Source organism: Lithobates pipiens, unplaced genomic scaffold, assembly GCF_037356315.1.
Source record: "Lithobates pipiens isolate NorthernLeopardFrog02 unplaced genomic scaffold, aLitPip1_a1.2 Scaffold_19, whole genome shotgun sequence".
NCBI classification, from domain to species: domain Eukaryota; kingdom Metazoa; phylum Chordata; class Amphibia; order Anura; family Ranidae; genus Lithobates; species Lithobates pipiens.
The window spans coordinates 114,803,337-114,947,515 of record NW_027507764.1 but is presented as its reverse complement, the minus strand read 5'-3'; positions in this window follow the sequence as shown (position 1 = coordinate 114,947,515).

Genomic DNA, 144,179 nt, shown 5'->3' with positions numbered 1-144,179 from the left:
TGTATCTATCTTTTAGTTTTAAGGAGGAGAATGTAGATCTGAAATATTGGAAAATTATATCTTAGAGATGATGGTGGGAATGACCTTTGAAAAGAGCGTTGAAACAGAAAATTATAATTGCAACCAGGTACACCTTCTGTAGGCCAGCGGGGTCTCCCAGAAATTGCATCTATTGTACATGAACCCCTAAATAAACATTACAGCTGAACTCTAAGATCCTTCCAATTTAAATTTTTAGAAACTTTAACTCATATTAATATGCATGGCAGGAGGTGATGAGTACAGGGAAAGGGAAAGGGCAGGAATAAGGGCAATATATATAATTTGTGCGGTGGAAAATATTAGTAAATGTGTGATCATTTAAGAAAAGTGAACACACTATTGTGAGAAGGAAAGGTAGATAAAGCATATTATAGGGTGGAGAGTGTAGGATTTAGTCTCGGGAAGAAGGAGCTGGGTGTGGAAATACAGGTTCACGTACGTCTGTCTGGAGTGGAGTACTGTTTGTAGATACTTTCTCATTTCTGCCTTAGGTAAACTACCATTCCACTTATGTAGAAACGATCACTTTGGTAGTAGTTATTTTGTGGAGTGCATTTCCCCAAAGGGATGCTCCTAATTTATAGGAATATTGAGTAGGGAATCATGTATTCAATTAATAACTGATGAGAGGCACATGGATGAAAGAGGAAACTTTCACACCCAAACAAACCACAGTTATAAAGGTAACTTCAGCTCTCTCATCAGAAAAAACAATGGGATGGTAAATCGATCTTAATAATATTGACAAAAGAATAACAGGTGCAATGTAGGTCAAAAGCAAAAAGCCTCACACAGCAGGGAAAAGGTTAAAAGCAATAGACATGTGCTCTTTCTTCTCATTCGTTTTTTTTTTTGTTTGTTTTTTCATTTTAGGGTCATTCGTTACAATCTAAATTCGTAAATTCATAAATGTAAAAATGAATACGTTTATAAATTCCTAAATTCAAAAATTCATAATTTTTTAAATTCGAAAATCCGGAAATGCAAAAATTCGGAAATTCAAAAATTCAGAAATTCCAAAATAAGAAATACATTTCAAAAATCCAAAAAGGACGAAAATCTGAAAATTCTAAATAATAACTAACTGACTAATAATATCTAACTATTAAACTATACGTATTGGATTTTTCTTTCACATTTGGCTGTTAGTCAATGTAACAAATATGAATTTATCCGGTTACAAATTATCCAAAATAACAAATGCTGCATCTAAACACATGGATGGAATTAATTAATAATAACAATAATAATAAAACGTTTTATTATTATCATTGTTATTTATTATTATTTATTTGTTACATTCCATTCATTTAGATACGCATTTTGTTCTTTTGGATAATTTGTAACTTTGGATAAATTCATATTCGTTATGTTCTCTAACAGCCAGATTTGAAAGGAAATTCCAATTCCAAATATTCATTTAATAGTTAGTAATAGTTAAGTTATTATTAGGTAATTATTATTTCAGATTTTCAAATTTTAGGGTTTTTGAATTTTCAGATTTTTTTGTTCCTATTTTCAGATTTTCCTTTCTTTTGAATTTTGGTTCTTATTTTCTGATTTTCGAATTTTCAAATTTCTGAAATTTCAGATTTTCGAATATTCTAATTTTTGAATTTACTTTTTTTCAACTATTCAATTTTACGGATATTCGAAAAATTTGTTTAATGGGTTTTGGTTAATTTGGGTATTTCAGAGTTAACAAATTATTAAAAACTTGTTAAAAAATGAATTTGGAACAAAACTAATTGCACGTGTCTAAAAAAACAATGTGAAGGAAAATGGTAGAGAAGGTGAAAAGATTAATGTATGATCTTCCTGACATGTTAAATTCCTATTTCATTTATGTAGAAATTACCACCAGTAGTGTAGCACCCCCTGTGTCTACTGAAGGCATGGAGGGACCTCCAGGGGTAGGAAACGAGCCAGCATTTACCCCAGGGCTGAGTACATAGCTATAATAGGGAGTTTGGAACAGAAATTGTGCTTCAGTCCCTTTTGATAATTTCAAAGCTTTAATGCAGAGCTTGAAAAGGGGTAATAGGAGAGAGGATTAGGGGTTTCAGATACCAACTGCAGACCACTTACTCCTTGGATCCAGGAAAAAGTACAGCTTAACAGTACCAGAACCTTTTAGCCGACCCGACGATATTGCCAACACGTTTTCAGATGTAGAACAAGATTCAGCTTTTAAGCCGACCCAGCAACAATATAAGCACATTTTGGATGTAAGTGCATCCTTCAAATGAGTCACCAGGCCCTCCTGAGAGACCAGCCTTCGTCCAGGCTCTCTCCAGCAAGGGTCCTTCCTTGGATCTTCTCAACTTGGCTTGGTTTCTTCCACACCAGGCAAGACACCCTAAGGACTACCTCAGGAATAGTAGGACCCAGGCAGCATTCTGGGCCTACTTGCAGAGTTCACTGCAGCAGCATGCCCCCAAGCCAGGAGGGCCTGAGGTAAAAAAAAGTGAACACATTGCTCATTCCAAATAAATATCCTTTCCCAGAATGCACAGTGGCTAAGAACCTCCTACTGGGCTGGCTGGAAGAAGAAGAATAATCCATAGCTCAGCATAGTTGTACTTTTCATACTGGCCTGTGGTACCAGTGACACCTACTGGTGACATTGAGAAATGCACAGCCTAATTGAGATTAGGGAAAGACCAGATAAACAGGGGAAGCCCCCCCCCCCCGCCAGAACACTCAGGTCAGTGCTCTCAGCCATTGGCGACGTCAGTAAGTCACTCGTGGTCCTCCCACTGGTTTTGTTAGCCTACACTCTGGCAGTTGGTTGGTGCATATGCGGCCAAGCCCTGCCTTCCAACTTTGTGTAGAAGGAGGGGCAAGACAGTTAGGGCGTAAGGTAGGGCGGAAGCCACCTTGGTACATTTCCTTATAAACCAGAAGTTGACTGAACCAAGCCTCGTTTTCAAAAAACATAGGAATATTATATTATTTCCGGATTTCGTTTTCACATTTTTATCCAATCCTATTTAGAGGTGAAAGAGAGGCCTGGTTTGAGTACAGCCAGACCTCTCTTCCACAATCCAACATATTGTAGTTTCCCTCTGATGGGCCAACTAGAACAAGAGCGTTTTTATACGCCTGATGGTGATTGGCTGAGTTCCTAATAGGACATTTTAACAGTTTTTCGCTGGCTTTTTGCCAATTTTTTGCGTTTTTTTTCAAGTGTGGCGTGGTCTCCTAATCTCCATGATAGGCTGGGAGATATTTTAGGTTCTCTTTGGGGTTCAGTTTCATGAATACTGATTCGTTCCTCACTGATGTGGGTTGACTTCGCCATAACATGTGAGTGATTTGTCCTATCAGCTTAAACATTATTATTGATTGTATAACCCAATTTGCTATTGGTCTATATTTTATGTATTAGTCTATTTATTTGTGTGCAATACAGGGGAACAGTTAGATGCCCCTGTTGAAGTCCTATGGGACGAAACGCGTAGGGCATGGTATGTTCCCTTTATTGCTTTCTTTTATGTGATCACGCTTTTATTTTAAAGGAACGAAAAATTATACATTTTTTTATCCTGTACTTGCTGATTTTTATGCCAATAAACAGCCATCTTGTTATTTTTCATCTACACTATGGGAAGCTGTTTTTCTTTTTTGTCCCTCATGTCACCTTCCACATGAGTTTGGCTTTGCCGATTATTTTGGCTTGTGGTTGGAATTGAATTTCTTCTGTCTATCCCACTGAAACGTTGGAGACGTTGGAACCCTGTGGAGGATATAGAAGATCTTTCCTCTGATCGGAAGACCCACAGTAATCCTAATGGCTGCTGGACCCGTGTGGCTCTGTCTATTTCTTGATGCCCATATGACCTCATGGTTTCGGTAAGAGTACCCATCCTGTTTCTTTGTGCTTAGAATTCACTGCTTTTGAGACATCCTCAAGATCACTTTGCTGTCTTCATGTCGTGTAAAACACTATATTTCATGTCCGGAGTGGACTTTAATGACTTGTTTATATTTTATTTTTCATTTTTGGATTTTATTTTATTTTTTTCACATACTTATCACGTATGTTTATTACACTTTTATAGCGCTACATTTATTGTGTATTTCTTTTAATGAATTTGGTTATGTTCGTATGTAGCTGCTGTTTTGCACATTTTGATTAGCGCAATATCTTCCAATTTCGTTTTACTATACAAAGGGCCGAATGTTGTCCGGTTTTTATTGGACCAGCCGATGTCCCCCGGCATTTGGTCCATGTGTTCTATGCTTAGAAGCCACATTGTGCATTAGTTACATTACACTACAAGCCAAGGGAAGCAAGGAGAATTTATAGCGATATTGGGTATGGGAGCAATTATTCAATTAAGAACAGATGAGAGACACATGGATGAAAGAGGAAACTTTCACACCCAGGCAAACAACAGTCATATAAAAAAACATCAGCTCTCTGATCAGACAAAACAATGGGATGGTAAACATATCTCAATAATTTAGACAAAAGAAAAACAGGTGTAGGTTAAAAGCAATATACTATAACACAAGTGTAGCACTAACCCCCGAAGGAGCTGCTGGTTATTTTTGGGCTTACAATTACCTTCCGCTTCTTCTTGTTGCACGTCTAGGGGATGTTCCGTGGTAGGTGACCTCAGTAACTTGAGACTGACAATAGATCCAGTTGAATGGATTTTATTTGCAACCATTGAACAGTCTTTTAACTTGGGATCAGAGGATGGGAAAGGAAAGTTCATGTACTCTCTATGTCAAAGTCAAAAACGTTAAAGAACTTGCTTACTTTGACTGCATCCAGAGAATAGCCATTCGCAGCTGGATGAACACTCAGGTTGGACAGTCCCTCTCTCACAAGGCCTAGCAGCCAACAAGGTGCTTACTCAGGAACAAAGTCTTTATCACCGATGTTGTTGCAGAACACGTAGGGAAACTAAGCTGTAGAACACTTGTAGGATACCTGGATCTTTCAACCAGCTTGGCGATATCCACAAGATTGGATTCTCTCGGTTACTTCCAGGCTTTTGTTAAGAAAACCAAACTCACACGTGGTAATCTTCTAAAGAGTCCTCCCCTGGAATGCTTGAAGTATACTGGGCCTCTCCCGAACCGGAGACGACACCCAACCACCTCAGAATACTCCTTTAGTTTCCCTGCCTTGGGCTAGCCAACCCAGAGGCATTAAAGTCGGGTGGATCCGCACCCCAGGCCATAGCCTTCCTGGGGGCTGGTCAGGAGGACTAGGACCAAGTACTCAACACCTCATACTGGACCGGAACCCCGAACCACATGACGTCCATGTCTTAAATACCCAGAGGGCACAGCGAGAGGGCCACTCCCACTGACCTGACTCCAAGAGAGCCCACCACTACACAAGTAATAGCAGGATTTCAATTTAAGCCAGACACAACAGGGTAATGGTTAAAATGATTAAAAGCAATGTGAAGTTGAGAAGATTAATGTATAATCTTCCTGGCATGTTAAATTCCCATTACATTTATGTAGAAATTATCAGACCGCCATGCTTCTGGAAGTGTTGATCATAGTCTCTGCCTCCCCAAGTTCATATTGGTCCATCATTATGATGAGCACTCTTATGCCATGTACACACAACCGGACTTTCGGGCAGACTAGGAGTTCCATCAGACTTTCCGAATGAACAGACTTGGCCACACACGAACGGATTAAGTCCATTCAAAAGTCTGATAGTTTTGAACGTGATGACGTAAGACGGAACTAAAAAAGGAAGTTCAATAGCCAGTAGTCAATAGCTTCCCTTGTGTCGTATTTGGTCCATCGGTTTTCCCGATAGGGATTCAGTCCGTCGGACAGATTTGAAATATGTTCTATTTCTAGGTCCGTCTGATTATTTTAATGAAAAACAATAGGATTAGCCCACACACGATCGGATTGTCTGACGGACTGATTCCGTTGGACCTAGTCTGCGGGAAAGTCCGGTCGTGTGTACGCAGCATTACTGGCCAAACACAATCAGCTACTGACAAGACATGTGCTTGCCACCACATTGAAAAAAATAATAACGGTCCAGTTCACTTCTAGCCTAATCACATTGTTGTCAATTAAGCCCTGATCAAGGGTGTTCTCTTGGACACCCAAAAAGTGGTGGCTACTTTTTGAATTGCCCAACTGCCCCCCCCCCACAACTTTGAAATAAAGTTGGATCTGGACCTCTTAGCCGTGGTGTAGAGCTCCAATTTTTTGGTTTGTCACATTACACTACAAGCCATGGAGACTGTACAAATCTTTTTGAGTGTAGAAGCTGCCTGTCTGGGAACCAAATTATTTACATCCACATTAGTACCTTAAGATAGTAAAACCAATGATATAACCTTTTGGATCCAGTGCTATTTTTCCACTTTCCTCAACCATACACAGGTGGGGCTGTCATTCAATACTCTCAGAAAGTGTTGAGCTTGGCAGACAGAAGCCAGGGTTTGCAGCAGAAAAACAAAAGGTACATGGACTCTGTGCTTTAAGCCTGCATTGCAGCACTGGTTCCTGTTCATTAACTCTGAGGTGCCGTATGGCATACTTTAATCAAACATAACACTGTACGTAATTTGTAAAAACTGTTATTTTTCTTCTTGTGTATGAATATCATAGGCAGACATAAAAGGGGTGTTCTGGCTGCGATTTGTTTTGTTTTTTTAAAGTCAGCAGCTACAAACACTGTAGCTGCTGACTTTTAATAAAGACTGTCAGCTGTCGGCACCACTATCTTAACAAAGGGAAGCAGGCACATGTCCCAGAAGGCATCAGGCTGCTCGCCGAAGTGGAGGAAGTGCCGCGGAATCGGCCGATTAGGAAGACTGCCTAGCAACAGGGGTTTCTGGTAAGTTAAAAAAAAAATTCAATTTTTTTAAGAATGTTAATGCTATTTTTTTTTTTTTTAGGGTGGCCCTCCGCTTTAAGGATAACTCTGTGACAAGGAAACTGCCTGTCCTTGCCTGCAATTTTTCATTTTATCTCTACTTGTGTTATGTACATGACACGATTCAGTCAATATTTACTGCAGATGTTTGCTAAAATTTGAAAAATGGCCACACAAAAAAGGTTCAAAATTATACTTTTACAATGTGCACCCTCATCCCAGTAGTGTAGAACTGAATGTTTGAGACCTCTGGTCTCCGGACAGAGGTGTCAGGAGAGTGTGAGCTAGGGGACTATTGCAGTGCATATAAGTTAAATAATACATCACATGAAGAAAAAACTGGTTTTGCATAAAAAAAGGTAATACAGTTTATTTGAATAAAAACCATTACAGAATCCAACATATCCAGAATTCATGGAGCAGGTGAGGTATTTCAACTAGTTTCACTTTTCAGCTTCTTCAGGAACTACCTACATCTAAAAATGCATAAATTATTCAGAAATCTATAAGGAATATCTACAGTAAGTGATGAAAAATCACAGTTTAAATGAATATTAGGGAGACAATTTATTCACTTGTCACTTACCTCCATCACCACTTCTGACCACTATTGGTCATACATACCTGGATCACCGGATTAGACCCTTTATCACCTGAGTTGCCCCTCTTCCTCCTTTTAGCTCTTATTCCTTTCTTTTTACGTTATCTAAATGAACACTAATACTTTTATACAGATATTGGTTGGCATTCGGGCTTTATATCCCTCCCAGTCGCCGGAGGACACTTCCCCCTACATGGTTCTGGCCTATCCTGGGGCAGGGTTGTTGAGGTAAGAGTCTGTTCTTTATCATGTAAATTGTCACCCTAATATTCATTTAAACTGTTTGTGATTTTTCATCACTTTCTGTAGATATTCTTTATAGATTTATGAATAATTGAAGCATTTTTAGATGTAGGTAGTTCCCGAAGAAGCTGAAAAGCGAAACTAGTCGAAATACCTCACCTGCTCCACGAATTCTGGATATGTTGGATTCTGTAATTTTTATTCAAATAAACTTTATTACATTTTTTTATGCAAAACCTGTTTTTTCTGTGATGTATTATTTAACTTATATGCACTGCAATAGTCCCCTAGCTAACACTCTCCTGACACCTCTGTTCGGAGACCAGAGATCTCAAACATTCAGTTCTACAGATGTTTGCTGTTATTAAAATGATCTATGACAGAACATTCTGTAATGTCTTGTATTCTAGAGGGTATTGATATAGAATAAACTGTCAAGTGAATTCCAAGCTATCTGTGACAGTAGACATTCACTAACACAAAGGAGCTGGAGCTGCAGGATCACATGACCAGAGAGAAGCAAATTAATAGGTAAGTACACAAATCGTTTTTATACAAGTTAGGCAGGATAGGTAGGAGGAGAGGGAGGGGACATTTTTAACAAAAGTGAGACCAAGGCTTTTTTTCCAGTTTAAGTTCTAAAAAAGGGAACAGGTTTATCTATGTATTATCTAAATACTTTATACATAAAATATGATATTTCTGTAGGATTAGCGTATTTGTGGTATCACTCACCATAGATATTATAAGCAAGGGATTGGCAGTGTGTGTATAAACACCTGGTACATCTGATGCAATGAAGACAACCAAAAAAGGAGAACCTTGTGTTCAAAGCACGGTAATACCCCTCCGGATTTTATAGACAGACCAGGTAATATAGTAGAAAAAATACATTTTATTATAATAAACATGGATAAGCAGAGAGGTAAAAATTACATATTACATATAAAATGTGTAAATAGCAAATGACAGTACACTCAAAGTTAAATTGGTATGAGGCTCAGCTACCCTGTAGACATGTTGGGCTAGCAAGAACACATACTGCAAATGACGCCTAACATGTTTCAGACCTTGTTGTCCTTTTTTAGAGGCTTATGTAATTTTTTGAGAGTCATGAGTATTCTATAATATAAGTATAATAATACAGTAGTAAAATAATGAACTATTATATTAATTTGTCAGTAATGGTTAAACAAGAAAAGTAATCAAAAAGAATATGCATATCTAAACATGATTGAGGAAAAATGACAGCAAAAGAGACTATACTTACAAGGATTAGCGAATCACTGATAAATCCAACCAGGGAGCCATAGGCTGTATTCCCATAGAATGAGCGCAAAACCGTGGTTAGCCATGGATGGTAACCGGGTAGGGGGGGGCCATGCACAGAGGGGCAGGAGAGCGAAAAAGAGGCACCTGTCTCAACTACAAGGACCCTAGGCACATGGAGTCAAGCTCCTGCCAAAATTCTGACCAGCAAAGGATAGAGTCTGGATGGGTACTGCAGTAGAGTGCTGTATATGTTTTTCTGTATATGTAAAAGAGAAAAGAGAGTATAAGGGGAAAAGCATGCATAGTTTATTGCAGGGATGCAAAATAGTAAGTGTATAAACGAGGTATAAGTTATTATCGAAATGTTGCACCCCAGCATAAAAATACTTAATAGGGTGAAAAAAAATAAGTCTAAATTTGAAAAAGTAAAAACTATTTTTGCTGATCATATACCTCTGCCCTTTGTCCTGTAATATCTGATCCCGCCACTGCCATGGCATCACTGTGGATGTCTGGGGTGCGAGCTAATATACCCCTGGTAAAGCTGACTGAAATCAATTGCACTCTGTGCAATTGGAATCAGCTGGTGGTCAGTGTGACAGATCGTGTCACATCCCTCGTCACTACGCCACCGATGTGCGTCTAGCCTACCGGTCTGTGCTTCACAGTGAAGCACAAACAGGAAGGAACCTGTCATGCCTTCCTGTTTGCGCTTCACTGTAAAGGGCAGACCGGGGGGCTACATGCACGTCGGTGGCACGGTGACGCATCACTTGACTCCTCCCCTCAGGGTGGGCTTGCGCCGTGCGTTTTTGCACTGAGGGACCTTGTGACAGATCAAGGTTGCAATTGGTCGAGTGCCGCGATCTGTCACGCTGGCCATCTGCTGATTCCAATTACACAGAGTGCAATTGATTTCAGTCAGCTTTACCAGGGGTATATTAGCCCGCACCCCAGACATCCACAATGATGCCGTGGTGGTGGCGGGATCAGACATTACAGGACAAAGGTCAGACGTATGTGATCAGCAAACATTTGTTTTTACTTTTTAAAATTTATGCCACGTACACGCGATCGGATTTTCTGACAACAAATGGTCGATGGGAGCTTCCAACCGTGTGTAGGCTCCATCAGAAATTTTTTGTCGGAATTTCCGACAACAAAAATTTGAGAGCTGGTTTTCAAGTTTTCCGACAACAAAATGCGTTGGAAATTCCGAGCATGTGTAGGCAATTCTGATGCACCAAATTCCATGCATGTTTGGTGTTGCTGTCCCTTGTTACTTTGACTTTGTATTTTTGAAATGTACCTGCCTACTCACAAACAAACTGTCCTTTTTGAAGTAATACACATAGGCAAGTATTTGTGAAAAAAATAGTCATTTATTGTAGGTCATAACAAAATAAAGAGGAAGGCAATGCTGGATAAACTGGTGAAGTTGGTGAAGCCTTTGTACCCCAGTACACACATCAACTATTTTACAGGCAAAATTGAGGAGTCCGTATAATAGTGAGCGCAAGCCGGTCCAGGACTCCGAGAGATCAGGAACAGCAGCAGATGACATATATGTCCCCAGGCTGTGGTCTTACAACAGCTTGTGTCTTTTGCCAGACCAGACTGAACCCAGGCCATCACACTCTTTTCTTCCTTACACACTTCATTCCAGGCTGTGGCTCTGGTGTTAGTGTTGTGGTAGGAGGTGGAGGAGGAGGATGATGGTCGAACTCACAAACATGGCTTTTGCTTGTGAGTTCGCCCCTCAACCTCTTATTTAGGGCTTGTAAGATCACTTCCTCACAGAAGAGGCATTGGCCTTCCTCCATTTCCTGCATTTTGCAGGCATAGTCCTCTTGAAGATTGGGGGGGTTCTGAGGGCCACAGTAGCCTGCCGAATTAACCCAAGTGCCGACTCCTCTACTTCCTCTCCTTCCTGGGCCTTTTTTTTAAGGCGGATGGGAGTGACCTGGGATTTGGTCAGGCTACTGGGCCCAGCTACCTCCTGGCTGCCACTTTCCCCCGCCACCTCCTGGCTTCCACTTACCCCCCGCTACCTCCTGGCTGCCACTTTCCGCAGCCCCCTCCTGGCTGAGGCTTCCCTGTGTATGAAAAAAGGGACATTGTTTTAGTTTTTTGTTCATCAATCACACACAATTTTCAGCTCATGACTGTTGCAAATTGAATGTTAATACACGTATAAGACTATCATTCTGACCCCAGCATTTTTTATTCTTGTCCCAGTCATTTTTATCCACTACTGTCTATTGATATGTAAAACACTTTGTTAAATTCGAAATTAGTGATCAATAACATCTAGTTAACATCATTAATTTTTGGACAAGAAATATGTTGAACAATGCTATACCTGACTCAAGCTGGGCTCCTCCACATCTTCCTGGGTGGAAGGTCCAGGTTGGACGTTGGAAGCCTCCACTGAGGTGGAAGGAAGCATTGAAGGAAGAGTGGAGAGTGATGGCCTGATTTCACTCTGGTCTTATAGAAAACGCAGTCTGTCACAGTACCACATCATGGGGACATAAATGTCATCTGCTGCGACCTTCTTGCGCTCCCTAATATAAGTGCTCCTCATGCCACTAATTTTGGCCTTCAGAGGGGGGTGGCTGCCATAGTTATTTGCGGCTTCACAAATTACAGCACTTGATCCAGCGCTGGCTTTCTCTTTCTTTTATTGTTATAAAAGGTGTGTTTTACCTGCCTGTATTTATCAATGAATAGGGGGATAAAGTCATGATCGTCGAAGTGATCCATTTTATCTGCAAGACACAACACAAGACAAACCCTAATGTCAGGCTAAGCTCTACTAATCTTGTCCCAATATAGGCCTCAATCTATAAACAGTATAGGCCACTGATGCATCAAGTTAAAATTTAACCTTCGTTAGAACAATCGGCGCTTCCGCTATTTCTTCCTCCGCTCACAGATCGTACATATGACGCACACGTTTTCCGCTTTATATACACTGTGCATACATTAAACTCTGCCCTCCCCTGACCTTCTTTCTAGTATATTCCCCACCCCTTCTCATTTGGCGCAGTGGGAGTGCACATGGCAGAGAATGACGAAAGCCCGGAGGAAATTAAAGGCCTCTAATATGTCCTTTGTAGAGATGGTGGACATCTTGAAGAGGGCCGACTATGATGGGAAGCATGGACCGTACACAAGCCCAAATGTGAGAAAGGCCAAGATCATGACTAAAGTTGTAAAAAGTCTGCAGAAGAATTTTGGGGTACGGCGGTCCAAGGATCAACTGAGGAAACGATGGTCAGACCTCAAATTGAGGGAACAGGATCAATACAGAAGAATCAAGAGAGTTCTGCAAAAAAATAAGTAGTTGTCGTGTGTTCCTATTATTATTATGTTCATTCTACTCCATGTGCTTTTCTTTACTATTGTACATTTTAAAATGGAAACTTTCTGGTTCGTGGGCACATTAATCGTTCGTAGAAAACATTGTTCGTTCGCCCACTAAATACAAATTTTTTTGCAGATGCAGGTTAACTACATTTGGTCATGCCTATTTGTATTAAAAGAAGTTTTGTACATTGTTGTCTAGATTGTTTTGTAACTAAAATGAACTGCCAACTTGATTCAGTGTAAGGAGAGGACACTCAGGGGCTGTTTACACATGTGAACGCAGGGGCACTAGTGTGGGACACAACAACAAACTTTTTAGGGTGTCCAACATAGGTGCTCCAGTGGATACTAGGAGTCTCTACATGCGTGATAGTTTACCAAAAAAAGTAATTATTCCAGCTTTAAGAAAGTGAAAAAATAATGTCTTCAGCTTGGAACTCTAACAAAACATACAATTGTATGACACTTCCAAGTAATGTTTCATATTCCTAATTCTGTCCTCAAATATCTCTGTGCTAAGAAGAGACTCAAAAACATCATTGATGTTTTAGGCAGAATTTAAAACACTTTAAAATTATTCAAATATGTTTATATTTTTCTAACGTTTTAAAAAAATATTGAAAGCCAAATTTTGAAGATGCACACAGTGTGTCAACATGTGCTATCTGCCATCACGGGATATTAATGTATGCATTTTGTGGATGCAAACCCCTCCTCAAAAATAAAGTAGCTGAGAGGAAGGGGTTGCACCCCGAAACACCATTGATCCCCCATGATGGGCGCTAACACATGTTGACATTGGGCAAGGGATCAGGGGGATAATTTACATTTTGAGTTCCAATTTGTGTTCAAAATTGGCATTCACCGGGGTGACATCACCCCATCTGATGAAGGCAATATCAACACAGTTTGGACATACTAATGTCTGATATTGCCTTCAATTTTTCAAAGTTGAACTTTGTAAGTTCTTGGGTTGTGTATGTTTTATTGTTTTCAACATGCCTGTTTACCCCAAAAAGGATATTTCTACTGTCAAAAAAAATGTATTCAGAAATATGTTGGTTTGTTCAAAAACCCTTTTCTAACACACATGTGAATGTGCACAGAGTAAAAAGTTTTCTACTCAACAATGTGTGGCTTCTTATTTCAATGCTCAATAGCAGTTTTTTAAAGTAAATTGGTGTTTACATTGAGAATGGGGGTTATTTACTAAAGGCAAATCCACTTTGCACTTAAAGTGCACTTTCAGTGCAGTTTCAGTGCAGTTTCAAGTGCACTTGTAGTGCAAAGTGGATTTTACTTTAGTAAATAACACCCACAGTGTTTTATAATTTGCCCCAATCAGGCCATTTTCATCACTCCAAAACTGAAAATGATGAATATTTTTATCAGTAATAGGGATGGCCGAACGGTTCGCCCGGCGGTCGTTTCGCGGCAAATTTTGGCTGTTCGCCGTCTGCCCGATCGGCGGACTATTGCCGCCGTTCGCCCGGCGGACTTCCGTGTTTACTGTGTAAAAGAACTTTGACCTATGATGACACATCCATCATGGGGTACAGGACAGCCAATTGAGACATTACAGCACATGGACACTTGGACATTCCCCCTAACTTATCAAAAGACGCGATCCGGCGGCCATTTTACATTCTTTCTTCTGTCACTATAGGGAGAGGTTGCTGTGTGGAGCAGGGAGAGACTTCAGTGACCCAAATCGCTATCTATTAGGTCCACAAAAGTTCTTTTAAGGACTGGCATCATGGTATAGGTGTTAGGTGTAGTTCAGGATATAGGTTTGAGGCACTGCTATTCAAGTCATTGCTGCAGCAGCCTGAGTGCCTTTTGTCAGTGCAGAGAAAGGGACAGGACGCTGTGTGCTGCAGGGACAGTCAGTTTGATCATTAGCTGTTACTATTAGGTCCACAAAAGTGCTATTCAAGTTATTGTTCCAGCAGCCTCTGTTTTGTCAGTTTAAATAGGGACAGGCAGGAAGCTGTGTGTGAGGCAGTGAGGGACAGTCAGTTTAATCAGTAGCTGTTACTATTAGGTCTACAAAGGTTCTTTTCAGGACTGGTATGGTAATAGGCTTGTACACGTATAATATTCTTTCTTCCAAATATAGAAAGAATATTATACTTGACTGCTGCCCTACTGCTGCAGTAGTCCTTTATCAGTATAGGGACTGAGTTACAGTCTGCTAATCATTCACAACCTACTTGTTCCACAAAGGTCCTTATAAGGACTGGTAAGGTCTAGGGTACTACAGTACATAGGGTTGAGTGAGGTACAGTCTGCTATTCCTTAAGGACTGGTATAGGTCCACAATACATAGGGTTGAGGTGCACTACTGCTGACTGCTGCCCTACTGCTGCAGTAGTCCTTTATCAGTATAGGGACTGAGGTACAGTCTGCTAATCATTCACAACCTACTTGTTCCACAAAAGTCCTTATAAGGACTGGTAAGGTATAGGGTACTACAGTACATAGGGTTGAGTGAGGTACAGTCTGCTATTCCTTAAGGACTGGTATAGGTCCACAATACATAGGGTTGAGGTGCACTACTGCTGACTGCTGCCCTACTGCTGCAGTAGTCCTTTATCAGTATAGGGACTGAGGTTCAGTCTGCTAATCATTCACAACCTACTTGTTCCACAAAAGTCCTTATAAGGACTGGTAAGGTCTAGGGTACTGCAGTACATAGGGTTGAGTGAGATACAGTCTGCTATTCCTTAAGGACTGGTATAGGTCCACAATACATAGGGTTGAGGTGCACTACTGCTGACTGCTGCCCTACTGCTGCAGTAGTCCTTTATCAGTATAGGGACTGAGGTACAGTTTGCTAATCATTCACAACCTACTTGTTCCACAAAGGTCCTTATAAGGACTGGTAAGGTATAGGGTACTACAGTACATAGGGTTGAGTGAGGTACAGTCTGCTATTCCTTAAGGACTGGTATAGGTCCACAATACATAGGGTTGAGGTGCACTACTGCTGACTGCTGCCCTACTGCTGCAGTAGTCCTTTATCAGTATAGGGACTGAGGTACAGTCTGCTAATCATTCACAACCTACTTGTTCCACAAAAGTCCTTATAAGGACTGGTAAGGTATAGAGTACTACAGTACATAGGGATGAGTGAGGTACAGTCTGCTATTCCTTAAGGACTGGTATAGGTCCACAATACATAGGGTTGAGGTGCACTACTGCTGACTGCTGCCCTACTGCTGCAGTAGTCATTTATCAGTATAGGGACTGAGGTACAGTCTGCTAATCATTCACAACCTACTTGTTCCACAAAGGTCCTTATAAGGACTGGTAAGGTATAGGGTACTACAGTACATAGGGTTGAGTGAGGTACAGTCTGCTATTCCTTAAGGACTGGTATAGGTCCACAATACATAGGGTTGAGGTGCACTACTGCTGCCCTACTGCTGCAGTAGTCCTTTATTAGTATAGGGACTGAGGTACAGTCTGCTAATCATTCACAACCTACTTGTTCCACAAAAGTCCTTATAAGGACTGGTAAGGTATAGGGTACTACAGTACATAGGGTTGAGTGAGGTACAGTCTGCTATTCCTTAAGGACTGGTATAGGTCCACAATACATAGGGTTGAGGTGCACTACTGCTGACTGCTGCCCTACTGCTGCAGTAGTCCTTTATCAGTATAAGGACTGTGGTACAGTCTGCTAATCATTCACAACCTACTTGTTCCACAAAGGTCCTTATAAGGACTGGTAAGGTATAGGGTACTACAGTACATAGGGTTGAGTGAGGTACAGTCTGCTATTCCTTAAGGACTGGTATAGGTCCACAATATATAGGGTTGAGGTGCACTACTGCTGACTGCTGCCCTACTGCTGCAGTGGTCCTTTATCAGTATAGGGACTGAGAGTTTTGTCACAGGGTCATTTAAAAAATGACAGGAAGAGGAAGAGGCAGGCCCTTCCGCAGGGGTGGTAGGGGTAGGGCAGGAGCAACAGGCTTGAGCCAAAGTGGGAAGTTGCAGAAGGTGCGTTCAATTACTTTAAAGGACGCACCAGACTTGGTTGAGTGGCTCACTCAGCCTTACTCTTCTGCACCCTCTTCTTCACTCTCTGCTATGTGCACCCCCAAAGACACTACCACCAACAACACCACCACCACCACCACATACTTTTCGCTTGAGTCACAGGAATTATTTTCCAATCCATATCAAGACATTTCTGATGCGCAGCCACTCTTGGTATTGGATCAGGAAGAAGAGGTAGCAACAACCGTCACTCAGCAGTCTAACGACAGTACCCAGATCAGCCCAAGGAAGAGGTTGGTCCCCGGTGTTGCTGCCTACTCCGAGATCTCTACTTATAGCGGTGGGGAAGGTGACGTTGATGATGACGTGTCTAGTGATGTCACGTGAGTGCCCACAAGAGAGGAAGAGGAGGGGAGTTCAGAGGGAGATATGGACCAGCAGATAGGGAGGAGAAGCAGGAATAACTTACATTGCACAGGAGGGACAAAGCAGACTGCAAATGTATCAGGAGCGAGCCATCGACCATGTACGGTCACATCTAGCGCTCCCAGGACACCGGCACATGGCTCCGCAGTGTGGGCTTTTTTTAACGTGTCCGCTGCTGACAATAGCGTTGCCATCTGCAATCTTTGCAGTCAATGCATTAGTCGTGGTAAGCCCAACACTCACCTAGGGACGACCGCCTTAAGAAGGCACATGAGCAGCCATCACCGAGCCGAGTGGGAGCAACGGAACACACAAAGCCACACTGCAGGCTCTCACCGTCCAGCCTCGTCTTCTACTTCTCCTTCTCTTCTCTCCTCACAATTGTCCTCCACTCCACCTTCCATCACGCCAAGCTCACGTTTTTCTGCAAAAAGGCAGGCTTCCGTGGGCCTAATGTTCGAGCGTAAAAAAATGATGACGCCGGATAACCCTCTTGCCCAACGGTTGACGCTGGTTTGTCAGAACTGATAGCCCGCCAACTACTGCCATATAAACTGGTGGACTCGGAGGCCTTTCGAAAATTTGTGGCTATTGGAACACCACAATGGAAGGTCCCAGGAAGGAAGTATTTCTCAGAGAAGGGCATCCCAGAGCTATATGGCCATGTTGAGCGGCAAGTGAATGTATCTCTGGCACACAGTGTCAGTGCCAAGATACATCTGACCACAGACACGTGGTCTAGCAAACACGGGCAGGGAAGGTATATCACTTTTACTGCCCACTGGGTGAACCTTCTGAAGGCCGTCAAGCATGTAACCCGTGGCACCCGTGTAGATTTGGTTTTACCGCCACGGATTGCATGCAGGCCTGGCTCTTCTTCTCCTCCTCCTCCTACTCCATCCTCCTCCCTCTCCTCCTCGGCTGACTCCTCCTTTTCCGCTGCTAGCGTCTCTTCCGCTGTGCCGCCCAAGCTCCCCAGAACCTATTCGACATGCCAGGTGAGACGTTGCCATGCCGTGCTGCGTCTGTTGTGCCTGGAAGCCAAGAGCCACACTGGCCCGGCACTCCTTTCAGCTTTGCGTTCACAGGCAGATCAGTGGCTAACACTGCTCAATTTGACAGTTGGTAAAGTGGTGTGTGACAATGTGCCAATCTGCTTAGCGCATTGAAACAGGGCAAAATCACGCACGTGCTATGCATGGCAGACATCTTAAACTTGGTTGTGCAGCGATTCGTTGTCAAATACCCTGGGGTCCAGGACATCTTGCTGCAGGCAAGGAAAATCTCGGCCCATTTCAGAAGATCTTACACGGCCATGGCTCGCCTTGCTGACATTCAGCGGCGACACAATCTGCCGGTCAGACATCTTATTGGCTATTGCCGGACGCGATGGAACTCAACCTTCTATATGCTTGATAGGCTGCTCCAGCAGAAACGTGCAGTTAACGTCTACCTGTATGAACTCTGCGGCAGAACAGGTTCTGTGGAGCTGGTTTTTTTTTCACCGCGCCAGTGGCTGCTCATGCGCGACGCATGCAGACTTCTGTGGCCATTTGAGGAGATCACCAAACTGGTCAGTCGCAGCCATGGCGCCATCAGTGACATGGTACCTTATGCCTTCTTTATGGAGCATGCATTGCGTCGTGTCATTGATCAAGCTGTGGAGGAGCAGGAGCGGGAAGTTGAGGAAGTCACAATGCTGGATGAATTCCCGGGGGGGCTACTCTATCTGAGACAAGTGAACAACAGGAGTCTGAAGAGGAGTCAGAGGAGGATGGTGCCGGGGCGGATGAGGAGGAGCAAGAAGAGCATGCTTTAAACCTTTCTGGGATCCCTGTTGTTGTGCGTGGATGGGGAGAGGAGAATGAAGAGGACGACATTATCCTGGATGATGAGCAGGAGCGAGGCCACCACACCGCTTCCAGTTTAGTGCAAATGGGGGCCTTCATGCTCCAGTGTTTTAATAGGGACCCCCGTATAAAAAGCATAAGGGTCAAGGACCAGTACTGGGTGGCAACGTACTTAGACCTCCGGTACAAACACAAAATGGCGGAAATGTTACCGCCGTCACAGAGGGCTGTCAGAATGGAGCACTTCCAGGCCTTGCCTCGAGAAATGCTGCATTCTGCTTTTGCGTGCGCTGGCAGAGGAGCAATTCCCACTCCCAGAGAAGGAGTTGCGGGTACCAATCCAACAGCGCCTGCAAGAAGAGGCTGGTTTGAAGATGTGTTGGTGACTTCGGATATGAGGTCATTCTTTCAGCCGACCCATCGACAGGTGTCATCCGGATCCAGCATCAGGGAATGCCTAGACCCTCAGGTGTCCGACTACATCGGGTTAACGGCCGATGTGCACGCTCTGAGGAGTGATGAACCCCTGGACTACTGGGTGGGCAGGCTTGACCTCTGGCCAGAGCTTGCCCAATTTGCAATTGAACTGTTGGCTTTCCCCTCGTCCAGTGTCCTGTCCGAAAGGACGTTCAGCGCAGCAGGGGGGATCGTGACCGATAAGCGTACTCGCCTAGCTCACGACAGTGTTAACTACCTCACATTTCTAAAAATGAATGAGGCATGGATCTCGGAGAAATTCAACACATGTGACCAGTAGACCATGTATATGTCTATAAACAATTTTTTAAATCGAGCACACAGACCTTCTTTCTTCATTTGGCTCACTTCCTTGTCCAAAAAAAGCACACCGTACTATATGCTCATACCCTCCTGTTTGAAGAGGTTGAGCGGTGTCATATTTCTACTGGGGCTGCTTATTATGAGGGGCTCCCACCTTCCATGTGCTGTGCTGACTACCTCCTGGGGCTGTACCTCTGTTGTGCATATTATGAGGGGCTCCCACCATCCCTGTGCTATGCTCATTATGAGGGGCTCCCACCATCCCTGTGCTGTGCTGACTTCCTCCTGGGGCTGCTTATTATGAGGGGCTCCCACCATCCCTGTGCTATGCTGACATCCTCCTGGGCTGCTTATTATGAGGGGCTCCCACCATCCCTGTGCTGTGCTGACTTCCTCCTGGGGCTGTACCTCTGCTGTGCATATTATGAGGGGCTCCCACCATCCCTGTGCTATGCTCATTATGAGGGGCTCCCACCATCCCTATGCTGTGCTGACTTCCTCCTGGGGCTGTACCTCTGCTGTGCATATTATGAGGGGCTCCCACCATCCCTGTGCTATGCTCATTATGAGGGGCTCCCACCATCCCTGTGCTGTGCTGACTTCCTCCTGGGGCTGCTTATTATGAGGGGCTTCCACCATCCCTGTGCTATGCTGACATCCTCCTGGGGCTGCTTATTATGAGGGGCTCCTACCATCCCTGTGCTGTGCTGACTTCCTCCTGGGGCTGTACTTCTGCTGTGCATATTATGAGGGGCTCCCACCATCCCTGTGCTATGCTCATTATGAGGGGCTCCCACCATCCCTGTGCTATGCTGACTTCCTCCTGGGGCTGCTTACAGTGCAGGTGTCAGTGCTGTATATCACGGTGCTGGTGTCAGTGCTGTATATCACGGTGCTGGTGTGAGTGCTTTATGTCACGCTGCTGATGTCAGTGCTCTCTATCACGGTGCTGCTGTCAGTGCTGTATATCACGGTGCTGGTGTTAGTGCTTTATGTCACGCTGCTTATGTCAGTGCTCTCTATCACGGTGCTGTTGTCAGATCACTCTATCACGGTGCAGGTGTCATTGCTGTATGTCACGCTGCTGATGTCAGTACTCTCTATCACGGTGCTGCTGTCAGTGCTGTATATCATGGTGCTGGTGTTAGTGCTTTATGTCACGCTGCTTATGTCAGTGCTCTCTATCACGGTGCTGGTGTCAGATCACTCTATCACGGTGCAGGTGCCATTGCTGTATGTCACGCTGCTGATGTCAGTGCTCTCTATCACAGTGCTGCTGTCAGTGCTGTATATCACGGTGCTGGTGTTAGTGCTTTATGTCACACTGCTTATGTCAGTGCTCTCTATCACGGTGCTGGTGTCAGATCCCTCTATCACGGTGCAGGTGTCATTGCTGTATGTCACGCTGCTGATGTCAGTGCTCTCTATCACGGTGCTGGTGTCAGATGACTCTATCACGGTGCAGGTGTCAGGTGTCATTGCTGTATGTCACGCTGCTGGTGATCATCTCCTGCACCATCTTCTTTGCCTACCTTGACCTTCCCTCTCCTCCATTGCCTTCATGCGCTCCACAGTCCTGAATGGTCACAACAATTTCACATATAAAAAAAGAATGCTTGTAGTTGTCGATCCCAGATTCACCTCATACATGTGTTATGTCATTGGCCATGTGGTGGGACTATGTTTGCACAGCTAGTAATTATTTTGTGGCTGCAAATTTGACCTGTAGGTTTGCAAAGTTTGCCTCCCATTGAAGTCAATGGGGCCCGCCGCGAACATTACGGTTCGCAAACTATCGGCCGTGTTCGCGGTCCGCGTTCGCGAAACGTCCCGTTGGAAGTTCGTCCATCACTAATCAGTAATGCATTACATACATTAACAACAAAAACAAGGTGTGTGTGTAGCATACCCACAACATAATAGTTAGCTGAAGAAGAGATTGTCACCTCATGTATCAAATAAATTACATTTGCAATATTGAAGAAACTGTCAAAAAAGGAGAACCTAGGAGACAGCTAAAAAAACACAAGCAGTAAATCAAAGGAAATATTATTTCAGTTTAAAATAAAAATGTATTTTCAAAATGTTTCTTAAACATTTTCTGGCATACCAATGCCCCCCTACCCGCAAAGTACTCCATATATTTTAGACGGACCTCATATATTTTAAATACGCACTGTCCAAATTGAAGCACATTTTTACATTCTGCAATTACCTATCAAGATAATAGGAGAACAAAACTTTAAACAGTAGCATTTGAAAGCATTCAGGCAGGCCTTTTCTTTACATGCTTTGGTGAATTCATCCATATATATGAACACAAAAGAGGTGGGTATAGTGTGTATGGGTTTGGCAAAGTCAGCAGATAGAGTATTAGTAGTAGTATTAGACTTATCAGTTGGGGGAGGGAGGGTTCCAAATGATTTTGCACTACATTTGTACACATTTTAGGTTTTATTTAGGTTAAAGCACTACAATGGGGCTGACAAAATACATTGTTAAGTGACTAGGCTAGGTGTGTATGGGCCCAGGATAGCATGCTGGGGAGCTTAGTGAAGGCAAATATGCATGAAGGACAAAAAAGGAACTTTAAAAATGTCCAGCATGCATGAGGACAAAGAGAACATTCACAGCATATTACAATCATGGCAATTAGGGAATGATGAAATAAATACAATACATTAGAAAACATTAAATACATATAATGTGATGTTAAAGGAGAAAACTTACCCTAATATAATCCTTCTGCAGGACCTGTATGATGGCAGAACAGGTCTCTGGAATAATGATTCCCAGAACCTGAGGGGAGATGCCTGTCGAGAACTTGATGTCCTGCAGACTTCTTCCCATCGCCAAGTACTGTAAGTTGGCGACAAGCCTCTGCTCGGTAGTGATGGCTTACCACATGCAGGTGTCCTGCTTCGTAATATAAGGGGACAGCAAAGCCAACAGATGGTGAAATATGGGATCCGTCACACGGAGATAATTCCTGAAATCATCAGGATTATTCTCCTGGATCTCCATTAACAAAGGCATGTGCGAGAATTGGTCACGCTAGAGCAACCAATTCTTCGCCCATGAATTTCTTCTCGCTCTGTTCATGGACCGGGCTTGGGTCAAGAACCCCAACACCAAGCCCTTGCACAGCACAAACTCTACGATGAGTATGGTCGGCTGGTCAGGACAAACTAACAGAACGCACTGAAATTCAGAATGGCCTGAGAAGAGCGAGCTGAAAATCAGAAACGAGCAGACAAGAATGCACTGAAAATCAAATATGTACTATAAAAATACGAAGTGAAAACCAGATGCCAACTGACTACACGCACTGAAAAACAGATACGAACCCACAAGCACAAACAGAAAACTATGAGGCTGCAAAGCGCGTATCGTCTCTCACCCAACTTCTACTAACAAGAGTTTAAACACAAGATTAGCAGAAGGAGCCCAAAGGCTGGTTCACTGTCTACTGAGCTTCCTCTTTCTAGTCCTGTTGTACGTGTTGTACACCAGTGCGTTCTTGGCAATCTGAATTTCCGACAACATTTGTGCGATCGTGTTTATGTAAGACAAGTTTGAGCCAACATCCGACGGAAATAAATCCAAGATTTTGTTGTCAGAATGTCCGAACATATGTACGCGCCATTAGACTTATTTTTTTCATCTGTTTCACCCTATTCAGTATATTTATGCTGGGGGTGCAACATTTTGATAATAACTTATACCTCGTTTAGACACTTACTATTTTGCCTCTCTGCAATAAACTATGCGTGCCCCTTATATTCTCTCCCTCCTTTTTCTCTTGTACATATACAGAAAAACATATACAACACTCTACTGCAGTACCCATCCAGACTCTATCAGAATTTTGTCAGGAGCTTGACTGCATGTGCTTAGGGTCCTTGTAGTTGGGACAGGTGCTGCCTTTTTTGCTCTCCCGTCTCTCTGTGCACACCCCCCCCACCCGGTTGCCATCTGGGGCCAACCACGGTTTTGCGCTCAATCTATGAGAATACAGCCTTTGGCTCCCTGGTTAGTTTTATCAGTGATTCGCTCATTCTTGTAAGTATAGTCTTTTTTGCTGTCGTTTTTCATCAAACGTATTTAGATATGCATATTTGTTTTGATTATTTTTCTTGTTTAACCATTACTGACAAATTGATATACTAGTTCATTATTTTACTAATGTATTATTATACTTATATTATAGAATACTCTCAAAAAATTACATAAGCCTCCCAGGAAGGACTACAATGTCTGAAACATTAGGCGTCATTTGCGGTATGCGTTCTTGCTAGCCCAACATTGTCTAGGGGGCAGCTGAGCTTCATACCAATGTAACTTTGAGTATACTGTTATTTGCTATATAAACATTTTATATGTAATATGTAATTTCTACCCCTTTGCTTATGCTTTTTTATTGTATGTTTATTATTATAACTTTTTTTTTTTTACTATATTACCTGGTCTGGCTATAAAATCTGGAGGGGCATTACCGCACTTTAAGCACTGGGTACTCCTTTTTTAGTTGTCTTCATTGGATCAGATGGACCAGGTGTTTATACACACACACTGCCAATCCCTTCCTTATAAAATCTATGGTGAGTGATACCATAAATACCCTAATCCTACAGAAACTTTATATTTTACCTATCAAGTATTTAAAAGGATGACTGAGCATAACACCATCTTAAATCTTGCAGAAAAGAGCCCATTGCATTTTAACTTTTGAGAAGTCCATTGGCTATTTAGATACAGTACTGTGAAAACGTTTTAGGCAGGTGTGAAGAAATGCTGTAAAGTAAGAATGCTTTCAAAAATATGCATTTTAATAATTTATTTTAATCAATTTACAAAATGCAAAGTGAGGGAACAGAAGAAAATCTAAATTAAATGAATATTTGCTCTCAACGCGGTCACAGGATCCAGCTGAGCAGAGATCAGGATACAGGTGCTGTAATTGGCCCTCCCGATCACCTGGCAACTGTGTCCAATCACAGCCATCAGGTGTCCCCACCGAGCTCAGTGAGAGCTCAGTGTGTGTGTGTGTGTGTGTGTGTGTGTGTGTGTGTGGGGGGAGATATGCAGATCTGTGACAGCTCTCTGTGTGAGGATGATTTTACACAGAGAGCTGTTACAGATCACCCCACAAAGTCTACCAAGCACCATTGATAAACCCCTGTCCCTATACACATTTCAGTGTCCCAATAAAAAATATGTCTGTCCCTCATCACTGCCAACACCAAATAAGTACTGATTTGGATTATTTTTTACCAAAGAAATGTAGCAGCATCATTTTTGGTAACAATTTATCAAGAGAATTTTTTTTTTGAAAATGTTCAGTCTTTTTTTATTTGTAGCGTAAAAAATAAAAACCTAGGCAGTGATTAAATCCAATCAAAAAAAACTCTACTTGTGTGAATTTTTTTTTTATAAAAATCGAATTTGGGTACAGTGTTACATGAGCGCGCAATTGTCATTCAAAGTGTGACAGCGCTGAAAGCTCAAAATTGGTCTGGGAAGGAAGGGGATAAAAGTGCTCAGTATTGAAGTGGTTAACCAGTTATACCAAGCAGGTGTTAATGATCATCAGTTTCACACACAATCATTAACTGAAACAGAAACAGATGTATGGAAGTCTTAAAAAGTGAGGAACAGCCAAACTTTGCTACTAAGGTGAGGTTTGCGGAAGACAGTTTAATTTCACAGGTCATACACTATGGCAAGACTGAGCACAGCAACAAGACACAAGGTAGTTATATTGAATCAGCAAGGTCTCTCCCAGGCAAAATTTCAAAGTAGACTGGGGTTTCAAGATGTGCTGTTCAAGTTCTTTTGACGAAGCACAAAGAAACGGGCAATGTTGAGGACCGTAGAGACAGTGGTTGGCCAGGGAAACTGAATCCAGCAGATAAAAGACATATCATGCTAACTTCCCCTTGACATTGGAAGATGTCCATCAGTGCCATCAGCACAGAACTGCTGGAAACCAGTGAGACCCAGGTACACCCATCTATTCTCCGGATAATTCTGGCCAAAATTGGTCTTCATGGAAATAAAAAAATACATACTTCTGATGTGGAAACAAGGCTAAGCGACCCAACCATGCACAAAAACATTGGCTCTAGGGTGCAGAAAAATGGCAGCAGGTGCTCTTGACTGATGAGTCAAAATTTGACTAGAAAGCAGTACAATAATGAGTGTATGCAGGCAACAGTGAACCATGATGGAGGTTCCTTGTAAGTGTGGGCCTGCAACTTTGCAGAAAGAGTTGGAGATGTGGTCAGGATCAGTGGTGTCCTCAATGCTAGGAAATACAGGCAGATACTTACCATAATACCATATTATCAAGGAGGTGTGTGATTGGCCACAGATATTCAGCAGCAGGACAACAACCCCAAACATACAGCCAATGTCATTAAGAACTATCTTCAGAGTAAAGAAGAACAAGAAGTCCTGGAAGTGATGGTTTGGCCCCTGATCTCAACATCGAGTCTGTCTGGGATTACATGAACAGACAGAAGGATATGCGGCAGCCTACATCCACAGAAGATCAGTGGGTAGTTCTCCAAGATTTTGGGAACAACCTATCTGCTGAGTTCCTTCAAAAACTGTATACAAGTATACCTAGAAGAACTGATGCTGTTTTGAAGTCAAAGCATGGATTTTTCTTCTGTTCATTGACTTTCCATTTTGTTAATTGTTAAAAATAAACTATTAACACTTCTATTTCTGGAAGCATTCTAAATTTGCACCATTTTTTCACACCTGACTTAAACATTTGCACAATACTGTACTTACAAACAGAACATTTGTTTTGTATGGACATCTTAACAGATTTTCACCCTTGCAGAGATAATCCATTTTCTGGTCCTTGAAAAATGATGGCTGGTCTCTCAGTCAGTAGAGAATTCTGTGAGTATATAGACAGTACACAATGTTACATGACTTTTCTTTAGTTAACATGTAATCAATCTAATTCATACAATTGCATGAACCACTCAATCAATAGACATAGATATTGCAGTAGATATAATATCCTTCAACCTTGAGTCCAGTACATTAATTCCCCCTATAATCTAAAGATCCATTGATTTCACAGGCTTATCCTGGCTTTTACTTAGTATGGACATCATTTGTATTTAAGTTTAATGACCTTTTCTTTTCCATGACAGGAGATTCAAGGATGAGGAGAAATTCAATCTTTTTCTACTGATGTCATTTGAAACAGAATATATTGTTCACTTTAAGTGGTTACTGCAATACAAGACACACAATCAAACCCACATTATCGTATTGCTTTGAATTTTAATTACATATTTGTTAATTATTTATTATCTAATGTACTTAATTTTATGATGCTCAATATATGTTGGGATTTAAGAATACCTAATGTGTTTGTTATTATTTGTATGATTACTTTTTATTGCTTTCCTATTGTTCACTTAAAGTAGTTATCGCCTGTTGTTTACTTAAAGCAGTTATTGCAATGCAAAACATTCATTAAAACCTGTAATATTATAACTAGGGTAAATAGTACAGCAATACTTATCTCCGCTGTGCTTTACCCCACAGTAATTTCTTTCCACCATTCTAGCACTGCCAAAATGTTCCAGGAATTTATGCTGAGCTGGGCATGTGCAGCTTAGTGTACATTTGATAAAAAAAGTGCAAACAGTCTAATAAGTTTACATTATTGCAGAAGAGACATAGGGGGTGATATACTAAGAAGAAGGCACTGCACCGGTTCATACATTAATTGGTGCGCCGGAAAAGCCATTAATCGAACGTGCGAACTAGTGCACATTGAAGCGCAAATAGTGATAATAAATACCCGCATATGTAAACTGCATCTGTCGCTAGGGTAACTTCGGTTTTCTCATTGAAAATAGCAGACGCCTAGTACAATTGGTCAATTTCATCTCATTGGATGTGTCTTGTTAAGCAATTAGTAGGTGTTCTCAGTTAATTAACACTTTTGATGCTGATCTCATTCCTATCAATTATAATAATCTTTTTTTATCCAAATTTTTCAATAGATTACAAAGAACAGAGAAGTGTTTCCAAACCCAATTGATCAATTTTTTTCCGATCTTGATCTTTAAAGGTGATCATACACTGCAACCAGCTAGATCTTAAATGTATTTATTTCAGGTACTTATATAGTGCTGTCAATTTATGCAGTGCTTTACATATACATTGTACATTCACATTAGTCCCTACCTTTAAGGAGCTTTCAACCTAAGGTCCCTAACACACCTTCATACATACTAGGGACAATTTAGACAGGATCCAATTAACCTCCCTGGAGGTATGATTATGTCAGGAATTTTGTACCAAAAGCGGTAACATTTTTTGCATGGAAATTTGGTGTTATATATTATAGGCCTGCAATTCTTAGTAATTACTTACTTAAATCTGGCCAAACAAGACTGTAGTAGACATCCCAGATGTGATGAAGTTTGAAACACAAAATCATGAATTATAATCTAATAAATAATATAATTTTATTCAATAATGTAATACAAAATAATGAAATTTGTCAAACAGAAAATTCAATAAACATCCTGAGTGTGATACATTTTGAAACAAGGTACAGCACACAGTCCCACGCCACAATCATGACAATGAAACCTGCTTTCTTTTTGGACGCACGCACATCCTGGTAGGTGCTGCCTTTTTTGCGGTTGTCGGTATGTAGTCCATAAAGTGACGACCAGTCAGGTGTTCTGGGTTGGCAATGTCAACAGCACGTCGTCCAGGTCTGTTCATAGCTATTAATGGTGTCTGGTGTTTGACAAAAATCTGCTCAGCTATCTTCCAGATAAAATCAGAATGAACAAGAGGCTTGTCACTCTTTGCTCTGTACAGGATATATGCATTCCAAAGGCATTGTTCCAGAAGATGCCTGAAAATCTTCTTATAATATTTTTTTTGCAGTTTGCACATAGCCGGATTAAAATGACATTGCCTGATCGGCTCTGTTGACACCTCCCATGGTGTTATAGTCTATCATAACTTGTGGCCTCAGCACATCTTTCCCACCTTTTGTGTGGACCATGGCAGTGGAGGTATTGTGCACAGTACTCATGAGACACACGTCCTTCTTGTCTCGCCATCGCATTACCATCATCTTACCCCTCTGCCAGGCAACCATTTCTCTGTTTTCTATTTTTTCTTGGCAAACATAGATGGCATGTCACGTCGGTTTGGCCTAACGGTACCATACGCATCTGTCTTGTTTTGTAGCAAAACCTCAAACAGTTCCAGAGATGTGTAGAAATTGTTCATGGTCACACAATATCCCTGGTTCAGCAATGCTTTCAGCAAAGCAGTGTAAGGACAGATGATGTGGCCACCCCATAGCCGCTGTAGCTGGAGTTGAACTTCGTGCCTTTACTGGTGTAAATGACTGAATTCCAGATGTACCTAGTGGATGACTTGCAGAGCATGTAGGATTTGATGCCAAACCGCGCTCTTTTGGATGCAATAAACTGTATCCAGCTTAGGCATCCCTGGTAGGCCATCAAACTTATATCCATGCTGATGTCCCTTTCTGGCACGTAGGTCTGCTGGAAATTGGTCACAATAATTTGGCATACCTCCCAGATTTTTTTTAGTTTGGGCACAGGATGCGTAGCCTCATCAAATTCTTCATTGTTTGTGAAGTGGAAATTCATGATGAGGGAAAACAGGTATTCTGACATCACGGGGCCAAAAAATGGAGTGGCCAGTAACTTAGTGGTGGTCCAGTACCATTTTTGGAGCAGTTTCCCCACCATCCCCTGAAGAATGATGAGTTCCAGAAACTGCCAGATGTCCTCTTTGGTCACCGTTTCCCATTTTCTGCTTCTGGAAAACCTGGCATGCAGCATGCGGCATGGATTTCTGCTCTTGGTAGCAATTTGTCTCTGTGACAATTTTTTCAATTACCTCCTCAGTGAAGAATAATTGCAGGTATGCCAGAGGGTTGTCACGCTGAACATCTACCTTCATCCCAGGTGATACAGTGAAGGGGAATCTTGGGGGCACTACCTGGTCCGTATTGGAGTCAATAGGGCACCAAGTGAGGTCAGGCTGAGGTCAGGTGCAGGATCATCACCGTTGTCACTTGCCAGATCAGTGTCAGTGTCAGATGAAAAATCTCCCCACGACTCTCTATCGCTCAGTTCTGCAAGCAACTCCGCATCACTGTCGCTGTCACTCAACTGGTCCAAAAGCGCTTTTGTAGTAAAGTGGCACTTTTTTGATGCCATGTTATAAATATTTTATGGGCACAAATTACAGTAAAATGGCAGGCAAGGGGGCACTGTACATTGATCAAGTGTCAGATCTGAGATGATACAGTGTAATCCTCTCAGATTACAATGTATCACCTCTTTTTATGTGTATTTCACTTTTGAATTTCCCACCCAGTTCAGCTCCCATGCACCGCTGCTGCGCGCAGGGAATGAAAACCAGGAAGTCAGATGCCAGTGATCTTGCTGGCAATCTCGCCGGCAATCACAGTGGAGGACAGCAGAGGACATCACTGGATCACCAGGAGAGGGTAAGGGGCTCCGCTGGCAGCTCTGCAATGTTACCCCGAGCATCACTCAGGGTTACCGCTCCGGAATACCGCCAGGGAGGTTAACCTACCAGCATATCTTCAGAGCGAGGGAGGAAACCCACACAGGCACAGGGAGAACATGCAAGCTCCAGGCAGATGGTGTTGTGGTTGGGATTTGAACCAGCGACCCTTTTTGCTGCTAGGTGAAAGTGCTAACCACTGCACCACTGTGCTGCCCCATATAAATTAGATTTAGTCCAAGATCCTGTTTGATTTCCTATAATTTGAATTAATATCTCAAGTATGTCTTCCTATTACCTATTTTGCCTAAATATCGAGTTATACAGAGATTCAGATTGCATAGTGCATGACCATCATAAGTGCCAAATTTGAAATGTAGATGTGCCATGACCCACTTGTACAAACAATATTTATTGGGCATTATACAAGGCACATAAAAAAACACCTTTTTTCAAAACATACTAGAGTGATCAGGAATCTTCAAACTATGGCTCTCCAGCTGTTGCGGAACTATACATCTCATGAGGTATTGTAAAACTCTGACATTCATAGACATGACAGGGCATGATGGGAATTGTAGTTCCTGAACAACTGGCGGGCCACAGTATGAAGACCCTTGTGCTAGACCATTATTTTCCCTTCAGAATTGGGAGCGTGGCATCTACCCAACTTCTCTCTGCTAGTGGACACAAGAACCTACATCTATCTATCTATCTATCTATCTATATATATATATATATATATATATATATATATATAGATAGATAGATAGATATATTTATGGTTGAAGCCCAATGGCCGATATGGATATGAACAACATAGACTTACCATAAGACTTACAACATGAAATGGACCTGAAGTGTGCCTTGGTCTGATGGACGGTATACCAAAATAAGGGGGCATACCCACCAAGATTAGTAATGAAAATTTTGTGGAGAGAAATTAATTTGAGAAATGTCCTAATAATGGGGATGGGAGGGTGAGTATCATGCAAAGGAAACCGACAAAAACCACAGGTGAGTGGGTTGGTTAAATACCCCTTGGGCTCCTCCCATAAATGCAGGCCACCTACTGGCCTTCTTACTTATGGTTGAAGCCCTATGGCTGATACCGATATGAACAACATAGACTTACCATAAGACTTACAACTTGAAATGGACTTGAAGTGTGCCCTGGTTTGATGGACGGCATACCTAAATAAGGGGGCAAAAACATTCAGGTAGGGGTGTCGTTTTTATTAGTTTTAGTTTTAGTCATAGAGCAAGTTTGGTGAATGCCTGTGCCATTTCCACCTGAGGATTGGTGAAGCAGACTTCCACCTTCTTAGTCTCTTAATGGACATGATCTGGGACCCCATGCCCGGATGCGGCCGAAGCTGCTCTAATACAAAAAGAGTGACCAGAGTACTGACTGGGGTTGAAGTGTAGGTTGCAGAGAAATATCCTCACGTGTTTGCCAAACTGGAAGACACTTAAGGGTTTAATCGGAAAAGGTAGTAGGGGACTAGAGTTCGACAATTCCGCAAGGGGTGACAGCAGGCGATCAAGTATGGTTACTGGACACCAGACGTTGTTTGTTTTATAGAGATGGATGTCTACCCCAGAGCCTGATTGCTGGGTTTTTGATACTGCAAGGTGGAGGATGAAATGGTCTTGGTAGCGAGCCAGGTGATGTCTATGCAGAACTTGGCCGGTGGGGTTACTACAGGTAAACTCGCTAGGCCACAAGAACACGTAGTAGGCTAGGTAGATGACTAGATGACTGCTTGTATGATCAGGCTGGGGAGAAGGTCAAATGGAGAACCAGCAAGGACAGTAGACATATCCCTGAAGATGGCACTTGTTATAGGCAGACGTTTGGCATTGACCATAGGTTGTCAATTCTGGATGCCGCATAGGATGGCTTGGATCGCATGGGATGTGAATAAAGATGTTTTTTGTGGGATCCCGTAAAGCCTAAGTATGTAAGTAGGTAAATATCCATGCACAGTTAAACTTAAACAACTAACAGCAGCAGAACACCATAACCCAGATAATGGGCACAGAAATGCAAAGAAAAAAATAAAGTCCAGCGCTTGTTCAATAAATAATGATTAAATAATCACACAAGTGAAATGTGCAAAAATGGTGACATCCAAAACCAAAATAATGTGGCATTCAAACAAAATCAATATTAACATATAAATGTGCAATCAAAAATTAATAAAAATTATTTCATACATGAGTCCATAAATCATGAGTGAATGTCCATAGAAATATCAAAAAAATACAACAGATAGTGTAACTTAGCAAAAAATAGATAAGATTGCGCTATGGACAAATTCCACCCGTTCGCCACACAGGCAAGGGAAAAAAAGAAGAATATATATATAATGTAATATGGTGAAATCTAAATAAATTGAAAGTAAATAAAAATAAATTATAGATTAAACTAAAGGGGTTAAAGCTGCCTGTGCTTGAGACCTGTCCCTAAGGATAGGAATAGGTTAGAAATCTAAAATATAAATTAAGCTTTGGCGCTAAAACCTTTTTGTGCACTGTGAATACTAAAATCATATATGAGTGTGAGATGATTTATTATCTCTGCTGGTACTCTGAAGAATATTAAAACAAATTTCAGTGAAAACCTCTTAAAACCACTGTATACGTGTAAAAGAATGCGTGAAAAAAGAAAAGGGGATGTGTGTCTGTTAATTTACACCTCAGAAAATGCACATATGTATTGGAAAAAGTGGTCAATCGATCATATAAAAAACAATTCTACTGTGCTCGATAAACATACATAAACCAATATCTGAAAAAACATATGCAAATATGTTCAAAGTGATAACGTTTTGTGAAAGTACCCAAAAGAATAATAATAATAGTAACAAAAAATCTTATAATGTCCAACGGAAATTTTCAAAGTCGCATCAACCAGTTGCTGTAAAAACGCATGGAACTTTCATCAAATGAGGAAGGTAGAGTAAAGTGACTAGTGCAGAAGGGTTAAATACATTCCTCTCCGGTGCGCCACTCTGTGTTAGGCAAAAAGTATGTATATGTGCTCACCAGACAAAAAACCCTCAATGGGTTAATCAGGCAGCCACAGTATGAGCCACTGTGCAGCTTTCTTTGGGCTCTGCTTCTGCTATGCTGGGGAGATGCTTTATACTTTTCCTTCCACAAGTGGTCCGTTTAGCAATTATACATGAAGGGAAACAGAAGTACAAACATAGTGCAATACTGTTGTTTGAACGTTTTTTATGTTTATTAAGAAGTCAGGTTACTCACAATATCCAAAGAGACAAAATCGCTTTCAAATTAGCCGCGCCGGCGTTACTGCTTGTATGCCAGTGTAAGGTGCACGTTCTAGGCCACGCCCTACGCGTTTCGTCAGAGCGACGTCATCTGGAGCGGCCATATTGGTGCACCCTCACGTTTATGTAGGGTGCAGTGCTCTTCTGCGCTTGCGCGAGTGTATCAGCGCCATCTTTATTATGGGAATGCCCTATACGAGCCGCTGTGTATCTATTACATACTGTGTGCTCGTCTTACGACAGCACAAACATGGGAAGGCTGTTTTATTATTGTGGACACAGGATATGTTATGTTCTGTGGTGTGTTCATTTCTATCAATCCAACTAGAAACGTTTCTTTATGCATATTATTGCGGACTCAGGGCATGACAAATTATTAAGCTATAGAGCACCGCAACCTGCATATCACATTCCGGTATGTTATAAAAGGCTATTGACAGCTATACATGACATGTATATAAAAATATATATATAAAAATTATCGTAAAAAGATCCTTTTATATAAAATAGAAAAAAATATAATAAAAATAAAAGACATTAATTTCTGTGTACATAGAACTGTATTAATAAAAACAATAATAATTTTTCTAACCACCCATGACCCTTGCTAACCTATCAGAATGCAGGGTTTTTATCTGCATTCTTAAAAATGTGGATCATGGTTGTAGTTGCTGAAAAACAAATTGTGTCAAATTGTATACTCACTTCCCTGGTATATGAATATACTCCAGGGGGAAAGGTATTGGGATAAAATGAAGGAAAAAGAAGGGAAGGGAAAATAGGTAAATGGAACAAACTGGAAATATGAGTGTATGTGTACATATGTGTACTTTTATGTCTGCACTTCCCTGTAATACAAATCAGGAGGGTAATTACAAATAAGATAAAAGGAGTATGTTGTGAGGGAGTCTGTTCTTAAAATCATTTTCAAAAACACTTTTTTTAAAACCATTTTCTAAACATTATTTAAAACTTTTTTCTACAAACGGCAGTTAGGGTGAGAACGTATGGTAAAAGGAAGGAACTGACCATAAGGATAAATGGGAAGCAAAGGCCAATATGTGTGTATATATACTGTTTTCATTTGGAAATATGAATGTATAACTTCAGATAGTGTATATGGGCTCTCTTATGGGGGCCAGAGCTCTTTGAGTGGGTCTTTGTATTCTAATGCCACAGTTTTTTAGGGGAACACCCTTAGATACTGGTCGAACATTATACTATACTCTTTGAAGGTGTGGATGGTCCTGCCTTGAGTAGGTGATGTGTATTTTAGAGTGGGGACTTGCTGGGTTTTAAAAATTAGTCAGAAAGCAATTTAAATCCAACTCTACATTCATTCCCTGTGGCTGGAGGGTATCCAAATTGTATATCCATTTGGTTTCGTTTCTGGATATTTTGATGGTTTTGTCCTCACCTCTCCAGTGGGCCCTGATTTTATCAATACCGTAAAACACCATTTGTCCTGGGTCCCGGTTATGGTAATCCCTAAAGTGTCTGGAAACACTGTGATTGGGGTACCCTTTTTTGATGTTTCTAATGTGTTCTCCTATTCTGGTTTGGAGTTCTCTTGTGGTTCGCCCCACATATTGTCTGGAACAGGGACACTCTATAATGTAAGTGACATGCGTGCTCTTGCATGTAATGAGCTCATTTATTCTAAATTCTTTTTTGTTTGAAGATGACTGGAAGGTGGTTCTCTTCTTTTCAGCTTTTTTGCTATTTCTACAAGGGAGGCATTTACCACACCTGAAAAAACCTTTTAGATTACCTGCTACTTTGATTTGTTTTGGGGGATCGATGGTATTCTTAACAAGTTTATTTCTCAGTGTGGGTGCCCTTCTGTAAATAAACAGTGGTTTTTTTGGTAGGACATCTTTAAGTGTGTGATCAGCTTTCAGGATGGGCCAGTGTTTTTTAATGATGGATTCAACATCCTTATGTTGTCTATTGTATCCTGTGAGGAAAGCAATTGGTAAATTGTTAATCTTATCTTGTTTTTTGTCTTCCAACAATTTGTTTCGTTCCATTTGTTTTATTTCGTTTTTCAGCTTACGCAAGCCCTTTTCATCATACCCTTTATTTTTAAAACGTTCTATGATTATTTCCGCCTGTTGTTCATAATCAATATTTCTGCTGCAGTTTCTATATAGTCGCATCAGTTGGCCCTTTGGTATGTTTCCCAACCATTTGGCATGATGGCAACTGTTTGTGGGGATGTAGCCATTGCGGTCGGTGGGTTTGAAAAAGGTGCGTGTGCCCAGCCTGTTTCCTTCTTTATATATTTGTAGGTCTAAATAGTCCACACTGCTGTTGTTGTAATTACCGGTGAATTTTATATTGTAGATATTATTATTGATCTCACTGAAAAATTCTTGTAATTGTTCTATTGTACCACCCCATACTATCACAATATCATCTATATACCGTCGGTACAGTTTAAGGTTCTCCCTATGGACGCCATAGATTTGCTCTTCCTCCCATCTACTAAGAAATAAATTCGCTACACTTGGGGCATACTTAGCCCCCATGGCTACACCTTTGATCTGATTATAGTATGTTCCCTTGTACCAAAAATAATTGTGGTGCATTGCCATTTTTAGGCCTTCCATTAAGTATTTTATTTGTTCTTGTTTTAGGTCAGACATCTGTTGCAATGCCCACTCGACACTACTGAGCCCATCATCCTGTTTTATGTTGGTATATAACGATTCCACATCTATGGTGACCAGTAAGTCCTTCTCTTCAATAGTTAGGTTTCTCAATTCTCCTATCAATTGTTTGCTGTCACGTAAATAAGATTTCCCTTTGGTTACCAACGGTTGTAGGAAACCATCAATGTAGGCCCCTAATCTGGAGAACAAGGAATCGATCCCACTTACAATTGGTCGTCCTGGTGGGTGGTTTTGGTTTTTATGTATTTTGGGAACATAATATATGATGGGAGTTTTGGGTGCCTTCTGTACCAGGTATTTGCATTCCTTTTTATTTAAGATACTGAGGGTTTTCCCCTTTGCTACATATTTCTTTAGATTTTTTTCATACTCGACTTTAGGATTTTTCTTCAGTTTCTTGTAGGTGTTGGGGATATTTAGTAACTTCTCCATTTCCTTCTCGTAGTCTTGCTTATTTAAGATTACCAGACCCCCCCCTTTGTCCGCTGGTCGAATGACTATACCTTTCTGCTTCTCTATCCGCTTAATGGTTTCCCATATATTTTTTCCTTTAGTTCTTTTTACTTCCAAATTCTTCAAATCGTTCTCCACCATCTTCTTAAAAACCTTTATATTTTCATCCTGCGTTACCTTAGGATTAAATGTGGAGTTGTTCCTTAATTGTGAGTGTTTATATAGAGTGTTGTCATTCTCCCTTATGTTAAGCTTTGTTGGGCCAAAAAACTTTTTAATATTGAGTTTTCTCACAAATTTTTGAAGATCAATGTAGGTTTCAAATTTGTCCAGACCTCTATCAGGGGCAAATTTCAACCCCATATCCAAAACTCTAAGTTCTTCCTCTGTGAATACGACCTGGCTAAGATTATAAATACCATCTCCTATTGTTCTCTTCTTCTTTTTCTGGAGGCCTCCTCTCTTCCCCCTTGTGCGTTTTCTATTTGCCAGTCCAAATGGATATACAATTTGGATACCCTCCAGCCACAGGGAATGAATGTAGAGTTGGATTTAAATTGCTTTCTGACTAATTTTTAAAACCCAGCAAGTCCCCACTCTAAAATACACATCACCTACTCAAGGCAGGACCATCCACACCTTCAAAGAGTATAGTATAATGTTCGACCAGTATCTAAGGGTGTTCCCCTAAAAAACTGTGGCATTAGAATACAAAGACCCACTCAAAGAGCTCTGGCCCCCATAAGAGAGCCCATATACACTATCTGAAGTTATACATTCATATTTCCAAATGAAAACAGTATATATACACACATATTGGCCTTTGCTTCCCATTTATCCTTATGGTCAGTTCCTTCCTTTTACCATACGTTCTCACCCTAACTGCCGTTTGTAGAAAAAAGTTTTAAATAATGTTTAGAAAATGGTTTTAAAAAAAGTGTTTTTGAAAATGATTTTAAGAACAGACTCCCTCACAACATACTCCTTTTATCTTATTTGTAATTACCCTCCTGATTTGTATTACAGGGAAGTGCAGACATAAAAGTACACATATGTACACATACACTCATATTTCCAGTTTGTTCCATTTACCTATTTCCCCTTCCCTTCTTTTTCCTTCATTTTATCCCAATACCTTTCCCCCTGGAGTATATTCATATACCAGGGAAGTGAGTATACAATTTGACACAATTTGTTTTTCAGCAACTACAACCATGATCCACATTTTTAAGAATGCAGATAAAAACCCTGCATTCTGATAGGTTAGCAAGGGTCATGGGTGGTTAGAAAAATTATTATTGTTTTTATTAATACAGTTCTATGTACACAGAAATTAATGTCTTTTATTTTTATTATATTTTTTTCTATTTTATATAAAAGGATCTTTTTACGATAATTTTTATATATATATATTTTTATATACATGTCATGTATAGCTGTCAATAGCCTTTTATAACATACCGGAATGTGATATGCAGGTTGCGGTGCTCTATAGCTTAATAATTTGTCATGCCCTGAGTCCGCAATAATATGCATAAAGAAACGTTTCTAGTTGGATTGATAGAAATGAACACACCACAGAACATAACATATCCTGTGTCCACAATAATAAAACAGCCTTCCCATGTTTGTGCTGTCGTAAGACGAGCACACAGTATGTAATAGATACACAGCGGCTCGTATAGGGCATTCCCATAATAAAGATGGCGCTGATACACTCGCGCAAGCGCAGAAGAGCACTGCACCCTACATAAACGTGAGGGTGCACCAATATGGCCGCTCCAGATGACGTCGCTCTGACGAAACGCGTAGGGCGTGGCCTAGAACGTGCACCTTACACTGGCATACAAGCAGTAACGCCGGCGCGGCTAATTTGAAAGCGATTTTGTCTCTTTGGATATTGTGAGTAACCTGACTTCTTAATAAACATAAAAAACGTTCAAACAACAGTATTGCACTATGTTTGTACTTCTGTTTCCCTTCATGTACAATTGCTAAACGGACCACTTGTGGAAGGAAAAGTATAAAGCATCTCCCCAGCATAGCAGAAGCAGAGCCCAAAGAAAGCTGCACAGTGGCTCATACTGTGGCTGCCTGATTAACCCATTGAGGGTTTTTTGTCTGGTGAGCACATATACATACTTTTTGCCTAACACAGAGTGGCGCACCGGAGAGGAATGTATTTAACCCTTCTGCACTAGTCCCTTTACTCTACCTTCCTCATTTGATGAAAGTTCCATGCGTTTTTACAGCAACTGGTTGATGCGACTTTGAAAATTTCCGTTGGACATTATAAGATTTTTTGTTACTATTATTATTATTCTTTTGGGTACTTTCACAAAACGTTATCACTTTGAACATATTTGCATATGTTTTTTCAGATATTGGTTTATGTATGTTTATCGAGCACAGTAGAATTGTTTTTTATATGATCGATTCACCACTTTTTCCAATACATATGTGCATTTTCTGAGGTGTAAATTAACAGACACACATCCCCTTTTCTTTTTTCACGCATTCTTTTACACGTATACAGTGGTTTTAAGAGGTTTTCACTGAAATTTGTTTTAATATTCTTCAGAGTACCAGCAGAGATAATAAATCATCTCACACTCATATATGATTTTAGTATTCACAGTGCACAAAAAGGTTTTAGCGCCAAAGCTTAATTTATATTTTAGATAGTGTAACTTGATTGAATAAAAATAATATACTTAACCACGTGAGAGCCGTCACCTTTAATCAACACTAATAAGATGGGGGCTTACGAGATCACCAGTGACCCCCTGGTTAGGGGTGGTCAGATAGCGCATATAGTATCACAAATTCCGGCTCCAGACGACCAGATGTGAAAAACCGGGTGTCTCCTATCTGCAGACTCCGCAGCTCAGGTGATCAGTCACCACAAACTTCCCAAACATCTTCCAGTGTAAAGGCTCATGTAAAATAAAAAATGCTCTGAATCGTGTGATATGTTTTAGTACCAAAATTTTTTTTATTGCATAAGATCAGATGCTGTAAAAAGGACACCACTGAGTCTGCAATGTACAAATAGCGTTTAAAATACAAACAGCGTTGAAAACAAAAAAACTGCTAGAAGTTAAAAAAAACCTGTATGTGGTTTTAAATTGCGAAGGACGTGTGGGCGTGGCTACCCTTTTTTTACCTGATGACGTGAGCCTAACGACGAAAACCTAAGTATAGTCAGATAGTGTTATGGGACAGGGTCAACTCATTATGGCAATAGGAGATAAAAGCCAGTATGTGCTTGGTGTCTGTTGTTTGATGCCAGGAATTTGTTAAATACGTTCCAAGCTATGTGGTAAACTTTGAGCGTGTTGTGGGACAGAGACTGGTTGATGAGCTGGGTCACTCCATGCAGATGCTGTTCTAGTCCAGAGTCAGCTGAGACCAAGCAGGGATAAGGGCTGACACTGGGTTGGCTCTGGGATTCTGCTGAAAAAAAGAAGTGTAATTAAAGCAGGAAAGTCTTCTGCAAGGTTGCACTTGCTCGGGATGAACGAACAGTGGACATTAAATTGGTGCTGTAGAGATAGACATGCCAGCCTGTGTAGGAAGGACATAATTGTGAGCGTCTTGGACTTGCCTTTATTAATAATATCGGCCGTGGCCTGGTTGTCGGTGGTGAAAGCCACGGTTTGTCCTGTCCAGATATGAACCCAGAGCTGAGCGTCTGCCACGATCGGGTAAAGCTCGTACAGGGAGGAAGTCTGGGTAAACCTGGACGGTATACCAAAATATAGTATCTCCGGAGGCCATGGTCCTGCAAACCAATGGTGGCCAAAAATTGCAGCGGAGCCTATGGAGGCTGCGGCATCTGTCACTACCTGCGGTGATAGGGGCGATATTGATGGTATAAACATTGATATACCGTTCCACATAGTAAGGAACTCCTCCCACATTAATAGGGCCCCTACTGCCATGGTGTCTCCCTTAAGGATCTGTTAGGGGTCCTGTGTCTGGGAGAGGAAGACGAGAAGTCGTGACACAAAAGGTTGACTGTGGGAAATAATCCGCATTGCAAAATTGAACATTTCCAAGAGAGACTGAAGCTGCTTCTTAGTACACCCAGTGAAGTCTTGGAGAACTGAGCTTATGCAGGTCAGCTTGTCAAGGAGGAGGCTGGCCTGCATTAAGCAAGTGTCTAGGTTGACTCCAAGGAAGGTGATGGAGTGTGCTGGTCTGTCTACCTTGTGTTCCGCAATGGGAACATTTAAGATTCCCAGACGACTCTCAATTTATCGAGGTCTCCTGGGGGCACACCGGGCTGTTCAATTAACAAGAAGTCGTCCAACTAATGGATGACTTCTTGACACTGAGATTGATGCAACAGTATCCAGGTGAGGGACTCTGCAAAAGTGTTGAAGAGCCAGGGGCTACTCTTAGAGCCAAAGGTCAGTTTGATCGCAAAGTAGAACAACTCTTTCCACTTAATGCCGTACCAACACCAGAGGGATGGGTGGATGGGCAGAAGCTTAAAAGCGTCCAAAATGTCAGTCTTGGAGAGCCAGTGCCTGCTTTGATAATGGCCTGAAATGCCATGTCTACAGAAGCATACTTCAGGGAGAACTTCTCCGAGGCAATTAGGGAATTGCGGCTCGGAATGTGGGAAGAATGAGGCGCAGACAGGTTGTACACCAAACAGACTTTATTTGAGAACTTGCCCTTTACAAGACCAATATGGCTAACTCTCCAGGTGTTGAAAGGGGGCTGACTGAAGGGGCCTGCCTATGATGAAGCCACGCTCCAGTTCGGCCTGTAACAGCTGGTCTATGGCCTGTTCACGGTGGCTGCTGAGCGGAGGATCCTACATTCGTAAGTTGTGTGGGGCAGAGAGATGAGGCCGGTATGAAAACCTGCTGTAAATCCTTGGATAAGGAAGGTGGCCAGAGAGGGAGTGGGGTGTGAGGTTAGGTAGAGCCCCAGCCATAGGGCATTTACTTGGCCTAGTCATAACTTTTTCTGCTGCTTGACCTGGCATTTTTTGGATGCGCCCTGTTGCATATGATACGTCTGCAGGCGGCATTGGCTGAAATTGCATGACCCGTAGTTAAAATTATTGCAGATGACTTCTCCCACTACTGTCTGAACGGAGAGTCCAAAATTGTCCACCTGGGGCATCTGTGTAGGGGTTCGATAGGCCCTGAACTGCACTGGAGGTGGAGGGGAATTCGAAGGGGCGACTGGCTGCCGCATAGGCGCACCAAGTGTCGGTGTGGGTGGAGGACTGACTCCAGAAGACGGTGGCAGAAGAAGAAGGCACCGGGAGAGACAGCAGTGGGAGAAGACAGCTCAGAGCTATTAATAATGGACTTGTCAAAAACCGGCTCTTGTTTTTTTTTTTTCGGGAAAAAGGCCCTTATCCCCATCAAAATGGGGGCAAGGTGCTTTGGGGTGGTGGAACGGAGCCCCCCTGCCCCAAAGCACCCACCCCCCATGTTGAGGGCATGCGGGCTGGTATGGTTCAAGAGGGGGGTGTCCCCTTCCTTTCCTGATCTGCTGGGCTGCATGCTCGGATAAGGGTCTGGTATGGATTTTGGGGGGATCCCATTACATTTTAAAAATTTGCGACTCCATACTAGACTTGAAGAGCCTGGTAGGGACCTGGGGTGCCGTTTCTTTATGCGATTTTTATTTGCCGACAATTTTTTTCTTTTTTAAATTCAGCTGTCAGGGGACCTTACTGACAGCTGATGACTCATCAGTTGTTACGGATGCAGCAGCCAGCTTCCCGGCCCCCTTCTTAGCAACCAGCTATATACAGTGTTTGACGTTCACTTTTTCGACTGTATACAGTGTTTGACGTTCACCAATGTCAGCTGACATGAAAATGGATGTAAAAATTTACATCCATATCTGTTTTTAACCTGATTTTTTACAAAAAAAAGTGACTTAACTGAACTAAAAAACTGAAAAAACAGAACGCCTGTGTAAAACCAGCCTAAAAGTAAATTCTAACTGATCAGTAATCACCATTTCTACCTGTACTTTGATAGTATACAATATAATCTGCCTAGTTATTATTTAGGCAATCCTCTTGCTGCTTGAATAGTCATGTATCTACACACATGATACATGATCCCTGGTCCCTTTTGTTCTATAAACCTGGCAATAATCTACAGGTGGGAAATAAACAATTATACTTCTGTTTGTCCCTGTTACCTTTTCCTAATTTTTAACTATTTTTATCCTTCTTCATACTGCACATGCAAAAGATGAAGTTTGTGTACGTGCTGTATGACACTACATACAGTATATCAGTTGCAATAAAGAAAACCTCTTCCTCCAAAAGAGTTGTTTTTTTGTTTACCAGAAAACGAATGTAATTTTGTATGGCGCATGCATGAAATGGGGAACATGTGCTTCATCTTGTCCATGTGCAGTATGACGATACTGCAAGATTTTGCAGTTTAGGTACAAGATTTCCCTAAAGGCAATAGTGATGTTGTCTTCTCAGGGGGCATCAGTGTGGCCAGGGCTACATCCCCACTGCCTCCAGGGAAACCAGTTGAAAACAAAAAGGTAAGTAAAGCAAAAAAACTTTTTTTAATAAAACAGTGTTAGGTAATGAGATGTTAGAGATGCATGCTGAAGTAAATTAGCTGATGTAAAGGTCCTATAAGGTAATATATATATGTAGTAATTTTGAATAGAAAACAAAAAACAAAACAAGAGTCCAAGCCATGTAGGATTATACATTTGTACTGCTAATGATTGACTTGTCCGCATCTTGTTTGCACAGGTAATTTCATGGTGGCTGCCCCTGGGGACTGGCAGAATTGAGGTCACTTTGCAGAGCAGACATCCACCGATGCTTATCAGAACAAAGGTTTAGTAATTTACTTGGTAGATAACTGCTAGGTGTTTTTGTCATAAGGTCAGGCATGAAGCTAATTGTAATTAGAACTGCATTGGAGATGGTAGTGATTATACAGTGAATCAACATACACGCAAAGGTGGAAATTGGCAACAACAGATTATTAAGCATATGAAACAAAACTCCAGGTAAAACAGAAAAAAAATCTGTAACATATTGTATTAGGAAATGCAATGCTATTTACCTGCGTCTGTTTTTCTGGCAAAATTCTGAGCCTATAGCAGATAGTTAAAAAAAAAAAACATTTCCTGAAAAACAACAGGCTTTTATTTTTAACTTTTTATTTTGCAAAATCTGACTGAGAGCCTGTCAGATCTTCACAGTGATCCAGCGTGAAGGTCTGCAAGCGAGTGCTGGAGAATAAGGTAAAGCTGTATATAGAGACTGTATATAGGAAGAGTTGTTGATCGGCATCACATAAACTATCATTCCTATCCAAGTTATTACCCTCAATAAATAACAAAAACAAAGTCATGGACTGTTCTCTACCCTGTTTTGCTGAAAATAAGACCTAGCGTGATTGTCAGTGATGGCTGCAATATAAGCCCTACCCCCCAAATAAGCCCTACTCTGTTTCCCACGAAAATAAGCCCTACCCTGAAAATAAGACCTACACAGACTTTAACTAGGGCTTATTTGGGGGGTAGGGCTTATATTGCAGCCATCAATGACAATCACGCTAGGTCTTATTTTCGGGGAAACAGGGTATCTCAAGAGTGCCTGTGAAAATTAATTGTGCCTGGCTGTGGAGGGTGGGGGATCCCAGTTAACTGCAGCTCTTTAGTGACTGTGCTACAGTAGTTTCATAATGAAATTAAAAAATTACACAATCCACAATCTTTTTTCAAAGAATCTGGAAGCAGATACAGATTCCAATACTCATATTTGAGGAACACTAATTTATCTACTAAGAGAGATCAAAGCTAGAGTATAATCCTGAAAAATTTGAGGTAGACTAATATAAGAAATTAACCAATTTTTAGGTTGTGAGTTCCATGAGTGACCTCAGCCTGCAGTAAAGAATGCTGGCCAAATGATTTCAAGTGAGTGAAGTCTGAATTAACTGAGCCAGATATTTCTTGATGTGAGACTATTCACCCAGATCAGTGTTGGTTGGCAACCATGCCAATTTTAGGGTGGTCAAGCATGACTTAAGGGTCCTTTTAAATGCTGCAAGTGATGCTACTTCCAAAATTGTCTAAGAAAGGAAAGAAAAGAAAGCATTTTAACTCAGTTACCTTATAAATCTGCAATTAATGTATTTATCTTTTTCATACTGTGTTAAAACCAGTATGAGCGAACTTACTAGCACCAGATGACTGGGAACTGTGAGCCAAGTATGGTCCACACTATAACTCAAAAGTGGCATATTAGATCTGCCTAAACAAGAGATCTAACTAGCTGGTTACTGGCAGTATTTTAATTGGAGGAGGATCTTTTTTTGCTGTACTGTACTGTGCTACGCATTTTTCATGGGTGTCGTGTGTGATATCATCTTGCAGGGCTGAGGAACCATCGTTTGACTTATAGTGTGGACCGTTCAATTCCCAATTTCTGGATTTTGGTTTATATACGGTTACACCGATATTTGGACATTAGATTAATTTTTTTTTTTTTTGTTTATATATGTACTCAGTTCACTACTGTTTCAATTCATTTATTTTGGAGTAGTCTTTTATTATATATTTCATATGCACTATATAAATCATTCAAGTTTTTCATAGCAATTTGCAGCGCAGCTTTTCTTTTTATTTACGTTTCTATTGTGTGTATCTCACATTAAGTTGCAGCTAATTCTTGATTCACTGTTTCACTCTACATTTCACCTATTAGAGGGATATATTAGACAGCGCTGTATTGCCACTTTTCCATGTGAGCCAAGTATGCCAACTGTAACTCCTAATATTGTATATAATGCAACACTACTCAACACAATGTGCACAGTACTTAGTATTAATGTTGACATATTACCTTACCTTACCATTCTTTAATTTTTTATCTTACTACTATGAGTACCACCAAGGTAACACTGGAAAACAGCACAGAACACCTGGGCAAGTTATATAGCACTTCTGCTCTTGATAATAGTGACACTAAGGGATAACTATTGGACACATCTTCATGAATAGTGATGGCCGAACGGTTCGCCCAGCGGTCGTTTTGCGGCGAATTTCGGCTGTTCGCGGTCTGCCAGTTCGAGCGGACTATTGGCGCCGTTCGCCCGGCGGACTTCAGTGTTTACTGTGTAAAAGAACTTTGACCTATGATGACACATCCATCATGGGGTACAGGACAGCCAATTGAGACATTACAGCACATGGACACTTGGACATTCCCCCTAACTTATAAATACACCCGATGCGGCGGCCATTTTACATTCTTTCTTCTGTCACTATAGGGAGAGGTTGCTGTGTGGAGCAGGGAGAGATTGCAGCGACCCAAATCGTTAGCTATTTGGTACACAAAAAGTATTTTCAGGACTGGTATAGGTGTTAGGTGTATATAGGTTTGCTGTGCTACTGATTGTTGCAGCAGCCTGAGTGTCTTTTGTCAGTTTAGAGAAAGGGACAGGACGGTGTGTCTGCTGTAGGGACAGTCAGTTTAGTCCTTAGCTGTTACTATCAGATCCACAAAAGTCCTATTCCAGTTATTGTTCCAGTAGCCTCTGTTTTGTCAGTTTATATAGGGACAGGCAGGAAGCAGTGTGTGAGGCAGTGAGGGTCAGTTTAATCAGCAGCTGTTACTATATTAGGTCCACAAAGGTTCTTTTCAGGACTGGTATCAGTGGTATGGTAATAGGCTTGTACACGTATAATATTCTTTCTTCCAAATATAGAAAGAATATTATACTTGACTGCTGCCCTTCTGCTGCAGTCTGCTAATCATTCACAACCTACTTGTTCCACAAAGCTCCTTATAAGGACTGGTAATAACCTGGTGTAGGGTGCTATAGTACATAGGGTTGACTGACGTACAGTCTGCTAATCACTCACACACAACCTACTTTTTCCACAAAGGTCCTTATAAGGACTGGTAAGGTATAGGGTACTACAGTACATAGGGTTGAGTGAGGTACAGACTGCCATTCTATAAGGACTGGTATAGGTCCACAATACATAAGGTTGAGGTGCACTACTGCTGACCGCTGCCCTATACTGCAGCAGTCCTTCATCGGTATAGGGACTGACGTACAGTCTGCTAATCACTCACTCACAACCTACTTGTTCCACAAAGGTCCTTATAAGGACTGGTAAGGTATAGGGTACTACAGTACATAGGGTTGAGTGAGGTACAGTCTGCTATTCTATAAGGACTGGTATAGGTCCACAATACATAGCTTTGAGGTGCACTACTGCTGACCGCTGCCCTATACTGCAGCAGTCCTTCATCGGTATAGGGACTGAGAGTTTTGTCACAGGGTCATTTAAAAAATGACAGGCAGAGGAAGAGGCAGGCCCTTCCGCAGGGGTGGTAGGGGTAGGGCAGGAGCAACAGGCTTGAGCCAAAGTGGGAAGTTGCAGAAGGTGCATTCAATTACTTTAAAGGACGCACCAGACTTGGTTGAGTGGCTCACTCAGCCTTACTCTTCTGCACCCTCCTCATCCTCTCGATCTTCACCCTCTTCTTCACTCTCTGCTATGTGCAGCCCCAAAGACACTACCACCAACAACACCACCACCACCACCACCACATACCTTCCGCTTGAGTCACAGGAATTATTTTCTGATCCATATCAAGACATTTCTGATGCGCAGCCACTCTTGGTATTGGATCAGTAAGAGGAGGTAGCAACAACCGCTACTCAGCAGTCTGACGACAGTACCCAGATCAGCCCAAGGAGGAGGTTGGTCCTCGGTGTTGCTGCCTACTCCGAGATCTCTACTTATAGCAGTGGAAAAGGTGACGTCGACGATGACGTGTCTAGTGATGTCACGTGGGTGCCCACAAGAGAGGAAGAGGAGGGGAGTTCAGAGGGAGATATGGACCAGCAGATAGGGAGGAGAAGCAGGAAGAACTTACATTGCACAGGAGGGACAAAGCAGACTGCAAATGTATCAGGAGCGAGTCATCGACCATGTACGGTCACATCTGGCGCTCCCAGGACACCGGCACATGGCTCCGCAGTGTGGGCTTTTTTTAACGTGTCTGCTGCTGACAATAGCGTTGCCATCTGCAATCTTTGCAGTCAACGCATTAGTCGTGGTAAGCCCAACACTCACCTAGGGACGACCGCCTTAAGAAGGCACATGAGCAGCCATCACCGAGCCGAGTGGGAGCAACGGAACACACAAAGCCACACTCCAGGCTCTCACCGTCCAGCCTCGTCTTCTACTTCTCCTCCTCTCTCCTCACAATTGTCCTCCACTCCACCTTCCATCACGCCAAGCTCACGTTTTTCTGCAAAAAGGCAGGCTTCCGTGGGCCTAATCTTCGAGCGCAAAAAAATGATGACGCCGGATAACCCTCTTGCCCAACGGTTGACGGCTGGCTTGTCAGAATTCATAGCCCGCCAACTACTGCCATATAAACTGGTGGACTCGGAGGCCTTTCGCAAATTTGTGGCCATTGGAACACCACAATGGAAGGTCCCAGGAAGGAAGTATTTCTCAGAGAAGGGCATCCCAGAGCTATAGGGCCATGTTCAGCGGCAAGTGACTGTATCTCTGGCACACAGTGTCGGTGCCAAGATACATCTGACCACAGACACGTGGTCTAGCAAACACGGGCAGGGAAGGTATATCACTTTTACTGCCCACTGGGTGAACGTTCTGACGGCCGTCAAGCATGTAACCCGTGGCACCCATGTAGATTTGGTTTTACCGCCACGGATTGCATGCAGGCCTTACTCTTCTTCTCCTCCTCCTCCTACTCCATCCTCCTCCCTCTCCTCCTCGGCTGACTCCTCCTTTTCTGCTGCTAGCGTCTCTTCCGCTGCGCCGCCCAAGCTCCCCAGAACCTATTTGACATGCCAGGTGAGACGTTGCCATGCCGTGCTGCGTCTGTTGTGCCTGGAAGCCAAGAGCCACACTGGCCCGGCACTCCTTTCAGCTTTGCGTTCACAGGCAGATCAGTGGCTAACACCACTCAATTTGACAGTTGGTAAAGTGGTGTGTGACAACGGTGCCAATCTGCTTAGCGCATTGAAACAGGGCAAAATCATGCACGTGCCATGCATGGCACACGTCTTAAACTTGGTCGTGCAGCGATTCTTTGTCAAATACCCTGGGGTCCAGGACATATTGAGGCAGGCAAGGAAAATCTCGGCCCATTTCAGAAGATCTTACACGGCCATGGCTCGCCTTGCTGACATTCAGCGGCGACACAATCTGCCGGTCAGACGTCTTATTTGCGATTGCCCGACTCGATGGAACTCAACCTTCTATATGCTTGATAGGCTGCTCCAGCAGAAACGTGCAGTTAACGTCTACCTGTATGAACTCTGCGGCAGAACAGGTTCTGGGGAGCTGGGGGTTTTTTCACCACGCCAGTGGCTGCTCATGCGCGACGCATGCAGACTTCTGCGCCCATTTGAGGAGATCACCAAACTGGTCAGTCGCAGCCATGGCGCCATCAGTGACATGGTACCTTATGCCTTCTTTATGGAGCGTGCATTGCGTTGTGTCATTGATGAAGCTGTGGAGGAGCAGGAGCGGGAAGATGAGGAAGTCGCAATGCTGGATGAATTCCCGGGGGGCTACTCTATCTGAGACAAGTGAACAACAGGAGTCTGAAGAGGAGTCAGAGGAGGATGGTGCCGGGTGGAGGAGGAGGAGCAAGAAGAGCATGCTTTAAACCTTTCTGGGATCCCTGTTGTGCGTGGATGGGGAGAGGAGAATGAAGAGGACGACATTATCCTGGATGATGAGCAGGAGCCAGGCCACCACACCGCTTCCACTTTAGTGCAAATGGGGGTCTTGTCACAACAATTTCCCATATAAAAAAAGAATGCTTGTAGTTGTCGATCCCAGATTCACCTCATACATGTGTAATGTCATTGGCCATGTGGTGGGACTATGTTTGCACAGCTATTAATTATTTTGTGGCTGCAAATTTGACCTGTAGGTTTGTGAAGTTCGCCTCCCATTGAAGTCAATGGGGCCCGCCGCGAACGTTCCGGTTCGCGAACTATCGGCCGCGTTTGCGGTCCGCGTTCGCGAAACGTCCCGTCGGAAGTTCGTCCATCACTATTCATGAATTCTCATAGGTTAATTTCAGTGGCTGAACTTTTTTTAAGCATTTCTATTATTCCCTAATAGCCAACTGCTGTTAGAAATCTATAACCAGGTTTATATTTCTATTAAATAAGTACATTTCTTTAAACGGCACGTGCTGAATTACATTCAATTGTATGCCTGCATTTGAGATGCTACTTCAATTGAAAGGAGTGCCAAGACAGCAAACTCCTATTCTAGCATTGGGTCATCTGTCCATTTGAAGGTAAGTAAATGCTTGAAAGAAAATTGGAAGATAAAAGACTGTGTGAAACGCTGGTGTCTATGTCTATACAGATCAACTCTTGAAATGTTTGTTCTCCTGGTTCCATTTTCCTTGGTGGCTCACAGGGAGGTCTAAAAGTAGGACAATGACTGGAAAAGAAATGGAAGATAAAAGCACTGAGCTATCCAAGTTTTCTCATTTCTGCTATTATGTGTTTCATCTGTTAGTTTTCAAGAAAATTGTTTTAGTTGGCAGCCAGATAGAAGCCAAAGGAAATTAAGCAAGCTGAAAGCAAAGGATAGGATAAAAGCACAAAAAACACAGAAAAGAGTCCATTATCAAAGACCTTATGCTTGGCGTGCATGATTATACTGAGAGAAACTTTACTACAATTCCCCTGAGCCGAACTAACTGCAGAATCAATAACAGAAGAGATTTTCTAATCAGTGACAGGAAAATAAAAGCCCAAGCAGGACTGTTTTTAATAACATGTACAAGAACAACTATTGTCTCCATGTACAGTACTGGTAGGTGTGAAGAAATGCTATAAAGTAAGAATGCTCTCAAAAAAATATATTTTAACTATTTTTTTTTTTATACATTTACAAACTGCAAAGTGAGAGAACAAAAGAAAGATCTAAATCAAATCAATATTTGGTGTGACTACTCCTTGCCTTCAAAATAGCATACATTCTTCTAAGTACACTTGCACACCGTTTTTGAAGTAACTCTGCAGGTAGGTTGTTTCAAACATCCTGGAGAACTAACCACAGATCTTCTATGGATATAGGCTACCTCAAATCCTTCTGTCTCTTCATGGTAATCAATGGTGTCCTCAATGCTGAGAAATACAGGCAGATACTTACTCATCATTCCATACCATAAGGGAGGTGTGTGATTAGCCCCACATTTATTCTGTAGCAGGGCAACAACCTCAAACATACAGCCACTGGATTCTGTAATTTACTTTCCATTTTGATAATTGATAAAAATAAGCTATTAACCAGAAACAGCCAATCCCTCCCTGGACGTTCCAACAGATTTCCCACTACTTACACTCGTCAAAGAAAATAACTGACTGCTCCCGACATTTGACGCCCTTTGAGACCCTATGCTCCGAGACTACGCCCTTATCCCATCTCGTCTCCCAAACACACACACTCCTGTTCCAAGACTACAACCTCAATACTTCCAAATTTTGCACGACATGGGAAAGAGACCTGGACCTCACACTCACAGAGGATGACTGGCAGAACATCTTTTTCAATATACATAAAGGCTCCATAAATGTATCCACCCAGGAGAATGGATACAAGATACTGTCACATTGGTACCGAACACCGGATAGATTGCACAGTTGGAACCCATCCACGCCAGATAATTGTTGGCGATGCCTTCAGAGTAGAGGCACGATGCTCCACATCTGGTGGTCTTGCCCTTTACTCCAACCTTTCTGGCAATCTATACACAAACTGATCAAAGACATCACAACATATGAACTACCTTTTACCCCAGCTCAATTTCTCTTGCACCATACCACTGTATCACAAACTTCCTATCGTAAAACCATCATAGTCCACATGATCAATGCAGCCAAACAATGTATACCATTATACTGGAAATCCCAGACAATCCCCTCTCTTAAAGACTGGCTCCACAGGATGCACAGAATATCAGAAATGGAAGAATTAATACACATATCTAGAGACACCCCCGACAAATATAATGTCAAATGGGCTTGCTGGAAATACTTCACAACTACAAACACATTGTAAAGACTGCAAAATACACCGAGTAACTTTTGAACCCCCTAATCGACCTCTGACAGAGATGTAGAGCCGCACCTTTCCTGCCCTTATGACGGTATGACAATTATCATCATACGCCTTTGGGACTGCTCACTGTTTCACGTCTTAACCCCTTTTTAGGGTATTCACCACTACGACCCGCATACGCTAAGGAGTCGCATCCTTTTTATGGAGAACAGCGGTGGACGGATCCTCAATTCCCCCCTACCCAGTTCCCGTCTCCCCTCTGTCCTCCCCTCCCCGGCCCCCTCCCGATCACTGACACTTGGTCATGTTCCACATCCTTATTAAGGCAATTCCCCCCTCCTCCCTCCCCATTTCACCTTTAGACGGATCCTGCCCCCTAAGCCCGGTCTATAGGGAGCCAAGGCCGAATAACCCGCTCACATGCCTGCTCATACGCTCCCCAACAGCAGGATCGTACAATGTGCACGTAGACATAGCCCTTTTTGTTTTTATAACTCTACTGTTAAAACCACACTGTTTCACGTTGTCTTATGCATTATTGTGCATATTTATGTTTACGTGCCATGCTAGTGGTAACAGTTGATTATTTTATGTTATATGTTTTATGATTCCTGTTATCACCCTTTATACTCAATAAAATCTGTTAAAAAACAAACAAAAAAAAAAACAAAAAAAAATAAAAAAAAATAAAAAAATAAGCTATTAACAATTCTATTTCTGAAAACATTCTTAATTTACAGCATTTTTTCACAACTGCCTAAAACTTTTGCATGGTACTGTATATCCAGTAAGAGGCAAATATACATACATATTTAAAATACATGTATAGTATTTTCTTTTTTTTAATATATACAGTACTTATAAATAAGATCCGCTTGATGCAAATAGTCTTATTAGTATTTCAGGGTGACCAAAGCAGGCCCCTTGCACTCATCCCGTAGGAGTCGCTGGGTAGTATTTTAACCTTTTTTTTCTAACTTTGGGTGGCTCCACCTTCCAGGTCATAGGCCCAAAATGTACATACAACATTTCACTTAAGCAGAGGGATAATGTCTTCCTCTTCATTTCTCCAGCTGGTCACACTGTTTGTTCCTAAAATCCTGAGTATTTTTATAACCAGGGTTAATCCCCAGGTTATATACTTTGTATATATTGTGAGGGGTTAGCTCGGCAGCGGGTGTGTGTGACCCCCTGGATGGGTTCACAACACAAAATCAGGCACAGCAGACAGCGTTGTAGGTGCAAAAAAAACAAAAGATGCGGTTTATTTATGCTACATGCAGTGAAACATATAACAGCCAAACAAAAATTACTTCAGCTGGGCTCATTAACTCTTCCCCTCTAGTTGTACAAGTCTACATAAAGCCTGAATCTAGGGCACACATATTTCCCATCCTGGATACAACCAGGTGACTTTACCTGCGTGCTGCCACATACCCCCCCCCCTCTTGTTTCAACCTTGGGGTTGTAACACAAGCAGTCAGACACGCATGTATCCGAGACAAAGCATCCACATTCCCCATTTTAACACCAGGGCGATGCTTAACTGTAAAGTTAAATTCCTGTAGGGCCAGGAACCACCTATTTACCCTTCTATTGGTCTCCTTGTTTTGAGCCATCCACTTTAAAGGAGCATGATCAGTCACCAGGTCAAAGTGCCTACCTAGCAGATAGTACCGAAGGGAATCTAGAGCCCACTTCACTACTAAACATTCCTTCTCAATCGTGGAGTAATTTACCTCATGGGACTTCAACTTCCTGCTGAGGTAAATGACTGGGTGCTCTTCCCCGTTCCAGACCTGGGATAACACTGCTCTTAACCCAACGTCTGATGCATCAGTTTGTACCACGAAGTCCTTAGAGAAGTCTGGTGAGTACAACACTGGCTGGCTACATAAGGCTGTTTTTAAGGACTGAAATGCTTCTTCAGCCTCTGGGGACCATTTAACCATGACCGACTCTTTCCCTTTTGTCAGGTTGGTGAGGGGCACAGCCTGAGAAGCAAAATGGGGAATGAATCGTCGATAATAGCCAGCGATTCCCAGAAAGACTCGTACCTGTTTCTTGCTGTTGGGACGTGGCCAACTCTGTATGGCCTCGACTTTATTGACTTGGGGTTTTATCACCCCCCTCCCAATAGTGTACCCAAGATATTTGGCCTCCTCCTGTCCAATGGTACACTTCTTTGGATTGGCCATAAACCCAGCTTCCCGGATAGAGTCTAGGACTGCTTGTAGTTTTGGCAAATGTGAGACCCAGTCTGTGCTATGGATAATCACATCATCCAGGTAAGCTGCAGCATATTTCTGATGGGGCCTCAGAATCTTATCAATTTTCCGCTGGAATGTTGCCGGTGCATTCTGTAACCCAAACGGCATTCTCTTATATTGGAATGCCCCATCTGGGGTTACAAACAAAGTTTTCTCCTTGGCCGACTCGGCCAGGGGAATTTTCCAATACCCTTTGGTGAGATCAAGAGTTGTCATATATCGGGCTGTTCCCAGCCGGTCAATCAACTCATCTATACGCGGCATGGGGTAGGTGTCAAATTTTGTAACTTTATTTAATTGTCGAAAATCGTTACAAAACCACCAGCTCCCATCAGGTTTGGGCACTAGTACGATAGGACTGGACCAGTCACTCTGGGACTCCTCTATCACACCCAATTCCAGCATCCTTTGAACCTCCCCACGTATTGCCTCCCGTCGGGCCTCTGGTATTCTATAAGGTTTTAGTTTTACCCTTTCTCCTGGCGGGGTGATAATGTCATGCTCTACGCCAGATGTTTGTCCTGGCAGCTCAGAGAAAATCTCTTTGTTACGAAGTACAAACTCTTTAACCTCCTGTTGTTGGGGTTTCGATAAGGTGTCTGCTATTCCAACCTCAGGAACTAAGCAATCAGGCTGTACTTGTGACAAAGTCTCTGCGACTAGGGATTCCCTATCCCTCCAGGCTTTCAGCAGATTGACGTGATAGATCTGCTCCGGCTTTCGCCTTTCTGGCTGTCTAACCCTGTAGTTCACCTCACTAATTTTTTCAATTACTTCATATGGACCTTGCCATTTGGCCAGAAGTTTGCTTTCAACCGTAGGGACTAGCACCAAGACCCTATCCCCCGGGGAAAAAGTACGGGTCTTGGCCCCACGGTTGTACACTCTCTGCTGTGCTAACTGCGCTTGGGTTAAATGTTCCTTTACAATTGGCATTACTTGTGCAATTCTATCTTGCATCAGGGCGACATGCTCAATCACGCTCCTGTGAGGAGAACTCTCATTTTCCCAAGTTTCCTTGGCGATATCCAGCAGCCCTCTTGGGTGTCTCCCATAGAGCAACTCGAAGGGTGAGAAACCCGTAGAGGATTGGGGTACCTCCCTAATGGCAAACATCAGATAGGGTATTAGACAGTCCCAATTCTTTCCATCTCTATCCACCACCTTCTTTAACATTTGTTTTAGGGTTTTGTTGAATCTTTCAACCAACCCATCTGTTTGGGGGTGATACACAGATGTACGCAATTGTGTCACTTTGTACAACTTGCATAGTTCTTTCATAACCCTGGACATAAAGGGTGTACCTTGGTCCGTAAGCAGTTCCTTACCCACGCGGCTAAAAACAAGAGATAGCTCTTTGGCTATGGTTTTGGCCGAGGTATTTCGAAGAGGAATTGCTTCCGGATAACGGGTAGCATAGTCCAATATAACCAAAATGTACTGATGCCCCCTAGCAGACTTTATTATTGGACCTACCAAATCCATTGCGATCCTCTCAAAGGGGACCTCAATGATAGGAAGAGGTACCAGCGGGTTACGGAAATGTGGCATAGGTGCCGACTTCTGACACACAGGGCAGGAGGAACAATAATTTTCTGTTTCCTTCATGACCCCAGGCCAATAGAATGTCTGCAGTACCCTCTCTCTGGTTTTTTCGGTCCCCAGATGACCTCCCAGAATGTGCCCATGGGCCAATTCTAACACCAACTTCCTGTAAGGTTTGGGCACCACAAGTTGCTCAATGGTTTCTTCTGCCCTTTGAGCCACTCGATACAGCAGGTCCCTTTCCATAGTGAAGTACGGATAAGTGCAAGTCTTATCTGGGTTCACTAACTCGCCATCTATTTTCACCACATTTTCCCGTGCCTTTATTAGGGTGGGATCTTTTAACTGTTCTGTGGCAACATTTTCCCTGTGAACCTCAAGATCTGAAAACTCCACAGACGGCATGTTTTCATCTGAGGATGTTGGCTCCTCCCCAGTTTCTCGAGTTTCCCCCGCCAATACCGAAAAGGGAAATTCAGGAGAGTCCTCACCACTCCCAGAGGAATTCTGGTCATCTTCCTGGTCTATAGGGGCACCAGTGGGGGGCTCAGGACAATCCCAGAGTTCCCAGAATTTTGGAAAATCCCTTCCCACAATAGCATCATGTGGTAAGTGAGACACTAACCCCACCTGATGAGAGAGGTTACCTTTGGGGGTCTCAAAAAACACTGAAGTTACAGGATACTCTCGGGTGTCCCCATGCACACAAATAACAGCCACCTTGTTCTTCCCAGAGACCTCTGTAGTAACTAATTCAGCTTTTATCAATGTTACCAGGCTACCTGAATCCAGCAACACATCAACATTTCTACCATTAATACACATTTTACATAAATGTTTCTCAGGTCCCCGAATGGCAGTGCATGCAACTGTCGCAAACAGCGACTGACGTCTCTCCCTTATAAAGTCACATTGCATAGGCTCATCTACAACTGGGCAATTGGCTGCAATATGTCCCTCTTGCCGGCAGCGGTAGCAAATAATCTTTTTCGCTGCCTCTTGCAGCCTGGGCTTCCCGGGCTGCTCCCGCCAGACCTTAGGTAGAACTCCCATCCTCTCACTCTCTCCACCCTCACCCCTTGGAGTCATCTTACCCGTCACTGGGGATGATCTGGTCTTAGGATGGAAAGTCCGTGAGTCCCTGGAAGAGGTGGTCAAGTTCTCTGTAGCCAAGTACCTCTCAACCAGATCCACAAGTTTATCTGCATTTTCTGGGTCTCCATGGCTTACCCATTTTTGGATGGCAGTAGGAAGAGCTCTCAGGAAACGATCCATAACCACACGTTCCACAATGTTTGGTGCGGTCAAAATCTCTGGCTGCAGCCACTTCCTGCTCAGGTGAATGAGATCATACATTTGAGATCTGGGGGGTTTTCCAACCTGAAAAGTCCAATTATGCACACGCTGAGCCCGGACGGCCAGGGTGACACCCAGCCGTGCCAATATTTCTGTTTTTAGTACCACATAGTCTTTTGCTTGGTCAGGCTCTAGGTCATAATAAGCTTTCTGCGATTCCCCAGTTAACAGAGGGGCCACCAGTCCAGCCCATTGCTCCTTAGGCCACTTTTCCCTTTCAGCAGTCCTTTCAAATGTGGTCAAAAACACCTCCGGATCATCCTCTCCAGTCATTTTTGTCAGTAAACGGCTCACACCAAAGGATGCGGTATTATTGTAACCACTTGCTTCATTGGTCTGCGGACATTGCTGTATCAATGTCTCTATTTGCTGTTGAAAACTCTGCTCTTGCTTCTGCAACAGGTCTATGAAGCGGGCTTCAGATCGCTGCTGGGCTTGTTGCTGAGCTTCCAGACTCTGCTGCAAAGTTGCATTTGTCTGCTGCTGATTTGCATTTGTCTGCTGCTGGGCTTGTTGCTGAGCTTCCAAACTCTGCAGGTGAGCTTTCTGCTGAGCTTCCAGACTCTGCTGATGAGCCTTCTGCTGAGCTTCCAGACTCCGCTGCAAAGTTGCATTTGTCTGCTGCTGGGCTGCAAGGCTCTGTTGTTGAGCTGCAAGGCTCCTTTGTAAACCCGCATTTGTTTGCTGCTGATTTGCATTTGCTAGAGCCAGCTGTCTCAGTATCTCCTCCTTGCTGGCCTTTAAAAAAAAACTGCCAAAATTCTCCACCAACTGTGAGGGGTTAGCTCGGCAGCGGGTGTGTGTGACCCCCTGGATGGGTTCACAACACAAAATCAGGCACAGCAGACAGCGTTGTAGGTGCAAAAAAACAAAAGATGCGTTTTATTTATGCTACATGCAGTGAAACATATAACAGCCAAACAAAAATAAAACATGAAAATAAATCCTTGGTCAGCTTGACCTCTAACTACACACTTAGATTCCCTATCTAACAACTGAGTGCAGCCTTGTGCAGCACCAGTCCCTGTCTCTGTTGTAGAGGTTTGCCACACAGGCGTTAACTCACCGCACAGAACAAGTGTCAAACTCCCCAGTCTATACAACACAAAACTGGTTCCAGGATGGAGCATCTCCCTAAGCATGCTGGGGTTTTTTGTAGAGGTCTTAATGAGCTCACTTACTTCAGCTGGGCTCATTAACTCTTCCCCTCTAGTTGTACAAGTCTACATAAAGCCTGAATCTAGGGCACACATATTTCCCATCCTGGATACAACCAGGTGACTTTACCTGCGTGCTGCCACAATATTTTTATTTTTTTTAAAGCATTGACCTCAAACTTATGCTTCATTTCAGATAATACACATTGTTGCTCCTGAAGAGTGAATATAAATACTCCATGCAACGCGTAGAGCCTCTGTGTATGCAATGTGTAATACTGATACAATATAAATATATGTAATATAGATAAACTATGAGCCTTTGTATATTCAATGTGTAATACTGATATAATATAAATATATGTAATATAGATGAATTTTACCCATTTGTATGGAATTTTTATCATGTTTTATAATAAATACACAATTTCTTGACCCCTCACTATTGACTGCGTGCTTCATAAAAAGTCAAATTTTTTGGTTTTTCCACTGTTTGTTCCTACAACCCAACTACTTGACCCAACCAGTTGCACAGGAAAGCGCAGCCCCATCCCACCACCCCTGTGGGAGCCCCACAGATGCTAGGGAAAGCAAATTGTATTTATTGAAGCCCATGAGGAGCTAAACATAAGGCAATAAGAAAACTGTAAGGGTCCACGGCCAAATGGCTATATCCCTTGTCCAAGAGCAGACGCCCACTAAAAGGCAACCCACCCCAGAGGTTCAATAACACATATGAAAAAAGGCAGCGGAACCATTCACAATAATACACAGTAAATCAGAATTATGTCCCAAGGAGAGCAACTGGTTAACATGATTGAAGTTCAAAATCAGTGTCTGGTATCAGGCATTCAGGGGAGTATATCCAACTTCAGGGCTAGAGACAGTCCACAGGTTACTGACATTGTAAAGCATAAACAACAATTAGGAAAGCAGACAAAATCACAGATGTCACCCACAAATTGGGCTTAGCGGGGCCATAATTAGACAGGATCAAAGACGGGAAGGCCAGTCAGAGGAAGAGTGAAGGGAGAGGAAGAAAAAAGGGGGTTTAAGGGAGAAGAGGGGAAGGAGTGAGGGAAGGGGAGGAAAGGGAGGGGAGAAAAGGGTGTGAAGGATGGAGGGTTGGGAAGGGAATAAGTACATGGGATAAACCCCCAAAAAAACAGACGCATGTATACAATAACACTGAGAGACAAATGAGTTCACAGGCCACACATATGGGAGGTCTACCACAGTAGGTAGCAATAGTGTTCTGCTGAGTAAAAGGGCCCATACTTAATGGGCTTTTGGTGTATTAACCTCCCTGGTAGTAGGATTATTCCGGATTTTAGGTGCTAAAAGCGGTAAAATTATTTTGCATGAAAATTTGGTGTTTTATATTGTAGTCCTGTAATTCTTAGGAATAACTCACTTAAATCTGTCAAAACCAGAGTCTAGCAGACATCCCGGGTATGATAAAGTTTGAAAAATGAAATCATAAATTATAATATAATAAATAACTATAAATAATTATACCAAATAACAATATAACAATAATAAAAAATATTCAATAATGTAATCAAATCATAAACACTGAAATGTGCTCAGTTGCAGAATTGTCGCTGTCATTACTTTTCAGTATTTGATGACGGATCTCCCCATAAATTGCTATCGCTCAATTCTGCGGGTGTTTCCAATTCATTATCGCTGTTTTCTAGCTGGTCTAAAATAATTTTTGATGTAAAGGGACAGTTTTGGTTGCTATGGACAATCTCCAGTTTCCAGGCATAAAGAACAGTTTTTATAATATAAAACTGCATGCAGGATACTGGGCAGAAAACTAGGGACAAAAGGGGATGTGAGTGAAATTATTACATACAGCAATGTAATCTGTAAGATTACATTATACTGTATGTATACTGTGTTTTTCACTTTTTGAACTTGGTGCCGATCTCCGTCCTCGTGCGTCGCAACGCTCGCAGGGAACGGAGATCGGCTCTGTGATGAATCGAGCGGAGGACAAGCCGCTCATACAGCATGGGGACATCGCTGGATCCAAGGGAGAAGGTAAGTAAACATCCTCCTGGATCCAGTCTGGCTCGGGGTTACCGCTTTTGGTATAAAACTTCCACCCCGAGGCCAGACTCAGGAACACCGCCAGGGGGGTTAAGCACATTTTGAATCTGGGAAAAATCTTTGAGAAAAAAGCTGAGGCTTGTACACAGATCAAACGGGGTTAAACGTTATTGCCTTGTATGAACAGGTTGAACAAATTATGGGTGGAGGGGACTCCCAGCCACAGTAAAGGGGCAAAAGAGCAAATACAAGTATGCAGCAAAGAGCATGGTACTGGGAGCTTACTACCTATTTACAGAGACAATTGACAATCAAAATTCAGAGTGAAATGAAGGTCCCTTGGGCATCTGTTGCGGTCCCTGGAGAAAAGCTGCAGAGCAGTAGATGAAGACCTGGTTCTGGAACACAGAAATATGGATCAATCTTCTAGGATTGAAAAAAAAGTAGGAAGGGTGGGAGAAAGCCACCCCCCAAGGCACTTACAGGGACATGAGCAGTGAGCACTTATAGGAACATCAGCAGTTGTAGATAAAACGATACAACCAGCAAACATGCATAATAGGACCAGACTCGAAAGAAGTATGACACTCTTGGTCTAGGATATAGGCAAGCTGAGGAAGTATGAGCAAGTTTTCTTCCAGGATGATGATCACAGAGATTTTGCAGTGGCAGAGCTCAATGGGCACCAAGGTTCCCAGGATGGAGCGTCAATGAATGTAGGTTGAAAGATGAAAAGGGTAGCCCCATCTATAAGTGATTCCAGCGCTCTGCAATGCCTGGTGAGTGGGTAAAGGCCTTTTTTTTTGCCAAAGTCCATTTAGACAGGTCTGGGTACAACGTAATCTGGGTGTCAAAATCTATGGTGCCTTTTTCCCAGAATTTTAAAGCTTGTAAAAATTCACCATGCTTTTCAGATTAAGGAAACCCGCTGTCCTGTGCACTTGACCAATATCAATATGATCGATGACTGGGTTGCCTAAGAGTGTACTGAACATGCCAGTGATGGTGGATAGAAGATCCTCTTGCTGCATGGCTTGGGCATATGTTATTTCATCTATGCCTGTCGTCCAGGTCATCTATCTGTGACCACAGGGCTTGAATCTAGGAAGATGATCAGGCAGAGCTCCCTGATGTTCTCCCTGAGAAGATATAATGGGAGAGACCACTGTTTCCACAACAACAAGGCATTCATGAAAGCCCTGGAGAGTGAAGCGGAGGTTTGCCATATCTCTTTCGTGACTTTCCTCCAGTCTCTAAAGATGACTTCTAAGTCTCCTTTTGTTGGTGCATGAGCCAGGAATTTTTCTAGAGTGCTTGGTAACTCAACATTGTCCCTGCTCAAGTCCAAGTGTCGGTCTCCGCTGACATGTGCATGCTCTCCCAGGCTGCAGGTGGAACAGACGGGCAGCACCATCTAAGTTGTATAGTGGGAGTGCTGGTGGCTTGTTGGTTTATGGAAAAAAGACCCAATGCCCAAGCTCTGCTTAGTTTGTCAAGTCGGGCAAGTGCCCAGGGGGTTTCTTCTTGTTGGGCTTACTCATAATAAGGCAATTCGACTCAGACAGTGAAGCAGTGCTGATGAGATAGGCGAGCTGGTGTGGGAGCTCCAGGAGAAGACGTCCTCATTCGGCCATCCGCAAACCACAGCCCACCGCAGTTATGCTTTACTGCTCCTTTTTACTATGCATGTCTATACATGTCTATTATGTTGAGTTGATTTACTGAAAGAGTGGAGGCTGTTCACTTAGCAAAGTAAATGTTAATTTGAAAAATGTATATTAAAGTTGAATTCCAGGCAAAACTCAACTACTCTTAAAAATGTTCCCTCCTTCCTCCTAACAACTACTTGAATAACCTGTGTAAGAAAGATCTGTATACTTACCCATTTTCAGGCTACTCCGGTCCGGTCACATGATCTCTCCTATGTAATCCAGTGCAGCTTGCAGGAGAGAGGAAAGAGCACTCTGACAATGGCTGGTAATGCTTGGGAATGCTGATGTCACCCAGAAGCTTCAATGGTCCATTGTTGACGCCGCTCCTTTTCCTGCCCTGCAGCAGCCACTAGCTGACATAGAAGAGCCAGATCAAGTGAATGGATAGGAGAAAATAAGTATATACATTGTTCTTAAGGCTGGTATACACGGTTCGGACATCGGCCAGTATTGGCTTGTTCAACAGTAACCGCCTGAGATTAAGCCAGTGTATAAAGCAGCTGAACAAAAGTTAAAGCCATACTAATGTCCAACTTCTGTCAAAGGAGCATACTGAAAAAAATAAGCTAATTGGTCAGTGTGTTCTGGCAAGGGGAAGGTCCCCCTGTGAGAACATTATAGCACAGCGGGGAGATCGCTGTACTAACATTGCATAGTCAGTACAGCAAGCTCCTCGTTTTTCTTTTCATTCAGCCTGCTGGGTTGAATGAAAAAAAAAAGCATATCGTGTATACCAGGCATTATACAGGGTAGTCAGAATGTGTTAGGGAAAAGGAAGGAGATTTTTTTTTTAACTACTTAAGCCCCAGACCATTTTGCTGGCCAAAGACCAGAGCACTTTTTGCGATTCGGCACTGTGTCATTTTAACTGACAATTGCACAGTTGTGTGATGCAGCTCCCAAACAAAATTGACGTCCTTTTCGTGATCATACATCACTGAACACAGGAGCTTCATTACATAGTGGGTTATATAGGCACCTCTGGTGATTGGACACTGGTTAACCCCCAATTAAGGAGAATTCCTCCCCTATATAACCCCTCCCATATGGGAGGCACCTCAGTTTTTTTGCCAGTGTCTATGGTGATTGGTCATGTAAAACATGTGCTCTGTAGAAAGCTCTGTGCAGGTCCCTGCGGGGGCCTAGGGGCTACAACAAACCGGATCCATATCTCGGCCGATATTTTGACTCCCAAGATGGTATGGTACCTGGGCCTCGTCATCCGAAGAAACAAAGTTTTGCCTGTAAGTCCTCTCCTATTGGAAGACTGGGCTCTGGGAAAACCAGACTTGGTTTACTATTTACATAGTGGCATGAACGTTTCTGGCAGAGTCTTTTACAAGGTCCAGGTAGGAGGTTCTTCTGAGAAGGAACCCCAAAAAAACCTGAAGGCTGGCACAACTCTGCCCGCCATGATGGGTGAAGGCTGGAATCTGTCTGTTTTCAGCAATTCCTGCGGCGAGGACAGGTAAGGGAAGTTAATCCCATATAATTGTATATTATGGATTTCTTCATTGAGTAGTTGTATGTCTTACCTGGTTTCCACCACTAGAGGGAGTAAGAGCAGCCTGATGCATACTTACATGCCTTTCAGATACACACGCTCAGTGAAGCCTGGTTCTCCCAGATGACTCACGTTTCCACTGCAATCCCTGCAACAATAAAGGTAATACAGGGGTCCCTCGTAGTCTGGGGGTCCCGCGCAGCTCCGATGGTGGTCCCCTTACCCCCTGGAAGTCTGGTGGTCCTCGTGCACACGCGCTAGGTGCACTCCCGTGCTAATGGAGGGGGGGAGTGTGGTTGCGAGCCGTGCACGTTGGTGTGCACGGCGCTGTACTGCGCAGGCGCCAGGCGGCAATTTAAAAAAAAGCCTAAAGCACCAGGGGGCTGTAAGTGGAGACACAGGAGCTGTGGGCAGTAAGCATCCCAAGGGATTGGATCCAGGCAAACCTAAGACACCTACTCAGCATCAGGTTGTGCAGTTTAAGCATATATATTTATTGTGAGACTTTGAGCACAACAGTGATTGCACTTTGTACTAGTACCTCTGCTTTGTAGCTTAGGACTACGTCTCCTCGTAAGAGGGTCTCAGGGGGAGGTAACAAAGGCACTGGTAAATCACCCCCTAGGTCTAGGGGTTTTAAAAAATGCCTGTAGGTTACCATCCCCCCCTGCAAGACTGGAGCCAGCCTCACAGGATGAGTCAGTGCCCCTGTCAGGTTTTGAAGCCTCTCCTAATGTCTCAGCCCCGGTATATGTCACTGAGGACTCCCTTAGGGCTACATTGGAGGGTTTTGAAGGCGTTCTCTCTCTCCCGGAGCATCAAGCTCTAAGCAGTGGCGACGGCCTTCCCAACCTCCCCCTACAGGAAAGGCTCAAGGCCGGGCCCAGGGGCAGGAAAAGACTTGGGGGCGAAAGCCTGCCAAACAGAGCCCAAAAGCTTCCTTGTGAAGGGGCGCCCCCGTTCGGCCGAGTGGGGGGAAGGCTCCTGCAGTTTGCAGAAGCCTGGCAGAAAGAGATCCGGGACAAGTGGGTCCTCGGTATCTCTGGGCTACAAGCTAGAGTTTCAGGAGATTCCACCTTCTCGCTTTCTAAGGTCAAGGATCCCCAGGGATCCAGTAAAGCAAAGACCGCTATTCCTGGCCTTAGATCACTTACTATCTCAGGGGGTGATAGTGGAAGTGGACCCAAAAGAACAGGGTTCAGGCTCGAATCTCTTCACCGTTCCAAAGCCAAATGGAGGTGTCAGACCTATCCTGGATCTGAAGGATCTGAACCGGTTTTTACGCATCCGGTCCTTCCAAATGCAGTCAATACGCGCTGTGGTCTCCTCCCTGCAAGGGGGAGAGTTTATGGCATCAATAGATATCAAGGATGCATATCTTCATGTGCCAATATTTTCCGCACACCAAAAGTATCTAAGGTTCGCGGTAGAGCGGCGCCATTTTCAATTTGTGGCTTTGCTGTTCAGGCTCGCTACGGCTCCTCGAGTCTTTACAAAGATTCTAGACCCTCTCTTGGCAAACCTAAGAGCTAAGGGTATAGCCGTCATGGCGTATCTAGACGATTTGCTTCTCATAGAGAAAACAGTAGCGCTCCTGAACCACAGTGTTATCAGAGCACTAGACCTCCTGGAATGCCTAGGTTGGATTATAAATCGTCCCTACAACCTGCTACCAGGTTGGAGTACCTGGGTATGGTCATCAACACAGCTCAAGGTGGAGTGTTTCTACCAAGGCCAAAGGCCTTGGCCATTGGGGGTCTGGTGCGCCCAATTCTGGGCAGAAGATCTTCCCCATTCGGTTGTGCATGAGACTGTTAGGGAAAATGGTTGCCTCCTTCGAGGCCGTTCCATTCGCTCAGTTCCACTCAAGGCCTCTGCAAAGATGCATTCTTGCGGCATGGAACAGGAAGCCCCAGGCCTTGGATCTTCCTATGTGTCTGCCCCCAGGGACACGCAAGAGTCTCGTTTGGTGGTTACAAACCGAGAATTTGCTGAAAGGCAAAACTTTTCTTCCTCTTCCATGGAAGATTATTACGACAGATGCCAGCCTGACGGGCTGGGGAGCAGTGTTGGAGGACACGTGCGCGCAGGGGAAATGGTCTGCGATCGAGAAGCTATTGCCCATAAATGTCTTGGAAATACGGGCAGTTTATATGGCTCTCATAAAGTGGTCTTACAGACTACGGGGTCTCCCTGTTCAGGTTCAGTCCGACATTGCCACAGCAGTGGCCTATATCAATCACCAGGGTGGTACCAGGAGGCTGGTTGCACAAAAAGAGGTGAATCGCATACTTGCCTGGGCAGAAAGGCATGTTCCATCCCTTTCTGCAGTCCTCATTCCAGGAGTGAAAAATTGGCAGGCGGATTTTCTGAGCCGCCAGCAGTTGTGCCCAGGAGAATGGGCTCTGCACCCCGACATGTTTTCAGAACATATGTCGCAGGTGGGGTACTCCAGACGTAGATCTGTCTGCGTCCAGATTCAACAGAAAGCTGGACAAATTTGTGTCAAGGACAAGAGATGTTCTTGCTCAGGGGTCGGATGCTCTGACAGTTCCCTGGGATCAGTACAATCTAATTTATGCCTTCCCCCCGTATCCGCTTCTGTCACGGTTTCTGGGAAGAATCAAGAGGGAAACAAAGTCGGTGCTTTTGGTAGCCCCGGCTTGGCCCAGGCAACCTTGGTACACAGAGACTAAAAAATTGGTTTTCTTGGTAGCCATGTACGAACTTTAGAACCCCATTAAAGTCTATGGGACTCGAACGTTCGAAATTAAAAGTGCTAATTTTATTGGCTAATATGCAAGATACTGTCCTAAAAGGGGTTTGGGGACCTGGCTCCTGTCCCAGGGGACATGGGTCAATGCAAAAAAAAGTTTTAAAAACTGCCGTTTTTTCGGGAGCACTGATTTTAATGACGATCAAAGTGAAAAAAAAGTGAAATATTCCTTTAAATATCGTGCCTGGGGGGTGTCTATAGTATGCCTGTGAAGTGCCATGTGTTTCCCATGTTTAGAACAGTCCCTGCACAAAATGACATTTAACGGAAATAACGTCATTTCAAACTGCTTGCGGTTTTAATGTTATATCTGGTTCCGGCAATATGGATGAAAATCATTGAGAAAAATCGCATGGGTAGCCCCCCTGCCCATTACCAGCCCCTTTGGGTCTTGTACGCATATTAATTTTTAAAGTGTAGCTCCAGTCAAAAATTCTATTTTTAAGCTTTTTGGAAAACATAGGGAAGGGTTATCACCCCTGTATAATTTGTTTTGCCATCCGTCTTTTTTCATCTCACTTGCTGTTGTCTCCTTCCGTTTGCAAGTAGGAGACGTTTGTAAGTTGTATGTTTGAAAGTAGGGGCCTGCCCTATATGTTCTGCTGAAATGGTGGAACAACGTGTTGGTTTTGCCACAACATTGTAAGCCCTCAAAGTGACTCTTGGTGGGCACTGGAACGCCCTGCTGTGAACGATTATATCAAGAATTGTAATTACATGCCATTGTTGAACAGTGGTAGAAAAATTGACCTTTGGTGGTTGTGGTGCTGGTGCCACAACACTATAAGTCCTCACAGTTACTCTGGGTGGGCACAGGAACGGGCCCTCCTGTGAAATATTATATCAAGAATTGTAATTACATGCCCCTGTTAAACAGGGGCTGAAAAAATTGGGCTGCTGGCACTGGTGCTGGTGCCACAACACTGCAACCTCTCCCATATATTCTAGTTGTAGTGCAGGAATGAGCCCTGCTGCAAAGCATTGCATCAAAAATTGTAATTAAACGCCCCTGTTAATCAGGGGCTGAAAAATTGGGCTGCTGGCACTGGTGCTGGTGCCACAACACTACAACCTATCCCATATACTCTAGTTGTAGTGCAGGAATGAGCCCTGCTGCAAAGCATTGCATCAAAAATTTTAATTAAACGCCCCTGTTAAACAGGGGCTGAAAAATTGGGCTGCTGGCACTGGTGCTGGTGCCACAACACTGCAACCTCTCCCATATACTCTAGTTGTAGTGCAGGAATGAGCCCTGCTGCAAAGCATTGCATCAAAAATTGTAATTAAATGCCCCTGTTAAACAGGGGCAGAAAAATTGGGCCTTAGGCATTTGTGCTGGTGCCATGACACTGCAACCTCTCCCATATACTCTAGTTGTAGTGCCGAAATGAGCCCTGCTACAAAGCATTGCATCAAAAATTTTAATTAAATGCCCCTCTTAAACAGGAGCAAAAAAATTGGGCCTTAGGCACTGGTGCTGGTGCCACGACACTGCTCGGGTTAGGGATTTACTGATAGGAGCGGTAACCCCGAGCCAGACTCAGGATAGTTTCGCTCGATGCAGGGGAGGACACAGGGAGACTTACTTACCTTGTCCCCTGGATCCAGCGATGTCCTCCGCGCTGTGTGATCGAGCTGTCCTCCGCTCGATTCACAGTGCCGAATGCCGCCGAGCTCCGTTCCCTGCAGCGTTACGGCGCACGGGAGCGGAGAACGGCGGCAAATTCAAAAAAGTAAAAGTACACAAAACACACACAGCACTTTAATCTTCCAGAAATACAAAATTACACACCCCCTTTGTCCCTAGTGGTCTGTGCAGTGCCCTGCATGCACTTTTATATTATAAATACTGTTTTTTCTGCCTGGAATTTGGAGATTGTCCATAGCAACCAAAAACTGTCCCTTTTTCAGTGTTTTAGGATTTGATTACATTATTGAATATTTTTTATTATTCTTTATTATATTATAAACTTTATCATACCCAGGATGTCTGCTAGACTCTGGTTTGAACATATTTAAGAGAATTATTCCTAAGAATTACAGAACTACAATATAAGACGCCAAATTTCCATGCAAAATAATTGTACCGCTTTCAGCACCTAAATCCAGACTGAATCATACCGCCAGGGAGGTTAAACAGGGGCAGAAAAATTGGGCTGGCATCACCCAGAACCAAAAATGTTCTTCCAACATATCAGCGGAGGAGGAAGAGGATAGACAATCAACATAACAGGACAGTCACTCAGCATCAGCATAGGCAGTCTTGAAGGGATGTGATATTTAAAAAAAAATTATTCGGTTACATCAGCTTCAGGTGCTTGGTAGCTGTGGGTGATCGAAGACTGATTCATCTTGATGAAGGTCAGTCGATCAACTGAGTCGGTGGACAGGCGCACCCTGTGATCGGTAACAAAGCCACCAGCAGTACTAAAGGTGCGTTCCGAAAGAACGCTGGATGCAGGACAGGCCAGTAGCTCAATTGCATACTGTGCAAGCTCTGGCCAGTGATCCATCCTCAAGACCCAGTAAGCCAGAGGATTTTTGGTGGGAAAGGTGTCCAAGTCTGACCTTGCCCCTAGGTATTCCTGCACCATGTAAATCAGACGCTGGCGATGGTTGCTGGAACCGATCATACCTTGGGGCTGCGGACTAAAAAATTGTCTGAGCGCATCGGTCAAACGGCCACCTTCTCCACCGCTCCTTCTGACCGATGCCTCAGCAACACGTTGTCCAGGACCAGGAGTTTGTAACCTCCCAGTCTCTGGAAACGTGTTGCACACTCTGCTCCCTCTGCGACGGCAAGATAAGGTCAGCAACCTTACCCTTGTACCGTGGATCAAGGAGAGTGGCCAGCCAGTAATGGTCCCTCTCCTTGATCCGAAGAATGCGAGGATCCTTCTGCAGGCTTTGCAGGATCAGGGAGGCCATGCACCGTACGTTAGCTGAGGCATTTGGTCCGGAGTCCTCTGGGTCACTAAGGACAACATGATCCGCAGCTACCTCCTCCCAGCCACGTATAAGTCCACAGGTTTCTTGGGACTGTAAATCATCCCTACAAGACTGCTGCTGCTGCTGATGCTGAGTGCCAGCCTCCACCTCCATGCTGACACAATCATCCTCCTCCTCCTCCTCCTCATCCTCTTCCTGTGTGATGGGTGGCACAGCAGGAACACTGTCTGGATAAAGGGGGTCTTGAGAGACAAGGAAGTCCTCCTCTTCCTGCCTCTGTTCTGCCTCAAGTGCCCTGTCCATTATTCCACGCAGCGTATGCTCCAAGAGGTGGACAAGAGGTACTGTGTCACTGATGCATGCACTGTCACTGCTCACCATCCTTATGGCCTCCTCAAAAGGTGACAGGACAGTGCATGCATCCCTGATCATGCCCCACTGGCATGGTGAGAAAAAACCGAGCTCCCCTGACCGTGTCCTGGTTCCGTAGTCGCACAGGTACTCATTGATGGCCCTCTGCTGCGTGTGCAGCCGCTGCAGCATGGCCAACGTTGAGTTCCACCTGGTGGGCATGTCACATATAAGGCGGTTCTTGGGCAGGTTCAACTCCTTTTGGAGCTCAGCCAGCCGAGCACAGGCATTAAATGATCGGCGGAAATGCACACAGACTTTCCTGGCCTGCTTCAGGACATCCTGTAAGCCCAGGTACCTGCCCAAGAACCGCTGCACCACCAGGTTAAGGACATGAGCCATACAGGGCACATGGGTCAGCGGTCCCTGTCGGAGGGCGGAGAGGAGGTTGGTGCCATTGTCGCACACCACCATTCCTGGCTTAAGCTGGCGTGGCGTCAACCACCTCTCGGCCTGCCCCTGCAGAGCTGACAAAACATCTGCCCCAGTGTGGCTCCTGTCCCCCAAACAAACCAGCGCAAGCACGGCATGGCATCGTTTTGCCTACGTACTTGCGTAGCCCCTGGAACGCCTACGGAGCACCGCTGGTTCTGAGGACAGAGTACTGGAAGAGGCCATGGAGGAAGAAGAAGAGGAGGGGGTGGAGGAGAGAGGAGTGTCACAACCAATAGTAGCATTTTGGAGGCGTGGTGGCGGAACAACCTCCAACACTACTGCACCTTGTCCTGTATCCTTCCCAGCTGCCAGAAGAGTGACCCAATGGGCCGTGAAAGACAGGTAACGTCCCTGTCCATGCCTGCTGGACCATGATTAATCGGTAATATGCACCTTACCACTGACCGCCCTGTCCAGAGAGGCAAGGATATTGCCTTCCACATGCCGGTAGAGAGCAGGAATCGCCTTCCGTGAGAAAATGTGGCATTTGGGGACCTGCCACTGAGGAACCGCACATTGTAAAAACTCACGGAAGGGGGCCGAGTCTACCAACTGAAAAGGCAGCAGTTGAAGTGCTAGAAATTTAGCCAAGCTAGCATTCAACCGCTGGGCATGTGGATGGCTGGGAGTGAACTTCTTTCGACGGTCCAGCAGCTGGGGCAGGGACATTTGCCTGCTATAATCGGACGGGGGTGTACTGCTAGCAGAGTGCCCGGAAGCACTTGGCTATGACACACCTAATTCTACACCTTCATTCCTCTCAGAGCAGGTTTCAGAGAGGACTGAAGGTCTAGTGGGGTTGGAGATCCCAGCTGATGAGGAGCAAGGAGAGGTCCGCTTTGTTCTTTGGTGTGGGTCTTTGAAGTACGCTTGCCAACGAGCTGCATGGCAGGTCAACATATGTCTGGTCAAGCATGTGGTGCCCAAGCGGCTGATGTTTTGGCCACGCGAGATACGCTTGAAACATATGTTGCAAATAGCAGCGGTGCGATCTGATGCACTCGTCTCAAAAAAGGCCCACACCAAAGAACCTTTAGAATAAAACGCAGAGGCAGTGCCCTGCACAGACGGAGCTCTGCGATGTGATTCAGTCGGTGTGCTGCCCCTAAGCTGGCCCCCGGAGGGCATCCTGCCTCGTTGGACATGTGCCTCCTCCTCCTCCTCTCTCCTACCAGGCACCCACATGGAGTCAGTGCCCTCATCATCCCCTCCCTCTTCATCGCTGGAGCAAACCTGGCAGTATGCTGCAGCTTGTGGAACATGACTGCCAGATTGCTGTCCTTCTTGAGCATTCCCTCTCTCTGCGCTCACACTACTGCCTTCCTCTAGCCGAGTATCATCATCAGAGCCTACAAAGCACTGGGCATCCTCCTGGAGCATGTACCCAACACTGTGCTCAAAGAGTTCAGGAGACTCCTCAGGAGGACGTGGTGGGTCTAGGGAAGGAGTCACTGATGATGACATTGAGAGGAGGGAAGACGATGCGTTGGCAGCTGCTTTGCTAGTACCCTGAGCCTGGTTGAGAGAGGATGAGGAGGATGAAGAGGGCTTGGTCGTCCACTCTACCAAGTCTTCGGCATGTTGCGGCTCAACATGTCCAGCTGCCATAAAGAAGGACAAGCGTGTCCCATGGCCATGTGCTGATGATGATGATGCACCGCGTCCACGACCAGCACTGTTGTCTCTAGGCACAGAGCCTGCTTGCCCTCTTTTATCGGCTCGCGCCTGTCTGCCTCTCCTTGCTGGCCTTCCAGACATGGTAATGGCCTGAAGGGAGATGGGAAAACCAGCAATTGGGTAGTGTATATTGTGCTGGAGGCACACACAACACCCACTAACTCCTGCAGATGGCAGATGGCTCAATTAGAGAAGAGCTATGTAGGTGGATATAACGGTGTATATTGTGGCGAGGGCACGCAGACAGCACGCACAATCTCCTACAACTGATTGCAAGCTCTATTTAAAAAGAGCAAGATAGCTAGCTATATAGGTGGATATAGCGATGTATACTGTGGTCAGGGCACGCAGACAGCACGCACAATCTCCTACAACTGACTGCAAGCTCTATTTAAAAAGAGCAAGATAGCTAGCTATATAGGTGGATATAGCGGTGTATACTGGGTTCAGGGCACGCAGACAGCACGCACAATCTCCTACAACTGACTGCAAGCTCTATTTAAAAAGAGCAAGATAGCTAGCGATATAAGTGGATATAGCGGTGTATACTCGGTCAGGGCATGCAGAGAGCATGCACAATCTCCTACAACTGACTGCACGCTCTATTTAAAAAGAGCAAGATAGCTAGCTATATAGGTGGATATAGCGGTGTATACTGCGGTCAGGGCATGCAGACAACAACCACTACAGAAGAGCAAGAACGCAAAATCGGCCGATAATGAACAGTATATACTGTGTTGAAGGTACACAGAACATCCACTAACTCCTACAGACGCCAACACACTACACAAGGCCGCCGTGCTCGCGGCCTTATATAGTGTGTTGCGTGTACTACACAGCCTGAGCTATGATTGGCCACAGGCATCCTGCCTGTGGCCAATCATGGCTCTCCTCGCTGCCGGCGCTGTGATTGGCCAAGTATGCGGGGTCACAGTGCATGCTTGGCCAATCATGAGCCAGCAATGCACTGCGATGTGGGCCATGCAGTGCATTGTGGGCCATGAGCGCCACGCGAATTTGGCACGAATGGCCCATAACGTTCGGAATTCGAATGGGCGAACAGCCGATGTTCGAGTCGAACGTATGTTCGACTCGAACACAAACCTCATCCCTATTCCCTGCTATGAGTACACTAACATCTTTTTCAACTTTAGTTCTTTACAATGTACAACGTCTCCAGTACAGCACCCTTTGAAAATAGATACGTAGCAATGCCTTAAGCAAAATACATCATTCCTATGTAATATTTTCTACCTGGGCAGTCAAAGGTTAATTATTTGAGAACTTGGTAGGAAGTACTTATCCAAGCATGCAAATAAAAGTCCATAGTGGGAATATTTACAATGGCGGTATATATGCAAAACATCAATTGCAGGGATGAATTGTATATTAAGCGGATTTTAAGAAGTTTCCTTATCTTTGATATGACACATCAAAGAAGTGAAACAGGTTATTTTACGTTTAAAGATTGACTTGTAAACTCTCTATACTTGAAGTAGAACTAAACTGAAAAAAGTATTGCAAAAGGGAAATGCTATGATTTTTCTACAACAAAACAAACTTACCTGCCTGTGTTCAATTCTGTTTAGAATATGCATATGCAAAAAAAAAAAAAAAAAAAGAAGAAAATTTGCAAATAAAAAGGCTTGGGCCTTGACAGTCCCCCTTTACTTTTGGCCCACAGTTCTACCTAACTCTCTCTTACCCGGTGCCCCAGTTGACCCCACTGGCTTCCTTCTTCTTCTCTATTCCCCTGTATCTTATCTCCAACTTGATAAATGCACATACTCGTACCCTCCTTTTAAAACCATTCTAATCAGTACTTACCTAGTTTGCACTTCCACTAATCTCCTGGTTACTGTTGAGGAATAGATCTGCTTTTACCATGTTGGTTTAATGCCAGTTAGTACGAACTCATTGATTGTTATGTCCATTGACATCATATTTAACCCGCACTACTATGGTTGTATCCTATATATCTGTACACTGCTATGTTATATAACAGAATGTTGCTCTGATTTTGCATTAAAACAAGCTCTAAATTGTGCATAAATAAAGAATTTGCTTAAAAAAAAGTTTTAGCTTTGGATAAACTTTAACCAGGCAAACCACTTCCAGTTTAAATTGTATTTTCAAGCCAATTGTATACTACTCACACGCTTTAGTTTTCTTTTTTTGTAGTAGCTTTGGCTTTAGCATTGTGTGTGCTTACTCAGATGGGTACAAAAATAAATCCCTCCAACACAGAGGCAGAGACCTATTATAGCATTTTTCTTTAGTAGATTGGGTAAGGGTTAGAACATTTATTAGCTTTGATTGTTATCTCTGTCTCCAATAGGGTGATATCCCCCATTCCATGTGCAGTTAGGAAAAATTCCCCCAACAGAGGCAGAGACAGCAACAAAAACAGAGTTATACAAACAAAAAAAGTGATTATAGTTGGGTTTAACATGGTTGGAAGCAAAATCAATGGTAAATATCATCACGCACACACGCCCATTGACATATAATTTCTATATACAATCCTGCAATATTAGTATGTTTGTATTCTCACGGCGGATATAAAATCTGTTTTACATAAGAAAAATATCTATAATTTCTTATAAGGCATGAAAGAAAATAAACAAATATTTTATATAATATCAAAATAGGGTATTTAGCCCCAGAGTCCTAGAGTGACTGAAACAGCCCTGTGGAGTCCCAGATGTTGATTTGTTAAAAGCAAACAGGTAGTTCACTTTGCAAGGGAAAATGTACTTTGCAAGTGTAGCGGTGGGCTCCTGAAGAGCACGCGCTATGTGTTTTCAAAATTTAACTTTACCCAAACAACAGTTTGGTTTGGGTCTATTTGCCTAAATTTGTCTTCTGTGTCAGTCTGACTGGGCTGTGAGATGGTCAGCCTGGCCACAGGGGGGCGCTGTCTCTGGTGGCAGGCGTGGAACTATGGTCTGGTTGGGCGTTTATTTTACTCTCTCAGAGTCAGGTCAGTGGGAGTGGCCCTCTCGCTGTGCCCTCTGGGAGAGGGTATTTAAGATGCGGACATCACGTGGTTCAGGGTTCCGGTCCAGTATGCTGTGCTAATTACATGGTCCTGGTCCTCCTGACCAACCCCCAGAAAGGCTATGGTCTGGGGTGTGGATCTACCCGACTTGAATGTGTCGGGCTGGCTAGCCCAAGGCAAGGGAACTAAGGAAGGATTCCAAGGTGGATGGGTGCCGTCTCTGGTTCGGGAGAGACCCATTGAACTTCAAGCATTCCAGGGGAGGACTCTTTAGAAGATTACCATGTGTGAGTTTGGTTTTCTTAACAAGAGCCTGGAAGGGCTGAAGGAACCGAGAGAATCCAATCTTGTGGATATAGCCAAGCAGGCTGAAAGATCCAGGTATCCTATAAGTGTTCTACAGCTTAGTTTCCCTACATGTTCTGTAACAACGTCGGTGATAAAGATTTTGTTCCTAAACACCTTGTTGGCTGCTAGGCCTTGTGAGAGAGGGACTGTCCAACCTGAGTGTTCATCCAGCTGCAAATGGCTATTCTCTGAACTTCCCTTTCCAACCCTCTGATCCCGTTAAAGACTGTTCAATGGTTTGAGGTTTGCAAATAAAATCCATTAAAGTGGATCTATTGTCAGTCTCAAGTTACTGGGCCATCTACCATGGGACATCCCCTAGACGTGAAACAAGGAGAACGAAAGGTAACGGTAATCCCAAAAATAACCAGCAGCCCCTTCAGGGGTTAGTGCTACACAAGGAATACACAATCAAGTGCAAGCTTAATGAAGACAAAACAGTAAATTCTATGCCCAACACTCACCTCCGCCCTGAACACTTGGGATAGATTAACAAATTCTTATAACTATAAATCCCTGCACATCCCATTAGCCCCAATACTTAGAAATGTGAATTTTACCCCAGGCCTCATTCCCAGAACATTTGGTGGACCAACAAAGGACTTTTCCGTATAGTTGACTTATGCAACCGAGGTTTTAACGAAGAAATATCAAATGCCGGTCTCAGAATACTCCCGATGCACACAGATAATGCACTTCTTAAGCACTATATTGCGAAATTCTAATATAGCAATTATGTCTTCGATGGAACACTTGTGTCAGAATTTCAATAAAATTGGAGGACATATTTCAGAAATATATACTATCTTGACTAATTCCTCTCTTAAACAGAGCTACATGGAAAAATGTGAAATAGATCTCCAGGAAACGATTGAACTAGATGAATGGCATAGTATAGCACAAGGGACCTAAAAGTCGCTGTACAATTTTATATACACCCTCACCCAAGTGAATCTTGTTAAATCTCCGAGACAGGAACTACTGGGCAGCAAGGTGAAGATGGCATTGAATCCCCAGAGATGTCTCATAACATTTATATTTATATCAGCAAAAATTATCATTGCAAAATCCTGGAAAATGGCACCCTTGCCATTTGCACAATTTAAGCACAAACTTTCCTGGATTAGGCTTAATGAACACATGACAGCGATACTACAGGATAAAATGCAGATGTTTGATAAAGTCTGGAACCCATGGGTCAAATATTTGACGGGGAATCGACCAGAGCTGTTCCTGAATGGTGTTCATCCTTTCACCTATCTTCCTCCTTTATTTATTTTGTTTTTGCTATCCTCTCTTAATCCTTGCTGTAGTTTTACAAGGGTCATCTGTTTTAATTCTTAAAATTCCTGAACAGCGAGGACTTGTCCAGAATGAATTCTGGTCTCAGGGAGCTGAGTGATGTGGTATCCTTACTATATAGATGACCACCACCTCTTGTTCGCACACAGTGGTCGATAAGTTCATCTACAACATACAAAGAGTCTCAAGTGGAAAATTACTCTTGAATTACAAAACATAGGGGCTCTATTTCTAACTATGTACAGGCATACCTCACTTTTAAGTACACAATGGGGTTTATTTACTAAAGCTGGAAAGTGCAAAATCAGGCTCACTTCTGCATAGAAACCAATGAGCCTCCAGGTTTTATTACCAAAGCTTAACATCCCTGGCGGTATGATTCAGTCTGGAATTAGGTGCTGAAAACGGTACAATTATTTTGCATGGAAATCCAGCGTTTTATTTTGTAGTCCTGTAATTCTTAGGAATAACGCTCTTAAATCTCTTCAAACCAGAGTCTAGCAGACATCCCGGGTATGATAACGTTTATAATATAATAAAGAATAATAAAAAATATTCAATAATGTAATCAAATCCTAAAACACTGAAAAAGGGACACTTTTTGGTTGCTATGGACAATCTCCAAATTCCAGGCAGAAAAAACAGTATTTATAATATAAAAGTGCATGCAGGGCACTGCACAGACCACTAGGGACAAAGGGGGTGTGTATTTTTTTATACAGTACTGTAATCTGTAAGATTACAGTGCTGTGTGGGTTTTGTGTCTTTTTACTTTTTTGAATTTGCCGCTGTTCTCCGCTCCCGCGCGCCGTAACGTCGCAGGTAACGGAGCTCGGCGGCATTCGGCACTGTGAATCGAGTGGAGGACAGCTCGATCACACAGCGCGGGGGACATCGATGGATCCAGGGGACAAGGTAAGTAAATCTCACTGTGTCCTCCCCTGCATCGAGCGAAGTGATCCCGAGTCTGGCTCGGGGTTACCGTTAGGGAGGTTAATTGAACAAGCTGGGGTTAGAAGCTCAGAAGTGAGCCTGATTTTGCATTTTCCAGCTTTAGTAAATAAACCCCATTGTGTACTTAAAAGTGGGGTATACCTGTATAAATGATGCAAGGTATTATCCTTGGGTCACATCTAAATGTGAATCGAAGATACCTCATACAGATGAGGATAGCTTAATTATTATAGACAGCAAAGGCCTGTACTTACAAGAATGCACACTGTAGGTGTATCCACATGTTTGAAAATTGTTTAGCTGACCCTGAATTTAGTACACATTCTATACTGTACTTGTTTCTTGCAATCAAGATTGTATTTTCTTTTGTGAAAACTTCAATAAAAAATATTGGAAAAAAATAAAAAGACAAAACAGTATTTTTGTTTGCATATGATTGGATTGTGTCAGTGTGCAGTGTTTTACAGGCATAAGTACACAATGGGCTTTATTTACTAAAACTGGAAAGTGCAAAATCCGGCTCACTTCTGAAAGAAACCAATGAGCTTCTAGACTTTATTACCAAAGCTTAATCTAACAAGCTGGAGTTAGAAGCTTATTGGTTTCTAAGCAGAAGTGAGCCTGATTTTGCACTTTCCAGATTTAGTAAATAATACCCATTGTGTACTTAATAGTGGAGTATGCCTGTACCTCAGTAAGCTAAGAGAAATTCCCTTGCAAAGTGAGAATTCTCTTGCAAAGTGAACCACCTATTTACCTTTAATAAATCAACCCAATTTTATAAAGAATATTAAGGCTAAGTTAAATGGATAGTTTCCAGGTATGGAGCTAAATGGTCTGTAGTGTAGGGCAGGAAATGCTCTGGAAGAATTTGGGTTGATTTACTAAAGCTGGGCAGTGCTTCACCTAGGCATGAAAGCCAATCAGCTTCTAACTTCAACTCGTTCAATTAAGCTTTGGCAAAAACAAGACCTAGAAACTGGTTTCTTTGCAGAACTGCACCAGATTTTGCACTCTCCAGTTGTAGTAAATCACCCCAATGTGTCTGATGGCAATGGCTAAACATGACATGGCAATAGTGAGTAAAGACAGCTATCGAAAGACTTGTGGAGGAACCTAAAATAGATCAGGGAAACATTGAAGAGACATAAGACAAGAATATGAGGGAGAGGCAAGTGCAGGGTACTCAGGAATGCACTTTTGTCAGTCTTAAAAATGATTCTTTAATTATAATTTTTTTCCCACTATTAAAAATTATTTTATAAATTTGTACCACTATTGTACTAGTTTGAAGTCAAAATTTTGCAGTTCTGCATAGAAACCAATCAGCTTCCAGGCTTTTTGTCAAGGCTTAATTGAACAAGCTGAAGGTAGAAGCTGATTGGCTACCATGCACAGCTGCACTAGATTTTGCACTCTCTAGTTTTTGTAAATATATTCCACAGTGTTTAGTTTGTTATGCAGCCGATACACGGGTCGAATTCCGAACTAATTTTCTTTCAAAAATCTTTTCTAAGAATTTTCGTTCGAATTTAAAACCATTAGACTCAATTCACACTAGCGCGTTTTTTGATGCATTTTGCATTTTGCATAAATGCAAGGAATTTTTTAACATGGGTTCCTATGGAACATGTTCACATCAATGCATTTTTGTGCCTCTGCGTTTTTGGAAAGGGTCGGGGACTTTTTTTCATGCAAAATGTAGCGTTTTGCATTTAATAGAAGTCAATGGACCTGCATCAAAAACACACAAGTACCGCTTTTTTACTGCGTTTTTACCACGTTTTTGCCGCGATTTTGTATTTTGCATTTTTTTTTTCATTTTTTCACTGTATATAAGCAACCACAGTGTAAAAAAAGCGGCAAAATTGCGGTAAAAAACACGTGTCCGAAAACGTGTCAAGCACCGCAAAAAGCACTGCAAAAACGCTCAAAAGCAACATGCATAGATGTGAATCGAGCGAAAGTGGGCCACAGCAAGGGCTGATTTTCATGCAGCCATTGGACATGTTGGAAATTTTTTGACAAATTAATGATTTTCTAATCAATGATGGGAGAATCGTGTGAGAAATATAAATAAAAAAAAAAGACTTTGCATGAGCACCAGAAAAGAAAATTTCCAAAAAGAAAAGAAGATTCCCAGCTATGAAAATTATTTTCTGTAGCAATATGAGATTAGATTGAAGGCTTGGTCGGCCGATATTTCAAAAATAAATAGTGACATCATTGGATCACAAAACACATGAAAAAATTTGTTTGGAATTTGACCATGTATGGCCTACATTAGACTTTAAAGCATGCTAGTAAAAGGATTATTCAGTAAATATACTTTGCAACATAAGCTCTTCTTTAAGTTCTTTTTTTTCTGTAACGTGCTCTGTCATTAAATATGTGTACAGGGACGTTTCCTCACACCTGTGATCCCCATTTACAAAATGACATTATTAAATTATTAACCAGAGTCCATCTGGATTGGAAAACATCACCAACAAACATTCTGCATTTGGTGTGACATTGGATTGTTAGCTCCTCTGGGCACCCTCTCTAACATAAAGACTAATTTAAAGATTTATGTTTGTTTATGAATTACTAATGCAGCTACGGAGGGTTACACTGAGCTTGTTTGCAAGTCTTCAGTTTATTAAATGCACCATGTGTCAGCAAGAACAGCTGATACAGACAAATCTGCCAGCCTCAAGAGTACAGCCTCGTGTATATGATTAATTGGACCATGCAGTGGATTCTCTGCTTCTAAATATAATAGTAAAAGCACACTATTGTAACTATAGTAAAGTTTGTTTTTGTGCCAAAAAAAGAAAAGAAAAAACACAAACAATTTATTCACATTAGATAATAATTGTGGGAGTTGAACCCATCAGCCAGGCAATAAAATAGGGTGCACTACAGGCAATCACAGCATGCAGTCTTGGGGGAGAAAGGGTACATTGTGTCAACTGGCTTTGCATCCAACCCTATTTACATTAGACACTTTAGTCCTGTTGATATGTATTGCTTCCTTGAAAAAGCTCTTGAGAGAGCATCAAACTCAGTATTTTAAATATGTCAGTGCTGAAATTTTAAAGGATAAGTTCATTTTTTCAAAGCATGTTACACATTACACCCATAATTTGGGTGTAATGTGTAACATGCTCCAGACCTGCACCCCCTATTTCGCACGCCCATGTACAGCAGGGATCTTCTACCCAAAACCTCTGTGCTATTTTGAAATTACTGTGCAATTCATTCACTGCAATCTATGAATGAGAAAACTACAAGTACTGTTATCCATTGTGGCTGCTGTCTTGTAGTTCTCAATGGACTGCGAGGGCGCTGTTGAGTACTCTCATGCTGCGTACGCACAACCGGACTTTCCAGCAGACTAGGTCCGACGGCGTTCCCGACAGACCTTCTGAATGAACGGACTTGGCCACCCACGAACGGACTAAGTCAGTTCGAAAGGCCATTCGTTTTGAATGTGATGACGTAGGACGAGACTAAAAAAGGAAGTTCAATAGCCAGTAGCCAATAGCTTCCCTTGCGTCATATTTGGTCCTTCGGAGCAGCATACAGATGAACGGTTTTCCCGATAGGAATGAGACCGCCAGACAGATTTGAAAGATATTTCTAGGTCTGTCGGATTTTTATAACGAAAAACGGTCAGATTAGCCCACACATGATCGGATTGTCTGATGGACTGATTCCGTCAGACCTAGTCTGCCGGAAAGTCCGGTCTTGTGTACGGGGCATCATAGTTCATTCACAAGCCCCACAGATTGTAAAGTCTGCCCATATAAGAGTTTTGGGCTGAGAGCTGCAGGACTTGTCTGCAGGCTCCGGACATTGCACCCCTGATCCACTGATCACAAGTGCAATGCTTTGCAGGCTACCGAGGGAAACATAATTAATGCACATTTTATGTCCTGCAAAAATATGTGCATTTATTATTTTTTACCAAAAGGTGGACTTATCCTTTAACATAGGCATCAAATGTGCTTCTATCTTCTGTGGGTACAAGTCATATAGAAGACAATTGATACATGGATAACATTGATACCTCAAATATTAATTACAGATGAAATTACTTACATTGACACTGTCAAAAGGGAAGTGCAGTGTCTGTCATTGCTGGATTCCAGAAGAGAATGCTAGTTGCCTGATTGTGTCTGACTTAACCGCTTCAATACTGGGAACTTTTTTCCCTTCCTGCTCAGGCCAATTTTCAGTTGCAGCTCTGTCACACTTTGAATAACAATGCAATGCTGTACCCAAACAATTTTTTTAGACAGATAGAGCTTTCTTTTGGTGGGGTGAAATTGCCACTGGGGTTTTTATTTTTTGCTAACAAAACAAAAAGAGGCCTAAAATTTTTTAAAAAAAAGTTTCTCAGTTTCTGTTAGAAAAGTTAGTAAATACGTTATTTTTCTTCTTCACTGGTGTGCGCTGATGAGACTGATGAGACGGCTCTGATGGGCACTGAAAAGCTGCACTGATTGGCACTGATGAGGCGGCACTGATGAGCACTGATAAGATGGCACTGATGAGGTGGCAATGAAGAGAAGGCACTAATATGGAGCACTGATGGGCACTGATGAGGCAGCACTGATGGACACTGATAAGATTGCACTGAAGGGCGATGATGAGGTGGCAATAATGATGAGGAACTAAAATGCAACACTGATGAACACTGATAGGTGGCACTGTTGAGCACTGATAGGTGGCACTTATGAGCACTTATAAGACAGCACTGAAGGGCACTGATGTGGTAACAATGATGAGGAGGAACTAATATGTGTCACTGATGAGGCAGCACTGATAAGATGGCACTGAAGTGCACTGATGAGGTGGAAATAACTAGGAGGCACTAATACGCAGCACTAATGAGTGCTGATATGTAGCACTGATGAGAACTGATATGCAGCACTGATGAGCACTGATAGGTGGCCCTAATGGGCACTGATAGGTTGCACTGATGGGCACCAATAGGCAGCACTTATGGGCACTGATAAGCAACACAGATAGAAGGCACTGATTGGAAGCACTGATGGGCGGCAATGATGGCCAGCACTGAGGAGCAGGCACTGATGGGCACTGAAAGGCAGCACTGATTGGTATCACTGATGGTCACTGATTGGTATTACTGATGAGAAATGATTGGCAACACTGCTAGGCACTGACTGGCATCACTGATGGGATTTGACTGGCATCACTAATAGGCACTGTTAAGGCTGCACTGATAATCAGGGCACTTATAGTCAGTGCCCTGATTATCTGTGTAGGTCTCCCCTGTGAGGAAATACAACCGATGGACTCTCCTCTCTCCTCACACACTATACGTCAGTGTAAGGAGAGGAAAGCTAATAACCGGCATTTCCTTGTTTACATGTGATTAGCTGTGATTGGACACAGCTGATCACATGGGTAAAAAGCTGCATCATCGGCTCTTTACCTAGATCGGGAATACAAGCGCAGCAAGAGTGGGATAACATCATGTGACATCATCCCAGAGCAATCAAACCACCCCACAGTCATCATTTCCCTATACAGCAGGCAGAAAGTGGTAAAACTGGTTGTAAATCTCAGACATGAAAAATGAACAAAGCATACCCACTATAGCATAGAGTAGCCTGAATCCAAAGCACCAAGTGTGGCTCCTCTCTGGTCTTTCCTCTCTCTCTGAGTCACTTTTGACAGTTTTTTTTCAAACAGAGCAGCCAAGAGGAAGACAGCCTGCCCCCTCCAGCGCACAACAGTCTTAGTTCTGTGTATTTCTCTATGAGACTTTATGCTTGTGTAGAATGGGGCTGTCTCTTTCGTCCAATCAACTGTCAAATCAACTGTCAAATCTCAAGGAACTCTATGTTCTGTGCTCTGCAGTGTGTGATGTCAGAATCTGTCTCCCAGCTGCTAGAGCTGGGAAAAATCCTTTGATCTGTGCGATTTTAGAATGATCTACATAATATTTGGTTCCAGATAAACAGATAAAACTTATGTAGGAGGATATGTTTCATATCAGTGTATCATCTGAGGCTAGTCACTTCATTGGGTGTATATATAACGGCTTATAACCACTTTAAAGTCCAAGTATGGTCAAACCATACTGTAGTTCATGTAGAATGCACATACCAGTAGGGTATTTTTTTTTCCCTCAAAGAGACCCCAGATCTCTCATTTATCTTTAAAAGAAAAAAATATGTAATTTTTGTCTTTAAGGGGAAAAAAAATCATCCATATAAGGCAGAGAGAAGGAAGTGATGTCAGACATCTCTCCGGTACTCTCAATAAAGTTGTCCTGTCATGCTTATTATTCAGGGATGTTTATATTCTTTGTAATAGGAATAAAAGCGATCAAAAAATAAATAAATTTAAGGAACAGTTTAAAAATAAAAAATAAAAATTTAATAAATTATAATACATTTTTTTAAAGTGCCCCATCCCTCCGAGCTCACACGCAGAAGCGAACGCATACGTAAACGGTCTCCAAACCACACATGCAAGGTATCTCCGCGATCATTAGCACGACAAGACCTCCTTTGTAACTCTAAACAGGTAACCTGTAAGAATTTTTAAAGCGCCACCTCTGGAGACTTTTAGGTACCATACTTTATCGCCATTCCATGAGCGTGTGCAATTTTAAAGCATGACATGTTAGGTATTTATTTACTCAGCGTAACATCATTTTTCACATTATCCCCAAAAAATTGAGCTAACTTTACTTTTTTCTTTAAATTCATTGAAATTTTTTTTTTACCAAAGAAATTGCATTCGAAAGACCTCTGCGCAAATACAGTGTGAGATAAAATATTGCAACGACCACCATTTTATTTTCTAGGGTTTCTGATAAAAAAAAAATATATAATGTTTGGGGTTTCTAAGTCATTTTCTAGCAAAAAGGCCTGGTCTTAAAATGGTCACATTAGTCACATTAGATCACATTAGTCTATTGAAGGAAAGCTGGAATTATCCTGTACTCCGCTAGACCGCGCCTGAGGTGGTTTGGGATGGACTGAGCAGGGCGTTTACATTACTGAAAATACCAGCATGATAATGTCAAACATTACCATGTTATACATGTAAAACTGCATAAAAACAGATTCAGCACCACAAAGCTCTTTTCAGGTGCATTTTTCAAGTGATTTTCACTTTCTAATTTAGTGTTGGCCAGTAAATGTTACCTAGGTTAATGTGCTTACAAATATCTTCCAGTGAATGTGCCAATTTTTTTATGCCTCTAAGTGTAGTGTTAGGTAGCCCGTCTTCTCCTTGTGGCCTAGGCTCTTGGAGATGGCTCAGTGGAGGTCCTCGCCGGCGGATAACCAATGACTCATACAGACACAATAGGTATGCTGAAATGGTTACAACTCTTTAATACTGGATTCGCTGTTTTATACTGTCTTTACAAGACTCTGCCCCAATTTTGGGGGCCAATCAAAATGATACACATAAATGTTCATTAGCATATTATTCGTTAATGTCTTGTGACCTTAATCTTAACCTCTGTATTTCAAAGCTATTACAGTTCAATAATTCCTTACTTTCTGTTACCGTCTGCTGACCATGATGTGCCCAGCCACAACTTCCTAAAAACCAATTCTAGCCTTTTCATACCCAGTAACAGTGTACAGAGATGAAAACCACAAACAGATGCTTCCTAAGATGAAGACATTTAACAGAAATAGATAGACATGGCAATGAGATAATTCAGTTATTAAGCAATACTGTCATGAGATAGATTTCCTGAAATGTATCAAGAAAGTCTCTTTCAATCACTAAGCAGATAAGCAATCCTGAACTTATATCTTCAGGGTGAAATCAATAATCAGAATCAACAATCAATAATGCAATGTATTATGGAATCTCCTTACAATCCTCCCTTTGACCATTCGATATCATCGAAATGGTCATTCTCTACCTTTTCGTCACGCCTCAAGGATTCATATCCTCCGGCCTCATGTTCCTGATTCTCATACCATACCGTGGGATCTCTGGAAATGGAAGTCAGCTTCATGGTTTCGGAATGTGCTTCGCTACCCTTCCTGCAGAGGCATTTGAGTAACATGAAGCATGCATACAAGAACAATATGAAAAGCAGTATGGTGAAAATAGTCATTGCAGTGTTCTTCAACCATGAAGTGAGACCTCCTAAACTGAACCCTGTAGAGAAAGGGTCCCATGTTTTCCCAATATCCCTTGCATCCTGTTGTAGCTTGTTTACCTCTTTTCTGTGTTGTGCAATTATGTCATAGTAATCAGGGATCTCGATACTTGTGTTATGTATCCAGGTGCAGCATTCATAGTCCTCAGTAATTTCACAGAGGCCAGTGAGGGCTGCACTCATGCTTTCTATAGCCAGGTCATGTAGCTCTAGTTGTTTTCTAATTGCTCTGGTTTCTAGGTTTAGTTTTGTGATGTCATCAGAGTCCTTTTCCAAGATCTCATCTATGATTGAAGTGTAGTTGTTTAGCTTCTTCATTAAATCTATTCCCCATCCTGTCCAGGAAGGAAACCAGGCCCAGGTCATATCTTTTTCTAGGAACATTTCTCTTTTCACAAGGTGTTTTAGAGGGTATCTTGGGTGGGTACTAGCTTTAAGTAGGTGTCCTTGTCCATTATCCCCCACTACTCCCATTATAGGGACTATTTTAGCAAGATAACACCACCCTTGGGGTTCCTCAGGAATCCATGGGTAACAGAGCTTGCCACAACAGATGTAGGTTGTGTTGCCTAATGCTAAGGGTCGTTGACTAACAATGGTCCTTGCGCCTTTTGAATGTCCAGATGCCATCAGCAGAGCTAATAACTGTGTGACCGGGGAGTGGGAGCTAGAATTAAAAAGGTCATAGATGGTAGCATTTATCACAGGGTCTGTGGTGTGAAAAAATGAGTTATCGGTAAGGGAAGCCATGGAGACATTAAGTTTCGACCATTTGCACACCTCAGCTCCCCTGGAAATGCTTCCCATTATGAAACACCAATCTGGAGCATGGCTTCTACCCACGATTTGAAAACTGAGGGGCTTGTTGGGACTTTTTCTTATGACATTGGCAAGAACAATAGGGGGTGTTCCATTCAGGAAAGGAGTGATGTTTAAGGGAATGGCCATTAATGGGATTCTGGCTGTACTAGGGTGGAGTTTGCTGCATATCCAACATTTCTCAAAACCAGACTTTTGTGCATAACTGTACTTAAACTTTAACAACAACATTTTGTCGGTTAAACCTGAAGGGGGTTCAGTGGGGTGTATACTTCTTTTATATTTTAAACTAGGTGCATTGGCTGTCTGTGCTTTCCCACATATGCCTTCTAGTAGCCCTAAATCTTCTGGATGGTACACACAATTTGCTATTAACCAAACAGGTATGAATACTATCAGAATCAGACATGTCCAGAAGCATAATGTTTTTCCTGACACAAAAGTGGAAATCATTTTTGTCAGGTACTGTGTACAAAGTTCTGTTACTCGTTTCTTCCTGTGGGTGAGGGATTTGTCTTGTTGTTCAGAGAGATTTGCTTTATGCCTTCTTGAACGTCCTTCAAATCTGGTTGCTGTTCCTGGTCAGAGGAGTCCTGGGGTGCTGGAGGTGGGTCTGGGGTCTGGGGTTGCTGTGGACACTTCTTTAACCGGCTGGCGTGGATCCAGGTGTTTCCTAGATCGGTCAGTGCAGCAGTTCTGGAAACCTTCTCTATCTTCCAAGGTCCAGAGTAGATTGGTCCGATCCTCTTTTTGTGGGCCATTTGCTTGACTAGCACTTGATCTCCTGGGATGAAGGGGTGTGTCGGCTCTGTGGAAATAGGAGAAAAGGTGACAGAGACTTGTTCGTTCATTTCCTGTAGCATACTTACCAGATTTTTCACGTACATTTCCTGTTGGGAATAGATGTTAATGTCAGTGTTTTGATCTAAGAGGGGCAGCTCTATGTTTGCAGGAACTCCCATCAAAATCTCAAAGGGCGAGAGTTTTGTTCTGGCATGTGGTGTTGTTCTGATCTGAAATAGGACAGAAGGAAGGTAATCCAACCATCCTTTCATGGTGCCCCCCGTAGCCTTTTTTAACTTGTCTTTAATGTTCCTGTTCATTCTTTCCACTACCCCTGCACTTTGTGGGTGGTAAGGGATGTGCAGTTTCCACTGTAAGCCTAGTAGCTTAGCTAAAGTCTGTGTAACAGAGGAGCTGAAGGCAGGTCCTCTGTCTGACCATATGGCCGTTGGTATTCCAAACCTACAAACCCAATGGTTCAGTATGCATTTGGCAGCAATTTTAGCAGTCTCACCTGTACACGGAATACCTTCAACCCAGCCTGACCATTTGCATACGATCACGCAAAGGCATTTCAAATTGCCTTTTTGTTTGGGCATGTGTGTAAAGTCTATTTGTAAATCTGTTAGGGGACCTAGGGGTGGGGGCAGGTGGCCATGTAATCCATGATGTTTCCCTTGGACATTGTTTTGTGCACAGGTCATACAACTGCTGGTGAGGAGTTTTGCCTGTTTATTTAAGTTGTTTGTACAGAAAGACTTTGTGTATATGTTCGTTAGGGCGGTGGTACCTATATGTCCTGGACCATGGAGATAGGAAAGTATGAGAACACTGCTTGATTCTGGTATGCCCAATATCTTCCCCTCTTTTGACCAAAGACCTTCTTGGTCCTTGGTCAAGCCATCCTTGACCCAAAAAGAAACATCCTCCTTTGTAGCTAATCCCTGTATTTGTGTCACAATGGTTTTAAAGTTGGGTGATGTAAAATGTTCTTTGAAGAACATTGTTGTGGGGGCTGGCTGACCAATGTATAGGGCAGCGGCCTTTTTTGCTTCTCTGTCTGCCAGCGCGTTTCCTTTGGAAATTCTGCTGTTATTTGATGAATGTGCCTTTACCTTGATGACCGCTATCCGCTTTGGGAGAAGAATCGCTTGCAAGAGTGCTTTAATTTGCGTAGAGTTAGCAATTGGCTTGTTGTCAGCAGTTTTAAATCCTCTATTTGCCCATATTACGCCATAGTCATGCGTGACCCCAAAAGCGTACCTACTATCTGTGTAGATGTTTACCTCCTGATCTGAGAAAAGTATGCAAGCTCTTGTGAGCGCCTCCAATTCTGCTACCTGTGCCGAGGAGGGTGGTAAAGCTTTTGCTTCCAACACCATATCAGGGAGTTGGACAATGGCGTACCCTGTCAGGAATGTTGCATCAGAGGGGCGGGAGCAGCTGCCGTCTACGAAGACGTCCTGTACTCCTGGCAGGGGAATATCAGTGAGATCTGGGCGAGGGCTGGTTATTGCTGCAACCTGTTCAACACAATTGTGTTTCTGATCAGGGTCTCGTGGCAGCCTGAGCAAAGAATGCAAAAGGCGGACAGTGGGATTACTTGGTGGTGCGTGTTTGAGGGTGAGGTTATCAGTATTCAGAAGTGTGATCTCATACCCACTAAGCCTTTGTGCTGTCATATGCTGCGTGTTCATGTTTTGCAGGAGGTGAGTCACTGAATGAGTAGTGTAGAGAGTCAGCTCATGGCCTAATACTGATTTGTTAGCTTCTTGAACTGCCATTGCACAAGCAGCAAGGTTTTGTAGACAAGATGGCATCCCTTGTACTTGGGTAGGCAACTTTTTCGAGAGATAGGAGACTGGTCGGTACCCGGTTCCATGTTGCTGTGTTAAAACCGCAGCAAAAGAATTTCCCGACACCACACAGTATAATTGAAAAGGTTTGCCATATTCTACCAATCCCAGGGCGGGGGCCTGAGTCAGACTTTTTAACAAGGCCTGAAAAGCATGGAGCCTTTCTGTTGTCCAATCTATTGTCTTTGGGGCGGTGGACAAGGTAGCCTCCCTCAGAATGCCATCATAATATGAACAATCTGGGATCCATTGGCGGCAATATACGATTGCGCCCAAGAATGACAGCAAGGTTGCTTTGTCTTTCGGAGGACTGAGAGCCTGCAGGGCTGCGGCACGTTTGGGGGATACTAGCCTGGTTCCCTCCTTCAGAATGCATCCCAGGTATTCTACCTGACTTTGACACCATTGTATCTTCTTCCGCGATGCTAGGTGGCCAGACCTGGCCAGGTGATGTAACAGAGATGTGGAATCGACCGCACAATCTTCAGCAGATCGACTGCACAGGAGCAAGTCGTCCACATACTGTATTAGTACCGACCCGCGCTCAGCAGTCCATGACTTAATTGTCTCATTAAGGACCATGGAGAAGGCTGCCGGACTGTCCACATACCCCTGCGGTAATCTTGACCAGGTCAACTGCTTCTTTTTCCCCCATCCCCATGAAAATGAAAACATGGGCAATACCCTTTCATCGATCGGGATGCTAAAAAATGCATTTGCCAGGTCCACTACTGTGTAGCAAAGGGAATCAGCAGGTATTTTCAAAAAGATGAAAGAAATATCTGCTACCAAAGGTGGCAGAGGTATAACCTGCTTGTTGACGGCCCTTAGGTCCTGTACAAGCCTCCACTCCCCATTTGCCTTTTTCACAGGGTAGATTGGTGTATTCCAGGGGCTTATAATGTGTTTCAGAATCCCTTTTGCTATGTAATCATCGATTAATGGTGTGATTCCTTCAATTTTTTCGAGTGGCAGGGGGTATTGCTTATGATATTGTACTTTGGCGTCTGGACGCATTTGTGGTGTGTAAGGTGTACAGTTAATAAAACCCACACTCCCTTTGTTTTCTGCCCATATGGCATGTGTTTCTAGAGTGAGTGGTAATGATGCAAAGAGTCCCCTGTAAGTGTGTCTTTTTGGAGCATGTAAATCGCAGAATGGTGAGCTGGCAGTGAGGGAGCCCCCTCTTTTGAATTTAATGGTGATATTCAGTTTTGAGAGTAGGTCCCTCCCCATTAAAGATACTGGACAATCCACAAGGACAGCAAAACTCTGGGTACATAGTTCCTGCCCTTCTGGAGTAGCCACGGGCAATGGTGGAGTGATGGGGTGGGTAATTGATGTCCCATTTATACCAATAGAGTTTCCCTCAGTACAGTGCGGTGTGTCATATATGGCATCATTCAAACTACTGAATGTAGCCCCTGAATCCAATAATAGACATATCAGGTGATTGTCTACCCGCAATAGTACCTGCGGAAGACTTTTCCACGATGGATTGTAACACACAAGGCTGAGGGACGGGACATACTCTTGGCCTCCCTATTGTGGGGTCCGCCGAGCGGATGGCCACTGCATCGGGATGCGTGGGGGTGGTCTATGAGGCTGAGGCTGGTATTGGGGTTGTGGTGGGTGAGGATACCTGATATCCTGAAGGCGATGTGGGGTGGTGTTTAGATTCCTACCTCTTCCTCTCTGAGCGTTTGTTCTAATTCTGTAGGGACATTGGGACTTCCAGTGTCCCAGTTCCCCACAGTTAAAGCATCCCTGGTCTGGTGGGTAAGCCTGATCTGGGGGATAAGATTGCATTGGTGGATAAGGTTGCATTGTCATTATGTGGGTGGGCGGAGTCTGGGTTGGTGTCAGGGAGGGAAAAATGCCACCCTTCTGCTCAAATACCCCTGATGTTTCTCGTGACCTAGTATCCTTCATAAATTCATCTGGGGCTTGTTCTGCCCACTTTGGATTAGTGAATTTAAGCAGCTGTGTCACCTTCGTATCGCCACCAGCCATAATGGTGGTGGTGAACAATTGGGGGGTAGCGCTATCTACTGCTTTCCACAAGCCATATACCCGGGTACAAAATTCATAGAATTTTTCCTTTGGTCCCTGTTTTGCTAGGATAAGTTCCTGGAGTGCGGATGAACCCTTGTATATAGTAGACCAGTGATTCCCCATGCCTTTCCAAAAAGATGCCCAATCTTTATCTTCCTTTATGTGGGCTGTCCATAAGGCCTCTACGGGATGCCCTTCTGGACTGTCAGGGTCAATTATACTAAGGATCCCTTTTATATCTTCCTTATCCAAGCTTGTCCCTGCACTGTATTTTGCAAGGAAAGCGCCAGCCTCCCTTGGGCTTTTCTTTGGGCTGGGGCATAATTCCTTTATTTTTGACAGTGTGCCTAAAGGTAGGGGAATATGGACTTCCGTCTCCCCTATATGCATAAGTGGTGCTTTAAAGGTGGCACCTAGACTTTCCTGTTCCATGTCTATTTCTTTTTCACCCTGCTCCCTTTCCTCCTGTGGGGGTTTCTGGCTTATGGCCGGTTTCGTTTGGCTTCTGAGTGTGGTGGATGGCTGTGAAATTATCTTTCCCTTGCACCAAGTCGGTATGAGAACCCAGTTGGTCTAGTGGTAAGCAGGATCCACGTCCTGTCAACACTAAGGAACAGTAAACCAAAGGTGCAATGTGGGCAGGCGGGCGCTATCTCACTACAATCGGGTTCCTGATTTATGTTGTTCATTTAGTGCATATATGTGTAATGCCTTAATAAAACCTTTCAAATCAATACAATACTTTACATTCAGTTATCATACATATATATACCATACACTTATCTCTAATTCTCTATACACCCTAAATACTTACGGTGGTACCTAAAAGAAAAACAAGCAAAATCTTATATATATATATATATACAATGGCCAAATAAAGTTACATTATATCAACATGTTATTATAAGTGCACTTTCCAATATTTCCCCAAAAAGATTGGGCGTCCACTCAGCCACTCCTTATACTACGGGCGTATCCTATACTTCCCGAGTTTTAAACACACATATATATACCTCTACTCAATACAGTCAGACCAGCCTAGTCAGACTACTCAAAAACCCAAAATACCTGCGAGCCCCTCTAACCTTCCAAGGGGCCAGCCTAGCCCGTTGCGAAGGCACAGTTATGTAAGTGGGTGGATATACAAGGTTATTTGAACAAGGCAAGCACCAACACCAGTTACCAAAAATAGGTAAAAAGGAGCAGAATGTGTCTTACCTGTTCAAACAAACGCCAGACCCCACTTCTGGTACCAAAACTGTTAGGTAGCCCGTCTTCTCCTTGTGGCCTAGGCTCTTGGAGATGGCTCAGTGGAGGTCCTCGCCGGCGGATAACCAATGACTCATACAGACACAATAGGTATGCTGAAATGGTTACAACTCTTTAATACTGGATTCGCTGTTTTATACTGTCTTTACAAGACTCTGCCCCAATTTTGGGGGCCAATCAAAATGATACACATAAATGTTCATTAGCATATTATTCGTTAATGTCTTGTGACCTTAATCTTAACCTCTGTATTTCAAAGCTATTACAGTTCAATAATTCCTTACTTTCTGTTACCGTCTGCTGACCATGATGTGCCCAGCCACAACTTCCTAAAAACCAATTCTAGCCTTTTCATACCCAGTAACAGTGTACAGAGATGAAAACCACAAACAGATGCTTCCTAAGATGAAGACATTTAACAGAAATAGATAGACATGGCAATGAGATAATTCAGTTATTAAGCAATACTGTCATGAGATAGATTTCCTGAAATGTATCAAGAAAGTCTCTTTCAATCACTAAGCAGATAAGCAATCCTGAACTTATATCTTCAGGGTGAAATCAATAATCAGAATCAACAATCAATAATGCAATGTATTATGGAATCTCCTTACATGTAGTGTACAGTATAGAGAATTAGTATTAATGAATTCATTAATCTTAACCATTTTCTTTTACATACTTACTCGCCAATATTGAAATTTCCCACAGCTGACAGCATTTTCTCTGAGTACAGCATTACACCAGAAGTGATAACCATTTATTTTTAACACATATTTTAAGTTCTCCAAAATAGACATTTAGCCCCACTTGCCAAACAACTCTTTCTAAAGCTGTTAAAGTAAACATCTTCAATTAGGCAGTGTTAAGATTACAAGCCTTATAGCAGATATCATACTCTTTCCATAAATGTAGTTTTGTATATCTTTCCTTGCCAGAGGGCTCATTGTCAGATACAACTTACTCTAACACAGAAGGGATCAGTCTTGCACAAAAAAGTACCGCACAAAATGTCAATTCATTGCAACTTGAACATGAAAATAACGTTTCAAATCTAGTCTCATTTTTGTCTTGAAATGTAGTTATAAAAAATACATAAATTTGCATTTCTCTTAATTGAACAACAAGTTGTGCAATTAGCAAGTTATGCAATTAGATCTCGTATAAGACACAGACCACACAACATGGTGGGGCTGGGGCTGATTTAACCACTTGTAGACCATCATTGTAAACAAGTCTTCCTGTCCAGGCCATTTTTCAGGTTTCAGTGCTATGATTCTTTGACTGACAATTACTCTGTCATGAATATGTTTTCCCTTAAAAGAGAAGTATAGGTTTGAGCTTTTTTGCAGATTAATACTTACCTTGGTGGATACAGCATCCCCTGATGCCTCTACACTGAGAACCGAGTGATCGAACAACGCCGATTGCTCAGTTTCCAGAGTTTCCCTGAGCAGATAGCTGCAGACTGTCAGTCACAGCTTTCTGCTCTTCTCCCTCCTCACTCACTGGAGCGCTGAGCAGTGGAGGGGGCAGGGGCAGCCAGCTTAGGCTCTCAGCCTAATATATATTCCAATATATGATATGAAAATAGTATAAAGAAATTGCACTTAAATACCCTTCTTCCACCAATAAAAAAAGACAACATTGTATTTTTTATTGGTGGAAGAAGCGTATTTATATATGTGTGTAATTGTTGATCCTGTTTCCATACAATATTTGACATTTATAAAGATATTTTGTATTGACTTAATTGAACTTAGTTGTTTTTGATACACCACACCTCTAGTCACCTTCTGTCTTTTGTATTAAAACAAATGCTTCAGGGGCAACACTGACTTAGTGAGTTGGCATATTTCCACGGTTTAAACTATTTTGCCTCTTTATTAGCAATAAACATTGGCAGGAGTTTTCACAGTGCAATGTTCTGCTAGGTGGTTCAAACAGAAATAAAAAAAAACATTGCTGCAGGAGATGGCGTCAATGGAGATCTCTGATACCGGCCCCAAGTTCAACCTGGATGCCCCACGGAGGTTCCCACATTAACTGGTCGCAGACCACAATTACTAGAAAAGTGGTGACAGGGATAGGTTCTATAAGGTAGGAATATCACAATATAGGCCTCATATTGCCCTTCATGGTCCTTAGATGAACAGCCTCGTGGGTATATAGCCTTCCGCCCTCAGCCTGTATATGTGTTGTTTGGTGTTTCCCTGATCAAGTGCCGTCCTCCCTGGAAGCACTTTTTCTTTTGGTATATTAATTTACATTTATAATGATCATCATTCAAGGACCCTCTCCTCGCTGCTTGTATTTTCTCCCCAAAGAGGGAACGATTGCCTTCTTCTTAAACAATATGGGACCCTCACAGGATATCCCATTTCCACATACTAAGTGTAACTTCTAGATATCCTCTCTGCCTACAGTATCTATAAATAAAAGATAACCCAAAAGAAAAGTAACCCAGTGAACTAAACAGTTAAATACATGTAGCACCCTAGTGTGCTAGAATAGGTAATGCTTTGTTTTTGTTAGAGTAGGTAAAATATTTAGCCTTGGTTGGCAGCCAAGTCTGTGTTTTAATCTGGGTCGAGTGAGTGATCCAGGGAAGGTTGGTATGACTCAACTGGTACCTCCCCCTAATTCTGGAACTTGCTGGAAACTTCCAGAAGAATGGGAGAGAGGTTAGGAGGAGCTGCCTGGAGTATTCATGAGGGCTCTGACTAATCCCCAACAGATGGGTTGGCAGGGGGAAGGCCCCCTCAAGTACTCAGGGTCAGCCCAGCTGGGGCAGGAGAGTTAGGGGTGGAAGTTGGAGAAGGAATGCTAGGAGGCTGTCGATGGGCCTTTAAAGGGATAACCCCCAAGTCTGGGGGGGGGGGGGCTTGGGCCTGGGAGCTTTGGTGCAGGAGGGGTCCTATAATGTCTCATGGAGGAATCCTGTCCAGTGGCACGGGAGCAGGTGTGAGGACAGCAGGAGCCAGTGAATATGTCCGGGAGATCTCCAGGGAGAAAACAGCCAGTCGGGCTGGTGAGTGATACAGTCAGGGAGGACTGAGAGGCCTGGGTGAGAGCAGTCTGAGATGGATGCAGAGTCAGTCTGGGAGGACTGTGGAAGATTAGCCAGTAGGGCTAGAGAAAGAGGCAGCTGTAGCCAGGTGGCCTGGCAGTGCCTGAAGAGGTGGTGCTGGGATCAGTAGCCACTGAAGCACAGCTGGGGAGTAGCACTTTGCTACACAACCAAGGGGCCCTCGGTCCCTGCCTGTAAGTGGCATTTTCTGAAATCTGACTGAGCCCTATTGTCAGATCACCTAACAGTGTGCCAGCTTGTCCTGGGGGTTGTTGTGGTTCAAGCAAGTGTTTCCTGGAGGAGTTTAGGAATATGTAAATAGACTGTACAGAAGAAGTTGTCCCTGAAAAGTTCTGCTAAAGTCAAGTGGGCATCCCATAATACCTTTAACCCCATCCAAATTCAATACCCCTAACAAAAACACAAAAACAAAGCTGCAAGGATTGTTTCTTGACTCAAGAGTGCTGTAGAAAATTCTGTGTATCTGGCTGCGCAAGGTGGGGGATCCCTTATTCACCAACGGCTCCTGTGGGGGTAGCACTACATATACTTTCACGTTCTTGTCTGTGGTACAAATTCCTGCTCTTTATTCATATTCCCATTTAAATATTCCAACCAACCATCCACAACAATTCTGACTCATAACGCTCTTCCCCCTCTCTTTGCCTCCTCCAACAGCTATACCTTTTCAATTTTTAATCACTATACCTTTCTCACCTACATCTGTTTTGATCACCACAAGACTTTTATATGTTTGCACACATAGCTTTTTATTAATTCCCTTGCATGGTATTGTCTATTAAACATACTGTATCTGTTAAATGTTGATCTTCTGAACAGAAGTATTTCATTAATCACTTTTTTTATGCTTTTTGTAAACTACTTTCTGTGTGTTTTCAGGAAGCTATATAGTGGTTGATTTTTTATATTTTTACTCTCAGAAAAGTGGCCAGCGTTCACTTCAAACACCTAAGCACATGCAACATCTCCAGTAATTAAAGATATATTCCAGGCAGTGTTAAAGGATAAGTCCACCCTAACACTAAAACCACTACATCTACAGACATCCACAATATAAGCCTAACCTATTTAGCCCTATAAAGAAGAAATCAATATACATACCTTTTTTGAAACCGATTTGATTCCAGTCTCCAGTGGCGGAAGCTCTGCAGAAGACACAGCTGGCAACGGCTGTGAAATGAATGGAAAGTGATGTCACCCATAGACTTACTATGGGGCTTACTTTGTTGGCTGTGTCCTCTGCACCCGCCTACACAGCAAAGCTGCTGCTGACAGCTCAGCATGGGATCGGGTCAGATCGGCTTAAAAAAAAAGTATGTATACTGATTTCTTCTTTACAGGGCTAGATAGGTTAGTTTTAGATCATGTATGTCTGTGTTTTCTGGCAGCTTGGACCAAAATCAAAAATTGTATGTCTGTAGATGTAAGGATTTTAGTGTTAGCCCTTGTACACACGACGGACCAACTTTTCCAACTTGCCGGTTAAATTTTCAGACAAAATGCTCCAATCGGACATACGCCGATCATGTGTAGCCTACTCCGAGCATGCCACGCATGCTCAGATCAAATTCCTAGACCAAAGCTATTGGCTACTAGCCTGAACGTAGTCCCGTCGTAACGAAATAACGTCATCACGTTATGTACAATCAGATTTTCCGACAACTGAGTACGACCGTGTGTATGCAACATCACTTCCGGACCTCTTCAGGAATTAATCCGACGGATTTAGTTGCCAGAATCTCCGACCGTGTGTACGGGGGCTAAGAATGGACTTATCCTTTAAAAGACACAACATTTTAATGCAACTCTGTATCCATCAATACATTATTTGTACATTAAAGGTATTGTTTTTAAAGTAAGAAATATAAGTACGTAAACTGGGCATGACATCATCATTTCACGATCCACTATACAGCAGAGCTCAGATTGGAAAACGGAGAAACAGCACAAAGAACCAGTCAGTTATGCTGTAGTGCTCATGTGCTAATAAGGGGCACATTGATAAAGGAGAGAGATAATCTCAACTGCGTGCTTCTCCTCTTTTCACTGTTTAGTCACAAGCTAGGAGAGGGTCACACTCACAACCTGTAACTGCAGCACAAACAAATCATGTATTTTCCCTATGTGACTGTGCTGTGAGATATACGGTAGCTCTGTAAAAATCAGAACTGGATTAACACAAACATCCATTGACAGGTAAAACAGCTCACACATATTTATTTCTTTAGTATATTTAGCTGTTTGCCTAGATTTCAGCTTTAATACTTCTGTATCTGTCTGTCTGTAATATACTGATACAGCTGGTGAACCACCTAAAACATTTTAGTATAACTAAAGCTGATAAAGGAAATTTGCTGCTGCAATAGGATTAACTATATCTGTGTAGTTTGATCAAGTATAGGAACTTATAAAAATAAAGTGCTGTGCAATACAGTGAGAAATTATTCTGGTATCAAAATCACTACATAAATTCTTATGCATTATTCCATAAAGGTTCTGCATATATAGTGTTAATACCAAAAAGTCACATCAACAAGGGTTTTCACAGACCGCAGAATTGACAAAAAAACAAACAGCTGCTGCAAGCACTGGCGAAAACATTTCATCAGTTACTTGGATCTGAGAATGAATGAAGCAAAATGCTGGCTCATATTTTCTTTAATACTCTGTGCAATTGTAGCATGGTCTAGGTAACTAGTGTTCTGTTTAAAGTCCTCAAGGTGGCTGAGTAGAGAGAAGATTAAAGAGGGCATGGTGGAGGGTTTTAGTATATTCCGATCCCCAAAAGGCACCAGTAGTTCACGTAATGATGTGAGCTTTTCCCATTTAATTAAGGGAGCAAGCTGTGTCCCATTCTATGTTATTTGCGATTTGGCAGACCAACTTTTTCAGTTGGAGGAGTCTTTCGATCATGTTGAATGTACTGGTAGTATTACTTGACCAGCGTGTGGGGCAGTCATTTAAAAGAGTAAGGCCACAATGCTCCAATATCTTCAGTGTTGCAATGGAATGGAAGGCTTGAAAATGTTCACTATCAGTGGCGTAACTAGAACCTTCAGGGCCCCGATGCAGGAAACCATGGCGGCCCCCCCCCCCCCCCCCCGACCTCCGGACAGGGCTCTTTTCTCCGAGCCCGATGGTGGAACACCAGGGCCCAGTCCCAAGTGGGTGGCTGCATATAAAGGAACCGATTTAAAAAACATCAATTACAGCCACTGTGCCCATCAAACGCCACCACTGTACCATCTAATGCCACCACTGTACCATCAAATGTCACTACTGTGCCCATCAAACTCTGCCGCTGTGCCCATCAAATGCCACCGCTGTGCCCATCAAATGCCACCGCTGTGCCCATCAAATGCTGCCAGTGTAACCATCAAATGCTGCCATTGTGCCCATCAAATGCTGCTACTGTGCACATCAAATGCTGTTGGTGTGCCCATCAAATGCTGCCACTGTGAATCCCCACCGCTCGCTCACTGTCTGCCCGCCACTTACCCTGTCTTGGTGGGGCAGCGGGTAACGGCCATGAGCGGGGTCCTCCATGCAGCTACTGCCATTCTCATCTCCCGTCCTCTCCTCCTGATGGGTGTCCAATAGCTGTGTCTATCGTTTCAGCCAATCGGGTGATGGGTAAAAGACCCGCACACCTGATTGGTGGAGAGGCCGTTCAGTGTTAGGAAAGTGAATATTAATTCACTTTTCTAACACACCTGGGTAGACTGTGAGCGTCAAGCATGGCGCTCGCAGTTCACCTATTTTGAAGCCTATTATAGCCCATGGCTCTAATCAGGTGCTGCAAAAACACCCCCCCCCCCCGCCGCTGTAATTCAGGCACCCGGCACCCCAAAAGGGACCAGACACCTAAATATGGGGGTGGCAGTGGTGGCCATGGATAGATTCATGTTATGCTATGCATGAGTCTATCCTTTGGTCATACAGGGGGTGGAACCTGTGCACCCTTTTGGATGCACCGCCATTGATAAACACACGCACATACAAGCATGCTCACACACACACACGCACATACAAGCATGCTCACGCACACACAAGCATGCTCACACACACACACAAGCATGCTCACACACACACACAAGCATGCTCACACACACACACAAGCATGCTCACACACACATACATGCATGCTCACACACACACACATACATGCATGCATGCTCAAACACACACACACACATACATGCATGCTCACACACACGCACACACACATACATGCTCACACACACGCACACACACATACATGCATTCTCACACACACATACAAGCATGCTCACACACACACACGCACATACAAGCATGCTCACGCACACACAAGCATGCTCTCACACACACGCACATACAAGCATGCTCACACACACACACACAAGCATGCTCACACACATGCACATACAAGCATGCTCACACACACATACACACATGCTCACACACACATACATACAAGCATGTTCACACACACATACAAACATGCTCACACACACATACATACAAGCATGTTCACTCATACAAACATGCTCACACACACATACATACAAGCATGTTCACACACACATACATACAAGCATGTTCACTCATACAAACATGCTCACACACACACATACAAAACAGAAATACAGTAGATAGTCTTATTAAAAAAACGGCAGACATTTACCTTTCTGGCTTTTCCTGCCGGGTACTGCACTCTAGGGGGAGACAAAGAGCACACACTGTGCTTTCACTACTAAGCCTAATGTGAGGAGCTCCCGCACAGTGCCGATTTCAGTTCGGCTGATGATCGGGGAGCTCCTCTCAGCCTTCCCTCCTATCGAAGAGTGCAGGGGGCCCTTGGGCCCCCCCGCAGCAAGGGGCCCGGTCACCATGGCGATCTTGGCGACCCCTATAATTCCGCCACTGTTCACTATTGATCTTGCTTTATCAAACATTCTTTTAACACTTGCCTCTATGCACCAGACGAGACCACAAACGGTGTCCGGTCCAACATCTTAGGGGAATAATTTTACACGAGATATAAATAAGGTGAAAAAATAAAGTGGAATAATAAAAAAGATACACCAGTAGAACAGACAGCTCCAAGATCATTCATGTCAGATCCATTTCATAATTGACTGCAGTGTCATCATGTAAGAGAATAATAAAAATGGCTCACTGCAGATCAGTCATTTTGGACTCAGTGTCAGGGACTCACTGGTCATAGCAGAGTAGATGTGCAGAGACATTGTGCATGCATGGGCACAATTTCAATGATGTGCCTCCGGACAGGAAGGTTTGCAGGTTCAGGCGAATGCCTATGCACATGCGCACATATGTGCACGTCCCCATTTGTAATATATAAGGATGGCAGATGTACTAGGGCCTTTGCTGTCTGATCTGCAGTTTCTCCCTGTAACCTGTTTCCAGTGCCTTGATCTGATTGTTACCTGGCTTCCTGACTACTCTGATTCTCTCCATTCTTGCTTGACCTTTCTTCAGTCTTACCTCCGGATTTCTCTGCCTGAACTTGACCATTCTTAGGTGTTATCTCTGATGTACCTTGATTCCTCTGTATCTGACCCAATTTGTCTAACTCTGCACGTGGCTTCAGCCTCCACATACCTGCTTCTGAGCCACCCATCACCAGCAGCATCCCTGCATCTGCAACAACCCTGCATCCACAAGTGCCTGCACCCACAGCCACCAACTGCAGCTCCACTATTGCTGCTGGCTGCTACCATTGTCCTCCTGCCACGGAGAACATCACAGGCACTCCTACCCCACCGTGCTCTCGCGGCCGCTGTTCTTAACTCAGTGGCCCTTGAGCCAGAGATTTTGCTTTTCTCTGCTGGTCAGGCTCTACCTTAAGGTATGTGACACTCAGTCTCACAGTCACTTTCTGTCATGGGGGAATCTTCCTCCCTAGAGCTGGGTGGTTCTTCTGTGGCTGCTGTGGTCTGTTTAAATGCTACCACCATATTACGTCTATTGTCTGTTATAATGCTTAGGATCTTCCTCTTTGGTATGTCCCACTCATGCAAGCATTTGTCCACACAGTGATTTAATTGACTGTGCAGTGTGTGGGTACCTGGGTGGTCTTTGGGCTATTTGTTCTCCACAACAGAAAAGTATGAATGAAGCCGTGTGACTCAAAAAAGTTGCTGCTAGCTGCTAGCATTATGCTCTGGTGAAGTATATCAAGATTATATAGAAAAAACGTGCAGCGATATGAATAGTATGTAATAAAGTGCAAACAAATACAAAAATAAAGTGCTGTGCAATACAGTGAGAAATTCATCTGGTACCAAAATCACTACAAAAATTCTTATTATTAGCATTAATCCATAAAGGTTCTGCATAGGTTCTGCATATATAGTGTCAATAACAAAACGAGTCCTAAAAAGGAGATAAACCAAAATCAGCACGAAAAGATCTTTCTTCAGAAGTATAGAAACAATGGAGAATCAAGCTTTATGAGTTGTCTTTCCCTTTATCTGCCCTTAATTATATCAGATTGAAGCTGCCAACAGAGTTGGCTTTCTCTAAATGCATTTGTTCTACTAGCTGTTTACTGTAAATGCTCTACTTCTGTCATGTGGTTTTCCCCCTTTTTTTAGATTTACTGTTTTATCCCTCACTAGGAAAATCATCTTTTCCTGCTTTTCATATATTGGTTCTTTCTGCATTCTCTGCTCTGCTTCCCACACCTCTCTTTTTATTATTCAGTTTCCAGGTGCTTTGTAGTCATTTACCACCCCCTCACCATTTCCTATACCCCTTTTCCTTCTGGCTCCTACATTTACTATAATGCATTGTTTCCACTTACACTGCAAGCAACTTCAGTATCCCTGCTGAGCAGGCTCTTTTCCTACATTTTTAGAAATAACATCTTGTTTTTGTCTTAGCCCTTTTACACGCGGTCGGACATTCCGACGGAAAATGTCCGATCGGACCATGCTGTCGGATAATCCGACCATGTGTGGGCTACATCGGACTGTTTCTGTCGGAATATCCGACCAACAAAGTTTTAGAGCTGGGCTATAAAATTTTCGGACAACATGATCCGATCGGACTTTGTCCAATCATTTGTAGGGAATTTCCGATCAGACAAAGTGCCACGCATGCTCAGGTCAAATTCCTAGACCAAAGCTATTGTCTACTAGCCTGAAAGTAGTCCCGTCGTAATGAAATAACGTCATCACGTTACGAACGATCGGATTTTCCGACAACTTTGTCTGACCGTGCGTATGCAACACCAGTTTCGGACAAAATCCGTCGGACAAAATCTGACGGATTTTGTTGTCAGAATGTCCGACCGTGTGCACAAGAGCTTAGACTAATAAAGTGATACTAAACAATATAGTTATCCTCCAAAACATAACCATACATATCCACTACTTAATGGCATTGTAATATTTTCTGACATACAGTATAATATATGAAATAATTTCTTACCATGTTTTTCTATCTCCTCATAACATGCTCCATAAGCTCCTAAACCTCTAATTTTACCCCATCACTTCCTATTGTTTAAGCCTGCCATCGATGATTCGAATCTCAGCTGGATCAGCAGGGACCATCAATCCATCAATCGACTTGGGTACAACCAGTGTTAATTTTGGGAGCAAATTTCGATTTTGTTTTAGTCTTATGCCCTGTACACACGATCGGATATTCCAACAACACATTCCATCAGATTTTTTCCGATGGATTTTGGCCCAAACTTGTCTTGCATAAACATGGTCGCACAAAGTTGTTGGAAAATCCGATTGTTCATAACGAGGTGATGTAAACCACGTACGACGGGACTATAAAGAGGCCAGTAGCCAATAGCTTTCGTATAGTACAGTGATGGCGAACCTTGGCACTCCAGATGTTTTGAAACTACATTTCCCATGAATTCTCATGATGCTCAACTACATTTCAGAGTGCAGGAGCATCATGGGAAATGTAGTTCCAAAACATCTGGGGAGCCAAGGTTCGCCATCACTGGTCTAGTAATTTATTCTGAGAATGCATGGCACTTTGTCCGTCGGAATTCTCTACACACGATCGGAATTTAAATGATCAGATTTTGTTGTCGGAAAATTTTAGATCCGGCTCTCTAACTTTGTGTGTCGGAAATTCCAACTGAAAAAGTCAGATGGAACACACACACGATCAGATTTTCCGACAACGCGATCCGATCGCACATTTTCCGTCGGAAAGTCCGACTGTGTATTTTAGTTTTAGTCCCATTTTAGTCTTCCGCTATTGTTTTAGTCATATTTAGTTGACTAAATCTCAAGTACATTTTATTCGACTAAAATGTTCTACAATTTAGTCAACTAAAATCTGTAATGTGCTTAGTTAAATAATGCATTATTTAAGCAATTTCAAAACTCATTATATACTCCTGGAGTAAAAAAAAAACAAAGAAAACAGCTAATATCATGTTATTATTTGAACTAACTACACAGACAGAGATTTAACCATTATATAACGTTTTTACTCCGTAAAGCCAAGTTTCATTACAAAAATATTGCTTTTTTGAGTCACATGGCTTCATTCCTTGCTATAAGTGCATGCTACTTTTCTGTTGTAGAGAACAAGTAACCCAAAGCCCACCTAGGCTCCCAAACACTGCACAGTCAATTAAATCACTGTGTGGACAAATGCTTGTATGAGTGGGAGAAATAATCTTTGATAAAGCAAGATCAATAGTGAGCATATTCAAGTCTTCCATTCCATTGCAAAACTGAAGATATTGGAGCATTGTGGCCTTACTCTTTTAACCACTTGACCACTGGGCACTTAAACACCCTTAATAACCAGAAAAATGTTCAGCTTTCGGTGCTCTCGCATTTTGAATGACAATTATTCAGTCATGCAACACTGGACCTATATGAAATTGTTGTCCTTTTTTTTTACACAAATAGAGCTTTCTTTTGGTGGTATTTAATCACCGCTGGGTTTTTTATTTTTTGTGCTATAAAAGAAAAAATACAGAAAATTCTGTAAAAAAATGAATTTTCTTTGTTTCTGTTAGAAAATTGAGCAGATTAGTAATTTTTTCTTCATAAATCTTGGCCAAAATTTATACTACTACATATCTTTGGTAAAAATAAGTACAAATTGGTGGATATTATTTGGTCTTTGTGAAAGTTATAGAGTCCACAAGCTATGGTGCCAATATCTGAAAATTGATCACACCTAAAGTACTGACAGCCTATTTCAATTCTTGAGACCCTAACATGCCAGAAAAGTACAAATACCCCCCAAATGACCCCTTTTTGGAAAGAAGGCATTCCAAGGTATTTAGTAAGAGGCATGATGAGTTTTTTGAAGTTGTCATTTTTTCCCACAATTCTTTGCAAAATCAAGATTTTTTTTACTTTTTTTTTTTTTCACAAAATTGTCATATTATCAGGTTATTTCTCACACACAGCATATGCATACCACAAATTACACCCCAAAACACATTCTGCTATTACTCCCGAGTATGGCGATACCACATGTGTGAGACTTTTACACAGTGTGGCCACATACAGAGGCCTAACATGCAGGAAGCGCCATCAGGTGTTCTGGAGCACCCAGGACAATTCTGACATTTCTCTCCTACATGTAAAAATCATCATTTATTTGCTAGAAAATTACATAGAACTCCAAAACATTATATATGTTTTTTTAGCAAACACCCTGGAGAATACAATGGTGGTCTTTGCAACTTTTTATCTCGCACGGTATTTGCGCAGTAATTTTTCGAATGCTTTTTTTTTGAAAAAAAACTGTTTTGTGCTAAAAAAAAAAAACAGTTAGCCCAATTTTTGCATAATGTGAAAGATGAAGTTACGCTGAGTAAATAGATACCTAATATGTCACTCTTCAAAATTGCACACGCTCGTGGAATGGCGCCAAACATCGCTACTTAAAAATCCCCATAGGCGACGATTTTAATTTTTTTTTACTGGTTATATGTTTTGAGTTACAGAGGAGGTCTAGGGCTAGAATTATTGCTCTTGCTCTAACGTTCGCAGCGATACCTCACATGTGTGGTTTGAACACCGTTTTCATATGTGGGCGGGACTTACGTATGCGTTCGCTTCTGCATGTGAGCACATGGGGACAGGGGCGCTTTAAAAAAAACATTTTTTTTTATTGTTCATTTTACTTTATTTATTTTAGTTTGACATTTTTTTCCCCAAAAATAATTTTTTTGATCACTTTTATTCCTATTACAAGGAATGTAAACATCCCTTGTAATAGGAATATGGCATGACAGGTCCTCTTTACAGTGAGATGTGGGGTCAATAAGACCCCACATCTCACCTCTAAGCTGGGAAGCCTGAAAAAAAAAAGATTCTGCCTTTAATCGTATTAGCGATTAGGTAGAAGCACCGGAGGGCGGCGTGAGGGGGGGGGGATGTCTATGGCTGGGTATTGCAGGGTATCACCGACTATGGCTGGGTATCTCAGAGTATGGCTGGGTATCTCAGAGTATGGCGTTGCAGAGTATTGCGTTGCAGAGCATTGCAGGGTATTGGCGGGTGTTGCAGAGCATTGCAGAGTGTTGCAGGGTATTGGCGGGTGTTGCAGAGCATTGCAGAGTGTTGCAGGGTATTGGCGGGTGTTGCAGGGTATTGCAGAGTGTTGCAGGGTATTGCAGAGTGTTGCAGAGCATTGCAGAGTGTTGCAGAGTATTGCAGAGTGTTGCAGAGTGTTGCAGGGTATTGCGGAGTGTTGCGGAGTGTTGCGAAGTGTTGCAGAGTGTTGCAGAGTGTTGCAGAGTGTTGCGGAGTATTGCGGAGTATTGCGGAGTATTGCGGAGTGTTGCAGGGTATTGCAGAGTGTTGCAGAGTGTTGCAGGGTATTGCAGAGTGTTGCAGAGTGTTGCGGAGTGTTGCGGAGTGTTGCAGGGTATTGCAGAGTGTTGCAGAGTGTTGCAGAGTATTGCGGAGTGTTGCAGGGTATTGCGGAGTGTTGCAGAGGGTTGCAGGGTATTGCAGAGTATTGCAGGGTATTGCAGAGTGTTGCAGGGTGTTGCAGAGTGTTGCAGAGTATTGCAGAGTGTTGCAGAGTGTTGCAGAGTGTTGCAGGGTATTGCAGAGTATTGCAAGGTGTTGCGGAGTGTTGCAGGGTATTGCGGAGTGTTGCAGGGTATTGCAGAGTGTTGCACGGTATTGCAGAGTGTTGCAGGGCATTGCAGAGTGTTGCAGGGCATTGCGGAGTGTTGCAGGGCATTGCGGAGTGTTGCAGGGTATTGCAGAGTGTTGCAGGGTATTGCAGAGTATTGCAGAGTATTGCAGAGTGTTGCAGGGTATTGCAGAGTGTTGCAGGGTATTGCAGAGTATTGCAGAGTGTTGACAGGGAATTGAGGGGTTAATTTTCGGTGAGCAGCGATGTGGGCACTGCAGATGCAGCCCACATTGCTGCTGACACCGATCTCTTCCCCCTCCGCTGTACCGATCGGTACAGAGAGGGGGAGGGAGGAACCGGCGTCATAACATGACGCCGGTTTGTTTACAAGTGATCACTCCGTCATTTGACGGAGCGATCACGTGGTAAACGGCCGCGATGAGCGGCCGTTTACCGTGAAATCGGGATGCGCCGGGTCCACTGGACCCAGCGGTCACGGATGCTCTCGTTAGCGCGCCCCAGGGGGCGCGCAAGAGCAGAATTCTTTGAGGCCATTAATTAACGGCCTCTCAGAGTTAAACAACCGCCCTGAAGCCGTTAATCGGCAATGGGCGGTTGTTAAGTGGTTAAATGACTGTCTCACATGCTGGTGAAGTGATACTACCAGTACATTCAACATGATTGAAATACTCCTCCAACTGAAAAAGTCAGTCTGCCAAATCAGAAAATAACAGAATGGTACACAGCTTGCTTCCTATTTAAATGGAAAAAGCTCACATCGTTGCATGACCTTCTGCTGCCTTTTGCGGAGCGGAACATTGTAAAACCCTCCACCATGTCCATGTCCCTGCCCTTTTTGTGAAGCAGATGCGCAAAAAACATGAGAAAAGTTCTTATTGTGGAAAGGCGGTGGATCACTGGTCAGGAAGTGCGATTCCTGTATACAGATAACATCAGCGCGTAGTCTCTGCGCTTCCTTCCATACCGATGCGCGCTTTGCTGGGTGATTTAACCCATGGACGTTAAAGGAGGTTATATTAAGCATCGGTGATAAAAATAAATGATGAGTAGAATGATCCCCAAATCACCTTTGAAAATAGGCTCTGAATCAGTCGAACTTCACAATCCAAGGTGACCAGGATTGAACACCACAGAGTCCATCCCAAGAGGTTAGGGGGTAGGATCCAGGGATAAAACGAAACATAGAAAAGGGAAAAGAAAAAAACGAAGAAAAAACAGTACAGATGAGGATAAAGCAAGAGTTCCAAAACTTTGGCGTTAGCCATACAGGTAAAAAAAACGATCCGACTTGGAATCAGTAGGCAGCAATTCTGCCCGTCGTAAAGTTAGGGGGAAGAGTGAACGTTCGTACCGTTCCGCACGTATACCGAGAGATTCGTGCGAGCGAATATTTGATGGCAATCAGAATATCTGGGAACCTAGTTGTTGCGATTCGAAGCTTTTTTCTTACGAGCCACTACTTGCCAGGAGTCTTGAGACGGAACCTTCGACAGATGCGCTGGAGTAGCGTCCTCAGGAGAGGGGAGAATGTTCCACAGCTTTAGTAAGTCCAGGCCATCTTCCAAACTCTTGATCGTCGTTGTTTGGCCTTCTCTGGTAATGGATAGTTTGCAAGGAAATCCCCATCTATAAAGAATATCGTGATTCCGAAGGGCTTTTGTGATAGGCAGAAGTGCCTTCCTCCGTTGCATCGTATGCTGTGAGAGATCTGCAAAAACCTGAAGGTTAGCATAGCGTTCCGGTGGCTGTTTGTTGGTTCGGAAAGCTAAAGTAAATTTTTCCTTAACCTGGAAAAAGTGGACTCTCATCAGCACATCTCTCGGAATATTATCCGGGAGATGCGCAGGCTTCGGAAGACGATGTATTCTGTCGATCGCAAGATCCGATACCGGCAATTCTGGCAAGAAGGCCCCCAACAGCTCCTGAGCATACTGGAGAAGTTGCGCCGGTACGACCAACTCCGGTACGCCTCTTAGCTTGAGATTGTTTCGCCTGGATCTATCTTCTAAATCCGCGATTTTTGCTCTTAGCCAGGCCACCTCCTCCGTTTGATCGTTCTGGGCATCTACTACTGAGTTAATAGCAGTTGCGAATTCGCCCATTTTGTGCTCCACATGGTCGACTCTGATGCCCATAGCATTAATGTCCGACTTAAATCCCCTCATGCAATCCATCATGTCACCATGTAGGGTGCTTCGTAGCGAGACCAGCATGTCTCTCAAAGTTGTGTCGGATACCGGTTGGTTAGACGTGGGGAACATGTCTATAGTATCCGATAATTCCCTAGTGTCCTCCATCTGGTCACCCTCACCACTGACCTGCTCCGCACTGGGATTCTCTGACATCCTCGGTTTGGATTTTGCCGGACTGCGGGAGAGTGGAGTAGACATCCCCGGAGAACCATGGGGTGATCCTTTGTGGAGGTCCGGACTCGGGGCCTCCGATCCGGAGCCGCTGGATGCCGAAGGCGAGGCGCCGTCAGCGCCATCTTGGAGTAGGCCTCGAGGGTTCCGCGGGAAGAAATGTGGTAATTTCTTCAGTTGCGGTAAGTTTTTGCGTTTGCGAGTCATCTTGGCGGTATGAGGTGGAGATAAGTCGTCTAATGAAGCCAGTAGGAAACTTCAAAAGTACCCCGGATAGTGAGTATTCCTCTCGGTATTACGGAGCTACCGTCTCATGCGTCCATACAGTCGCGCGGTAGCCACGCCCCCCCGTCCCTGCCCTTTTTGATCTACTCTCTACTTAGCCAACTTGAGGACTTCAAACAGACCACTAGCTACCAAGACTGTGCCACAATTGAACAGAAAATGAAAGAGAATGTGAACAATTTAGATATAAGTAACTGATGAAATGTTCTCACCAGTGCTTGCAGCAGTGCCGTAAGAAAATCCACATTGCCCCACTTACAAGAAGAGGATCTGTCTGACTCTGAATTGGATGTGTAAGAGGAGCAGAATATTTAAAAGTCACAGGAAGTGGAAAAAGCACCATGCGCTTCAAAGCAGACAGTCTTTACTGTTTCTTTCAAAATGCTGCAGAAGACCCAGGCAGAGAATCTCCCCAAACAGGAAGGATAGAGCAGCAGATCAGTCTGACTGGTAATCTGGTGCACACAATCCATTTTGCTATGGCTTCTCCCTGGCTTCAGTGGCCTGTTGTTCCTTAGAGTCAATTTTGTATTTTGAAACATTTAAAAGAGCAGTGCAAGTTGTGGTGGTGCAGAGGATTGACTTGACCCATCATTGGAGGTTTTATGTATCTGTGGGGTTGAATTAGGGGTAAAAAAACAAGTTATTCTGATTGTACTTTCTCTCCCAGCCCCCACAGTCAGTTCTAAGTTAATATAATATAAGCCTTGGGTCTTTAGGCACCCTGCACCATGCAAAAGTTATTGACAGTGCCCCTCCCAGTGATCACATCTCTCTATACAGGGTATATATATATTTTTTTCAAATATAAATGTTATTTATTTTAGCAATGCCCGATGTGGGCATGGACAAAACAGTACATATACATATTAGAAACAATGGGGGGAGGAAGGGAAATACATATTGATTCTGTCATATAGACTGAAGGAGAGGCAGATAGCATATACATTCCAAACTTAACAATAGACATCAAATAGGAGATCCTTCCTGACCTATCATTGGGAGGCCAAAGCCTTCTTGAACAGATAATCTTCCATTGGGAGACGGTCTTCTATCTCCCGCCAACCCCTCATCTCCCCAGGCAAAATCTCATTGCCCAAGGCTGGGGGGCATCAGAAGGGGGGCAAAGGAACTCTTAAGGGTAAGAAGGAGGGAGGAGCACAAAAAAAGGGGGGATGGACGGGTTCTGGTTGATTCAGGAAAGCATTAGCTTCTACGTATGCCAAACTGTTGGCTTCATCACGAGGTTCTAAGGGATACACCCTCTGAAGAGAAAATGAACTGGTGCCAAAGTGCCCATGTTTTTTAATTTTTTTTCTTGTTGTGGTCTCACAGTGAGCACCAGGTCTTCCATTTTACTGATGTCCTCTACTCTCCGAATCCAGGATGCCACCGATGGTGGGGTTTGGCTTTTACATTGAAGTGGGATGCAGGATCTAGCAGCATTTACTAGGTGGCATATGACAGATTTTTTGTATATTTTAGTGGACATTGTGTTTACATGTAAGAGGAAGAAGGCCGGGTAGTCGGGGACATTATACTCCGTGAACTTCTGAATAATGGTCCTGACTGTAGACCAGAAATAGGATAGCTTCAAACAGGACCAAAATATATGCAACAATGTGCCCCTTTCCATCCGACATCTCCAGCAAAGGGCTGAGGTGTTCGTGTAGTAAGTCTGTAAAGCTTGAGGGGTTAGATACCACCTTGTTAGGAGCTTGTGTCCGGCTTAGCCCTTCCTTCTCTGGGCTGGCCGCTCAGCTGTCGGCTAATTGCCAGCTCTCTTCTCTCTCCACAGTTACCAGCTGCTCCTGATGATGCTCGTCTGACCTGCATACTTAAAGCCTTCCAGCTCACTTCTCCTCTGCCTTCGCCTTGGTCACATCACTAGAAACCATCTCCTGCTGTTTGTTTAAAGACTGGCTTGCTGACATCCCTTCTGGCTCCTTATCCTGCTTGCTGTTGCTCTACTTGGATCCCTGACTTCTGGCCTGGCTGACTACCCGAACTGGTTACTGGACTCTGGCTATGCTTGACTACGCTTTTTCTATTTACCTTTTTATTTTTATTAATAAACAAGTGTGATTTATTGTACTTCTGTCTTAGTCTGATTCATGGTTTCTGACAGTAGGCAAAGGCCATGAATTCATAAGATACAATCAATCCACTTGTTGGTAATATTTTTTCCAGATTGGATGAACAAGATCACCATATGGATCAGTTTGCCATAGCGTTACAAACACTCCTGAATCACACGGCTCACCTGGAATCCCCCACGGCGGCTGCTCCGGTACAACCTGAGTCGCAGGCCGTCCCTGCTGCTGTGCCAGTCTCTGTGCAGGCACCCGCCTCGAGTATTACCTAGATAAGAGGTATGTCTGGTTCTGCTCTGCTTCCCCATCGATTTGGGGGCAATCTAGTTCAATGCAGAGGGTTTCTCAATCAGGTTGAGATATACTTTGAGATGCTGCCCCAGGCGTTTCCCACGGACAGAAGCAAAGTAGGTTTCATGATATCTTTGCTTTCTGAGAGAGCCTTGGCCTGGGCTAACCCTCTATGGGAGACGCAAAAACCTGTTGTCTTGAGTTACCCTCCTTTAAAAGGGTATTTGACGTTCCCAAACATTTATATGTAATAGTGCTGCGCAATATAGAAAGGAAAGGAGAAGTAATGGTAATAATTTGTATGGAATTTTCTTGATCCCAACAGTATTTTTCTATATTTGATATAGCTCCGTTTGAATATTCACATTCTAATGTCACATTTATTTTCATATTTTAACTGAAGGAGTGTTTGCTATTAGTACACTTAGTGAATGTTTCTGTAAATTGTCTCTACTCTGTAGTATTTAATTTACCCCCTTCTCCCTTGCTTTCCCACCCTTGGGGTTTCTCTCTCCCATTTCTCCTCCCCTCCTCCCCCCCTCTCTTCTTTCCCTTCTTACTTTCCCCTCCCCTTCCCTCTATCCTTCCCTTCTCCTTTCCTTTCTATATTGCGCAGCACTATTACATATAAATATTTCTCTGGGTTTTATTAACCTCTTTCAGTGCATGCAGCAGTTTTCCACTCTATGTATCTAATTGGTTGGCGCAGAGATACCTGATTTGTTTGCTATGACATTCCCAAACGCTCCGCTTCTGCTGCCAAGTGCCTCATGTCCATCAAACAGAGTACGAGAACTGTTGCCGACTACACCATTGAATTCTGTACTCTGGCAGCAGAGGTTGCTTGGAACAATGAGGCCCTCGTGGCTGCTTTTTCTCATGGTCTCTTGGATTCCATCAAGGATGAGATAGCAGCCTGAGATATACCCACTGAGCTGGAGAGCTTGATCTCATTTGCCATCCTCATTGACTCCAGACTCAGAGAAAGACTTTCTCTTAAGAAGCGCTTGCGGAAGCTTCCTGTATGTTTGCCTTGGAGCTTTGTAGTCCCACCCATGCCTCCCTCACCTCCCATGCCTCCTGGTACGGAGTTGGTCAGTGATGATGATCCCATGCACCTGGGCTTCACGCGTCTCTCTGCGGATGAGAGAGCCTTTAGGAGGAGGGAGAGATTGTGCCTTTATTGTAGCCAGGCAGGTCACTTTTTGAAGTCTTGTCCTACCTCTCCAGGGAAGGCCAGAACCTTGAGGTCCTGTCATGGACAGACCTTAGGTGGCATTGTTTCGTCCCCAGTTATCCAGAAGGATAAGCCCTTGGTTTTGTTCACCCTTTCTTGGGCTGAGTCGTCTATTGAGATACAGGCTCTAATCGACTCTGGGGCTGCAGGCCTGTTCATTGATGCTGCATTTGTTTTGCAGCACTCGATTCCGCTGCAGCTGCGTGACACTCCACTTGCCATTGAGGCTCTTGACGACCTTTACAGCCTGCCCATGTGACTCATGGGACGGTTCCATTGTCCATGGCCGTAGGGGCTCTTCACCATGAAATAATCCAATTCCAAGTTATTTCCTCACCAAGGTTTCCAATGGTTATTGGTTATGCTTGGTTACAGAGGCACAAACCCTCTTTTGATTGGCTCCATGCGGAGGTTCTCTCCTGGTCACCACAATGCAGTGAGACATGCTTCCTGAAGGTATCCAAGGTCCTGTGTACCTCTTCACTCCCCTCCCTGCTGGAGGAGTACCGTGATTTTAGCGATGTCTTTGATAAGGGTCAAGCTGGTAGTTTGCCTCCACACCGGTCTTATGATTGCACAATTGACCTTCAACCTGGTGCCATACCTCCTCGTGGCTTACTCTTTGTCGGTCTTGGAGGATAAGGCCATGGAGGAGTATGTTGCTGATGCACTTTCTCGAGGTTTCATCCGCAAATCCTTGTCTCCTGCTGGTGCTGATTTCTTCTTTGTGAAAAAGAAGAGCGGTGAACTGAGACCTTGTATAGATTATAGGGGTCTCAATCGTGTCACGATTAAGAATGCCTACCCAATTCCATTGATTACAGAGTTATTTGACTGCTTCAAGGGAGCAACGGTTTTCACGAAGCTTGACTTGAGAGGGGCATACAATCTCGTGTGCATTAAGGAGGGCGACGAGTGGAAAACTGCGTTTAATAACAGAACAGGCCATTATTAATACCTGGTAATGCCTTTTGGCCTTTGTAATGCCCCGGCAGTTTTCCAGGAATTTATTAACGATGTCCTCCGAGATTTGTTGCAGTTGTGTGTATTGGTTTATCGCGATGATATCCTCATATTTTCCAAGTCCCTGGAGAGCCACTACACAGATGGCTGTCGTGTGCTTCAGAAACTAAGAGAGAACAATCTCTATTGTAAACTGGAGGTTACATTCCTGGGCTATGTCATTTCCACTGCTGTTTTTTCGATGGACCCAGAGAAACTTTCGGCAGTCCTAAAGTGGCCTCGACCCGTGGGTTTACGTCCTCTGCAGCATTTCCTGGGCTTTGCCAACTACTATCGGAAGTTTATTCGTAACTTCTCGTCTCTGGTCAAGCCCCTGACTGATATGACCAGAAAGGACGGTAACCCACAGAGTTGGTCTCTGGAGTCCATTAAGGCCTTTGAGACTCTCAAGGCTGCCTTTGTTTCTGCTCCGGTGTTGGCACATCCTGATCCTATGTTGCCTTTTATCCTAGAAGTTGATGCTTCTGAGACTGGAGTTGGCGCCCTTCTGTCTCAACGTCCTAACTCTGAGAGCTCTATGTATCCATGTGGCTACTTTTCCAAGAAATTGTCACCTGCTGAGTGCAATTATGAGATTGGTGACAGAGAACTGTTGGCGATCATTTTAGCCCTTAAAGAATGGAGACATCTCCTTGAAGGTACCACTGTGCCTGTTCTTATTCTTACTGACCATAAGAATCTTACATTCTTGTCTGAGGCTAAGCGACTCTCTCCCAGAAGGGCGTGATGGGCTCATTTCTTGGCGAGCTTTAATTACATTGTCTCATTCTTATCTGGTACTAAGAATGTAAGGGCTGATGACTTGTCATGACAATTTTCCTCCACTTCCAAGTCGGAGTCAGTTCCGGTTCCTATGATTCCTCCTGATCATATCTTGGCTACGGTTCGCACCAGTCTTACTTCTCCTTTGGGTGACAATATTCTTGCTGCTCAGGTCCATGCTCCTCCTGATAAACCTTGTGACCGCTGCTTTGTCCCAGAGAGTCTCCGTACTGCTGTGCTCCAGACTTACCGTTCTCCCAAGGCAGCTGGTCATCCTGGGAAGAATCAACTCATTTGGGCCATTTCCCAACAATTCTGGTGGCCTAGTCTACGAGATGATGTCACTGCCTTCGTAGCTGCCTGTCCCGTGTGTGCTCAGAGTAAGACTCCACGACACCTTCCAGTGGGCCTGCTACAACCCATACCCAATGGAGAGAGGCCCTGGACTCATCTCTCTATGGATTTCATTGTGGAGTTGCCCAACTGCCAAGGCAACACTGTTATCCTTATGGTGGTTGACTGGTTCTCAAAGATGTGTCATTGTATTCCACTTAGGAAGTTGCCCACCTCTAAGGAACTGGCTTCTATTTTTGCTCGGGAGATCTTTCGCTTACATGGGCTACCCAAGGTGATTGACTTGGACAGGGGCAGTCAATTTGTCTCCCGGTTCTGGCTTGCCTTTTACGCACAGTTGGGAATCCAGCTTGCGTTTTCTTCTGCATATCACCCGCAGTCTAATGGGGCCGCATAACGAGCCAATCAATCCTTGGAGCAATTCATACGTTGCTATATTTCTGACCATCATAATAACTGGTTTGACCTATTACCTTGGGCAGAGTTTGCTCACAACAGTGCCTTGAATTCTGCCTCCTGATTGTCTCCATTTATGGCGAATTATGGTTTCCAACCTTCCATGTTGCCTGACTCGTTTGTTCCGCAGAGTATTCCCTGCGTTAGAGGAGCATCTCCGTGGTCTTCGTTCCACTTGGGTACAAGTCCAGGAGGCTTTGCATCATGCTAATGATAGGTACAGACTCCATGCTGACCACAGACGCCTGCCTGCGCCTTCCTACCAGGTTGGGGACAGGGTCTGGCTGTCATCTTGCAACCTCCGGCTTCGTGTTCCCTCATTGAAGTTTGCACCTCGGTTTATTGGGCCTTTCCGTATCCTTTACAGGACTAACCCAGTGGCTTACGCATTGGATCTTCCTCCTAGTATGCACATCTCAAATGTGTTTCATGTCTCCTTATTGAAACCGTTGGTCTGTACCCGATTTACCACCTCGGTATCACAACCTCACCCTATTCAGGTTGAGAACCATGAGGAGTATGAGGTACAATCCATTGTTGACTCCCGTAGGTTCCGTGGGCGCATACAGTATCTGGTGCATTGGAAGGGGTACGGTCCGGAGGAAAACTCCTGGGTTTCATCCCCTGATGTACATGCCCCTGTCCTCCTCCGTGAGTTTCATAGATGGTTTCCCCTCAAGCCCGGTGGCCCTCCAAGGGAGAGGGGTCATTGAGGAGGGGGTACTGTCAGGGCTGGCTTAGCCCTTCCTTCTCTGGGCTGGCCATTCAGCTGTCGGCTAATTGCCAGCTCTCTTCTCTCTCCACAGTTACCAGCTGTTCCTGATGATGCTCGTCTGACCTGCCTACTTAAAGCCTTCCAGCTCACTTCTCCTCTGCCTTCGCCTTGGTCACACCACTAGAAACCATCTCCTGCTATTTGTTTAAAGACTGGCTTGCTGACATTCCTTCTGGCTCCTTATCCTGCTTGCTGTTGCTCTACTTGGATCCCTGACTTCTTACTACCTTTTTATTTTTATTAATAAACAAGTGTGATTTATTGTACTTCTGTCTTAGTCTGATTCTTGGTTTCTGACAGCTTGTAGTTGGTTTCCTGTACTTTCGTACAAATAGAGGACTTTAGGGCAAACATTATAATACGTTGAGTCTGGTTCAAAGTAAATGTACAGTTCAAATCCCTTTCCCATTTCTTCAGGAAGGCCAGGTGAATGTTATCTTGGGGGGTAATAAGGAGGATATACATTGTGGACAGCGTTCTCGGGAGTGTACCGTTTATGGAGCAATATTCTTCATAGGTAGTCAAGTGTTCATCAAACCTTTGCAGAGAAGGTAAAGAGGTAAGGAAGTGTCTAAGTTGGACGGCGGTTCAGAAAGCTAGTTTGAAGGGGCCCGTTTTATTACTTAATATCTCTATGGAAGGCCAAGAGTCATTCATCCGGAAGTGTCGTGCTGGCGTGTAATTTATGCTAATCATAGCGTTCTTAATTTGGGGGTCCATACCTGGAGGGAATTGTGGGTTCCCTATAATAGGGTATAATGGAGAGTTGGGTGTGGATAGTGACTGTGTGAAACAGGTTTGCGACCCCACCCGTCCCTATTAGAGGATGTCTCTTTACGCTTGCTGTGAGATGTGTATAGCACCAGACAGCTCCCTGCAAAGGTACCGGCGTCTGGGCTTGTTCCAGATGTGTCCACAACTTCAGATCCTGGTATCGGCACCAGTCTATAATTCTACCGAGATGTACAGCTTGGTAGTATTTCCTCACATCTGGAACAGCTAGACCTCCATTAATCTTAGGTAAGGAAAGTAAGGTCCGGGATAATCTCGTTTCCTATTTGTCCAGATGAATCTATTGCACTGACTATGCAACTGTCTAAAAAACAATGTGGGGATCGCGATTGAGAGTGCTTGCAATAGCTATAAGAATTTGGGCAGGATGCACATCTTAATAAGGTTACATCAGCCAAACCAGGAATGGAGGCCCTTATTCCAGGATTCCAGTAAGGTTCGGGTTCGAATCAGTAAGGAATGGAAGTTCAGTTTAAAGGTGTGATTTAAATTTGCTGGTACGGAGGTATGCAGGTATGTCAAAGCCATGGATGTCCATTTAAAGTTGAAACTTCTTGCATTACGGTTTGCAGAATCTCTACGCCCATGGCCTCCGACTTATTATAGTTAATTCTAAGCTTAGTTATCTGCCCGTATTCATCAAATTCCCAGAGGAGATTTGGAAGGGATATTGCCGGGTTTGAAAGGGAAAACAGCAAGTTGTCCGAGTATCTTGTACTGGGTATCTCCAACCACCAGGCCCTGGATATCTGGATTGTTCCCAATGTTACACAAAATTGGCTCTAAGGAGAGGGCAAAAAGAGTAGTGGGCAGCCCTGTCTAGTCCCATTCTTGATTTGGAGGGGGTCTGATAAAATCCCATTCACTTTAATTTGTGCTGTAGGGGTAGTATATATTTGGGCAATCCATCTAATCATTGTTTCTCCCAATCCTATATGTCGGAGAACTGAGAACATATATTCCCAGTTAACCCTATCAAAGGCTTTTTCTGCATCAGTATTTAGAAAGATTGAGGGTGTATGAGTTTGGTTGGCTACGTGTATTAAGTTCAGCATTCTAATCTCTAGCTTCCCTCATAGGGATGAAACCCACCTGATCTAAGTGGACCAAGGTCTGTAAGTGACGGGCTAGCCGGGTTACAAAAATTTTGGTGAATAACTTAAGATCCGTGTTTAATAGCGAGATTGGCCTGTAGCTGCTGCAGGCTAAAGGGTCTTTGCCTTCTTTGGGAATGACTATGATATGTGCCTGCGTGGTATCGTTGGAGAAGGTGGCCGTGCTCCCTATATCATTGAAAAAAAAAACATGTGGGGGCTGAGGGATGGGAGTAGTGTTTTATAATATTGAAGGGTAAAGCCATCAGGCCCAGGGGCTTTCCCAGGTTTAGTCGAGTTGAGTGCTAAATCCAATTCTCCTGGGGTTATCGGGGTCTCTAACTCAGTTATGCTCTCTGGTGACAGTGTAGGGATCTGACTGGAAGATAGATAGGCCTCCATCAGGGGTTGCAACCCCGGTGGGGTTGGTAAGTTGTATAGGGTTTTATAGTATTCCTTAATTGTGTTAGCTATGTGGTGTGGGAGGCTAACCTTTATGTTCGCTTCCATCTTAATATGGGGGATGTAGGTTTGCATCCTAATATCTTTACCTGCTTTTGCGAGAATACGCCCACATTTATCTCCTGATTGATAGGCAATAAGCCTACACTTTTGTAGCACTGCTTTAGCTTTATATCCGAGGAGGTCGTTAATCTGACTCAGAAGGGAGGAAAGTTCAGCCTCCACTAAGGGGTCAGGGGAGTTCTTGTGTTGTGACTCTACAATATGAAGTTTGGTCAGGAGTGATTCTAATTGTTTCCCAGTTTCTCTTTTTATACGTGAACTGTGTTTTATAAAGATACCCCTGATAACCATCTTGTGTGCCTCCCACACCGCCCCCGGAGAGCATTCAGCTGTTATTCTGAAAGTAAAAAGTTAGTTCTCTGTTCACTTCTTCCGGGATCTCTGGTTTCTGTAATAGGCTTCAGACGCCAAAAACGCATCCTGCGGGAGGGGTTTGTGGATAGCGTGTAGGTCAAAGTAGTAGGAGCATGATCCGATCATGTCCTCTGGCCTATAGTGAAGTCTGTGACCACATGTAGCTGGCCATGGGGTATACGGAAATAATCTATTCTTGTATATACTTTGTGGGGGAGGGAGTAGAACGTGTAATCTCATTCACCCGGGTGCTGAAGATGCCACACATCAATCAACTGTGTTTCATGTAGGCATTTAGTGATTCCTTTACGGGTACTTAATTTTGAACTAGATTGGGATGGAAATGCCTGATGGGTTACAATTAAAGTCCCTAGGTATAGAAATACGTGACCTACCGGCCATGGCTTCCTCAAAGTCCCTAATAAAAAAAAAACTTTTTTTTATGATGTTATCTAATTCATGATTGAAGCACACGTTCTTGCTCTATAGTTATATTCATTTGTATTCCCTCTGCAATTATTGACCTATGTTTTGCCTTTCCTGTTATTAATTCACTATTAATAATATTATATATTTTGTATTTTTTTTTATTATTTCCATTCATCACAATAATATAACTTTATTGTCCTCTTCAGTCTAAATCGACCTTATTGGTTTGTTACCGTGTTCCCCCACATCCGGGTGGTGGACATGGCGTCATTGCGCGTCATTCACCTCACATTGCATATGCCTCTCCCTCTGGCGCGCTTTGCATACTGTGTTTCCAGATTCGTGGGCCTGGGGAGGTTCTAATGAGCCAGCGGGTCAAAGACTAGGTTCTCTGGCTCATGGCACTCCCCTCCTAGTCCCACGGCATGACGTTGGTGGGCGTTCCCGCGGTGGATTATTTATGGGCGTTTTTCCTCCCGGGTGGTTTCGGCACTCAAGGCGATTCATTCAACGGACCTCACAGTCCCTTCTTATCCGGTCGGGTTTCCCTTCCCACAAGGTAACTCTAACACTCTTATCACTTCTCCCGTTTTTTTTCTCCGGTTGACTTATTCTGGTTTCACTTTGAATCGGCACTTCCTCACTTCACCCTTCACCCTGCACTCCTGTGTTTGGAATCATTGGTGGTTTGTTTTGTTTCCTACCCTCCATCCACTATTCCGGTTCTGTGCCCCTCCTCCTCACCCTCCTCACACCCACCTGCTATCACTCCTTTGGTCTAACCATGCCCACTCTTTCATAGTATTCACCCGTGTTGCCTGGTCCACCCATGTGATTGCCCATCCCCGAGGGATGGCCCACCCCGGCTCCCAGTTGGGGATACTCTCGGATGCCTTACGGGGCCCTGCCTACATGCCATCGACACACACAACCTCAGTAAGTAATTATTGGCTCTGGGGGTTAGTATTATGTACCCCACCCCCAACCAGCAAGTTCCCCTCAATAAAACAAACAAAAAAAATGCAAGGACTGGTTTATTGTCTCTGAGGAATGAAAAAGTGTGTGCCTGGCTGGGCAGGATGGCAGACGGACCATTATACTTAGCAGCCTTTAACTCTGGGCCCCTGATAGTGTGACCAGAAGGCGCAGGAGTGCAGAGTGGCAATAGTGACTGTAAGGCTGGGTTCACACTATTGTGAATTAGATGCAGGAGATTTTGAGCATCTCTCTATGGAGCCAGTTCACATATCTCCGTTGTGGCTCCAGTGTGTATTTGCACAGGAGCCCTGTGCATCTTTTGGTCCATTTCGGGTCCGAATTCAGCCAAAAAATCTGGCTGAATTCAGACCTGAGGTGGTGAACAGGGATGCACCAGACCCCTACTGTGAGTCGCATGCAAAGATAGTGTTAACCCAGCCTGATTCTTGCTAGCAGGTGTCCATGTCAGGCAGTAGGGTAATTGCCAGAGGTCTTCAGTGAAGCTGAGTGGCAGCTGGTGAGCAGCAGACTGAAGCAGGCTGGTACTGACAATAGCAGGTAGGCAAGGCATGTACTGGTAGCAGACAGTGGGTAAGCAGGGACAGCTGTATGACAGGTAGGTCCTGGCAACAGCAGGAGGAATAGCAGAGTCAGACAAGCTAGGTCATAAACTGGCAAGACAGATCATGTACAGGGGCACCGGCAAAAGCATGGTCAAGGTACAAGTCGGGTCAGGAGCCGATCAGTGGAACAGTAGCAAATGGAGCAGGCAGGAGTGGTGGTCAGAAAGCAAGCCAAGGTCAGTGCAGGCAGAGTTCAGGGAGTAGTCAGATGAGATAGGTCACTAACTGGAGACAGGATACAGGATCACAGGTTCTCAGGATACAGAAGACTGAAGACAAAACAGGACTGAACCTGGGTACTGGCTCAGTTTAAATCGCCGATTTGGCACCCCTACCTGTCATGGGTGCACGTGAGCATGCTGATGTGCACTTGCCCAAATATTCGCATGTGCATGCGCATAAGTATTAGCATGTGCCAAATTCCTACATATACAAGAAGGAATGTGGATTAGGCTGTGATGATGCACAGAAATCCACCCAGAGGAGCCATCTTGTCTACTGTCATGACTCTTTGTGGCTTCATAGTCAGAGGCTCTAATATGGTTCAAAATAGGGTGGGCTTGGGTAGCAGAGAGCACTCCCTGATCCCACCCAATTGTGTGATGATAGCAAATTCCATTTTTCCTATTTCAACACTAACACTCCTCCCCACCAATCAGGATCGTCAGACCTGTTTCCCGATTGGCCAAAGCGCCAGGGAATCCTATTGGATGCCTGGTGCTTAGGAAGAGGTTGCACAGAGGAGACACGAGGACAGACATCAGGACTGGCGGTAAGTCCCGGACCACCTGAGGGGGAGGGGGGAGGTGCAATCAGAGAGCCGCGGGATGTCAGAGCCGTGAGCGGGGGGCCGTCAGAGCCACAATCGGAGGGGCATCAGAGCCACGAACAGGGAGCATCAGAGCCGCAAGCCGTGGGGCTATCAGAGCCGTGGGGGGGGGGGGGGGTCAGTGGGCACAGTTGCTGCATATCCTGGGCACAAGTGGCTTCATTTGACAGGCACAAGTGGCTGCATATGATGGGCCCAATGGCTGCATATGATGGGCACAATGGTTGCATATGATGGGCACAATGGCTGCATATGATGGGCACAAGTGATTGCATTTGATGGGCACAAGTGGCTGCATATGATGGGCAAAAATGGCTGCATATGATGGGAACAGTGGCTGCATATGATAGGCACAGTGGCTGTGTTTGATGGGCACAATGGCTGCATATAATGGGCACAACTGGCTGCATATGATGGGCACAGTGGCTGCGTTTGATGGACACAATATTAAAAAAAAAACGTTTTTCTTAGTTTTTCTTAGACCCCTTTCACACTGAGGCGCTTTGCAGGCTCTATAGCGTTAAAAATAGCATCTGCAAAGCGCCTTGAAACATTGTCTCCATTCACTCCAGTGTGAAAGCCTGAGGGTTTTCACACTGGAGCGGTGCGCTGGCAGGGCGTCAGAAAAAGTCCTGCCAGCAGCTTATTTGGAGCGCATTAGGAGCAGTGAACTCACTGATCGTAAAGCCTGAAATCAATGGGCAGTGCCGCTGAACCTCCGGCAAAGTGCCGCTGTAGCAGCGCTTTGCTGCCAGTTTTAACCTTTTTTCGCCCACTAGCAGGGGTTAAAAGCACCTGCTAGCAGCCGAATAGCACCGCAAAAATGATGGTAAAGCACCATTAAAAATAGCAGCATTTTACCATCAGTTTGGCCGGGCAGCCCGCTCGTGAAAGAGTACTGGTGGTTCCTAATTTCCTCCATTTAGGGATGATGGAGACCACTGTGCTCATTGGGACCTTCAATGCTGCAGAACATTTTCTGTACCCTTCCCCAAATCTCTGCCTCAATACAATTCTGTCTCGGAGGTCTACAGACAATTCCTTGGACTTCAAGGCTTGGTTTGCGCTATGACATGCACTGTTAACTGTGGGACCTTATATAGACAGGTGTGTGCCTTTCCAAATCATGTCCAGTCAACTGAATTTAGCACAGGTAGACTCCAATCAACTTATAGCAACATCTGAAGGATGATCATTGGAAACAGGGTGCACCCGAACTCAATATTTGAGTGTCATGTGAATACTTATGTACATGTGATTTATTTTTATTTTTTTTATTGTTAATGAATTTGAAAAGATTTCAAACAAACTTCCTTCACGTTGTCATTATGGGGTATTGTTTGTAGAATTTTTAGGAAAATAATGAATTTAATCAATTTTGGAAAAAGGCTCTAACATATCAAAATGTGGAAAAAGTGAAGCGCTGTGAACACTTTCCAGATGCACTGTAAATAGAACAAACTAGTATTTTCTTGATTTTGTACATATTGATGGTTCATTAAAAAAGCCTTACGGGAACAGAAGATAAACCACATACGAGTTGGAAGATTTCATTTCACACATAACGAGATTAAACATCAAATGTACCATACAAGTTTCAGATACACAAAGCCCGGGGTCCAGACTTTACAGAGCAAGAAATGATGAGATCTTGTTCAAACTTGCCAACGTCTGCAACTCTCTCTACACAATAAACCCAGATATAACAATATTTACTCAAATCATTAAACATCATTTACATGTTATACCTTGATGACACTTGAGGATATATGGCTATATTTATTTTAATCATGTGTGACTTGCTTGCCATATGAAAAAAGCAAAATTACTTGCATGCCAAAACATTACAGCTGAAAGGTTTTGTAATAAAATGATTACTGAGTAAGCCTTAATAAGCTGATGAAGTTACTTCATTTGAATGTGGTATTATCATTCATTTTACAAGAAGGGTAAATAGTGTGATAGCAGAACTGTTGGATAGCAACACAGTGTTTTTTTTTTTCTTTTTTTTTTTTTATTATTATATAACCCTTCCAACAATTTATCAGCATGTGAGTGATTGACCGAAGTATGAACTGTGCGGCATAACAGGATCTTTCCAACCAGCAAATGCAAATGTTGTTCAGCCATATTGCTTTTGTATAATTTAATGTTGGAGTTATTCAACACAGTGTTGAGTAACCTAATTAATATAAAGGAAAGATGCTTCCAGATATTTAGAAGCCATCATTATAATAAATGGTGGCTTCTCATTCAGTATTCATAGGAATGCACAATAGGCAATCTACATTACTAGATGTCTCATCATTTGCTTCAGGCTTTTACAAACAACTAGACATTTCATGTCCACTTGGACCTCTCCATTGATTAACATCAATGGGATCCATTTTACATTATTCTTTTTATCCTCTCATACACTATATTACCAAGAGTATTGGGACGCCTGCCTTTAGACACACAGGAACTTTAATGGCATCCCAGTCTTAGTCCGTAGGGTTTAATATAGAATTGGCCCGCCCTTTGCAGCGATAACAGCTTCAAATCTTCTGGGAAGGCTGTCCACGAGGTTTAGGAATGTGTCTATGGGAATGTTTGATCACTCTTCTAGAAGGGCATTTGTCAGGTCAGGCACTGATGTTGACTAGAAGGCCTGGCTCGCAGTCTCTTCTCTAATTCATTCCAAAGGCGTTCTATTGGGTCACTGTCAAGACTCTGTGCAGGCCAGTCAAGTTCCTCCACACCAAACTCACTCATCCATGTCTTTATGGACCATGCTTTGTGCACTGGTCCAAATTATTTGGTGGAGGGGGGGTTATGGTGTACAGTCGTTTTTTAGGGGTTGGGCTCAGCCCCTTAGTTTCAATGAAGGGAACTCTTAAGACATCAGCATACCAAGACATTTTGGACAATTTCATGCTCCCAACTTTGTGGGAACAGTTTATGGGTTGGTCCTTTCCTGTTCCAACATGAAACCAAGTATCCCTACTCATTCAAAAAAGCAAGTTCCACCCTAGAAATAAAAACACCAAAACGTTTGACAAGTCCCTAATTTAAAAAAATAAAATCCCCAAAAATTTCCCTCGTAAATCTATCATCAGTTATGTTGTTCAGCAATGCAGATCCACATCAGGTATGATGCCCGATGACCGCCGATCTCCCAAAAAAAAGCCTAGAGAATGGCAACTGTTATATACAAGAAGGTGGGGTGTGTCATTGACCATATATATTAATGACCATCCATGGTCAATGACCTCATTGGGGCAGCCAAACTTGTGATCAATCTTAACCATGAGCTCATCCGTAATCTTCTTCATTTGTCATTTTTCCAGACTGGCCTTTTGACCACTTTTTGCTTTGCTGAAATCTAAGTGAAAAATTTCACAAAAGTTTCCCAAAAATTAACCATTTTGGTAAAAACATTTAAAATCAAAGGAGGGTCATGTAAGCTCATTTCAACTATGCGGGATCTTAGATATTGAGAAACAGCCAATGACTTGTATGGCAGGCTGTACACAGAGCATGTTCCCCAGGCATGGGAAAGTGTCAGAAAATTTACAGTAGACATATAAAATGCTTAAAACTGTTAATGTGTATAAACCCTAAAGCCATTAATATGCTTTTAATTTATTGTTAAATAAGAAAAACTGCACTGTACGGTAGCTAGAGGAAAAAGTTTGTAAGCGTGCAATCTTGGTGGTGGTGGTGGATTCGCTATTGTCTGTCAATACTCATAGTCACAGAAGGAAGTTACAGCACAGTGTGTTTTGGTCCATTCACCTTCCTTCAATTTGGAGGATTTTCAAATTTTGACATTTAATTTGGAGGACTCACTTGTTTTTTGTCCCATGGATCACAATTGGGACTTGTTGATATTTACTTTATAAGTGAATCTATATTGAATTTTATATTGATATATATCTTGGTCATTTAGAGCGCAGCTCCCATGATTTACTTGTTTAATATATTGTTGTCTTTTTTTAAGAAAAGTCTTTCTAAGTGCATTTTGAGTGCACCTAGAAAGAAATACAGTGACTGATATCAGTAACATGACTTTATTAAAAAGCACAGACTTTACACTACCATGATTTTGTTTATCAATAGCAAAAGAAGAGCACACCGACCTAGTGCATTAGCAACATAAATGTTATTCCAAATAAAAACAACAATGGTTGTACTCGCATACAAATGAAGTTTAAAGGCATAAGACAGCGCAAGCTGATGAGAGCTGTCACTCTCAGGTCAGGTGTGAAGAACTGATATTGCCGGAAGACCAGGTGATGTCAGGGTTGGCTAATGCATTTCAACTGAGAACCTTCTTCTTCAGAGCCAAAGTGATGGCTCTAAAGAAGAGGATTATCCCTCGAAATCCATTAGCCAGTTCTAACACCACCTGGTCTTCCGGCAATACCGGTTCTTCACACCTGACCTGAGAGTGACTGCTAACATCAGCTTATGCTGTCTTATGCCTTTATAATACATTTGTATGTGAGTAGAACCATTGCTGTTTTTATTTGGAAAAAAATGTATGTTGGTAATGTGCTAGGTCGGTGCGTTCTTCTTTTGCTATTGTCTTACAGTTCTAAAGGATACCCATTGTCCCAAAGAGGGCATTAAGGCCATTTGCGCAGAAATAAACTATCTGTACTATGCATCCTTAGGCCCAGTACTTGAGTACAGGACAATTGCTTCGAGATTATGGTTTTGTTTATCAACAAAGGTATGTGATCATCATGGCACTAACATGGCTTTGTTTATGGTGATCACATGGCTTTGTTTAAAATGGAAAGAAACACTAAAACAAATAAGCAGTCCACATGACAAAAATTGTGGCTAAGCACTACTACATTTTGGGTGAAGGTGAGATAAGTAATTCACAGCAAAATCAATTTTTCTGAAATCACTCTATGCATCCTACTTTACAGATTAGCTCTCAAATGAACAAAGTCAGTATGGAATCAAAGATACATGCAGTGTCTCTTCCTGGAAGAATGGAGGTGCTTTATGAATACAAGGCTTATTGTAAACATGTCCGGCCTGCGGGCCATTTGTGACCCGTGTTCAGGTTTAATGTGGTCACCCTGGTAATTTGGATATATACTGTATTTATCGGCGCTGCCTCGGATGGACAGGGAGGGGGGCAGGACAAGCACAGTCAGATTACATACAGGAGAAATCTTCTGTTTTTTTTTTTTTTACTTTAATCTTTATTAAATTTTCAGACTATACAAAACACCTTTTTCAAATAAAATTGCCAACAGTTCATTACATATTCCTTCCAACCAGGAGTCTGGGTTTTAAAGTGCCAGGAAGAAGGGGGCAATAAGTATACATCCATACAACGAGTATAATTTAATAAGAAGAACAGAAAAAAAGGAAAATGAAAACATTATCTAGACAGTACTATAACCCCCTTTACCCCTCCTTGACTCTTTTTACTCTTCCAACATTTTTCCTATTAATATACCCCCCTCCCTCCTTCCCTCCCTTTATATCTTTACAACCCCCCCTCCCCCTCTCAAGTGTATATATTTGTGCTTTTAACCTTCAATGTAACATACTTGTGTTGTAATGTGTTGTAGTAATTCTAATACCTTTATTAGCCTCTACCCTACCCACACCCAGTTCCCATCCCCCCCCCCCCTTCTCTACTCCCTTTTCCTAATGTGTTTTAGACTGGGGTATGCATCTCTACTAACCAATCTCGCCAGTTTCTGTTAAACTCTTTTAGGTTATTTCGTTTTGCATATACCGCTCTCTCCTTACATAGATATTCGTTTACAGCGCTCACCCAATCCTCTATTGTAGGAGCTAGATTTGATTGCCATCTTCTAGCAATCATTCTTCTAGCTTGAAATAGGCATCTTAGAATTACGATAGTTACTCCCTTTCTCTCTGCTTTCTCGTCTCTATATCCCAGGATACACACTATGGGGTTTGATTCTATTACCGTCCTAAAGACTCTGCTTAGTGTTTCTACCACTCCTTCCCAATATCTAAATAATTTAGGACATTTCCAGAGCATATGTATTAAATTTCCTGTCCCCCCACACCTAGGACAGCAATCGTCTGCTCTCTTACCAAATCTAAATAATCTCTGGGGGGTATAATAAGCTCTATTAATTACCATCAAGTGAGATATCTTATGGGGGGGAGAGACTGAGACTTTTGGACATGCCTCTAGAATATTTTTCCACTGCGCTCGTGTTATATTACCTATGTCTTGCTCCCATTTCCCTTTCTCAACCCTCCCTTTCTTCTCACAATTAATCTGTGCACCCAACTGGGCATAAAATTTAGATATTAATCCTTTAGTGGGTCCTACTTGTGCTACTAGATGTAACAGGGACAGTTCTTCCCATGTTGATACTACGTTTCCAAGCTGGGTCTTTAAAGCGTGCCTTACTTGTATATAAGCATAAAACGACTTTTGTGGTAACTTAAATTCTTTTTGTAATTGCTCAAAAGATTTAAAACCCCTACCTCCATATAGCTGACTCAACCTTACAATACCACATTTTTCCCATTCTACAATTTTTCCAACCCGCCATATTTCTTGTAGCTTCTTATTATTCCAAAGGGGTGTAAACTTTGTTATTTTACTGTATCCCATTTTTTTTTTAACTATATCCCATAGTTTTATCATCATTTTTACTGTGGGGCATCTATACTGGAATGAATCCGCTTCCAGGGTCTCAATCAACGTTCTATGCGGGGAGCCTATTAATACTAATATCCCGTTTGGGGTTCCACCATTCACCTCTTCTATTCCCCCTAACTGTTGTAATTGGGATGACCAAAAATAGCACTCCGGGTGGGGGACTGCGAAACCACCTTCCTCTCCCGGTAGCTGGAGCATCCGCAACCTCAATCTAGCCTGTCCTCCCTTCCATATTAATTCCCTAAACAGCATCTCGATCTTATTAAACCAACATCTATTAATCCATATTGGGGAATTATGCAATATGTATAAAAGTTGGGGCATCCATATCATTTTTATCAGGTTGCATCTACCGGCCACCGAGAGAGGCATTCTCTTCCATATAGCAATTTTTTGTTTAAACTTAACCACTAATGGGACTAGATTATAATTTATATACTGGTTAGGATCCCTTGTCAGGGTTACTCCCAGATATTTCAGCTTATCTACTGTTGCCATTTGGGGGATTCCCAGGGCTGTTTGTTGACCAGTTGGGTCTAACGGAAGACATTCCGACTTTTCCCAATTAATCTCCAGTCCTGTGAAGCCTCCAAACCCTTGCACCAATCCTATTGCCTTTGGCAGTGAGTGCCTCATATCCCCCAGAAATAACAGGATATCATCTGCATAGAGAGAGATTTTTTCCTCCCCCGTTTTTCTCAAAAATCCAACTATTTCCCGGTTTGCTCTGATTGCACATGCCAAAGGCTCTATAGCCAACACAAAGAGCAGGGGCGACAATGGGCACCCCTGCCTCGTCCCTCTCCCCAGCTCTTCCCCTCTCCCCAGATCTTCTGTTTACTTGATGGCATCTGTTATAGGAAGTCCTGTCTCCTGGGCTGCCTTTGGACAACTGTTCTGTCTATCCTAGGAACATATTAAAGAGGCCGCTGAGTAAACAGAAGATTCTCCTGTATGTAATCTGTTGTCGCCCCCCCCCCCCCCCTGTCCCCTTCAGAGGCTGCAAATGGGCATCGAGCAGGCTGCACTGATGGCAATGGTAATGCTGAATTCATGGAAATGGTAAGGCTACATTCATGGCAATGGTGAGGCTGCCGATGGGCACTAATTAGGCTGCATTGATAGGCACTGACCCTTATTTTGCTTCACAGTTCTTTATTTATAATTACATTTTTTTTCTGAAACTTTCCTCTCAAAGTGTTATACACCGATAAATACGGAATATTCAAATAACACACCCAAGCTCATCCTTAGTCCTGAGCAGCGCTTGAGGATTTGTTGGGGCCACAAAATATGTGTATATATATATATATATATATATATATATATATATATATATATATATATTTATGGTTGGAGCCCTCCGCTGTAAGAGATATGAAAGAACACATAAACACGTCACAAGACTAACAACATAAAATAGACCTGAATTGTGCCCTTGGTCTGCTGTAAGGTAAGCCCTGGTGAGCTGGGCGGTGAGCCCTGCTCTGCTGGGCGATATGCCAAGAGAAGGCCGCATACCTTAAGAAAGTAAATGGATGTTTCTGTAGAGAAACGTGTTTTAAGTGAAGTACTCTAAGAAGGGAAATGGGTGGGTGGGTACCTTGCACTGGAACCGACACAGACCGTTGTGGGTGGTCTGATTATATACCCTCCAGGCTCCTCCCATAATTACGGGCCACCATACTGGCCCTCTTATTTATGGTTGGAGCCCTCCGCTGTAAGAGATATGAAAGAACACATAAACACGTCACAAGACTAACAACATAAAATAGACCTGAATTGTGCCCTTGGTCTGCTGTAAGGTAAGCCCTGGTGAGCTGGGCGGTGAGCCCTGCTCTGCTGGGCGATATGCCAAGAGAAGGCCGCAAAAGATTTGGTGTAGGGAGGTAATTATTAATTTATGTACAGCAAGACACTACGGGGCAAAGTTTCTGAAGGCTCAGGACATTTCCACTTGTGGATTGGAGATGTATCGAGTAAAGCAGGTGGATTCCCGCCTGCCCATCTTTGATCGCGTGGACTGGGACCCCGTTTCGTGAGGCTGCTGATGCTGCTCCAATGCGAAAGAATGTCCAAGAAAATGACCAAGGTCCTGGCCTAATGTGCTCAAAAGGAACCTGACGTGACTAATGAACTGGTTGCTGCCTGGGGTACTAATCGAGAACGGTAGTAATGGGCTGTCCTGCGAGGGATCAAACATATGGGCCAAAAATTGATCTAGGATGGACACGGGGCACCAGGCTTTGAGAGTTTGGAAAGGTTTTAGGTCAACCCCTGGACCGGACTATTGTGTTTTGGACACGCTGAGGAGCAAGATGAAGTCTGATGGCGTGTGAGGTGGTGTCTATGTAACACTTTACAACTGGGATGGTGACAGTATTCACTGGGGCGTAAGAAGCTGTAGAAAGCCAGGTAGATGGCTGCTTGAAGGACCAGGCTGAATTTAGCCAAAAGGGGAATGTGACAGGATGAAAGACATGTCTCGGAATATGGCGCTGGTGACGGGTAGCCGTTTGATACTGATTTGGGGTCATTGCCTGTGAATACCACACAACATGGTCTTGACCGTATGGGCGGCGAACAAGACGGTTTGTTAGGATCTCATAAGGGGATGAAAAACTGGATGTCAGCTGAGTGGGATCTAAGGTATTGTGTGACAATGCCAACTGTGTGCGGTGGCATAATATGAAGACCGGGATGTGATGGAGAACTCTTGGTATTGCTCTGGGGTTTGAGGCTAGTAACCTGACATAGAACCTCTAGGCTGCCCGGTAGGCCTTCAGGGTGTTGTGAGATAGTGAAAGATTAATAAGGCAGGTAGCGTCGTGAAAGTGTTGTTTGAATCCGAGGTTAGCTACGACCAGTGTGGGATAAGAGACATGGTCGGGTCGGTTCCAGGTTCCTGCAAAAAATAACGAAGCAAAGTTAACGGGTAGTGCGTCGGCCAGATTATTGCATTTGTCTGGGATGTGGACGCATAGGACGTTAGATTGGTGCTGTGGGGATAGTGGCACCAGCCTGCACAGGAAGGCCACGATGGCCAGCTACTAGGACCTCCTTTATTGGTTTATTGGCTTGGTTGTCTGTGGCGAACGCCACTGTTTGTCCTGCCCAGTTGTTGCACCAGACTTGAGCTGCTGCGACAATGGGGTAGAGGTCGAACAAAGAGGAGGACTAACTGAACCCAGGAATCAAGAGGATTTCTGACGGCCATGGCCCTATAAACCCAATTTGACCAAAATTGAGGCGAGGACCTGTGGAGGCTGCGGTGACCATGACTACCTGAGATGAAGAGAGAGATGCTGAAGGAATACACATTGGCATGCCATTCCAATTTGTGAGAAATTCGACTCTCATGGGCAGATCTGCTATAGCTGGCACATCTTAATTTAAGGATTTAGTCAGGGTCTTTGCCTGGAAGAGAAACACTAAAAGATGGGAGGTAAAAGATCCCCTTGAGTCCGGCTGCTGCCTTGGCTGAAAATGAGCAGTGATAGTCAAAGGATGGGCACCCTGCGTACTTGTGACCTGCTGCGTGCAGATACAGGTCCAATTCTACCCTCCTGTTGGGGTTGCTCTGCCTAGCATGTCTCTGACTGTCCCCAAGGCCCGCACAAACTCTGTGACAGTGAGCTTGCGATTAAGTAAAGGGTCTCTGGTCTTCAGGATGACGGAGACATCTCCCTGCGAATATGATTTGTTCTAGGCCAAGTTGTGTACTACTATGAGGAGGGATGCTAAGTTAACGTCGTTGTCATCCAAGATGTCCTCCTAGATGCCCTGCTAGGACAAGGTGTGCAGGGAAGACAATGGTGCATCTGTAAGTGAAGGTACGGGAATGACGGTGGTGACTGGAGCTGGTAGGGGCATGGCTGGGCGTACCTCCAGGGCTGTCACTCTGCTTGGACTTCAGGGACTGCTGCTGACAGTGTGGTTACCCAGGAGTGCAGCTGAGTAGTCGCAAAGAAGATAGACTGAAGTGGTGCCTGGAAGGGCTGCCACTGGTGGTGGAAACAGTAGCCTAAAGGCTTGGTTTCCTGGCTGCAGCAGGGTAGGATTTACTCCTGTGACACCGTTCTGTTATGAGTTTATATTTTATTTTTATTTTTATTTTATTTTTTTGTTTAGTTTATTTGTTTTTTATTGGTCCAAGCTCTTGTGAGACTAAACCGCCGCTTGCTGAGCCCGTAAAGGGTGATGGCAGGGCTGAGGCAAAGTCCTCACTGTCTGCCTGCGACATGGCGTCAACTAAAAGCAAGGGGGGGTATGTTTGAGGTAAGTTGCAAAGGTAGGAGCGGATAGTTGCGTTGGGTAGATAAGATGAAAGGCGGAAGGAAACAAGAAGAATAGGACAAGGAACGACAGCCATAGTGACAGTTGGTTTGCGCTCGAGCGCTGTTGAGTGTGACTTTAGAAAACGCAAAAGAATGCGTAACAACCGAGGTGAGCCAGGAGGTGACTGGCTAGGTAACCGATAGCTCGGGTGTCAGTCTGTGCTCGGCACAGACTAATGAACCAGAGCGCCCCAGGGCGGACTGGGGTGGGTAGCTGAAGTCTGGTATACTAAGTAGGAATGTTGCGATCTGTAGTTAATTGACGTGGGTTCGGTCTACTAATGCTTGCACTGCCAGCAAGTATGGAGATTAGGTGACCTTGTCTGCGTATTGAAGGCTTGTGCTTCGAAAACAGAGTGAAGTGCACAGAAGTATGTGACAGTTGCTAACGCCTCAGGAGCAGGTCAAATTCTGTATGTGAAGTAAAAATATGTAGTGAAAGAGTGTTTAAGAGAAAGGGGGAATCCCATTGAACTACACACCTGACTTTATGCCCTAGTTGTGAAGTCGACTGGTTGGTGGTCGAGAACTGAGTTGACCGGGAGCCTGTAGTAAGGTGACATGAGAATTTCGTTTTGACGATGGGGATTGCAAAGAGCTGTTTGGGGCAAAGCTGGCCCCCTGGTGAAGATGCAAGCCCTCGACAATGGTTTTTATTTTTTTTTTTTTTTTTTTTGGGAGATACTGTCCAAACCTGGTGCAGGGTGGACTAACTGGTGTTCTAACTGGCCTAAAAGGGGAAAGCGACAGAGAAAACGATGAGCAGCCGTGTTGCTACTGGAGACGATGAGTGGCAGTTTGAGCCATTCGCTGAAATGCTTGCAGCGATTGCAAGGAAGCAGCCTTATTTGAATTATAAATTGAATTATGAGGTGAGAATGAATGAATGAATGAGGTGAACAGCTGTGTTGCTACTGGAGACGATGAGTGGCCGTATTAAGCTATTGCAGAGATGCTTGCAGCGATTTGCAAGAAAGCAGCTTTATTTGAATCTATAAATTTAATTATAAGTGTGTAGGAATGAGGAGAGCAGCCGTTTTTCTACTAGAGATGAGATTTGAAAGGTGAAAGCAATGTTTTGCGGATTTATAAGTGTGTAGGTATGAGGTGAACAGCAGTGTTGCTACTGGAAACGATTGGCAGTTTTGAGCCAAATGCAGAAAGACTTACAGCGATTGCAAGAACGCAGCTTTGTTGAAAGGCGAAAGAAAGGTTATAGAGGAAATGTGATTATGTAGGAATGACCGTGCGCAATACTGAGCAAATTGGTGGAGAGAATTGTGTACGATCATGTATGGATAGACTGAGAAGGTCAAATGTAAGTACTGCTGAATTCGTACAGTCGATGTGACTAGTTTGAACTGGGCTATAGCTATGGAATAGTCTGCGAAAGATTCGACTCAAATGAGTCGGTGATGCAACAGGATTCGGCTTGGTTGTTAGAGTTGCGTTTGGCAAGGACTGGAATCGTTGCGCCGACGCTGCGACTAAACTCGAATCCTCCGTAGATGCGACTGAGAGGCTCGTATATGGGATCCAACCGTATCGCTGAGGATATGGCTGGGTTCGGATTGATTGAATTGTGATGGTGGTTGAAGGGGCTGGGGATTGTCAATGATCCGAAACATAGAAGCGAAGTTGCGACTAGATTCGAAACGGCCGTAGATGCGAGGTGACTACAGGGCTCGTATGACAGATCTGCCCGTGTTGCAGATGATATGGCTGGGTTTGAATCGACTAAATGGTGATGGCGGTTGAAGGGGCTTGTGACTGCCAAGGATCCGAAACATAGAAGCGAAGTTGCGACTAGATTTCAAATCGGCCGTAGATATGAGGTGACTACGGGGCTCGTATAACAGATCTGACCGTATTGCCGATGATATGGCTGGGTTCGAATCAACTAAATGGTGATGACGGTTGAAGGGGCTTGTGATTGCCGAGGATCCGAAACATAGAAGCGAAGTTGCGACTAGATTTCGAATCGGCCTAGATGCGAGGTGAGTAAGGGGCTTGAATGTCGGATTTGACCGCATCGACCGTGAAGTGATCGGCTCGAGTAAACCCGCGTTGGGTAGAAAGGATGAAATACATGAAAGATGACATAGACTTACGGTGGCGTAAGTGCGACTTTGCAAAACGAACATGATAAGGTAACTATTGGAGTTTAGAAGAGCGGTAACAACAAAGTCCTACCTGCGACAGCGAGTGTGTAGCAGTCCGAGCGTGGGACAATCAATGAAGATATACGACCGATCTCGAAGGTACAACTACGTGGACATGCAGTGAGTTGGCAGAGTCAGCCTCTGCAATGCATTTGACACGAATCAGCTCAAAAATGTATGAGATGAATCTGATATAAATTGGCAGTAAGGAGTATCTGATACGAATTGGTTGTAGAGTGTATGCCCTTCCTTACTGTGAAACCAAACACCTATCAACCACCCATCCCCCCAGGCTAGTCAAGTGCAGGTAAGACATCAGGTGGGTTTAATTACACCTCAATCAGCCACAGAAACCCATACAAACAATACCTGTTTATCTCAAAAAAGGATGAGAACAGTGAATTTTATAACCAGTGAAGCCTATGGCGAGTGATAACGAGGAACAACTGATAGCGACTCGGCTGTGCCGAACAACGTCGGGACATGAGTGTCAACAACTCAGAGGTAGGTTTTGCAAAAGGGGTGCAGGATAGTAAGGATGATAAGCCGCAAGTTTGCACATGATATGAAAAGATTCGGATACTACTTATCTGCGACCATGAGCGGGAACCGCCGACGAAGACCACGAATGAAGAAGCCGAAGTGCACCTACGATTGGACACACAGATAGACGACCGTGAGGGAGCTGAGAAGAGTCAGCCCCTTGATGTGCAGTACCTTGCACTGGAACCGACACAGACCGTTGTGGGTGGTCTGATTATATACCCTCCAGGCTCCTCCCATAATTACGGGCCACCATACTGGCCCTCTTATATATATATATATATATATATATATATATATATATATAATGGGATTTTTATATACAGCTTACCTGTAAAATCATTTTCTTGAGAGTACATCACGGGACACAGGAGCTTCATTACATAGTGGGTTATATAGGCACCTCTGGTGATTGGACACTGGTTAACCCCAATTAAGGAGAATTCCTCCCCAATAAGAAACCACGTAAAACCCAAGAGGGGCGGGAGCCCTGTGTCCCGTGATGTACTCTCAAGAAAAGTATTTTACAGGTAAGCTGTATATAAAAATCAAATTTTCTTGATCATACATCACGGGACACAGGAGCTTCATTACATAGTGGGATGTCCCAAAGCAATGCTCAGATTGAGGGGAGGGAGACACAGATCATAATTATAGACCGCCAGGGACCAGAGGACCTAAACTGCAGCCTGCAGTACACTGCGCCCGAAGGCGATATCCTCTTGCCCTCTGACATCCACCTGATAGAATCTGGTGAATGTGTGGACTGATGACCAACTTGCAGCCTTACAGATCTGAGCCAGGGAGGCCTGGTGATGCACTACCCAAGAAGCACTTACAGCCCTTGTTGAGTGTGCTTTTACTTGAAAAGGAGGAATCTTCCCCTTTACACTATAGGCCTGAGAAATAACCTGTCTAATCCACCTTGAGAGAGTGGATTTTGACGCCGCCTGGCCCTTCCTAGGGCCTTCCGGCAAAATAAACAAGCAATCAGTTTTCCTTATCTGAGCAGTTGCTTGAAGATATATACTGATTGCTCTAACCACATCCAAAGTGTGCAAAGATTCTTCTTCTGCGGACTGTGGGTCCGGAAAAAAGGATGGTAGGATTACGTCTTGATTCAAATGGAATCCCGAAACCACCTTAGGTAGAAAGGACCTGTTGGGACGCATGACCACCCGGTCCTTATGAATAATTAGATACGGCTCCTTGCTGGAAAGAGCTGCTAGCTCTGATACTCTTCTAGCCGTGGATATGGCTACCAAGAAGACCAATTTTTTAGTCAGGAGAACTAATGAAGCCAGATGCAAAGGTTCAAATGGTTGCCCCTGCAAAGCCGAGAGAGCCAAATTCAGATCCCATGGGCATACCGGAGGTTTGACTGGCGGTCTTATCCGCATGGCCCCCTGGATGAAAGCCCGCACCAGGGAATGCGATGCAAGTGGCTTCTGAAAAAACACTGACAGGGCCGAAATCTGCACCTTGATAGTGCTTATGGCCAAATTCATTTCTAGGCCTGACTGGAGAAAGGCCAAGATCCTGCTAATGACATACTTTCTAGGATGCCATTTCCTGAGTTCACACCAGGAAACATATGCCCTCCAGATTTTGTAATAAATAAGCCTGGAGGCCGGCTTTCTGGCATTGACCAGAGTAGAAAGGACTGGCCCTGAAAGGCCACGGTCTCTCAGAATGTGGGTCTCAGCAGCCAAACCGTCAAATTCAGACTGTGTAAAGCAGGATGGTAAATTGGACCCTGTGAGAGCAGATCTGGCCGGAGAGGGAGGATCCATGGCCTGCCTACTGCCAACTTCATGATCTCTGCGTACCACGGTTGCCTGTGCCAAGCCAGGGCCACCAAAAGGACCGATTTTGTCTCCCTCTTGACTCTTCCCAGGAACCGCAACAGAAGCGGGCTCGGGGGGAAGGCATAGATCAGATTGTACTGATCCCAGGGAACTGTCAGAGCATCTGACCCCTGAGCAAGTGTATCTCTTGTCCTTGACACAAAATTGTCCAGTTTCCTGTTGAACCTGGATGCAAACAGATCTACGTCTGGAGTACCCCACCTGTGACATATGTTCCGAAACACATCGGGGTGCAGAGCCAATTCTCCTGGGCACAACTGCTAGTGGCTCAGAAAATCCGCCTGCCAATTTTCCACTCCTGGAATGAAGCCTGCAGAAAGACATGGAACATGCTTTTCTGCCCAGACAAGTATGCGATTCACCTCTTTTTGGGCCACCAGACTCCTGGTACCGCCCTGGTGATTGATATAAGCCACTGCTGTGGCATTGTCGGACTGAACCCGAACAGGGAGACCTCGTAGTCTGTAAGACCACTTTATGAGAGCCATATAAACTGCCTGGATCTCCAAGACATTTATGGGCAATAGCTTCTCGATCGCAGACCATTTCCCCTGCGAGCACGTCTCCTCCAACACTGCTCCCCAGCCTGTCAGGCTGGCATCTGTCGTGATAATCTTCCATGGAAGAGGAAGAAAAGTTTTGCCCTTCAGCAAATTCTTGGTTTGTAACCACCAGATGAGACCCCTGCGTCCCTGGGGATAAACGCATAGGAAGATCCAAGGCTTGGGGCTTCCTGTTCCAAGCCGCAAGGATGCATCTTTGCAGAGGCCTTGAGTGGAACTGGGCGAATGGGATGGCCTCGAAGGAGGCGACCATTTTTCCTAACAGTCTCATGCACAATCAAATGGGGGAAGATCTCCTGCCCAGAATTATGCGCACCAGATCCCCAATGGCCAAGGCCTTTGGCCTTGGAAGAAACACCTTGCCCTGAGCGGTGTCGATCATACCCAGGTATTCCAACCTGGTGGCAGGCTGTAGGGACGAATTTTTTAGGTTTATAATCCAACCTAGGCGTTCCAGGTGTTCTAGCGTTCTGGTGACGCTGTGGTTCAGGAACGCTACTGTTTTCTCCATGAGAAGCAAATCGTCTAGATAAGCCATGACAGCTATACCATGAGCTCTTAGGTTTGCCAAGAGAAGGTCCAGAATCTTTGTGAAGACTCGAGGGGCCGTAGCAAGCCCGAACGGCAAGGCCACAAATTGAAAATGGTACCGCTCTACCGCGAACCTTAGAAATTTTTGGTGTACGGGAAAAATTGGCACATGGAGATATGCATCCTTGATGTCTATTGATGCCATAAACTCTCCCCCTTGCAGGGAGGAGACCACAGTGCGGATTGACTGCATTCGGAAGGACCGGATGCGTAAAAAACAGTTCAGATCCTTCAGAACTAGGATAGGTCTGACACTTCCATTTGGCTTCAGAACGGTGAAGAGATTTGAGTAAAACCCTGAACCCTGTTCTTTTGGGTCCACTTCTACTATAACCCCCTGGGATAGTAAGTGATCTAAGGCCAGAAATATCGTTTTTTGCTTTACTGGATCCCTGGGGATCCTTGACCTTAGAAAGCGAGAAGGTCGAATCTCCTGAAACTCTAGCCTGTAGCCCAGAGATACCGAAGAGATCACCCACTTGTCCCGGATCTCTTTCCGTCAGGCTCCTGCAAACTGCAGGAGCCTTCCCCCCACTCGGCCGAGCGGGGGCGCCCCTTCACAAGGAAGCTTTTGGGCTCTGCTTGGCAGGCTTTCGCCCCCAAGTCTTTTTCTGCCCCTGGGCTCGACCCTGAGCCTTTCCTGTAGAGGAGGGCTGAGAAGGCCGTCACCACTGCTTAGAGCTTGATGCTCTGGGAGAGAGAGCATACCTGAATGAAGGACGCTTGCTCCTTTTGACTGGAAGGAGAGTAGATTTACCTCCTGAAATTTTTTGGACGAATTTGTCTAATTCTTCTCCAAACAAACATTGCCCTTTAAACGGGAACCCAATCAAATGCTTCTTGCATGACAGCTCAGCTGCCCAATTCTTTAGCCATAGGACCGCATGTGTACCAACATGAGGGACAAACGTGATGCTTGTTGGACAGAATCCAAAATCGCATCAATCATGAAACACAGAATATGAGGCATTTCTGCATACTTCTCTACTGCCTCGCTGGGAAGGAGCCCAAGCATCTGCTTAATCTGTTCCTTGAGTAACTGGCACAACCCCACGGCTGCGACTGTAGGTTGCACTACAGCGCTAGTAATGGAAAAGGAGGCTTTTAATAAGGTTTCCAGCTTCTTATCAGTTGGATCTTTAAATACCTGCGTATTATCCGAGGGACAAGTCAGGTTTTTATTCACGCAAGAAACAGCTGCATCAAAAGATGGGACCCCCCACTTCTTGGTGAAAATCTCCTCCAGAGGATAATGCATAGAAAACCTTTTAGGAGGAGCAAACAGTTTATCGGGATGTCCCCAATCCTCATTCAACAATTCATCCATTAAGGGATGAATTGGGAAGGAATAGGCAGTCTGTGGGGCTTTCCTGAGTCCCAGGGAAGAAACAGAGGACGTAGCGACTTCAGCAGCAGGCATTCTGAATGTGGTACGCACCAATTCAGTATAATACTGCACCTGTTTTCTGTGCGCCGGGGAGGAGGGGACTCTCTCCTCTTCCTCTGATTCATCCGACTGCTCATGATCCCTGTCCCAAGACAGGGATCTCTCCTCATTGTCAGAAGAATCATCTGAGAGAGGAATTTCAGCAGAGGGAGGGGATCTAACCCTTTTCCTGCTATCTTTCAGGGAAGCAGAAATAAAATTTATTATTCTCCCTTCAAAACCCTCCAATGTAGCCCTAAGGGAGTCCTCAGTGACATAAACCAGGGCTGGGACATTAGGAGAGGCTGCAAAACCTGACAGGGGCACTGACTCGTCCTGAGAGGCTGGCTCCAGTCTTGCAGGGGGGGATGGTAACTTACAGGCACTTTTGGAACCCCTGGACCTAGGCGGTGATTTACCAGTGCCTTTGCTACCTCCCCCTGAGACCCTCTTACGAGGAGACAGTCCTAAGCTACAAAGCAGAGGTACTAGTAGAAGTGCAATCACTGTTGTGCTTAAAGTCTCACAATAAATATATATGCTTAAACTGCACAACCTGATGCTGAGTAGGTGTCTAAGGTTTGCCTGGATCCAATCCCCATGGATGCTTACTGCCCACAGCTCCTGTGTCTCTACTTACAGCCCCCTGACGCTCTGGGCTTTTTAAATCTGCCGCCTGGCGCCTGGGCAGTACAACGCCGTGCACACTGACGTGCACGGCTCACAACCACACTCCCCCCTCCTCCATTAGGCTGGGAGCGCGCCCGGCACACATGCATGAGGACTGCGGGATCCAGGGGGGAAAGGAGAACTCCCCCGGAGCTGCGTGGGACCCCCAGACTACGTGGGACCCCTGTGTTACCTTGTTGTGGCAGGGACTGCAGTGGAGACGTGAGACAGCTGGAGAACCAGGCTTCACTGAGCATGTGTACTGAAAGGCATGTAAGTATGCATCAGGCTGCTCTTACTCCCTCTAGTGGTGGAAACCAGGTAAGACATACAACTACTCAAAATGAAGAAATCCATCATATAATTATATATATAGGATTAACTTCCCTTACCTGTCCTCGCCGCAGGAATTGCTGAAACAGACAAATTCCAGCCTTCACCCATCACGGCGGGCAGTGTTGGCCAACCTTCAGGTTTATCTGGGGCTCTTTCTCGGAAGAGCCTCCTACCTGGACCATGTAAAAGACTCTGCCAGAAACTTTCCTGCGCTCTGTATAAACAGTACACCAAGTCTGGTTTTCCCAGAGCCCAGTCTTCCAATAGGAGAGGACTTATAGGCCAAACCTTGTTTCTTCGGCTGACGAGGCCCGGGTAACATACCATCTTGGGAGTCAAATATTGGCCCGAGGTATGGATCCGGGTTGTTGTAGCCCTTAGGCCCCCGCAGGGACCTGCACAGAGCTAAAGTTTTACGTGACCAACCACCATAGACACTGGCGAAAAAACTGAGGTGCCTCCCATATGGGAGGGGTTATATAGGGGAGGAATTCTCCTCAATTGGGGTTAACCAGTGTCCAATCACCAGAGGTGCCTATATAACCCACTATGTAATGAAGCTCCTGTGTCCCGTGATGTATGATCAAGAAATATATATACCGTATTTATTGGCGTATAACACACACTTTTTTCCCCTTAAAAGCAGGGGAAATCGTGGGTGCATGTTATATGCCGATCCCCCAAAATTCTGCAGCTTTCGGCTGCCTTCGGCTCTTCTCGGCAGCTTTCGGCCACCTTCAGCCGTTCTCGGCAGCTTTCGACCGCCTTCGGCTCTTCTCGGCGGCCGAAAGCTAGCGAGAATGGGCGAAGGTGGCCGAAAGCTGGCGAGAAGAGCCGAAGGCGGCCGAAAGCTGGCGAGAAGAGCCGAAGCCGGCCGGAGGCCCGCTGAGAACTACCGCACGCCGCCGAGATACACATCCGGCTCTGTAGCTCGGCGGCAGCATTTAAAAAAATACAAATAGCAAATGAAATAGACACGGCTGCAATGGGGGACAAGACTGCATAAGGCTGCAATGGTGGACAAGGCTGCATAAGGCTGCAATGGTGGACAAGGCTGCATAAGACTGCAATGGTGGACAAGGCTGCATAAGACTGCAATGGTGGACAAGGCTGCAATGGTGGACAAGGCTGCAAATGACACTGATGGGCATATAAATGTAAGTTTTTTTTTCCCCTTAAACTTCCCTCCTAAAAGTTTTTTTCCTTAAAATTCCCTCCTAAACTTTATGCCCTGTACACATGGTTAGACTTCCCGATGGAAAATGTGCGGTCAGATCGTGTTGGCGGAAAATCCGATCGTATGTGGGCTCCATTGGACTTTTTCAGTCGGAATTTCCGACACACAAAGTTGGGACTTGGATCTAAAATTTTCCAACAACAAAATTTGATCGTTTAAATTCCGATCGTGTGTAGACAATTCCAACGGACAAAATTCCACATGTGCTCAGATTAAATTACGAGACGAAAGCTATTGGCTACTGGCCTGTTTATAGTCCCGTCGTACGTGTTCTACGTCACCGCGTTCAGAACGATCGGCTTTTCCAACAACTTTGTGCGACCGTGTGTATGCAAGGCAAGTTTGGACCAAAATCCATTGGAAAAAATCTGCCGGATTTTGTCTTTGGAATGTCCGACCGCGTGTACAGGGCATAATTATGACAAATTTATTGCTACACAATTTTTCCACTGTTGGCTTATTTTTGCAATACATTCCTGCTTTCAACCTGAGTTTCCCCAGAAAGCACCTTCATGATTAGAAGCATAATTTACTCATCAGCAACAAGAAGGTTCAATTATCCCTATTTGTTAAATTGTCAAGGTAGTCCAGCTCCTGATAATTATAGGAATTTTCATATTACCTTTAATATAATTACTACTGTTATCACATGGAAGATGTTTATTGAAGCTACATTGGAAAACTGTGTTTGAAAGAACAGTTATAACCTGTTATGAAACCCATATTCCAAAACCACATACTTTTATCTTTCTTATTTTTTTGTCAATGATGCACTCACTTGGAACAGTATATATATATATATATATATATATATATATATATATATATATATATATATATATATATATATATATATATATATATATATATATATATATATATATGATTGACATATTGTTGATTACGTTAGTAAAAGAATAACGCCACTAAAAATGTACATCTTAATGTGGCTTGCTGGGTTTAGATGCTATTCCCCAGTACATTTTTGTTTTTAAGAGTTTTTTGGGGGAAAAAAACAATGCAAAAGAAGATCATTGCTTATACTCCCAGGATGAATCAGAATTTGAAGTACAAAGGATGAAAGATCCCTAAGGGTTTCTTATTTCTGGTGATTATACTATTGGTGACATCTTACTGCCATCTAAGTCGTGTAACTGTGCTCCTCTATCTCATAATATCTTGCAAGCTGAATATTATAACAAAGGTCAGTTAATATTGCTCTGTAAGACATCTTTAGGACAACTCACTACTGAGAAATGCACTAATCTAATCTAATATCTTAAACTGCAATATACTAGCGACTTTCACTGAGGTCTAATGGAGGCATCTCCATTGCGTATACATTTTATATTCCTAATGCCTTACTTTGACTCTTTCTGCATACTGAATCACAATGCAGATTACTTGGCAATGTGCATTGCTGGCCACCATGGCAGTTTAATGGTCATCCATCTCTATTGCGTAAAATAGTTTCAACTGCTGTTACAATGTTCACATTTTTGGGTCTCAACATAGGCAATTATTTCCAAAATGGGATGCTGCTCATAAAACTATGGATTGCCTTACAATTTATCAGGGATAGGTGTTAATGTGTCCCTGGTTTTAAAGGTTCAGTTGGTAGGTGACAGTTAAGCTGGCTATATTCAATCTCATTTAGCTCCAGCAAAACCATCTAAAAGAAACCCCACCTAAACAATTGGCTCAATTTGTACCTAGTCAGGTAAGCTCTTATGCCCTGTACACACAGTTGGACATTCCGACCACAAAATCCGTCAGATTTTTTCCAGCAGATTTTGGCCGAAACTTGTGTTGCATACACATGGTCGGACAAAGTTGTGAGAAAATACAATTGTTAGGAACAAGGTGAAGCTTGTTGCGTACGACGGGACTACGTAGAGGCTAGTAGCCAATAGCTTTGGTCTCGTAATTTAATCTGAGCATGCGTGGCACTTTGTCCGTCGGAATTCTCTACAAACAATCGGAAAAAGTCCGATCGGATTTTGTTGTCGGAAAATTTTAGATACAGCCCTCAAACTTTTTCCGTCTGAAATTTCCGACGGAGAAAGTCTGATAGATCCCACACATGATCGGATTTTCCGACAACATAATCCGATCAGACCTTTTCCATCTGAATTTCGGACCATGTGTACAGGACATTATACTACATAATTGTTGGCAGATCCACAGAAGATTGTTCAATCAGATTGTAAGGTGCATGGCCAGCTATAGTCTAGTATTAATTATACAAGTTGTTAAGAAAACAAATCACAGAATGAAATTAGAACAGCAAAGCGTAGTTTAAGGGCAGGTAGATCTTATGTTTCATACAACATCTGCATATTTATTG